The 142,111-nt window shown below is 49.1% G+C and overlaps 3 protein-coding genes across 6 annotated transcripts; 2 read left to right on the forward strand and 1 right to left on the reverse strand.

Annotated features, from left to right (window-relative positions):
- The first annotated feature begins 21,083 nt into the window (after positions 1-21,083).
- On the forward strand, positions 21,084-44,409 carry Rab3il1 (RAB3A interacting protein like 1). 4 transcript variants are annotated; one of them, XM_075973458.1, is made up of 12 exons: positions 21,123-21,322; positions 31,731-31,986; positions 32,390-32,485; positions 32,567-32,644; positions 33,238-33,456; positions 34,251-34,397; positions 34,911-35,039; positions 35,142-35,254; positions 37,238-37,337; positions 39,670-39,736; positions 40,298-43,374; positions 43,517-44,409. In XM_075973458.1, the coding sequence occupies exons 1-11, from the start codon at positions 21,171-21,173 to the stop codon at positions 40,378-40,380; spliced, it is 1,440 nt and encodes a 479-aa protein (XP_075829573.1). In that variant the 5' UTR covers positions 21,123-21,170; the 3' UTR covers positions 40,381-43,374; positions 43,517-44,409. The 4 variants fall into 4 exon arrangements, with proteins under 4 accessions (XP_075829575.1, XP_075829573.1, XP_075829574.1 ...); XM_075973459.1 differs by lacking the exon at positions 21,123-21,322 and adding an exon at positions 23,922-24,138; XM_075973460.1 differs by lacking the exon at positions 34,251-34,397 and having other exon boundaries at positions 21,084-21,322.
- A 2,990-nt stretch (positions 44,410-47,399) lies between these two features.
- Fads3 (fatty acid desaturase 3) lies at positions 47,400-64,352 on the forward strand. Its single transcript, XM_075973462.1, has 12 exons — positions 47,400-47,967; positions 57,862-57,972; positions 58,500-58,697; positions 59,982-60,083; positions 60,207-60,329; positions 60,583-60,643; positions 61,049-61,125; positions 61,569-61,666; positions 62,061-62,157; positions 62,301-62,380; positions 62,539-62,664; positions 64,026-64,352. The coding sequence occupies exons 1-12, from the start codon at positions 47,743-47,745 to the stop codon at positions 64,075-64,077; spliced, it is 1,350 nt and encodes a 449-aa protein (XP_075829577.1). The 5' UTR covers positions 47,400-47,742; the 3' UTR covers positions 64,078-64,352.
- A 3,459-nt stretch (positions 64,353-67,811) lies between these two features.
- On the reverse strand, positions 67,812-107,644 carry Fads2 (fatty acid desaturase 2). The gene is made up of 12 exons (XM_075973465.1): positions 107,027-107,644; positions 97,322-97,432; positions 93,954-94,151; positions 93,746-93,847; positions 87,971-88,096; positions 76,782-76,842; positions 76,450-76,526; positions 71,341-71,438; positions 71,075-71,171; positions 70,480-70,559; positions 69,649-69,774; positions 67,812-69,324 (listed from the first exon to the last, which is right to left on the reverse strand). The coding sequence occupies exons 1-12, from the start codon at positions 107,231-107,233 to the stop codon at positions 69,273-69,275; spliced, it is 1,335 nt and encodes a 444-aa protein (XP_075829580.1). The 5' UTR covers positions 107,234-107,644; the 3' UTR covers positions 67,812-69,272.
- Positions 107,645-142,111: the final 34,467 nt, after the last annotated feature.

Here is a 142,111-nt window from a genome sequence, read left to right on the forward strand (position 1 = left end):
TGTGGCCACCACTGTGTCCTGATTTCTGAGGTCTTTGGGGGGCAGGATTAAGCCTCATCTAAAGTACCAGGAGTTCAGGGGAATAAATTTTGTCCAGGCCTCTGGAGGCGCCTCCAGAAATGACTATAGCCCACTGCCACAAGTCCCTGGCTTCTAGTGACCTGTGTGCTAGCCCTGACTGGGCCTCAGCATCAGCATCTCAAAAGGATGCGTTGCTTTGGAATTTCATCAGCAATCTGCATGCACTGGTAAGAAGCTCTGATTGGCTGCTGGTGACATCATAGGTTGTGGTGGCTGTGATTGGTTGGCAGGGCCTACTACTAGGTACCTCGGAGGTAGGGAAAGAAAAGTGGGATTGGAAGGCCTGGTGTGGCAGCTGGCCTTGGTGGGAGAAAACCAAATGCCAGACATCAAGCTACCTAGTTCCAGACAGCCTGAGAGAAACAAAGGCTCTACCCATGCCCCCAGGGGCAGTGGAGCAGCATCTCAAGAACTGGACAGACCTTAGCACACCTGTCCTTTCTAAAGGCTCTTCTGAGTATCAGGCTAAGACGGAGGTTATCAACAAGCTTGTCCTCCATGAAGAGTACAGACTGGTTCTCAGTCTCCACTGGCTGAAACAGTTGCCAAGACACGTACCAAGTGCGCAGCTCCTCTGGGTCTTTCTTGGGAGTCTGGTGCTACATCCTTGAGACGTTGCATTTTTATCAAGTGCTGCAGGAGTCTGATTTGGGTGGTCTTGGGAACCACACTTCTGGAAGCCCCAGCTTACAGTTTGACCCTGAGTCTTCAAATGAAGCCGCCCTCCTACTCCCTGCTGCCGCCCTCCTCCCTCCGCTTCACTCCCTAAGGAGGCTGAGCTTGCAGGTGATTCTCTGTCCCGAAACGGGGAAATAGCTATTTCACCATGACCTTGACTACTTTTCTAGTCACAGCGAACAATAAAGCTGGTGTTATCCTGAGAGTCTGCGGAGACCCAGGACAACCTTGGAGGGAAAGCAGCCACCCCTCCCTGCCACCCTGTTCCTGTCCTTAGTTGAACAAAGAAGAGACAGAACGGATGCGAGCCTCAGTCTTTTTGTTTAAACATGGGGTGAGATCAAGCGCTGCCCTGCTGCAGGGTGAGCAGGCGGGATGACAGTCAAGCCAGGCCTGGGGAGGATCTGCAAAGCATGGTGCCTGTGGCCCACCTGGCAGGTGCACAGGAGCAGGCTCGCCTGGCCTAGGCGCTGGTTTGCAGTTGTAATATACAGCCTGGGCTGAGAATCGCTATGGATTCTTACCTCGCTTTTCCTTAGCCCCAACACATGCTGACACTCAGAAGAGAGCTTACCGCCTACTAGGCTTACACACACACACACACACACGCACACACACACACACACGCACACACTCACACGCACACACACACACACGATAAGATGCTTGCCATGTGCCCATGAGGGCATGAGTTTGGATCCCCAGCACCCACCCATTTAAAAAGCGGAGTATGGCATGTCTCTATAACCCTGGTGCAGAATGATACAGACAGTAGGGTACCTGGAATTCACTGGCCAGCCATTTCAGTCAACATGGGCTCCAGGTTCAGTGAAGAGACCCTGTCTCAAAAAAGAAGATGTACAGATGGTTGTGAGACACCATGTGATTGCTGGGAATTGAACTCAGGACCTTTGGAAGAGCAGGCAATGCTCTGAACCTCTAAGCCGGGCGGTGGTGGCGCACGCCTTTAATCCCAGCACTCGGGAAGCAGAGGCAGGCGGATCTCTGTGAGTTCGAGACCAGCCTGGTCTACAGAGCTAGTTCCAGGACAGGCTCCAAAGCCGCAGAGAAACCCTGTCTCGAAAAACCAAAAAAAAAATAAAAATAAAAATAAAAAAATAAAAAAAAATAAAAATCAAAAAAAAGATGGTGGTCAGATGTGGTGGCATATGTCTCTAATTGCAGCACTTGGGACACAGAGGCAGGCTGAACTGTATGAGTTCAAGTACAGCCTGGTCTACATAGTGAGTACCAGGCCAGCTAGAGATACACAGTGAGACCTTGTATCAAGCAAACAATAAGGTGGAGATCCAACAATGTCCATGGCCTCTGCATGCGTGTGTGTGCATGCACACACATGCACACCCCCACTGTCTACATGTTTTATTTGAGGTATCTTCTCATGTAGCCCAGGAGGACCTTGAATGTCTAATGCTCCTGTTTCTACTTCCTGAGAGCTAAGATTACAGGAGTGAATCACCATTCCTAGTTTATGTAGTACTGGGGATCCCATGAAAGACTTCATGCACATTAGGCAAGCTCTCCTTCCACTGAAATACATCCACAGCCTAACAAATATATATTTAAACTAAAGTTGAACCGGTTCCTGTCACAATTGTATTTCAGATTTAAAAAACAAAACCCAGCAAACCCTGACTTTAATGGATGCAGGAGCATCCCTCATATTGGCCACTAGAGGGAACCATTGACCTGCTTTTTGCTGGGGAAGCCTGGTTCAGCTGTCCGGGTGTCCCAGAGCTAGCTTTGGAAGGCTCTGTTCTCTCACTGATCATTCATTACCAGTAGCTGTAGAATCCTTTCAAGGAGCTGGGAGGTGCTGGGTCCCTTCTTCCCCTTTTCATTAGCCCAGCAATCCCTACGGGCCACACTTCCTAGGGCTGTTTCCCATCCCAGATGGGCCAACATGTCTGCAGAGACACTGTGTGAACAAGCTGCTCCTGGACTCACTCCGCTCTAGGCACACTCCAACACAAGGCATGGTCTCCCACAGATTTCAGACACGAAAATGTCTCCAGCCAAGCAAGCAGACCTCAGGGAAACAGTAAAGCCGAAGACATACCTGGGGGTGCAGGACCCCGAGTATCCAACTCAACCCAGATCATTCTCTTTTTCTTTCCATTCCACAAAGACGGTATTCAACAAAACATCTCTGAGGCCAGCATGGAATCCATTCTAACTCCTGCCTCTAAGAAGTCACAGTGGAGTGACCACTAGAGAAATATTTTTAAACCTCCAGCCGAGAATGAGAGCGATGACATCTGAGAGACCAGGAAGACTTACAGAGAGGTAGCGTTGGAGTTGGGGCTTGGAACAGGAATAGGACCTTACAGAGCAGAGATGTACGTGCATCAGAGCAGCCCATGGCCAGCCATAGAGGCGATACTGAGGGACATTGAGTACATACATACACTTAGGCAACACCGGAGCTCAAGGCTTGTGACTGAGGTCACATCATTATCCATGATCTAAGACTAGGACCTGGGACCGTAAGTGTAGTGATGGTTCATTTGTATTTTAATAAATAAAGCTTGCCTGAAGATCAGAGAGTAAAACAGCTGTGGGCTCAGTCACACAGACCAGGCAGTGGTGGCGCACACCTTTATCCCAGTAGCCACACTAGTTTGCCATGGCAGCTGGGTGGTAGTGGTACACACCTTTAATCCCAGCACTAGAGACAAATATAAAACAGGAGGAGAAAGGTTTCAGACAGTCTCATTCTGAGGATTCCTGGAGGCAGGATTGCCATTTTGGACTGAGGTAAAAGTAACAGCCAATGGCTGGCTGCTTTGCTTTTCTGGTCTTCAGGTTGAACCCCAATATCTGTCTTTGGGTTTTTTTTTTATTAATTGTGCTACATATAAGTCTTCTGACTTTGGATCCTGGGCCTTTTTTACCCCCAACCATGACCTCTGCCCTGGACAGGGGCTATCCAGGACCTGAGACTTACCTCTTAGGGTCTCTGTTGGCGTTGAAGGGAGGTCTGAGGAATGAGGGGTGTGCAGAGCAGACTTTGAGGGTAGCAGAGCCCATGCTCTCGAGCCCCCTGGTAGAGAGCCATGTCAGGGAGCAGGCAGAGCACAGCTGGGCTGACAGGTGAAGGTTCCAGACCCAGAACATTATAGTCTTCCCATCTAGGATCACCATGGCAACAGGAGCATCACAGAGGACCTGACCTCTGCCAGTAGAAGAGGGCCAGTAGGCAGGAGGCCTTCGGGTGGGTCTCCTAGGCCTGGTTGCTGTCTCCAGGCTCTGTATAGGGTGCCTGCCAGCCCGCTCTACTCCCCTGGGCCAATCACAGGATAAATAGGGCAGAAGCCAAGAGGAAGAAAGAAGTAGATGAACACAGCAGGCAGGGAAGCAGAGGACAAATGGTGCCACTCCAGGGACAGGAAGAAAGACAGTCGACACTTCTTCCCTGATATCAGGCAGACCTGGTTCCTAAAGCTCCGGTGGACTTTGACACATAACCTCTGACCCCTTCAACCTGAGGCAGGGAAAGGCTAGGACATGTCAGTCCAGCACCACCAAGCCATATCCAGCCAATAGCAATGAGATAGTACGGAACAGATCAGAACTGACCCAAAGAGACACGTGGTAAGTTTTCAGCACAGCCCGGATGAGAGCTGGGATCCCTGTGCTGTGCTCTGCTTCACGGACCCCACCCTGCGGAGACCAAGCCAGGTGAGGCCCTGACCCTACCCCATCCTTTCACCCCATCTCCACCTGTTTGGTGAACACATTCTGAGAACATACTGTAATGCTGAGCCGAGTCATTTCTGGTTTTTATTTGTTAGTCTTTGTGTGTATGGGTGTTTTGCCTGCACATTTATCTGTGTAACACACGCACGCCTGATATTCCTGGCAGCCAGAAGAGGGTATAGCATCTCTTGAGATGTGAGCTATAGACAGTTCTAGCCGCCATGTGGGTACTAGGGATGAAAGCCTGGTCCTCCGAACTGGTGAGCCACCTCTGCCGTCCCTCGAGTGAGTTCTTGATGTAGCTATATACTACATAGTCTAAGCTCCCGAGAGAGAGGGGGACGGTTCTAGAGAGCATAGCTTTTTCTCCAAGGGCTCCTCAGTTTCAGTGAACTGCTTACCTGTCCATCTCCTCCTAGAGCACGGACTCTCACACCGAGGCCTCTCAGCGTACACACCATACAGAAGTTTACTAGAGAGCAAGACTCTCAGGCTCTATCCCAGGCCCCCTGAGTCATAATCTGCATTTACTTTTTTTTGAATCATGTTTATTAGTTTGCGTATGTGTGTGTGCGCACGCGCACTGTTGAATACCACAGCACACATGCAGAGGTCAGAGGACAACTTTCGGGAGTTAGCTCTCTCCTTCCACCTTGTAGGTTCCAGGCATCCACCTCAGTCTTGACTGCAAGCAGTCTTTCCAGCTGAGCCATCTTGCCAACCAGGAATCTTCATTTTAAACAAGTTCTCTGGCTGAGTTCAGTGCAGTATCTAGTCTAGGTTGTTGAGAGGTTGGCTTCAGGTTTATTACTGTATACATTTCAGAACACTGGATTCTTTTTTGTCTGTCTGTCTGTTTGTTTGTTTGTTTGTTTTTGAGACAGGATTTTTTTTTTTTGTGTGTGTAGCTTTGGAACCTGTCCCAGAGCTCATTCTGTAGACCAGTCTGGCTTTGAACTCACAGAGAGATCCACCAGCCTCTGGGATTAAAGGTGTGTACTGGGATTAAAGGTGTGCACCACCACCACCACCACCACCACCACCACCACCACCACCATCACCACCACCATCACCACCACCACCACCACCACCACCACCACCACCACCACCATCACCACCACCACCACCACCATCACCACCACCATCACCACCACCACCACCACCACCACCACCATCACCACCATCACCACCACCATCAACATCACCACCATCACCACCATCATCATCACCATCACCACCACCACCACCACCATCACCACCACCATCAACATCACCACCATCACCACCACCATCACCACCACCATCATCATCACCACCACCATCACCATCAACATCACCACCATCACCACCATCACCACCACCATCACCACCACCATCACCACCACCATCATCATCACCACCACCATCACCACCACCACCACCATCACCACCACCATCACCATCAACATCACCACCATCACCACCATCACCACCATCACCACCACCACCACCACCACCACCACCACCACCACCATCACCACCACCACCACCACCACCATCACCACCACCATCAACATCACCACCATCACCACCACCATCACCACCACCACCACCACCACCACCACCACCACCACCGCCACCGACACCGCCACCACCATCACCACCTGACAAAGCACTGGATTCTTTGTTTTTTTTAGACAACCCTTGAACTTGATTAGTATTTGAAGATGACCTTGAACTCCTAATCTTCCTACCTCCATTTCCCAAGTGTTGAGGTTTCAGGACCAATTTTATGTAGTGCTGAGGATTGAACCCAGGGTCTCTTGCATTGATAAACATTCCACCAACTGAGCTACACCCCAGAACTCTTTATGCTTAGTTGAGAATGTTCTTTGACACCTAAAACTTTTTAATTTTCATGAATTTTGATCTTGCCAAATCTCAGGTCATGAATATTTGCTTCCTTCCTGTTTTCTTCTGAGAATTTCATGGTTTTAGCTCCTGCATTTAGGATTTGACAGATTTTCAGTTCATTTGTACAGATGGTGTGAGGCAAGGGCTCAAGGGCTTATGCTGCATATGGATACCCAGGTGGCCAAGCACTCTTTGTTGGAAAGCTTTGTTTCCCTCATTCAGTGGTTTTGGCACTGTTGTTAGAGATCAGTCCGTGACAGACGTATCTATTTCTGGAGTCTCTACTCAATGCCATTGATCTCTGTGTCTGTCCTGAGGCCAATGCTACACTTGTTGTTTGTCTGGTTTTGGTCTGGTTTTTCTTTATCCTTTGCATGTGCATGGATGTGTGATGTACATGTGTGCATGCATATGGAGGCCCTAGCTTGATGTCAATGCCTTCCTCAATGGCTCACTACTTCATTTACTCAGGCAGGGTCTCTTGCTGAAGCCAGAACTCACCAATTCTGGCTAGTCTAGCTTGTCGACCCGTCACAAGGATACTCTGTCTCTGTCTCCCGAGTGCTAGAATGACAGGTGTGTGTTAAGTCTCAGACCCTGGGACAAATGGCTAAGATGCCTATTTAACATATCGAAATGAACCTGGCCACCAAGATCACCCTAGCTATCAGAGCTTGCATACCCCTTCTCTACCTGAACTCTCCAGTCCAGAGGGCTGGGCTGCTCTTCCCTATGTAATACAAGCGTATGGTATGGTATGGTATGGTATGGTATGGTATGGTATGGTATGGTAATGTATTGCTTACCCACTCACTCCTTTAGTACCTTTGAGTCTCCTGGCTGCCGCACCTGGTTCCCCCCTCCCCGTCCCTTCATTAAACACCTTAAATGTTATAGTCAACTGATCTCTGAAATGTTATATGATTACATATATCAATTTTAGGCTCAACCTTGAAAACACAGGAGGCTAAAGAATTGCATAACAGTTTACAAGTTAGTAACTTTTATAAGATTAGTATTTTATAGCTTTACCCCTGTTAAGTTTGAACTTTAAAAGTTTGAGTTGAAGATTTCATTGAAGATAAACTTTTACCATTGCAGAATATCACGGTTTCTTTGATCCAAACAGATAAAACTTAACAAAGGAAGCAAAGACAATGAAGCTAGATAAATATTACAAATGAGCAGACCTTAGGAATTTATGAATATTATTTACTAAATATTTATCAAATATTTATCAAACATGTTGTTACTTACCTAAATTTTCTAGAAGCTTGATGCTGATCAGTTAGCAAAGCTGTCTTATAGAACCCACGACCACCGTCCCAGGAATAACACCACAACGCACTGGGTCCTCCCCTATCGATCCCTAGTTAAGTAAATGCCGTACAGCTGGATCTTATGGAGGCATTTTCTCAAATGTGGTTCCTTCCTTTCAAATAAGTCTATAGTTTGTATGTCAAATTGACATACGACTAGCCATTAGAACTTCTATAATCTTAAATTTCTATCATCATATATAGGCACCTCAACTATTTGTCCCAGGGTTTGAGACTTAACAGCGTGCACCACCAAGCCTGGTTTGACAGTGGCAGGTGGTGGGTAGGCATGCTGTTTTGAAGTCAAAAGTGTGAGTTAGGCTCAGTGGGTAAGATGCCCAAAGTTCAGTCCTCAGAACCCACAAATGGAAGGAGAGAACTTACTCCCACAGGTTATCCTCTGATTTCCACACTTGCTCCACGGAACATGTGCATCAGCTTTCCCTGATCCCCTAACCACACACACACACACACACACACACACACACACACACACATGCTCGCGTGCTTCAAGTAAGCAAATGTTAAAAAAAAAAAAAGAAGTCTGGGTTCTCCTACTTTGGTCACTTAGGATGTGGTTCGGGTTCATTTCTGTTTGTGATGACACCCCTGACAGAAGCCCTTTCAGGGAGGAGGGGCTTGTTTGGTTTATGATTCCAAGTCACAGCCAATCATTCTGGGAAAGTCAGCAGTTGGAACTTGAAGCAGCCAGTCATGTAGATAGTCAGGAGCAGAGAAAGAGATGTGGGCCTTTGCTAACGACTCAGCTCTCTTCCTCTGCCCTATGGGGAAGACCCAAACCCCGGGAATGGTGTCTCCTACCTTCATCCAGGGTCTTCCACATCAACCAATTATTGTAATCAAGAGAACCCCCGAGCTGAGCAGTGGTGGCGCATGCCTTAGTCCCAGCATTCGGGGAGGCAAAGGCAAGTGGTTCTCTGTGAGTTCGAGGACAGCCTGGTCCACATAGTGAGTTCCAGGACAGCCAGAGATAGACAGAGAAACCCTGTCTCAAAAAACGAGAGAGAGAGAGAGAGAGAGAGAGAGAGAGAGAGAGAGAGAGAGAGAGAGAGAGAGAGAGAGAGAGAGAGATCATCCATCCCAGGCATGCCCATGGGCAGCCTGACCACGGCAATCCCTCTTGGAAACTCCTAAAGTTAGTCTAGATTGTGTCAAGTTGACAATTTCAATGAACTGCTGCAAGGTGCCTTGAAATTCCTGTGAGTTTTAGGATCTCCTGCCATTTCTGAAGAACGACAGTTGGACTTGTGGCAGGATGACTTTGATTCTGTAATTCACTCTGTTGTGTATAGCATATTAGTCTTCTGTCTGTGAACGTGGCTATCTGTTCATTTACTTAGGTTCCTTGCATTCAGCAATAGCTTGCAGTTTTCAGTGTATATGTTTTTGGTTTTGTTTTGTTTTTTTTTCTTTTCTTTTTTGAGACAGAGTGTTTCCATATAGCCCTGACTGTCCGGGAACTAGTTCAACCAAACCAGCCTCAAACCCACAGAAATCTGCCTGCCTTTGTTTCCCAAGTGCTGGCCTTAACGGCCTGTACCATTGTGCCCAGTACAGTGTATAAGTCTTTTTTTTAATGCAGCATTTTTTAATTAATTAATTTATTTATTATGTATACAATGTTCTGTCTGCATGTATGCTTGCCCGCCAGAAGAGGGCACCAGATCTCATAGATGGTTGTGAGCCACCATGTGGTTGCTGGGAATTGAAATCAGGACCTCTGGAAGAGCAGCCAGTGCTTCTTAACATCTGAGTCATCTCTCCAGCCCCCACAGTGTGTAAGTCTTATATATTCTCTTGGTTAAAAATATTCTCTTTCGGGGGCTGGAGACATGGCTCAGAGGTTAAGAGCACTGACTGCTCTTCCAGAGGTCCTGAGTTCAATTCCCAGCAACCACATGGTGGCTCACAACCATCTGTAATGAGGTCTGGTGCCCTCTTCTGGCTTGCAGGCATACACACAGACAGAATATTGTATACATAATAAATAAACAAATATTTTTTTTAAAAAAACATATTCTCTTTCTATTTTTTTTATAGTACTGCATCCAGAATTGTTTTGTTGACTTCACTTGTGGAGTCTTGCTAGCAGACTGAAATGTAACTGCTCTGAAGCTGTCCTTGTTTGTCAGTGGCATGCTTGTGTTTTTGGGGTGTGTGTGTGTGTGTGTGTGTGTGTGTGTTCTGGGTCTTGTGGATGCTAGACAAGCTGTCTACCACTATGTTATATTCAAAACTCTTAGTATCATGAGACAAAGTATGTAGGTCAGGTACAGCAAGTCTTTCTCTGTACCACCAGCTCCTAAATAATGTCATGGAGACTTCTTATTAATTATGAAAGCTCTGCCTTAGCTTAGGTTTGTCTCACTAGTTCTTTTAACTTCAATTAATCCATTTATTTTAATTTACTTTCTGTCACATGGCTCATTGCCTCTTCTCTGTATTGCTCATTCTGATTTCTCCACATCTCTCTGGTCGCCTACTTTTCTTCTTCCCAAAGTCCTCTTGTCCCCAGAAGTTCCACCTAACCTCTTCCTGCCTAGCTATTGGCCATTCAGTTTTTTATTTCTTTTTTTTTCTTTTTTTTTTTTTTTTGGTTTTTCGAGACAGGGTTTCTCTGTGGTTTTGGAGCCTGTCCTGGAACTAGCTCTTGTAGACCAGGCTGGTCTCGAACTCACAGAGATCCGCCTGCCTCTGCCTCCCGAGTGCTGGGATTAAAGGCGTGCGCCACCACCGCCCGGCTCAGTTTTTTATTAAACCAATCACAGTGACACATCTTCACACAGTGTAAACGAATATCTGCAACAGTCAGGCTGGCTTTGAACTTGTGATCCTCTTACCTTATGCAACCCACCACTCCAAACAACTGATTTTTTTTCTTTTGGTTTCTCTGTGTAGACTTAGCTGTTCTGGAATTAATTCTGTAGACCAGGCTGGCCTTAAACTCAGCTCCATCTGCCTCTGCCTCCTGAGTGTTGGATTTTTATGTTTCCTCTATATCTTGTAACTTCACTGAATTTATCTACTAGTTATAACAGATTCGGCGTGACTTTTATTTATGTGTGTGTGTGTGTGATGTATGAGTGAGCATGTGTGTGTGTGTGTGTATATGTGCATACACTTGCATTGTTAATCCAGAGCTTTGCACATGCCAGGTAGGCGTTCTGTCACTGAGCTCTGAGCTCCATCTCCAGCCCTTGTTGGAAGTAGAGATTGGTATTTAGAATAGAATAGAATAGAATAGAATAGAATAGAATAGAATAGAATAGAATAGAATAGAATAGAATATACCAGGCTGGCCTGGGACTTGATGGATAGCCCAGGTTTTGAACTTGCAAGCACTGGCCTGCCTTCCAAATGTTATGATTCTAGATGTGCAGCACCATGCCTGGCCCCTTCCCTGATAGATCACAGTTTGCCATGTTCTCTCTCTCTCTCTCTCTCTCTCTCTCTCTCTCTCTCTCTCTCTCTCTCATCTTTGAGTTCTTTTAGTAGTTGTCCTGGAAATCACCTTTGCTGTCTTTATCTGGCTTTACTTTTTTGAAACGAGGTCTCTCCATGAGATCCACCTGCCTCAGCCTCCTGAGTGCTAGGATTAAAGACATGCACTACCACCTCTGGATCAAATCTAATCTTTAGCTGTTTTTGAGTTCAAAGTCACCTTGAGTTACATGAGAACCTGTCTCAAAATAAAAAGATAAAATTAAAACATTTCTGTCACTAATATGGGGTCCATGCCTTGAGCACATGAGCATTTTGGGGGGATGTGTCAGACCCCAACTACAGCACATGTGTAGATAACTCAAAAGTTCACACAGCCCCCCAAAACATTTTTTTGAGACAGGGTTTCACTGTAGTTTTACAGTTTGTCCTGGCACTAGGTCTTGTAGACCAGGCTGGTCTCGAACTCACAGAGAAGAGATCCGCCTCTCTCTGCCTTCTGAGTGCTGGGATTAAAGGCAGGTGGTCCACCTGGCTAAAACAAAAACCTTAAAACAGCGGTGAATGGGTAGAGGCAGAGGTAGGCAGATCTCTGTGAGTTCAAGGCCAACCTGGTCTACATAGTGAGTTCTAGGACAGCCAAGAATCCACAGAGAATCCCTGTGTTGAAAAATAAACAAGCAAGCAAACACCCCCCCCCACTAAAAAAACCCAACCAAACAACCCCCCTACCAAAAAACCCCAACCAAACACACACTCAGTGTTTGGCTTCAGTCCTTCGTCCCTCCTTCTTCCGTCTCTAGTGATTTATACGTCACCATATTTCTAAACATATCTGTACCGGTGGCTTTTTAGTAATCGATTTGAGACATTAGCTATTGGATTCCTACTTGGTAGATACAGATGCCATTCTCTGATTAGCACCATGGGTTAAAACAGGAAACGGGGCCAGAAGACGGCCCAGTTAGTTAAAGTGCTGGCCTGCAAGTCGGAGGACCTTACTTGGGTGCCCAGAAGCGATCCTAGGAAGCCTGTGGTGGTGTGCACTGTGGATGCAGGGTCGCCAGGTCTTCTGCCACTCCATTTGGAATCTTTGCCTGCCTGCCTGCCTGCCTGCCTGCCTGCCTGCCTGCTGCCTGCCTTCCTGCCTGCCTGCCTGCCTGCCTGCCTGCTTTCAGACGATCTCCTGTAGGTCAGGGTCTGCCACCCTTTTTTTTTTTAAAAAAAAAAAAAACTTGCTGGGTTTGATTTCCTTCATGTCAGAAGGCTTCTCACAGTTGGTTGATAATCTTCGGTTGCCTGTTTATAGCCAAGAACTCTGGAAGTGGGGCTGGCAAGATGGCTCATTGGGCAAAGGCACTTTGTGCTCAGTCTGATAACCAAAGAGAAATCCCTGGGACCTACATGGAAGGAGAGAAGCAACTCCCACAAACTGTTCTCTGATGGACACATGTGCACTGTGGCTCACGTGAACCCCCACCCCCTCCTGATGGACTCATATGCACATGTGCACTGTGGCTCACGTGAACCCCCACCCCCTCCTGATGGACTCATATGCACATGTGCACTGTGGCTCACGTGAACCCCCACCCCCTCCTGATGGACTCATATGCACATGTGCACTGTGGCTCACGTGAACCCCCACCCCCAATAAATAAATGTAATACAATTTTGTTTTGTTTTGAGACAGGGTTTCTCTGTGTAGCCCTGGCTGTCTTGGAACTCCCTCTGTAGATCAGGCTAGCCTCAAATTTGGAGATCCATCTGCCTCTGCTTCCAAAGTGCTGGGGTCAAAGGTGTGTGCCACCACTCCCAGAATTAAGGATGTTTTTTAAGGTTAAAGATCTTTAAGGGGCATAAAGAATAGGCTGGAAACTCCAGGCCCAGCTTGGGCTACATAGCAAGCCCCCAGACCCTGCTTCACGCCTCAAAAACAAGTAAGATGGAAGTTGGGTGTGGTGACACGCGTGGGAAAGGTAAGCACAAGGCTAGGAATCCAAGGTTATGTGCCCTTGGCTCTGTAGTGAATTTGAGTTGGGCCACCTGAGACCTCATCTCAATACTAAAAAAAACATTGATGAGATGCCCCTAAGTGTGATAGTCAAGCTGACCGTGCACTGCTTTTCTGGTTGTTTTGGTTTTATTTTTAATGTTTTTGTTTTTGTTTCTCTTTTTTTGAGATAGGGCTTCTTTGTGTAGACCTGGCTGTCATGGAGCTAGCTCTGCAGACTAGGCTGGCCTTTAACACAGAGATCTGCCTGCCTCTGTCCCCCAAGTGCTGGGATTAAAGGCGTGTGCCACCATGGCCAGCTTCCCTACGCTGTTCTTAGTCAGATGTTCTTTTTTTTTTTTAATATTTATTTATTTATTATGTATACAACGTTCTGTGTGTATGCCTGCAGGCCAGAAGAGGGCACCAGACCTCATTACAGATGGTTGTGAGCCACCATGTGGTTGCTGGGAATTGAACTCAGGACCTTTGGAAGAGCAGGCAATGCTCTTAACCTCTGAGCCATCTCTCCAGCCCCTAGTCAGATGTTCTTGGCCAGAGTCCCAAAGAGGGGAGTTTGGAGGGTAAAAGTCTAACAGTCAAGTAAGAAAAGGTGTGTGTGTGTTTGTGTGTGTGTGTGTGTGTGTGTGTGTGTGCGTGCGTGTGTGTGTGTGTATAATGTGTGTGTTTGGATCTCAGTGTTTAACATACCTGCAATTGCTAAAGCCCCTCAGGTCCACCAAGATACTCTGTTTTACTATCTCTAGAGAGTAGTTTCCAGTCTTATGCAGGATTCAGAAAGGGCAGCTTCCCAGCGACTTGCAGGGAACAGACTCAGTGATCCAATTGCTTCTCAGTTTTCTTGGAACCCAGTGCTCCGTGCTTAGGCCATTACTGTAGATGCAGAAGTCTCTGATGCTGCCAAGCCCTGGCATTCTGCTTCCCAGCTCTGTCCATTAGTCTGTTGAGACTCAACCCCTAATGGCAGATTTATCTAATTTCTCCTTGTAGCTCTTAAGAGTGTTTGCTTTAAATATTGTATTAGGTATCTATTAATTTAGAACTTTCTGATGAATTTAACTTCTATTTTGAACTTTTTTATTCCTTGACAGTTTCCTACATGTATATAATGCATTTCAGCCATTTCAACCTCCTTCTCTCTCATGCCCCTCCTTCTCTGTTATAGATGGAGTGGCGGGTCCGTGTCCCGCGCCACCTGACTGGCTTACACCTGGGCTGGCGGGCTGCTTGTCATCCTGGCCACCCAGCTAGCTTACGCCTAAAATAATCACACAGAGATCTGTATTAATTAAATTGCTGCCTGACCCATTATTTCTAGCCTTATATTGGCTAACTCTCACATCTTAATTAACCCATTTCTATTAGTTTGTATCGCCACTTGACTGTGGCTTACTGACATGAGTCTAACCAGCGTCCATCTCAGAGAGGAGAGCCATGGCATTTGCTACACTGCCTTCTTCCTCCCAGAATTCTGTTCTGTCTACTCCACCCACCTAAGGGCTGGCCTATCAAAAGGCCAAGGCAGCTTCTTTATTTAACCAATGAAAGTAACACATAGACAGAAGACCTTCCTACACCACTTTTCCTTCCTAGAAAGTTGGCCTGCAACTTCCATGTCTTTTTGTGTGTAACCCCCTATGTTAGTTAGGGCTGTATGTATGAGCACCGGTGGACGTTATTCACAGGAGTATGGGCAACGTGTCCTTGGCTACACTACTGAAGAAACTTATCCCCTTCTCCCCCAAAACCTCAACTACCAGTAGCGCATTAGGGATGGGTGGGACATCATAAGGACTCTGTCTTCTGAGGTGAAATGTTGACGGGCCCACTCTTGTGCAGGTAATCACAAGTTCATGAGTGCATGGCTGTGTTACATCCAGAAGGCAAAGGTTCTCAGCACGCCTCCCAGCCCTCACCTTTGTATATAGCCTCCAGAGACTCAAGTCTCCCTCTTGCTGTGTCTAATTTGTTATGTAACCCCTTATTTTGAAAACATAAAGTATTCATTTGGCCATTTAAATTCTTTTTCTATTCTCCTTAATGATCTCATGTTGCTTATTAATCTGAAATTCATTTATCACTTTCTGCTTTGCATAAAGGAATCTAATATTGGAGCCCTAAGGCACCCACATCTCTCTGTGAGTTGCTTCTACTGATCCTCACTTATCGTGGCTGGCATCTTTATGTGCTGGTGATCTCAGGTTGACAGATCTTTGTTCATTGTTGATGAATAGGAATTCTACACGAATAAACTCAGATGTTTTCTTCCAAAGTTTCACATACAGTTCTGTCGAAGGATGTTATCAACATGGAATACTGTAGCCCTCCTCAAGGACTCTGAGTATAGTAGTTGCTCCACATCCAGCTCCCATCCTCCCTACTGTTCCCTGCTCCCATCCTTACTTCCCTTTGTAAGGCAGGAGGTGGCTTCTGGAGATCTTGGCAGACAAGGCCTCAGAGAATCCTGGCGTCTCTCTAGGATTTATTTGTTTGCTCAGAGACACAGGAATTGCACAAACTGGTCTCCAACTTTCCAACTTTGGGCTTAAATCATCCTCCTGTCTCAAGTAGCTGGAATCCCAGATGAGCTCTACCACGCCTGGCTTAGGGTATTTTTTTGTTTTGTTTTGTTTTCTTTTTCGAGACAGGGTTTCGCTGTAGCTTTAGAGCCTGGAAGGGTATTTGTTTTCAGTAGCAGAAGGGCCCCTCATTGCTTCAAGGCCAACACGTCATGAGGGGCGGAAATGCCCAGTGATTTCACATGCATCTCTAGGAGCCTTCTTGCTTTGAGACAGGATCTCTGGAAGCCGAGATTGACCTTAGACTTATGTAGTCAAAGCTGACTTTGAAGACTATCTGCCTCTACCTCCCAAGTGCACGGATTACAGGCTTTCACCATCATTCTTGACCCTTTGAGCCACCCTTTAGAAATCAGTCACATCTTCCTAAACCTCCCAATGACTTCCCTTATGTATAAAGTCTAAACTCAGAATACAACCCCCACCACTCCCATGATCTGGTCTCTAATTCTCATATTAGCCCATATCTTCCAATAATTCCCTTCCTCCTCCCAAACTTCTTCCTTGACAATTTTTTCCCCTGAACTCTACCAGGTTAGGAGTTGCTGGGTGACCCTCCAGACTAGCATATACACCCCTTATCTGAGTATCTTCCACCCAGTGCTCCAGTCAACTGTTTAAATCTCATCCCCTACACACAATATCTCCCAAGTTGTACTTCATGAATGGAGAGATGCTCTCTTGATCGCTAACATACCATCCTCCGTCTTAAGGTCAAATTAAATGACTGAATGAGCGAGCGTCTGCTGGGCTCCCAGTGTTTCTCCTACTGATTTTTGTGAATTCTTGACATGTTACAGATGTGTCACCTTTGCCTGAGAGTGTTCTCCCCGCTCATCTGCCTATTACTGGTGGTTACTTTTGTCATGAGAGAGAGGTCTTGGAAAACTTTTCAGTATTGATATGAACAAATCAGCTGATTCTCTTCTGTCTATCCTGTCCAGTACTCCCAAATTGACCAAGTCTCTCTCACAGGAGATTTGATGAGTAAATGGTCACTTCTGTTTTCTGCTGCCAGCAGGGCCTGAATCATTCCACTCTCTTGCTAATGGAATGAATGAATGAGTGAGTGAATGAATGAAAGACTAAAACAAAATGTAAACAGTGCTCCTAAGAGCATTGAGAACAAATTCCAAATTCTTTGGCTTGGCCTCTGAGGCTCCAAGCCTGGCACTCCCTCCCCAGCCTTTTCGGGAGGCTTCCCACCCCTATTGAGCCCCAGCTCCTGGCAGGATGAGGGCCTGCCAGGCCTCTCTCTCTCTGGATGTGTGTCTTTTGCTACTCCCAAACTTGCTGGTCCCTAAGAACAGAATGCCCCATTTCTAAGTAGATCTTTAAATCCTGCATATTTCTCAAACTCTATTAGTTCTAAAAAGCCTCACTTCGGCCCTCAGGAGCTCGAGACAGGAGTGTAGCCATGAGCTTGAGATTTCATAGAAGACCCTATCCAGTGTATACCTTGCTCAGCCTAGACATAGTAGGGAGGGCTTTGGATCTTCCACAAGGCACTGAGCCTTACCCTCTCTGAGGATTAGATGGGGGTGGGGTGGGAGGGCCTGTGGAGGGAATGGGAGGAGGGGAGGGAGTGGGAACTTGGATTGGTATTTTTTTTTAAAAAAATCTAATAAATTAAAAAAAAATAGACCCTATCCAGAAAAACAAGAAACTTGGGCTGATGAGATGGCTCAGTGGATTACAGGGGTTTGCTGATCAGCCTGACAACCTGAGTTTGGTTCGTGGAACTCACAGGTGGAAGGAGAGCACAGACTGTCTAAAGCAGCTCTCTGACATGTGTGCTGTGGCATATGCATGTCCCGCCCAAACTAAATAGATGTGAGAACAAAGCATCAGAGACAGGCCCGGGGATGTAGGTCAGTTGGTAGAGGGCTTGCTCAGCATTCATGAAGCCCTAATTTAAATCCTCAGCACACGCAAACTGGGTTTAAAGTCAAATATTGTCATCCCTGCACTACAGGAGTTCGAGATCATCCTCGGTTACCTAGTTAGTTGGAGGCTAGCCTGGGCTACGTAAGATCTGTCTCAAAAACAAACAAACCCTTTTTTCTGGAAAGGTGAACAGTGGAGAGACAAGGAAGTGAGCTTTGAAGTCAGGCCCAAGTGTCTCCTCTTGTTTGAGATTGGCCATCGTCTTTAGCCTTCCCGGTGTTTTCATCCCAGCTCCCTCCCCCTGCTAAAGATGAAATTTGGGGGTCTTATGCATGCTAGGTAGGTGCTGTACCATGGAGCTATGCTACCAGACCCCAGTTCCTACCTCTTAAATTGGGACCAAAAGCAATGAGGACCATATTAGATGGGCATAATGTCCTACTTGGCAGGTTGGTACCACACCCCACATACCTTTATCTGGAGCCTTCCACTCCAATCACACCTTCTCATAGTTGTGACTTTCCCTGAAGGTCTGAATGGTTCTCAAACTCCTCCACCAAGAGATTGAGCTCCCCCCACCCCCAGCAGATTTCATCTCTGGGAACCAGCTCAGGCCCCGGGGGCACCTGGATGCACTTTACACACCTATTTGGCTTAAGTAATCCCCTCCTTCCTTTCCCTCTGTCTGAGCTCCAGTGGTTTCCCCATCTCATCTTAAATCTCCAAAGAGATCCGCCAGCACCCAATACTCTCAATGACCAGCAACCTCAATACAAAGGAATTAAATGAAGGATAACCTTAGCCCACTTTAAGGTGAGCAAAATGAATCTCAGACTAGAACTGGTATGGTTGGGTCTAGAGCTTGTGTGTTTTCAAAGTCAGAGAAAAGGATTTACTCATAAGGTCCTGGGGTGGGCAGTGCTAGGGAGGGGAACAAAGCCTGGACCACAGAGAGATGAGCAGAGGTGTTCGGGCTCTCAGAGTCCCTCCCTTGGTCCACAAAGCAGCTGATGGCACACTCTCAGAGGCCACCCTGGCATTCAGTTTCCCACATACTGGACACTGTCTCTCCTGTGTCATTGGAGAAAGAGTAGAGATGATTGATAGGTGTCTCTAGGGCTGAGGGTGAGGACTCCCTGGACAGTGAGAAGTACAAGTTCAGCATCAAGAAACGCAGTTCAGCCTTAGGTCTAACTAAGCATGCTGTGTCCACGGAGGCGAACACACCTGCCCCTGGGACCCCAGCTGTCCTATCTATAAAATGAAGAGGCTGTGGGATGGAAAGATCTAAGCTAGCCTGTTTTCACATTCTTAGAATTCTCCAAGAGCTGCTCCTCACCCAGCCCAGACTGTCCCCAGGGTCTGACTTCATCATTGGCCCGACCGAGTCTTTGACACCATACAGCTGCCTCCACTGGCCATGTGGTCTTTCCCTAGGATCCTGGCCAGACTTTAGAGCCCCAGTGGAACAGGAGCAGCAGGCAGTCACCTCTGTCAGGCCTGAGGGCACAGGGACTGGGGTGTCCAGGCCTGCGTTTGAACTCCCCAATCTCTCCCCTCTTCTTGGAGCCAGCATCCTCCATTCCCTCCCTGATGAAATCTGAGCTGGGGATCCAGGGAGAATTCTGGCGGCAGAACATTCCATCCAGTTGTCCAAACACCACACAGCTGGCGGAGGGAGGGGCAGCCAGAGGAGGCGTCAGGAGCCCAGAAGTTGTGTTGTTTTCATGGAAATGAGGGAAACCTTACTGAGGGAGTAGGGGGACCAGTGCGGTGTGTCTTCAAACCCTTGCTGCCTGGAGAGGCTCACAGGACAAGGAAGACAAACAAAGCTGTCCCCTCTGCTCCCACTTTCCTGCCCCCCCCCAAAGCCCAAGGTCACCCTGTGGAACTCCTGCAGGAGTAGATCCATCCACCTCAGAGCCTGCCCAGCCAGGTCTGGGCAGCTACCTCTCGCCTTAGGAGTCTCCGCCTCGTGACCAGACTCCAGGCTCAACCTCAAGCAATAGGGGGAGGGCAGGCAGGGGATGCATATGAAACAGCAAGCCCCAGAGAGACAGCTCTGCTGCCAACTGGCCCATTCCCAACTGTCTCCTGGTGCCCACTCGCCAGTGACCCTGGTTGACTCTCCAAGCCTCAGTTCCGTGATTTGAAGGGGAGAGGGTAAGCTCCTTACTGGCTCTGGAAAAGGACTTCACAGACCCTCCCTTCTAAGCAAATGTCCAGAAGGTATCATGTTTCTTTGTGAGGTCCTCAGCACCTCTGACTCAGTTTCCCCACTGAGGGTATCCCCCCATGCCTTTGCCATCATCCAGGCCAGGGTGAGTCAGGGTGGTAGGAGATGCACCCCTCTCTGCACATCCTGTTTTCTGCTAATGGCTTCCAGGTGAGGCCTTGGTTGCCCTGCAGAGGAAGGTGGGGGCACTGGAGAATTTAGTAGGGGGATGAGCGAGAAGCAAAAACAGGAAGGGGGTGGGAGCAGGCCATGGAAAATTCACAGCCAGGAAACCCTCCGCCAGCATCTGGCTTACATTAGGCTAAGCAGGCTTCGGAGTCCAAAGCTGAGCAGAGATACTGTTATCCGCCGGCCGGCTGGGCGGGGTGTAACCCTGGTGGGGAGGGACCCAGAAGGACCTGAAGGCTGACCAGAGACAACAGTCAAAGTAGAGGAGGAGGAAGTTAGGGGCTGTGCCTGTGACATTAGGGCAGACCCTCCATGAAGGTTACTGCCTCCCATAGGGAAAAATAGCTCCCATTTAATAGATGAGGGGCTGAGTCCCAGAGAGGCTGAATCATTTGTCCAGGGTCACACAGTCCAGGAAGAAATCTTTTCCATTTTGAAAGGGACAAAATGGAATGGAAGTTGAAGTTAGTTGTAAGGCTTGGGTGTGTGGCTCAGTATTTATCTGGTATGCACAAGGCTCGGGCTTCAGTCCCCAGCATTACCACGACCATCCTGCTCAGAAGAAAGAGAGAACATGGGAAACAACTTTGGGAAAGAAAAGGCAATGAGAGCTGGTTGGCTATGCCTTAAAGGCTGACAATTCACTTTATGGAAACTGAGGCACAGAGCAGCTGAAGCTATATTGAATTGCCCATCAGCGCTGGTAGTTAAGGGGCGTAAGGGGCTACTGAGGACCTGTGTTCAAAGGCAAATAGCAGCCAGTGCTAATAGAACCAGGTTGCCCAGTGTTTCCATCAGGGAGGACAGGGATAGGCAATCTCTAGGGATGTGAAGCCCGGGGCATCAACACTGGGGAGTAGCTTCCTTCCTGCTCCTAGGTAGATCTTGTCCAGCTCACAGCCCACAACCCTGGAAGGAGGCCCATGTCTTCCGCTGCCCGCTGAGTTTCAGGAGTTAATAATTAAGGGTTTAAGAAGATAGAAGCCTGTCTGGGAGGCCCCGCCCGGCCACTGGGCTGCTGCTCCTGAGAGATAGCAAAGGTTAGTGGGAGGCTCTGCCCCAGCTCCGCTCGGAGGCAAGCTCTGCTGCTTGCCCTCCTGGGGGTATCCAAAGGGACCTCAGCCTGGCCCGCAGGCATGGAAGGCTCTGACAAGCCCAGGCAGTGCCCTGCCCGAGGATCATGCCCAGTGTTCTTGGCCATGAGCTCAGGCACTGTCCGCTATGCCCCGTCGGGTTTGGGCCCTGAATCTGAGAGGAACTTTAGAGAGGAGCCCTGGGATGCAAACAGGTGAGCTCTGGTCTTGGGACACTGAGGGGAGGTGGGGGAGATGGGGGTCAGAAGTGGCTTTGAACAATGGGCTGTTTTGAATCTGGAAGAATTTCAGGAGCTTTCTATAGGGTGGGCACTCAGAGAAGAGCCCTGATTGTCTGGTTTAACTTGAGGGTTAGACTAAAGGCAGAAACGGAAGCTGAGAGAGTCCAAGATACTCATCATAGGTCACAGTGAGAGGCAGAGAACTGCAGAATCTGGGGCTGATTCATCCAGGCTGTCTCCCAAGGCTCATGTGCCTCCAGCCTTAGGCTAGGGTCTGCGGCTAAGGGTAAAGAGCTGGAGATGGGAGAGTGGACAGGAGGAGGTAGCGTGGAAGGAGGGAAGACGAGACTTTCAGTGGTTGGTGACTATGAACACATCTTTAAGTTTTCCCTCCTCACTGGCTGGGCCAGACACCTAAGAGGAGTTCAGTAACCCTCCTGGGGGTGGCCCGACCCGGCCGCAGCTTCCAGCAAGACCAGTGGCTCTGGGTTGTCTCTTGGAGAAACTGCTGTAAAGAGCTTCTGCCTCACCACCCCCCGGCTGTGGAACATCAGGCAGGTTCCTCAGCTTCTCTGAGTCCATTCCTTTCCAGTGGCACAGTGCTGCCCGGAGGAAACTGTATGGCTTGGGAGTTCACAGAGTCTAGATGTATAGATGAGAAGATATTTTTGGTTGGTAATTGCTTGCCAGTGCTCTTAGGGTGGTGACCACTTGCTTGTCCTTTAAAGCCTTCCTCAAGGGCTCTCAGGATGAGGCCTCTGCCCCTGGCACCATAGACCTTTGCTGACATCTTCTCCCCGTTATCTGCCACTAATCCAGGGGCTATAGTTTATCTCTGCCCTGGCTTTTAAAGACTTGGAAGGCAAGGCCCCTGCCCTGAACTCTTTGTGTCTTTTCCTGCTTCCCCTGGATAATAACCAGCACAAGGGGCAGGAAAACAGCATTTGCTCAAGGCTCAGCTGGTGAAGGGTTCGAGTCAACAAAAACATGTTGACATGGCTTTGGGCCAGCCCCTAAGCTGGGCTGGGCTGGGTGGAAGAACACAGGCAGCTCCAAGAAGGGGTTGGTCCTTACCCAGGAGAAGGCATAGCCTGATAAACACTCTGGAGAGTGAAGAACACAAGAGACCTGAGCTGAGAGAGTCTGTGAGGTGGAAAGGATGTGCTGGAGGACTGTCCTGGTTCCTCCCGCCATAAGATGCCAGCTGTGGGAAAAGACTTGAATTCCAGCCTGGCTTTCACTCGCCAAGTTCTTGTTCCTATAAGCTGGAAAAGGAGTACTCTATATTTTTTTTAAAAAAATATTTATGTGTATATAGGGGCATGCGTGGGTCCCCAGAGAACAGAAGAGGGCTCAGGATCCCCTAGAGCTGGAGTCAGAGGAGGCTGTCAGCTGTCTAATGTGGGTACTGGGAACCAAACTTGGTTCCTCTGCAAGAACAGTGCAAGCTCTTGCTGGCTGAGCCACCTCTCCAGCCTGACTTTTTTCTTTTGAAAGGAGACACTATTAGTTGGTGAAGATGTGCCCTTGGTAAGTTGAGGCTCTGGCAGTAGAAGCCCTTGAAAGCAGGTCTGGATTCCATAAGTCAAGCATGGTGGCACACACTGTGGTCACAGCCACCGAGGAAGTTGAGGGAGGATCATTTCAGCCCAGAAGCTGGAGATCAGTCTAGGTAATACATGACTCAGAACCCCTGAGAAGAGGGGATTAAGGGAGAGGATAGGAGGGAAGGAGGGAGGGAGGGAAGGAGGTGGGGTTCCAGCCTGGAGGGACTCCTGCTTTTGCAGGGTCCTTAGACAACTCAGAAGAGGCAGCAGAATGACGGAGGGATGACTGAGATGTGTTCTCAAAAGCCCAGAGGGATCTGCAGACCCTGCCTGTGGGAGCTGGTCCTAGCAGCACTACAGGAGGGATCAGCTATGGGCTCTACTCACTGGATCCTGATCTGAGGCTGAACTTCATTCGGGTCAGTGGTCTGGGCCAGGATAAAAGCAGGGCAGAGGAACTAAGGGACAGGTGACCAGTGGCCAGGGATTCAAGCTTTTCACATATATTTTTTTTAATACTAGGACTGACAGATGCTTGTGAGGTTGGTGGAGTAGTCTCCGGAGCTTAGGATGGCTGGAAAGGCTGGGATGAGCAGTGTTCAGAGGTCCATCGGGAGGGCCCTGAAAAGCAGAATTTGTAAATTGGGCCAAAAGTGCTCTCTTGGGTTAACTTCTCAAAGAATGGGACTAGCCTGGGGTCTAATCCACCCCTTTCCAGAAGTCAGTGTCACACAGGGACTGATGCAGAGCTCCGCACTCCAGAAAGTGGTAACAGGGCTAGAAGTCTGAGTGAGTGTGTAGTGGTGTCTGGCCGCTTTGAGTGACAATCTGCACGAGAATCAGAGCTGAGACCCCCGGGAGAGGGCCATTGTAGGTTCTCGAGCAAGAGTGGTCCAAAAGCACGAGGCAGAGTGTGACTGGGAAAGGCCGAGGCCAGCTCTGGCTGAGAAATGACGGGACCAATCCTGCCCTCGCTCCGCGGGATCACCGTCCCCACGCAGCTGGAGGGACAGGGCTGGGCCGGCAGAGGGGCGGGGCTGGGCACGTGGCCTGGGGCCGCCTCTCGGGCACGTGACCCGCCCAGGGCAGGGGAAGGGCTGGGGTGGGGCGGAGCTGCGAACCTTGGCGGCCAGCGGGACAGACCTGCGGTGGAGCGATTGACAGGCTGCAGGGCAGATTTGGCTGTGCGCGTGGACGCGGCTGCGGCAACGCGGAGAGCGGGGACGCCGGGATGTGGAGCGGGTAAGTGCCCGCATGCCCGTGGGCCAGCGCTCGGTCTGGGCCGCGCTGGCCGCCTGGGGTGGGAAAACAGGAGGGGTCACCGCTGTTGTTTGCACCCCACTTGAGAGATGATCTGTACTCCTTGCCCTGCCTGCAGCGGAGGGTAGCATTGTACCGTGAGGACACGCTGCTGCCTGAGAGCCTAAAGGACCTTGGCGGGACCGATCTGAGTTGCCCCAGGGTGGGAAGGTGACAGTGCCAACTCCTCCTAGCTCCAATGGAGCTCATGAGAGAAGTGGGGGATGGGGGGTGAGGGATGAGCGGTAGTATGTATACCCCAAAGTAAATCTGGGACACGCATTTAAAGGAGGGAACACCCATGAACTCTGGGGAAACAGTGCAATTGAGAAAGCTGGCTGTGTCTCTTCAAGGTCCCTGGCCAGTTGACTGGAACCTTCTGATTTGAGATGGAGATGGGTCTGTGCTGACCCGCAGTCTGGAGCAGAGCAGCACAGACCCTGAGACTTGAGTGAGCCCTTCCCACATCCCTCACACCCACCCCCATCTGTTAGGACCATTATTCCTGTTCTTGGCCAATCGATTAGGAGATCCTGCCCCGTGTTCACAAAGGTTGGTGCCCTTTCTTGAATTTGGGCAAATACCTTCTCCCTGGCCTGGCCTGGGGTGTTCCTGCTAAGGGCTGTCCCAGGATGGGAGGAAGGAGGAAAGTCCCTGGAGAGTGGAACAGGTGAGCTCTAGCTCATCTCATGGGCCCCCGGCTGAGCCTGACCCGAAATCCCAGGGGACAAATGGGGCTTCCACCCCAGCCGGGGTACCAAACCTGAGTTCATGTGGTGTGTGGACAGGCTTGGATCTTTTAGAGGAAGCAGAAAGCAGCCTGTGTTTGCTGGAATTTCACTCCCGGGAAAGAGGCTAGCTAGGCTTGCAAAGTGTTTGGGTGGGTTCCTGATGCCTGTAGAGGTTGAGGCAGTCCTGCTTGGGGATACATGCCTTTGATCCTGTCTGGAGCTGTGTGTTTGAGGAACAGCCTGGTCGGAAGGGAGTTGTGAGCCTTTATGCTGGGTGGACCCGGGCAGTTGCTGTGTGACCCTCAGGGTACAGGTTGCCTTTTCTGGGCTGGGACCAGCTCGAGCTCTGTGTGTGTGTGTGTGTGTGTGTGTGTGTGTGTGTGTCTGTCTGTCTGTCTGTCTGTACACATGGGGGTTAGATGAGATTCCAGGTGTCTGTCTCTCTCTCTTGTAAGTTCCCTTGAGACAGGGCCTCTCACTGAACCTGGAACTTGTTTTTCAGCTAAGTTGGTGGCTAATATACCCTAGTGATTCTCACTGTACCACGTCCCCTTACAGTGCTGAGTTAGCAGGTACCTATGGCCAAGTGGGATCTGAACCCGGGACCTCATGCTTATGCAGAAAGCACTCTTACCCACAGAGCCCTCTCTCCATCCCTTGGACATAGGGACCAGTGTCTGACCTTCTAGTATGCACTTAAAGCATTCCACTCTCTGCAGCGGTTTAGAGGGACCATGCTCAGGGTCATACATCGCGAGGTCACTCTAATGTGACCCCCTCTAGAAGTCCATGTCATCTCCAAGAGGTATATCCTAGGAGCTGTGGACCCTAGCTCAGGAAGAGTTGGGACCTGGACAGTCCAAGGTTCCTGGGGCTTAACTTCCTGCTGTAAGATGGACTGAGCTATCACTCTTGGGTGTTTGTTCATGGTAGGGTCCTAGACAGGGATGAACAGAAGTGACTGGATCCTGTAGGAGCCAGGAGTAGAGATCCTTCTTAGGATCCAGAGCATAAACCTTGAACTCTGGGGAAATGGCAACTCTAGTCAGATTTTTGGAGTAGAGGGGAAGTGGGTACAGGGTCTCATGTAGCATAGGTTGGCCTCAGACTCCCTGTATAGTCAAGGATGACCCCCTCCCTCCATTTCCCAAGGACTGGTTTATGTGGTATTGGCTTGGAATCTAGAGCCTTGTGTGTGCTGGGCAAGTACGCTACCAACTGAGCGGTAACTCCAGACTCTGTCCTCGTCTTGGTTTTCTTTGTTTCTGGACACAGGTTCTTGCCATATAGACTAGGCTGACCCAGAACTCTTTTTAAAGAAATTTTTATTAGTGTGCAGGGTGTGTGTGTCAGATGGGGGAGCGAGCACCTGTGTGACAGCACACATGTTGAGGTCACAGGACACTTTATGAAGCTGGTACTCTCCTTCTACTTTTACATGGGTTCTAGGAATTGAACTGAGGCCCCCAGGCTTACACAGCAAGCCCCCTTCCTCACTTAGCCATCTCACTGAGCCTGGCCTACAATTCTTGGTCCTGTTGCCTTAGCCTCCTTGGGGCTGCACTGCTGTGCCTAGCTATCTAGCCTCACCTTAAGGGGCTGAGCCCGGGCTGGGCTTCTCCTCTGTTTCCTATAGTTTCATAGGCGTGTGGTCTTGGCCACGCATCTAGATGATGGAGTGAGGATAATATATACATTAAAATTTCTGTACCTAACACAGTCCTGGGCACTCTGAATTTGCTCATCAGAGTCCAGAGTGTGGGCTCTGGACTTTTCTGTCACACTGAGTGGCCATATAACATTGATGTGGCCCTCTGGTCTCAGATTCCCCATTCACTGGGTGGGACCAAACTCTAATGAACTGCTAAGAAAAATAGTTGAGATCACCCAGCTTCCTAGGTGTCAAGGGCCTTGCCTTTGCCCCAGGCAGTGACTAGGGAGTTCCAGAGTTGCAATCTTGAGCGAGTCAGTTCACCGTTCTGAGCCTTTCCTGCTGGGAGGACTCCTGCCCTGAGACCTAGGTCACCGGGGACTGAGAGCCCCAGAGTCAGGCAGAGAGGCCTTCCCTTTGGGAAGGACTTGTGCAGCCCCTGTGATCTCTCCACCCACCCTGGCCTTTCAACAGACGGAAGCGTCATGCCTGCTGTTCCTTGCCCAGCACATTTGTGTCCAGGATCAGACCAGACCCTCAGTAGAGCCCTGCCAGTCCTCACACTGGAAATATACTCAGTAAACCTTGGGGAATGAGGCGGGGAAGGTACAAAATGAAGAGGATAGGAGAAAGGGTGCCATGGCAGCTCCTGGAAGCTTCCTTGCAGCTATGGGTCACGATATGGAAGCTGGCAGAGTAGGCGCTAGACACATGCTAAATGTCAGCGGTCTTAGGGGTATCTGTGTTTGCGCACGCAAGTGTGTGCACATGCATGTGCATTTGTGTGTGTGTGTGTGAAATCTTGAATTAAGCGTACAGAAAGTTCCCCCCCCCCCAAAAGCTTATACAAGCAGAACATGTGGCCCTCACTTATCTAGGCCTAGCCTGGCTCTTGGTGGAGAGACAGAGGCTTGAGTCCCCTTCTTGGGCTGGGCTTACCCTGGGGGCAGTAGCAAGAAGAATCCGGCCTGACCACCTATGTAGTCTCTTGATCTCTTCCTCCTACCTACTAGGGTCTGCTGCTGTTCTTAAAACCCTCCCCTATCTGCCCCCTCCTCTCCATTGGTGGCCTAACATCCCTCCCACCCTTTGCCCTATTCCCCTTCAGCCCACCCTGTCCCTTGTGCCTCTTTGCCTTGGCTCACTGGATTCTGACCCAACTCCAGATCCCTACCATCAGAGAAACAAGATGTGTCCCCCCCTTTCTACCCCTAAGCCCAGTCTCAGAGGCTTGCTGTTCCTGCTGGTATCTCCCAACAGCTGCCACTGTCCTGCCTTTTCCCTTTAGCCACCCACAGCACCCTGTAGTTCCCAAAAGCCCGAGCCACCCCCTTTCGCTTCCCTGAAGACCCCCTCCCACTTCCTCATTCCCATTCCACCATTCTCATTTAGCAGTCCCTTGCTTTTAAAATAGCTTAGTTAATCAATTACTGTGCCGCACGCTCTGCCTGCCCTCCTACCCAAATCCTGCTCCGCCCCTGCCCATGCCCACAGACCCCCTATAATGCTTTGTCTGTGGCGTGTCCCCTCCCAGCTCATTCCTGCCTGGCAGGCAAGGCAGCCCTAGGCAGCATGCTTCACCACTCCACCCTTACTTGGGCTCTGTCTCCAACTTCCTCAAACCCCATCTGCATCCTGCCTCACTTCTGCGAAACCTCCATTCATCCCCGCTTGTGAGGGGCAGGTCACATGCTGTTTGTGCTGTGCCTGCAGTCTGGGTCCAGTTCCCATCCTACCACCACCTCCTTGCTGTGTATTCCAAGCCGGTCCCCAACCTTGTCTCATGCTTGGTTACCTTGTTGTTAAAATCGGACTGGGGAGCCCTTCTCACTGCAACACTGTCATGGCACCATAGTGGCTGACCTGGTGGGCTGACCTGAACCTGAACCAGGAACCTGGAAACCCTACCATGTACTTGTTGGTTTGGGCCTAAAGACTTAGACTTGTGGGCTGGACTTGTAGGCTGGACTTGTAGGCTGGACTTGTAGGCTGCTAATAGAGAGCCATAAAACCTTTCCTAGCACCGTGATGCTGCCTGAATGTCATATGTCTGTCATTCCGAGTCTCCTGAATGAGTCTGAATCCTGCCCCAGTGCCATGGCACTGCCTCCCTGAGAGTCAGTTCCTGTAGCTTCCGGGGGCATAGGATGTGTGCTGCCTGGCCTGGCCTCCTCCCGGTCCAGAGCTGCGCTCAGGGCCCCCTCTGCTGTTTATTTAGTGAACCATTGTGGCCTGGAAGAGAAAAGGGATTCTTAACTGTAGAAAGAGCTGCAGAGGGCCATGCCCACTTGCTGAAGAGAGCCCAGAGAAGGCTGCTTTGTTCAGGCTGGGTGTAGAAGTGTTTCAAGGGGTCCTATTTAGCTCTGGACAGGATCTTCTGACCCAAAGAGGGTTTTTGAGTGTCTGCGTGACTAACAAGCTACAGAGTTCAGGAGTTCTCCTTCAGTTATGCTTAGAGGATAGGGACAAAAATCCCTGCTGCCTGCTGGAGTGAGAGTTGTTGCCACTGCATTCTGTTTCCTGGGGAAGTGACCCAGGAGAGCATTTCCTGTATGTGGGGGCCCTAGGCTCCTAAGTCAGCTTCAGGATGGGGGATGCGGGACACCCATCTGCCTCTGACCTTGGCTGGTTTTTGTTTTTTGTCCTCCCACCCCCATCCCAGGAAGGGTTTTTCTGTGTAACAGTCCTGACTGTCCTGGAACTCATCTTGTAGATCAAGCTGACCTCAAACTCACAAAGATCTGCCTGCCTCTGTCTCCCAAATGTGTGTCACCATGCCCAGCTCTAACTGTGACTCTTAATATCTGTCGTCCCGAGAAGAGCCATTCCCATCCCATAGTATGCCTCACAGAAGACCATATTCCCAAACTGGGCGGTGGTGGCAAATGCCTTTAATCCCATCACTCGGGAGGTAGAGGCAGGCAGATCTCTTGTGAGTTTGAGGCCAGCCTGGTCTACAAGAGCTAGTACCAGGACAGGCTCCAAAGCTACAGAGAAACCCTGTTTCGAAAAACCACAAAAAAAAGAATGTTTTCCCAAGGACCCTGAACTGAGGTGGTACAGAGATGGTGGATTCCCAACCTACTGGAGATCTGAGGGTTGACATACTGGTTGATGTGTGTGGGCAATCAGAGAGTCTGGCTACAGGGACCTGTGGAACCCTTTCTTTCCTTTTCTGAACTTTATGGATCACCAGAACTGGTTTTGCAGCTGCAAAGTAAAAAGGGAGGAGGGTCTGCAGACTGGAGTGTCTGACACACACACACACACACACACACACACACTGGGATTGGAGAGTTGGCTTAGTCGGTAACGTGCTATAGCAAGCAAGAGGACCTGAGTTTGAGCCAGGCATGGTGGCACACTCTTGTAATCATAGGGAAACAGAGTCAGGAGGATCCCTGAGCCCCCTGTCAAGCCTAAGCAATTAGCAAACCCCAGATCCCAGTAAGAGATCTTGCAATAACCCTGGAGGGGTAACATCCAAAGTTGACCTCTGGCCTCCTATCCATGTACACACATGCATATACCGTTACAGACACACAGACACTGGCACACAGACAAAACTCTCAATCTTGGCCGGGCGGTGGTGGTGCACACCTTTAATCCCAGCACTCGGGAGGCAGAGGCAGGCGGATCTCTGGGAGTTCGAGGCCAGCCTGGTCTACAAGAGCTAGTTCCGGGACAGGCACCAAAGCTACAGAGAAACCCTGTCTCGAAAAACCAAAAAAACCTCTCAATCTCTGGCCAGAGTTCTCATCCTGTACGGCTACCACAGCACTGTTTGGGGGCTCAGGCCTCAAGGACCCTGTGTAATCAGGACCTGCCCTCCAACAATGGTATTGAGAAAGTCTGTCTGTCACACACACTGGTGGCATGGTATATCTCTGTCCTTATCTTACATCCACTGAGGCCCAGTCCCTGTCAATTAGGGCCCAATTCCAGGAGCCTCAGGCCACATGTTGGGCCCATTCCAGAGCAGAGAGAAGGCTGGCCTGGGCAGTGGACTCACTGCTGTGGTGGCTAAGATCTCACTTTCTTTGTGTTACTCAGAGGGAAACTGAGGCTCAGAGGTTCTTAGAACTTCTCAGGGTCTCGAGGACAGGAGAGGGGGACAGTCCCCAGTTTCATTGGCCTTGTGCTCTTCCAGTGCAAGCTTGGCTGAGCCCCTCCCCCTCACTTCCCACTGTTATCAGTCAGTCAGTCCAGCTCCCCTTCCCCCAAACCCGCCAAGCCGCGTTTCTGAGGCTGCTGGCTCAGGAGCCCTGATTTTGCTGAGCAAGCGAATCTAGAGGTGCTATCTTGGCACAACGGCCACTGGCCAGACCTTCCTCTCTTCCCTCTCCAGGGTCTGCTTTTGGAGGTGGGGGCTGGTTAATGGCAGCACCCCAGTGCCTCTCGGGCTTCAGCTTCAGCAAGTGTGTGTGTGTGGGGGGGGTCCTGAAGCTTCCTGAAGATGGGATGTTTGTCTGAAATCACACAGAAGGCCAAGGAAAGCTTCATTTTGCTCCTCACAAAATCCAGGGGTGGCAGGAAGTGGGTCTGGTGTGCCTGGGCTATTTGTAGAATCTTGCTGCCTGCTGAGGTCTGGTGCTTCCTCTCTGGTCCACCTTTGTGAACATCTATCATATTGATAATGCCATTAACGATGCCATGTTATTGATACAGTTCGATTTGCTTTAACTATGTTGAGGAAGGATCCCACTTAACTGCCTCTTCTGTATCCAGGTTTTTTGTCTAGCTCCTTCAATTCTTGGAAATGACAATCACTGGGATAGTCCCCACCTACAGTGTAAGAGTAGAGACTCATTCTAAGCATTGATACATTTATATTCATGTGTCTGCTCAACAAATGTGAATTGTGTTTGGACTTAGTGCTGGCCACCTCTATATACCAAACACTGCCCTGTGCCCTAGGTTAGGGATGGTGGATGACAAAGGTGAGTGAATTCTGCCTTAGCCCCTAAGAGAGTTCATGCTTGGTCACTCGGTCCTTGTGACATTCGGGTTACAGCTTGTAGTGACTCTATTTTACAGATGGACAGACTGAGGCTCAAGTGCCAGGTATATGGCCTAGGCTTGGTCCCTGGGCTCAGCTCTGCAGGTCTTGAGTCTCCAGCCTGTGTGTGCTGATGCCCTTGTTTGCCTTGCAGCCCACCCCAACCAGACGAGGGCCTCCCTACGGGCCTCTCAGCTGTCTCGGTCCCCTGGAAAAACCTTGGCCTCAGCAAAGGTCACAGAGAGTCCCCAGGAAGCCTGGTGGAAGACTCTGCATCCCGGAAGGAGGCCCAGGGTGAAGAACACTCAGCAGCTGTTCCGCTGGATGTGTCACGCCTGCGCAGCTCCTCCATGGAGATCCGAGAGAAGGGCTCAGAGTTCCTGAAGGAGGAGCTGTACAAAGCCCAGAAGGTGGGTGCTCCAGGGTAGGGTTGGGGCCTGAGGAAGAGCAGCCAGACTGAGTGAACCCAGATAGCTGTGGAAGGGAAGAGGGGTCATCACATGCCAGGCCTGTGCTGGAGTCCTGGGGACTCAAAGGAAGATGCTAGTTTAAACCAGGGCTCCAAGCGTCCTAAGCATGCGCTCCACCACTGACGTCTCAGAAGTCTTCAACGTTTTCATATATCTTAACTCATCTGGAAATCTGCTTCTAGCTCTGCTAGGCTGCTGAGCTGGGGTTTTAACCTCATGCATGGGCTAAAGTAGCACCGATTGTCAGACACCGGTGAAGTGAGCTGGTGGTCCCAAGCTTCATACCAGGCTGGGGAGATGGCGCCTGCTTAGGGCAGGCTGACAGTCTCCTGCCTGCACTCAGGAGCTGAAGCTGAAGGACGAGGAGTGTGAACGGCTTTGCAAGGTGCGCGCACAGCTGGAGCAGGAGCTGGAGGAACTGACAGCCAGCCTGTTCGAGGTACGTTGAGCAGCCTGAGAATGGGTGGCCCAGGGGTCCGGTGTCTTGTGACCACTCATGCAGAGGTGCCCCCTCTTCTAGGAAGCTCACAAGATGGTTCGGGAAGCCAACATGAAGCAGGCTGCATCAGAAAAGCAGTTGAAGGAGGCTTGGGGCAAGGTGAGACCCATCCCTGTGTGCCTAGGCCAGCCCTTGATGGGGTATACTGGCCTCAACCAGCAAGGGCATGCAACAGGTTCCTCACAGATCTACTCGGCGTCAGGAACAAGAGAACTAGATCTGGGACAGGCAGAGTGGGTCTGAATTTAAGTAGCCCAGGACCTCCAGACTCCATTGGTGTTCCTGTTCCACCATGGAGATTTGTTTTGGTCTGCTGTAGTCCAGGAGGACCCAATGGTTATTTCAGGTTTACCTTCAGAAATGTGGGCCATGGCTGTAGAACACAGGCAAACAACTTCCTTTCTCAGAGCGCTTGCCAATCAGTAAATGTGAAGCTTGAGCTGTTCTTGGCTTCTGGAGATCTCTGAATACACAATAGAAAAGTTCCCAGAGAAAGGCCTCCAGCAGAGCTTCCTGATGTGACCAGAGGCAGGCCATGTCTCCTCTCAGCCTTGGTTTCCCTCTCTGTAGAATGGATGACTTAGAGGTTGTTCTAAGGCTAGTTACTGCTGGGGCTGCTTGGCTGCCAGGCTGTGGTAGCCATGGTGATATGAATCCTGCATTGGGGTTGATGGTCATCTTGTCTGGGCCAGATTGATATGTTGCAGGCCGAGGTGACAGCCTTGAAGACACTGGTCATCACATCCACGCCAGCCTCTCCCAACCGTGAGCTCCACCCACAGCTGCTGAGCCCCACCAAGGCTGGACCCCGAAAGGGCCATTCACGCCATAAGAGTACCAGCAGTTCCCTCTGCCCAGTTGTGTGCCCCACTGCAGGGCATATTCCTACCCAAGACAAAGAAGGCAAGGAGGTGAGGCACAGGCTATAGTGGGCTCACAACAGGGAGGGGTGATCCTGCTTAACCAGCCACGTGAGCATTCTGAAGAGCCAGCTTGACCCCTCCTGTGGGACCTACCACCTGTCTCTTCCCTCTCTGGGCTTCAGGGTCCCTTGAACTGTGAAGGGTGGGCAGACTCCTCCGATTCCAAGCAAGAGGTGGTAATCTCTGACCTTGAGCAGTCTTAGAACCTGAAGGTCCTCTCCCAGGAGACCCCTTCAGAGATACACTTCCTATGTTAAGAGTGACAGACGTGCCACTGGACATCTAGAAGGGATTACCTGGTGTTTTGTGGCTACAGTCTTGATGTCTAAGTCCACCCTGTACTTACGTGCTCGAGGGTCCTCAGCACTGTGCTGAGGCAAGTATGACTTTAGAAAAGCATTTCTCTCCTGCCTCATCAGGGAAAAGGGGGAGAGAAGCTTGGTCCAGGCATGACCACAGGTCCTTGGGTAGTTGTTAGCACTTCCAATACTTCACAGGCCACATTCCCGCCGTCCCCCTCAGGGGGAGGAACTGTGGGAACATGAGAAGACCAGTTCAGGCTGTATCTGGTGAGCACTGGATAGATGAGAGGTGAGATCCAGCTTCCTGGGGCTCTTGCTGAAGCCTCTCCTAGCTCAGAACTCTCCTGAGCTTATAGGGAAGTGCAAGCAAAGCCCTCTCAGTCCCCTTCAGAGCCTGACTTCTCATTGGACACTGACATCTCCTCCTTCCTCCTGTCTCTATGTCTGTCTGTCCATCTGTCCACCCATCCCCGGGCCCAGCCTGGGCTGCCCCCTCTACTCTCCCTGCTGCTGTGCGTGATCCCCAGCAAGGCCATCCACCTCACCTACGAGCCAACCTGGCAGCTCCCATCTGGGGAGCCACCCACGGCCCCCAACTCTGCTTCCTCTCTCTCCTTTTCCCGACAGGTAATGGCTCCTTTAGGGACCACCTCTCCTCTCCCCTGTGGGATTCACTGATTGTGCATGCAGCCCAGGGCAGGCCATCTTTGCCTCCTCTAGTGGGCAGCAGGAAAACCTGTGAAATGTCCTCTCCTGTGTGCATGTCCCTATATGTGCATTCCAGATGTCCAGAGACCCATGGGTTCCTGTGGGGACCCACAGCTTCTTACGGGCTTGCTCTTGGTATTTTCTTCCAGTAGCAGCACTCAGGTCAAGGCCCTGGATCCAAGTCTGTCATTTTACAGTGCCAAGAAACTTAATGTACACCCAGACACAAACTGTGTTGTTCTAAATTCTTTGGTGCAAAGGGCAGACAGGACCTCTTCTTCCCCTGGACTCTGCTCCCCTGCATGGCTGCTGAGGACAGGCCTGATGGTCCCCTGAGCCCTCCTACATCTCCCTCCTCGCCTCTCCACTTGCCTTCTCGGAGGTGCTCACTCTCATCCCTGACTGCCCCCACTTGACTCCCCTCCCCTGCAGGTCGATACGACCCTATTTTCAGAGTTCCAGGCTTGGAGGGCATCACCTACCCTGGATAAGGACTGCCCCTTCCTGGAAAGGGTATACCGGGAGGATGTGGGCCCATGCCTCGACTTCACAGTGCAGGAGGTGAGGTGGGCTGAAAGATCTAAAGGTGTGGCCAGGTGGGGACCCCGTCCATTAATTCCCAGTCACCCAGCATCTCACAAGCTCTGCCCTGCTCTGCTGCAGCTCTCAGCTATGGTGCGGGCTGCTGTGGAGGACAACACACTCACCATCGAGCCTGTGGCTTCACAGACTCTGCCCGCTGCGAAGGTGCCCACCGTTGAATGGAACACCACCAAGTAAGCTTAGTGCCCTGGGCCCCTCCTGCTTTGGCGGGAAAGTCCAAAATGGAGCCTCGGGCAGCACCCTAGGGCACTAGGACCGGATCCTGAGTCTAGGATAGGATATAGAGCCTCAGGGTGGGTGGGGACAATAACATTCAGGGTGACTGTCTCCTGTGGTTTATGACCTAGCCTAGGGACTCTTAAGAGATGAATAAGTCCTTGACTAGCATGTACAAAGTCATGGAATCCACCCCCAGCACTTTGTAAAACCAAGCGTAGTGGCATACATCTGTGATTCCAGCACTTGGGAGGTAGAGGCAGGAAGATCAAAAGTTGAAGGTCATTCTTGGCTATATATAGCAAGTTCAGGACAAGCCCAGGCTACAAAAAACCTTGCTTTAAAAAAAGTGAAAGCGGTAAACAAGAGAGGAACAGTCATCACTGTCCCCATTTAGGACCAGGAAGAATCTCTGACAAAGATTCCTGCTGCCAACTGGGGTGTCTCTTCTGGCTGGCGTCGTCCACGCTCCCTCTCCCTCCTCTTCTGTCCCACAGAGATACTGGACTCTGATTTGGTGTATAAGTGACTGCTAGCGGCTGGCTCTATCTCTTGCCAATAAATTACTCACGGCCCTGGCAGTTTACCTGCTCAGCCAGCACTGAGCAGGGGAGCAAAGGAAGTGAGCAGTCAAGGAAGACTGAGGGTCAGGCATGTTCCCCGCCCTTGGCATTCCAGAGCTGGCCTGGGGGGACTGGCCCCACAAAGGAAGCCTGGCCACACAGAGGGCACATCTGAGCCAGTTTGACAGGCAGAGGGAACAGAATGAATGCAGGCCAGGGAAGACGGAGTGTAAACACCTCAGCGTCAGGACCTAGCTGTGGATCGGGGAGCTGGGGTTGAGTCTCTAGGGGCTGTTTGAGGCCCGAGTTTAAAGGGCCCCTGCCCTTTAGGGTACCAGTTCACTAGGTGGGCGTTTTAGGGGGTCATCAGCATGTGTTACCTTAAAAGAAAGTTCTCTGGTGACCTTTCACTGAAGGTTCAGCCTTGCAGTGAGGAAAAGGCAACAGACACAATCAACTGTCCTTTACTTGGGATTCTGTATTTCCTGGACAATAGGTAAGCTACGGGGAAAGATGAGTTAGACGTGGCCTTTGGAGACGCTCCTGGCTGTAACATAGAGAAGAAAGGTAAAGAAAGTAAGAGCGTGGTTGGAAGAAGCTGAGGGAATTCAAGCAGAAGGAATGGTGTAGGCTGGGGACATGACAACCAGGTGGGGGAAGGAGCCCAGATGTGGGGGAAGGAGCCCAGATGTGGGGGAAGGAGCCCAGATGTGGGGGAAGGAGCCCAGATGTGGGGGAAGGAGCCCAGTAGATGATGCTCTAGACTTCATCATGAAGGCAGGGACCAGTGGAGGAGTGAGATTTGCGAGTGGGAGGCTGGACAATGGGCGCTCAGGACCACAGAAACTTAGTATGTGGGTAGCTGAAGGTGCTAAGTCAGTTTCTCAGATCTGGCTGAGGAGAGAGGTGGCTTGGGAGGGGTTTCTTAGTGAGGCCTGGTGGGCAGGGGATGACACAGGGTTAGTTGTGGATATAGGATGCAGTCAGAGCAGAATTCAGTTAGGGAAAGAATTGATTATGCATAAGGTCCCCAGGAATGGGGGGGGAATTCTAGAGGCTGCAGAGAGAGAGGCTCTGTTATACTTGATATGATATGAGATTGACCAAGCTCCTCTGCTTGTGTGGGGAAAGGAACATGGGTGGGTGGTAGGGGTGTGGGGGAGTAGGCATGGATCCAGCTGTGTTCAAGGTCTTTCCTGAGGACTCTTGCCCCATTGGCCCCAGGCTCCTTTGGAAGCTGGGAGGAGAGGGAAGGGGAGGACAGGCCCTACTTCCCATCTGCTTCCTGTGCTAACTCTATGTACAGCTCTAGCTAGCACATGTCTCCTGCCTCTATGGGCCTCATTCGGCTCCTTACACTTCCTCTGCTCTCCTCAGCACGTGTGCCCTGAGCGGACTGGCCCGTACCTGCCACCACCGAATCCGCCTCGGAGACTCCGAGAGTCATTATTACATCTCACCGTCATCCCGAGCCAGGGTGAGTCATCCTTCACAAGTGCCACTCGGCTTGTTTGGGACCACAAGGGCCAGAACTCTGGACCGCTGGCCTGGAAGCAGAGCCTGAACTACTATCCTCAGAGGTGCAGAGACTCTCCCCGACCATCGCCAGGGCAAATGTCTTGATTTCCTATTGCTGTGTGACAAATGACCCTAAATATAGGGGTTTGAGATAACAACCTCTCACAACCCAGTTGCTCTGCAACTAAACATAACCTTGAACTTTGATCCTCCTGCCTCCACTTCCCAAGTGCTGCAATTATAGACATACTCTATACCATGCCTGGTTTTTACCATGTTAGAGATTGAACCCAGGGCTTTGGGCATGGTGGGTAAGCCCTCTACCAGTTGGCTATATCCCCATCCAAAAGGTAATATACTCTTTTTTGTTTTGTTTTGAGACAGGGTCTTTCTATGCAGCCCTGGCTGTTGTAGGACTTGCTATATAGACCAGGCTGACCTTGAACTTAGAGAAATATGCCTGCCTCTCCTGAGTGCTAGGATTAAAGGTGTGAGCCACCACGTCTGGCTGTTAAACACTCTTATTCTCTCACCTTTCTCCTGGGCCAGGAGACTGGACACTGATGCACCAGGCAACCCCAGCCCAGGTTGCAGCCTGCAGTCAGAGCTCAGCTCACATAGGTTCCTTTCCAAGTGTCTGCCATTGTCGGTAGGATTCAGTTCTATGTGTCCCTGAAAGTCCTTGTAATCCAGGGACACCCTCAACTTCTACCACATGGCCTTTAAAAACAGGGTGAGGAGTACTCCCGGGGCCACAGAGTCTAGACATGGAGTCTTTGGACTGAACTGTAGGCAGCTCCTACTTTGTATCTGCGGGGTGCCCAGAGCCTGTTCTGTGACCTCAAGTCCCCTTTATCTCTTCCTAGCCCAACCCACAGGTCAACAGAACTTTGTGTCTTGCAATACTATATGCAGCACTTTCTTTTATTGTGATCTTGGTGTCAGGTGCTGCCTGGCAAAGCTGTGTAGTAGAAGAGACCTAAGCTGAGGAGGGTCTAATGGTTTGCTATGTGATTCTTGTTCAGACAGACTGAGGGATGAGGTGTTGACCAAGAGCACAGCCCTGGGGAGAAATTCTACCACTCTGCCAGTCTGTGCTCAGGAGCCTCTTGTGGTTATCTCCTGCCAGCTACTCACCTGGCATCAGAGTTGTGCCATCTCCCCTCCCCCAGCCTTGTTTCCCCTTCCCAGCACCAGGCTCAGCCACACCTGGCTGCTCCTATGCTTTCTCACACCATCCTGCCTTTGGCAGCCTCCCCCAACTCCAGTTCCCTGCACCCTCTCTGGCCTCTTGGCAGTTTCTATAGGTTTGGAGGCCTAGCAACAGTGCCAACCTTACCCACAGTCTCTCTCACTTGCCAGCCTCTGGGTACCTTACATGTAGAGCTTCCCAGTTCCAGAATCCTGGGAAGGACTCTTGTGGGCCCAGCTGCCTGTTCCTTGGCTGGTTTTCTAGATGCAGAGACTGCACGGGCATTTCTGGAACTTTACAGTGGGGTGAGGGAAGCAGGACGAGGCAGGGAAAGGAGGCCAACCAAGATAGGGCTTGGCTTTGGCTTGATTCAGAGGGAGTCCTGAGCTCGGAGCTCCCTCCATCCTAGCCAAAGAGCTGGCCTTGTGTTCCTGCCACAAAACGGGGCACCATGGGTTCAACGTCACCTAAACCCTCAGAAGCAGTGAGATGGGGCCAGGCCTGGGGATGGCCTCTGGGCTAAAAACAGAGCCCCTCTTCTCTATGAGAGTCTTTGGAGCTGCGCCTGTGCCAATGAAGGGTCACCAGAGCTTGGCAGTGAACAAGCCTCTAGCCATACTGGGCTCTCAGCTTAGGGACAAGGCAGCCTGGAAAAGCAACTCCAATTGGCTTTCATGGAATTACACGCAGTACCTAGTTTATGTCTGGTGGGCCCAGACTTCCTTGCTCAAAAGGAGCAGGTCTACAGGGGACTAAGCTTGGATGCTGACACAGGCTGCCTGATTTCCTCTGTCAGTTTGACCACTTCCTAACTCTGCACTCTACCAGTCTTTATCACTGGCAAAATGTGCATGGTGAGTGTGTCTCTCGTGCTGCATTGCTTACAGACAGTTACAGCAGTTATTCTTAGGAGCTGTGGGAGTCTTGCGACTGTTAATTAAACCTTGGAAGCCGAGCTCTAACAGATTCAGAGAGCACCCCCTAGCTCTTCCAGGTAACTGGGACTTACTGTTCCAAGATAGGGTCTCCACTGGCTTTTGGAGGGGACCCTAGGATATGGGGAATCTGTTGGGTCACACCCTCTCCATTCTGCCCACAGATCACTGCAGTATGCAACTTCTTCACCTACATTCGCTACATCCAGCAAGGCTTGGTTCGGCAGGATGGTGAGTGCCCCCTAGTGTTCTTTTCTGGAATAGTTCCCACGGGAGGGCGATAGGGCCGAATGGGGACTAGCTGTCTGACAGCAGCAGAGGCAGGACCCTACAGTTCCTTCCGTAGAAGGCCAGCTAAAGGAAGTGTCCCCGATCCTCCTTGGTGATGGGTTCTGCTTCACTGGGGCAGCAAATCTGACACCTTCCACATATCTGGGTCATGTTGCATAGAGATCCTCAGGGCCAGCAGAAACAGCATTCCTATTACTGGCTTTGACATTCAAGGTTCTTTATGAAGAGTCTCTTCTGTGACTCTCTCTTCTTTATGGCCACCAAAACATGGGTTCCCTTCTCCAGACACAGGGATGCCCTGGGCCCTGCTCATATCTCTGGGTCAAGGTGGGGACATATTTGCAAATATAGAAGTGTAGTTCTAAGCCCACGATGAGGACTGTATGGCAGAGGGTGTATGTCTGACCAAGCAGAAAGGGTGCTCCACCACTGCCCTGCCCTAAGTCAGAGGAAGCCAGGGCAGTTGCCTGAAGTGACCATGAACTCTCTCTCTGTCTGCAGCTGAGCCGATGTTCTGGGAGATCATGAGGCTTCGGAAGGGGATGTCACTAGCCAAGCTTGGCTTCTTCCCCCAGGAGGCCTAGGGCACGGCCCCAGGCCTGAATTAGGCTCTGAGCTAGCGCAAATGGTTGCCTTGGTGCAGACAGACGAGAAATCCCGGAGCCCGCTTGAGCCAGAAGCTGAAAGGACAGATAAACAGCCAGGCTGTTGAGACAGAACTAAGCCAGTCCCACCCATTCCTCCTGGGACAGACGGAAGGACAGCCTGCCCTGGACTTCATGAGATGAACCTCTTGCCCACTGGGCTCTGTTGCCACCAAGAGAATTTCAAGAAAGCACCAAAGACCAAGGAGCTGGGAGCCATGTCGGGGAGAGGCTCAGCCCTAGGGAGGGTACCCTTGAGCAGCCAGTACCCCCTCTACAATTTCCTGCTGCTTACCAATGCTCTGTTGCTGTCTTCAGAAAGGGATTGTTCTAGGGTGACTGGATTTCCAGAGTATGCTCTGTTACAGCCTCTAAGCCCTGGGTCACCAGCACCCCCTTGTGGCCATCTCTCACCCTGTTCCCAGGTGACCTCATTAGACTGCCCCAGTGGTGGGGCAAGTGTCTCCAATCTAAACACGGTGGAGGGATAACTGCCCCCAGAGTGCTCTGAAAATGAGTCCAACCCCCCCCCAGCCCCTCCATTCCTCTGCATAGAGGCCTCTCTTTCTCCTCCCTCCCTACTTCAACCCCATCTCCAGGAGGTCCCGGTCCTAAAATTGCCAAAGGCCTGTGCCCTTTCTTCCCAAAGTGTGCCACCAGGGGAGCCTCAGGATGTAGTTGTGGGCAGGGGCCCCGAATGTGGGACTGGATGGATTGGGCAAGCTACATAGGATCCAGACCCTGTTTTACCCATCATAGCCCCCCGGGAACTGGGCTTGGGGTATCCAACCTGGACGTGTCCCTCACCACGCCCCATTTCCTTCAAGTGGAATGTAACACGATCTCTATTTAATAAAGGAAGGCTTTGTTGGTAGGGGCTAGGCAGCAGTGGCCTTCACTCCTGTGCCCTGGGGCTCTGGCCAGGGCTTGGGCATCTGAAGGAATGAAATCAAATCCTTTCCTGACTGCCCTCGTGCTTGGGATTAAACCCAAATCCTGAAGCCACCCCCACTGCTACCACCACTTACTTGCTGTTGGAGTTGTCCTTAGTATTCCAGTTCTGATCTGTGAATCTCCTAGCCCTTAGAGATGACCCTCAGTCTATTAGCAGCCAGCAGTCGAAGCATCTAGGCTTCCCAGGGCTTGGCAGGACAGTGCAAGAATGATTGGTGCTACCTGCCATAGGGCAGATGGGGACTTCAGAAGTGCTGGATTGGCACTCTTAGATGGGTCATTAGCAAGGCATGACAGACACAAGTGGAAAGAGGTCAGGGTAACCAGAATCCCCAGGGACCTCCAAGTAGGCCTGAGGAGATGTCCTGTGGTTCCTGCCTCTGCCCCACCTGTAGGGCCCTTTGTGCTTTCTTGTAAGGAGGATGCAACAGATTCTGGGTGGGGTCAGAGGTTGTAGTAGCCTACGGGAACTTCTCTATTGGCCTGCAGCCTAGGTGCAGCTGAGATGGTAGATCAGCTCGGGGCTGGCCAGAGCTGTCAAGGTCCTCTGCCTTAACGGGTTCTCTGGCCAGTAGCCTGTTTCCAGGACTCTCCTGCCTCTACTGCACCCCTTGTTCTCCTGTCCCCTCCCTGCTCCATTGTAACTCATCCTTTCCTATCTTCACAGTCCCTGTAGACACCTGGTCACTAACCAGACCCCTGTCACATCTACTCATTCATTTAACAACACAGGGGTGATCTCTGTGTTGGACACTGGCAATAATAAAAATAGCAGTAATGCATCCAGGTCACTGGATGGAAGAAAGGAGAACGGCAGGGAAGGACTTGGTGTACCAGATGGCATCCTCCGTGTCAACACTTGTGCACCTGAGGACAAGGAAGGAGGAAAACCTGAGCTCTAGGACTTAATCAGTCCCTCACTTCTGTGTTCCGGGCTCAGCCATGTGCAGAATCCCATATCACAGGACCAAAGGGACACCAGGAGGCACTCCAGAGGCCCGTGGAGGCCCCTACTTCACTGACTACTTGCATTTCTCTTACAAAGCTTTGGCCACAATCAGGCCACAGGTGGGGCCATCAACACAGCCACACCTTGGTAACAGCAATGAATAGCTTAGCAATAGTCATAGCTCCCAGCCCTCTCTGAGCCCATTGTTTCAGCCTCTTAGCAACCTTAAAACACGCTGTTCTCCCTCACAGAATGGACAGAGGCATTGGGGAACACAAAGAGGTCTTAAGGTTGGGGTTTGTTTAGCTCAGTGGTAGAGGCTTGCCTAGCAAGCATGAGGCCCTGGGTTTAGGCCCCTGTTCTGGAAAAAAAAATCAAAGAGGTCCTAACTCTCTGTGGCCCATAGTATTAGTGTTTTGTGTTTTATACTAAACACTCAAAATGTGCTTACATTCTTTGCCTCTGTAATTGACGCAGAAGGCTAGGGGTGTAGATCAGCGGTAGAGTGCTCAAGGCCCGGGGTTTGATCCTCAGCACCACACACACAACAAAAGAAGTGAGGTTGCACCTGGGCTTCCCACCAAAACAGATTGAGACAGGTCTGGCATTTGAACCTAGGTTTGCTTTCTATGCTATACCCTGTTACGGTTGACTGTGCTATCGAACCTGTGAGGTGGTAGTTTGGGGCTCTTACTCTTGAAGCTGATGAGGGAGGTTAACTGCCATCAGCTACATAGTTGTTCTTATATTTTCTAGATAACCCCCTTGGGCATCGTAGGAATCATTTGAGGCCTCCTTGGCTAGCCCTGAATCTGGCCTCTAGGCATGAAGGCATTGAACCTGACTAAGCACACTTACCTGGTGCCACACCCTGAGATATCTCACTTTACCATCTGCCAAATCTTCCCTGATTTGAACCCTGCCAGGGCTGTGACCTTGGAGCCAGCTGCTTTTCTCATTTATGAGTTAGGATTATGATTTTCCCCCTCACACTCTTCCCTCATTCGGTCATGCATGCATGCATTCACTTGGTGTTTATGAGTTGTATGTTTGTGTGTGTGAGTACACACGTACCATGATGTTTATGAGCTGGATGTTTGTGTGTGTGAGTACACACGTACCATGGTGTTTATGAGTTGGATGTTTGTGTGTGTGAGTACACACGTACCATAGTGTTTATGAGCTGTATGTTTGTGTGTGTGAGTACACACGTACCATGGTGTTTATGAGCTGTATGTTTGTGTGTGTGAGTACACACGTACCATGGTGTTTATGAGTTGGATGTTTGTGTGTGTGAGTACACACGTACCATGGTGTTTATGAGCTGTATGTTTGTGTGTGTGAGTACACACGTACCATGGTGCACACGTCATAAGACAACCTCTGGAGTCGTGTTGGTCCTTGTCCTCCCGAGTCTTTTATTGTTCATTACTGCGTAGTCCAGGCTAGCTTCTGGGACTTTTCCCATCTCTGCCTCCTACTTTCCCATTAGGACCACAGCTGGATCGAGCTTTGCACAAGTTCTGTGGGTCTGGACTCAGGTCATGAGGCTTACACAGCTAGTGCTTTGCCCACTGAACCATCTCTGCCATACTGTGTTTTTAAAAACATGCAATCTTGTCCATTTTTAAGTGTAGAATGATAGTTGTTTGGTATATTCATACTGCCATGAAACCAATCTATAAACCTTTTGCATCTTGCAAGACAAATGCTATGCCCATTAGACAGCTCCCTATTTCCCCTGCCCCTAGACTATGGGGACCAGCATTTCACCTTCTGCCTCTGTGAATATGCCTCCTCTAGAAACTTGCTGTAAATGGAATTATAGCATACTCATCTTCTTTTGACTGGCTTGTTTCATTTCATGTAATGTCCTCAATATCCATCCATGCTGTAAGACAGGATTTCCCTTTGAAGGCTCTCCCATGCTCTGCTGTATGTGTAACACCCTGCTGTGTCTGTCCATTCACTGGAGAAGACACAGGCTGCTGGTACATGTTGATGTGTATGCAAATATCTCTTGGAGACCGTGCTTAGAGTCCTTTTGAATAAATAACGAGAAGTAAGTTTGTTGGCTCACATGGTAGTCCTATTTTTTAGAAGGCCCTCCATGCTTTTCCATGGTGGCTGCACCATTTTAAAGTTCTAGCAACAATACCCCAGGGTTCCAACTTTTCTGCCTCCTGACCAAATTTATTTTATTGGTTTTGGTAGTAACCATTGTATGAGATGTGAGTTGTTGCTCCCTGGGCTTTGATCTGCACCCCTAGTAGTGATGGGGGGGGGGGGCTTTTCACCTCTGCTGCACATTTCTGTGTCTCCTGTTCTTACCAAGGGGTGTGTTCCACCATAGTGGCCGACAGGCTTGTGGTTGCTGGCCTAAATGGTTCCAAACAGCTTTTACATAATTCCATAGTGCCCATGGTCTCCACTCCTCCTTTCTCAAAAGAGTCGCACCCTGAACTACTAACTCAGCTCATGCTGTGATCTGTAACTCAAGCTAAACCCTAGAGTTCTGACTTGTGTCCCTTTTGCCTGAGCTCTGGGACTGCTCTTTGTTGGTGACTCCGGAGCTTTTTCTTAAAGCCACTGCTTGCCTGTCCAGCTTGCTGAGCCTCCCTGGCACTGCACAAACATCCCTTGGCTCCAGGACAGTAGCCAGTGGCTCTGTAGGGGGTGACAATTTCAAGGCATCCAATAAGAGGCCTGGGTGGAAGCTCTCAATAGTAAAGGATTCAGCTTGGACAGAGGCAAGGGTCTGCATTCAAGGCATTCAAGGGGACTCTCCTCAAACCTTAAGTTTGCCCCCCCCCTCAAAAAGTAAAATACTCCAGTTGGCTGGCTTCCCTCCCCCTCCTATACCCACACACCCTGGCAGTGGCCCAATGGCAGCTCAGGAATGTCGAGTGATGCCTCTCCCTTTCTGAGTGGTCTGAGAGGCCTCAGCTGCCCGGATTTGGGGATTTGGGGACAATGGATCCTCAAGTTCCTCCAAACCCTGACTCCCTGCAAGGTGCAAGTTCTCCAGCACCAGAGATCAGAGTGACAGAATGACCTAGAGGTGACCCCAAGGCCTGCAGAGAACTAAAGTGGGAAGCTGTTTGTGTGGGAGGTAGGGAGAAGACACTAAGAGTTTAGGCTTTATAGAAATACACAGCTAGATACAGGTGGAAAGAGGGCCCCATACCACCTATAGATTCCATATGGCCAGAGAGGGTGGTTCAGGCCTTGTCCTTGGTTTATCTAACCAGTCTATCCAGCCTTCACTTTGCTGACTGTCCTGGTAAGGCTAGGACTCAAGATTTTACTTACCCAACCTCCTAACTGCCTTCCATACCCGAGTCCAGGCCAGGCCCCCAGGGAAGGAGCCCTTTGATGGCTCTTGAGCCAGCCATATCATAATACTGAAAGGAGCAGGGACTACACCCTATGGGCCACCAGGCTTGGATGCAAGAGGTATATATATTCCCTGGGAAGAGTAGGCTCTCTTCATCCCAGTGCTCAGTGTGACCAGGTGGGGGCAGCAGTACCTGCTGTCCTCTTTGGCGTGAGCTGCTGTATCCTCTTGGTGTGCAGAAATGGGGTTCCAGGATTCTGAAGAGCCTGGTAGAGAGGAATTAAACTCCTGTCTGCGGCAGCATCATGGGTCTCTGGTTTTCCTGGCTAACCAAATCAAGAGTTCCTTGAACTACAGAGAACCAAGAGGTCCCCTTCTTCAAGCTCTGGTCTCCTGCAGTACAAAAGTCATGGGTCTTCCATCTCTATGAGTTCTGCAGCCTAAAACACATCGGCAGTAGATTGGACATGTTCATAAAATCATTCCAGACATTTTCAAAATGCCAGGCTGGAATGTGCCACCCTCTCCACACGAAGAAAGCAGTGTGTTTGTAGGCTGGGCCTGCTGTTACCTCTCCTCACGTCACAGGTCCTGACTATCTCCCCAACATTCTTTAGAGAATTGTTCACCTCTGCCTCTCTTCCTGTCCTGTGCGTTTAGGCTTGGAATGGCTGCAGCTGGGCTGAATGCCTTCAGCCTTTTTATTCTTGTCATTGTTCCCTAAACAATGCAGTGAACAATTATTTATAGAGCATTTACATCACATGAGGTATTATAAGGAATTCCGAGGTGGTTTAAAATGCGTGGTAGGGATGTGTGACGGTTACATGCAAATACTACCTTAGATAGGCAAGGAGCACAGGTTGATTTTGGTGTCCACAAGGTGCCTTACAGGCCAAGTCTACAAACTCTTAAGCAGGCCAAGAGGAAATGTTAGCATACTGGAGAAATACACTTTAAGGTTTGCAAAAGATTTTCTCCAACCAGCAGGTCTGCCTCACCTTTCTGTCCTGAGTCACGCCAGGGTGGAGTGAGGGAGTCTGTTTTAACTAGCCCTCCGGGAAGTTCTGATAGAACTTCAAGTTTGCCAATTGTGGCTCCTGTTGGCCTGAATGCTTAAGTTTTAGGGACTTGGTGTAGACCTCAAAGTAATTGTACATTTGGGAATGTAACTACACTCTCAAGAGGATTTCAGTAAGTCAAAAATGCTACTGAAGTGGGGGCGGGGAAGCGAGAGGTAGTAACAAGCAAGCCACCCATTGCAGACTGGTCCATTCTAGCGCTGCAGGCACCAGTGCTGCCTGCCCCCTCCTCAGTGACTATCCTGGGCATCCCAACCCTGTATGCAGCCAAATGGGAGAAGAGGTTATCCGCCCCTGCAGAAGGCTGTAGAAGGCCTCCTTGTTTGGATGTTGAGGGTTCGTAGCGGGGCGAGGTTCGCGTTGTTTGAAGGGTGTTGACAGTCACCCTGTGGTAGTGTCCTCACCTCTAGCCACCGGGATGCGTGGCTAAAGCCACGTGACGTACCTAACCGCACTTCCCAGCCTCTTGGGGCTCAGACCTGGGTTTCTCTTGGGCCCCTGAGGGTGCACCCGGGAGCAGCGGCCTGAAGGACTCTCGTGCGTACCGGGTCTCCAGTCCCCTCACCCCGCTTCGGCGAGTCCGAGGAACTGGGGGCGGGACACTGTCCCGGGGGCTGGGCCGGGCGTGGTGGCCCCCGAGGCCCTCGCGGGTGGGGCGAGCCCCTTCGCGACACCGCCCTCCCCGGATAGCCAATGGAGGTGGAGGTGCCGCGCCAGGATTGGAGCGGGCGCGGGACTGACCAGCGTGGGGGCCGGGACGAGGGGCGGGCGAGGAGAGTGCTGTCAGCGCGGATGTAAGGGAGGGAAAAGTTCCCTGCGTGGAGAGCCGGGCAGGCGCACGCTCGTACGGCGGCCGCAGCGGCAGGGCGGGGCCGGCAAGGCGGGCTGCAGAGGAAGACCCTCGATCGCGACCTCGTCTTCCACGGTGTCTCTAGAGCTCGGCAACGTTCCGGATTCCGGAGGACTTGTGCACAGCGGCCATGGGTGGCGTCGGAAAGCTCGGCGGGAGACCGGAGCCGCGGGAGGGGCCCACACCGCTGGGGGCGCCCCTGCCCATCTTCCGCTGGGAACAGATCCGCCAGCACGACCTACCAGACGACAAGTGGCTGGTCATCGAGCGCCGTGTCTACGACGTCAGCCGCTGGGCACAGCGGCACCCAGGGGGCAGCCGCCTCATCAGCCACCACGGCGCGGAGGACGCCACGGTAAGCTAGCCCACAGCCAGCGGGGTGGAGCCTGGCGCTAATGATGGGGTGAGAGACGTGGGTCATAGGTTCCTAGTCTCATTCCACCTGCGGACCTTAGCATCCTTTCTGCTCTTTCTGACCTTTGACTCCTACAGCCTGGCTCCAGAGTTGAGATGGAACCAGGGCTAAGGAGGTCCCTTTCTTGCATGGAGGACCCGCGGTTGGGTCAGTCTGTGCAATAGGTCTCTCAGGGAGGAATGGGCCCATTGAGGTGGGTGTGCCGTGAGAGGTAGAGCCCACCCTAGGTAGTGACCCTCACTTTCGTACTGAGGGTCTTATTTCTGCTGTGAGTCTCTCAGACTAGTACCTGGTGCTTCCAAGTGAGAGGGGCAGGGCTGGGTCCCTACCGACAGGAATATGCCTTCAGAGACTGGGGGCTGGGCAGCAGAGCTTGGGCAGGGCCTGGAGGTCTGTGGCTTATCCAACACTTGTGTAGACTGTTCTGAGGGCCAGTGACTCACCTCTGCTGGGCTGGCAGCTGCACGTGGGAAGATTTTGCCAGGCTGGGTGGGCCTCCACGGGAAGCACAGTCACCCCAGGCACAAACTGGCCCCTGGGGACGCTGGCTTCCCATTCTCAGTCCATGGTTAGACAAGGAGAGATGCGGCTGGCCAGAAGGACTATCTGGCTGGAGCCCAACGGTGAAGCAATTTCCCAGACCCTTCCTCCCTCAGTCACCCTATGTGGATTATTCACAATGGGTATCAGGAAGATCTTCAAGACTGGAGAGAATGAATTCCTAATGGAAGAACTTGGTGGCAGCAGAGGAGATTCTGCCCTGTCCCAGGACTGTCCCTCTCCACCCCCATTCATTCCAAGCAAGTTAGAGGCATAGGAGTGAGAAGGTTCTTGAAAATTATCCATCTTGGACCATAGCATGTATGTGCATGCATGTGTCTGTGTGTGCATGTGTGTGTCTGTGTGTGCCTATGCGCGTGTGCACATATGTGTGTTCCTGCCTTTCTACCAGGGCATGGTGGGCATGAGGTGCCACAGCCCCTCCCACAGAGCCCAGGCAACCCTGTGAGGACCGTGTTATAGCATCGGATAGGATGCTGGGTAAGAGAGAAGAAGGACAGTAGGGAGCACAGACATAGGTTTTTCCTGCTCAGGGCTAGGCCTGGACAGAGGGCCCTCCTACATGGGATTCCGAACTTTATATTTAGCTCAGTGCCCTGAGACCTCCATCTAATGGTTTTGCAATAGCCACCATTTTGATTCATAGCCAGAAAGATCTGTTAGGAAAACATCTCTCTGCATCTTGTAGCAGGGTTCTGGCTTTGCCACTGAAGGCTATGACAGGTAATTCCTCTGAACCTCAGTTTCCTTATTGATCAAATAGGGAGAGCTGAACCATATGGCAAGCCAGTTAAGGGCAAGACCATACCTTCTCAACCGTGCTGCTATGTCGCGGCTGTATGTTTGGTAACTGCCCTTTAGTGTATGTATACAAGCTGGAGAGTGAAGTGGAACCATCACAGCATCCCCAAGCCTCTGCTAGGGAACCTTGCCTGTCTCTGGCCCTGTCAGTAGTAAGAAGAGATTGCTATAGGTCCCAGACGTTGGGGTGGAGTTGCTGAAACGTCCTGGTATGCTTAAATCAAAGGGTTGGGAGGAACCTGGGTTCAGCGGACCCCAGTCTGTGTCTGTGATGGACCCACAGGGCAAACCATGGATTGGACTGGTCCAGTGCTCTGTGCGATCAAGTCTAGATGCCAGTTGTCCCATCCCAGACCCTGCAGCTCAGGTTGGAGGTGCGAGGCCGCTGTCCACTTACATCAGCCCAGCCGCCCATCAGCTGTTCTCATGTTCAGGCAGCAGAAGCCTTCCTGCCAGGAAATTCCCAGAGTTCTTATGCCATGAAGTCAGCTTGTGACCATCCTGGGATACAGAGTCTGGTGCCCTGGGGAGAGCACTCTGGGCCCTGGGCCAGGTTTGCCTAAGAGTCATAGTCACCCTGAGACGAGAAGAGCCAGTCAGAGAGAACAGCCCCTGCTGTTCATAAATATGTGAGGATCACACGCCAAGCACCTAAATTCAATGTTTGTTATTGGTACTATTTCTTAATCCTAAGGCAAGTATTGCTGCCGTTATCCCACTTTGCAGATGAGAACACAGATGCAGAGAAACAACGTGACTTGAAACAGTGGCAGGTGTGGGATTTGAATGCACAGCCATGCTCTTCCTCATCTTGGTTTCTCCGTGATGGGGTCCCCTAACTCTGTTCTTGAGTATCTCCTATGCATCCCCATCTCTGCAGCTGCATCTGTGATTAAGACATTTGCAGGGACGGAGTGTCCAGCAGATGGATCAGCTAAAGCAAAGACTCAGACCACATCATCTATACCCGAGGAATGTAGCATGGCTTTAATAGAGACGGGGACGGGGAGTCAAAAGGTAGACGTGCCAGACTCACTGAATGCTTTTGTCCTTAGAAGGACTTTGGTTTATTCTAAAGCCCTCTTTAGAAGATCCAGGGAGGGCAGAGAATGGAAACCCAAGGGGTCTGCTGTGTCTTTAAAGGATCCTGAAAGGTTGGGACGAAGCTTAGTTGGCAGACTACTTGCCTAGTATTTGGGATGCCTTAGGTTCCTTAGCACCACATAAACTTGGTTGTGGTGGCATCCACCTGTAACCCCATCACAAGGCAGAGACAGAAGACTTGGAGTTCAAGGTCACTCTCGGGTATGAGGCAAGTTTGAGCCCAATCTCTGATTCATGAGATCTTGTCTCCAAGCGAAAGGACCTTTGGGGTTAGAGAGATGCCGAGTGGTGAACAGTGCATGCCACTCTCTCAGAGGACTGCGATCCATTCCCAGCACCCACACTGGGTGACTCACAACCCCTGGTAACTCCAGCTGCAGGAGAGCCAGCATCTCTGGCCTTTGTGTGCACCGTCACCCATGTTTGCATGTTATCCCACGAACACACACACATGCACATAATTAACAATAAAACAAAATAGAATCATCTTCTAGAAAGGCAAAGGCTTTAAGATATCAAGGTAAACAAGATGGGGACCTGCCCTCTCTTTGGGGAGGGAATTCAGAACAAGTAACCGTGTAATTGGGCTCCAAAGTGTGAATGTGGATACTGGTAGGGACTGTTAGAATTAGCTCTGTAGGATGAGAATATGGCTCAGTGGTAGAGAGCCGGCTGAGCATGCTCAAGGACATGGGTTCAATCCCCAGCAGTGAAAGTTTTTTTTTTTTAAATGAGGCTAAACAGAGTCCAGCATTGTGGTGCAGGCATTTAATCCCAGCACTTGGGAGGTGGAGGTGAGACCATGAGGGTTTGATATCCTTCTCAGTTATGCGTTGAGTTTGAAGCCATCCTGGACTACGTTAGATCTGATATCAAAACAGAACCAAAAAAGAAATATGCTCGAGTTATCTCTGTGTTATCTTTAGAGAAGGAGCTGACCTGTCCGCACACTGTGACTCTCTTTCCCATTCAATGTGGCAGGGATAAGATGGCTTTCGTTTTGGATTGACTGTGGGGATGGCGCTGGGCACCTAGGTGACTGGTTAGCGTGGGAAGTGGAACCCTGAACTCAGCTGGCGTCGTTATGGGAAGGTGAGAGTTTCCCATCAGTCCCTGGTGCCCATTAAGCTGAAGCACTGTCAGCCTGAGAAGACTTCAAAGTCCAGCAGACCTGGCATCCATCTCCTTGTGGCCCCTTGGGAACGATGAGCTAAAAGTAGGGCTGGCTGATGCCACTGTCAGAGGCTATGTCATAGAACTTTCCGCCAACAGTTATCGACTAGGCTCAGTTCTGAGAACTTTAGATGTGATCATTGACTTACTTCTAACAGCCTTCTGAGGTTGGGTCCTATCTGTTGTGTAGATAAAGAGACTGGAGCAGAAGATGAGCAATGCTATGGTACCCTAAAATGACACAACCAGCATCGCTGGATTTGGGAGGGAGGGCCTGTGTCTGAATGGGAGCTGAGAGGGACCAGGATGATGACCAGAAAGCTCTGAGGTCTAGAGAGGGCAGGATGGCCTCAACCACCCAGAACCAATGCCCACACCCTGTTCCCACCAACCACACTGGCTGCTTGAAAGTCCTACTTCAGTGAGTCGTCATTCTGTGGGGTTGAGTGGGTACTGGTTTGTTTTGTTTGAGACAGGCTTTCATTATGCATTCCGGTCTGGCCTAGAACTCACGAAGCTGGCCTCAAGCCCACAGAGATCAATCGCCATTTCCCTCCCGAGTACTGAGATTATAGGTACAAGCTACCATACCTGACTCTGGGGGGCTTGACAGGTGTCTTCTCCTGCAGGCTGAAGTGCCCACCCTTCTCTGTGGGGAGACTGGCAGAAATGCAGTGTGCAGAGGTGGGAATAATGGTGCCCTCAGGGTGTCAGGCAGCCTTCCCCCTTTCTTCCTGAGAGGGAAGGCTTCCCTTGGCTGTCTTGGAGTCTCTGATAAAAGAGTCAGGCTTGCAGGGTGGTGGTGGCAGAGGCAGGTTTGAGGCCAGCCTAGTCTACAGAACGAGTTCCAGGATAGACTCCAAAGCTACACAGGGAAACCCTGTCAAAAAAAAAAAAAAGTCAAGCTCCAGTGGTAAAGCCAGAGTTCATTCGTAAAGAGAATCACGTGCCAAAAGGCTGGGTCATTTTCAGGTATTTGCTGAGAAAGCAACATCTCTGAGGCCAAGGGTCCTGGCTAGCCGAGAATCAAACGTGTGTTCCCACCCTTCACCAGGACCCCAGGGATGCTGAGGGGCCTTCCCTTGAGCTGGGCTTTGCTGCACAGGCTAGAGCGGCACACACGTGCTGATTGCGGAGCTCTGTGTCCTTGCTTCCTTGTCCTTGCCTCAGTTTCTCCATCTGTTGGGGAGGGTTACTGATAATGTTTTCTCGCACGCAGGGGAGAGGGTGACAGGAACAGTTAAGTGCAGAACCTTAGTCCCTCTGGTCTGTTCTCCATTTGGAGGGCAAGAGTGGTGGGGTGTCCGTGGAGAGCCCAGGCCCCCCTCTAGCAAAGGTGGAAATAGGCAGCAAGTGCGGACCCAGATCACCAGAGCTGCAGCAGCTCTCCCTGCTTCCCCACCTCCCCGGCTTCTGTGGAACATTCTCCATTCTTTGGCCAGAGACCAGAACTTCTTCCCTCCCTTTCATGCCCCGGGGTAGAAGGAGGTTGTCTCCCCCATCCCCCCAGCCTTCCTGTCCCTTAGGCGGAGACTCAACTTGGTCTTGACCCAACACAGCACATTTTCACTCCTCTACTCAAACGTGCAGCCGTGGCTGTCAGCAGCAGGTGCGCAACAGGGCCCTGGGGTGCAGCAGAAAGCTGGATAAGGGGGCTCCTGTTATCCCCAAGGCCTCTTCTAAGTGCCTGTGAGGTGTGTGTTAGTGTTTCCCATCTTTCTGAGAAGGACATGCAGAGGGAAGAGGGGGCAAGTCTGTCTGGGACTCCTACATGGAATCACAGGTTCCATCTGCAGGTCAGCTGGCTCCAAACTGTACCCCAGCCCCCCAACCCCCAGTCAGCTGCTGTGCAGAGCTCATAGTGAACTGGGGTCAGAGCAGGAGCTCTGCTTGTCTGGACTCTGTGGTTTACGCATTCTGAGGTTGTGTGGACACTATAGAGAACAGACTCAAGTTCAAATCCCAGCTCTGCCACTCCAAATTCTTATACTGGGACAGGTGTCTTGAGGGGGAAAAAGTTCACAACCCTATCCTGGGAGGTGAGGAAGGCTGACTCTTGTCTAGTTATCATCTGCACTTGAAAACTTGCCCTAAACCAGGTCTGTCTGTAAACAGAGCCTACAGGGCTCACAGGGAACTTAAGTTTGCTATGCTCTTTTATTTTATTTTATTTTCAGATTAAAAAAAAAAGTTATGTGGGGCTGGAAAGATGGCTCAGCGGTTAAGAGCACTGGCTGCTCTTCCAGAGGTCCTGAGTTCAATTCCCAGCAACCACATGGTGGTTCACAACCATTTGTAATGAGATCTGGTACCCTCTTCTGGCCTGCAGGCATAACACATGGAAGACATGTTGTATACATATTAATAAATAAATCTTAAAGAAAGTTATGTGCATAAGTGTTTTGCCTGCATGTATATATGTGTATCACATGTGTACCCAGTGCTTACAGAGGTCAGAAGGTGTCAAATTTCCTGGAACTGGGATATCTGATGCTTGTGACCACCATGTAGGTGCTGGAAACTGAACCTGGATCCTCTGCAAAACCAGCCAGTGTTCCTAACCACTGAGCCATCTCTCTGGTTCCCCGTGGTGTGCCTTTTGATTCTGGCAGTTTCTACAGATTCAATGAAAGATTTCCAATTTCATTCACTTTTGACTCTTTTAGTGTGTGTGTGTGTGTGTGTGTGTGTGTGTGTGTGTGTGTATGTGTTGTGTGAAATCACAAGGTTTGATACATATATCCCTTATCCTTTAACCTTTCTGAGTCTTCCTTTCTCCCTGGCCCTTGGTCCTTGATCCCACAAAGGACTACTCCAAATGACCCAAGCTAGAGTCCTGGGAAGTCCCTTGCTGGTTCTCAGAGTCCAGGGACCCACCCTGTGAGTGTTCTCCTTGGTGCTCACTCACTCCCAAGGCCCCAGCCTTCTGTCCAAGGGCCTAGGGCAACTTGCCTGTCCCCTTCCCACCAGCTGGAGCCTTGACCTACCCACCATAGAAATTTCTGACCTGGCCCCAAGGGGGCTCACACCTCTATCACTTGTGGACTGAACTGACTGCAAGACCCTTGAGTGAACCTGGTTCTGCTCACCTCCCTACAGTACACACCTGTCTGGTGTTCATGTCGGCTGTGACCCTAGGCACATTCCTAAGAGTTTGAATCTCACTTGTTGCGGTAGTGGGTGGCTGCATGTGTGAGAGAGGGGGCGGCAGAGAGAGGAGAGAGAGAGAGAGACAGAGAGAGAGACAGAGAGACAGAGAGACAGAGAGTCTGTCTGTCTTTCCATGCCCCCGGCTCTGTGCTCAGGTAGAGAGATTTCAAATCACCATCAGCTTTAGGGAACTCTAGCACTCGATACAGCATGGATGAACCTTGAGGGTATTAAGCTATGTGGAATAGGCTAATCACAGAGGGACCCATGCTATCCGACTCCATTAAAGTGAGCTTCCTGGAATAAGGCTACAGCCATAGGAACCAATGGTGGGGTTGGGGCTGTGGAAGGAGAATAAGGAGTTGAGTGGGTATAGCCTTTCATGTGGGGAAGAGGGGCTAGTCTAGAGATGGGTGGTCACACATCAGCACAAAGGCCCTCAATACATTACACCTAAGAATGATGAACTTAGATGTATTTTGTAGATATTAATAATAATAAATATAACAATAGAAGGCTGGGGATGTAGCTCAGTTGGTAGCACATTGCCTAGCACCCACAGAATCCTTGGGTTCAATCCTTGGGAGTGCACAAACTGGAAGTGGTGGAGTCAGAAGAATCAGAAGCTTAAGGTTATCCTCAGCTACAAATGGAGTTCAAGGCCATCCTGGACTATATATGATTGACACTGTCTTAGAAACAAAGATGACAGTAAAATTCATGTAGTGCAGTCCAATATCAGAAGGGTCCTGAAGGTAGGAAGTAGAGGCCTTTGCCTGAGAATGTACAGGCTCAAAGTCACATGGAAGTGGGGTCAAAAGAACCCCAGTGAGCCTGGGTCCAGGCAGCTTCCTGTAGAACCCCATTCTCCTGTGTCCTTGCCCCTCCTTCATCTCCAGAGGAAGTGAGAGCTATGCTTTTATAACCTCTGCTGCTGGGTGGGGCCCAAGGACCCATCCAGCCTGGGTTATTTCAGAAACCACACCTTCCTAGCTCCCCAGTTTCTAGCTGCCTTGGGTCAGTGACCCCCTAGATATGATCTCTAAGTAAAGTCTCCTTCCTCCAAGGACTCTTCAGAAATGTCCTGCCAGTAAGTGTAAGGACTATGGTCATTTAAGCTTCATTTTATTTTAAAATTATTTTATTACTTATTTTCTCTGCATGTGCATGTGTGCTGTACACATGTGGGCGTGTGTAGGAGTGCCCACGTGCATGTGGAGGCCAGAGGAGGACCTTGGGTGCCCTGCACGATCACTCTCTACTCCATTCCTCTAGACAGACTCACTGAATGGAGATACACTGGCAGCCTGCAGGCTCCTCCGTCTCTGCCCTCCCCCACTTCCCACCCAGTGCTGGGGTTACAGACTCACATAGCTATGATTTCTATGTGGGCACTAGGGATTTGAACTCAGGTCATCATGTTTTTACAGCAAGTGCTCTTCCCACTGAGCCAACTTCCCAGCCTTTTATTGTGATAGACACTTAATAAGGCTCCTGTTCCTGTGACCAGTGGGCTATTTCAACACCTGTATACAATGTACAATGATCAGGGAAGTTAGCTTGGTGGTAAGCGGGGTGACTGTAGTTAACAACGTCATTTCTCTTTCAACCTACACAAGCTGGTAGACTCTTGGACAACAGGAGGCCCCTGTTCTTTGTCAAACTTCTGCATAGGTGTCTCTTTTCAGCATCTTGGAAGGGCCCTTAGTCCCATTTCCCAGGGCCGTGGGGACAATGGCATCCAGTCATCCTCTCTGCTTTTGAAATTGCAACTGTAAAAGTCAGTTGGCTGCCTGTGGCTAATAAATGGGCGCGATGTGATATCATAGGCAAACAATGAATGGTCTAAGCAAACAACAAGAGCAAGGTTGAGGAAGGAAGGATGAGGGAGCCCAGTCACCTTTGCCCTTATCTGTCTTATCTCTCTCCCCCCTTTTTTTCCCTGTACAGCGCTCCGCACCCCTACCTCAGTTATATTAAAGAAAGACACGGGAGTGCCAGGCTTTTCTGTTCTTAACATTATACTACCTACTGAGAATGCAGCTCAGTTGGTAGAGCGCTTGCCTGTCGTGCATGGAGACTCTGAGTTCAGTTCTCGGCACTCGCGTGAACTGGGGAGGCATGATGGTGCATGCCTGTGGTTCCAGCACTAGGGAGGTTGAGGCAAGAGTATCATGAGGTCATTCTCTCTTGGGCTCTTTAGCAACTCTTTAGCCAGGGCTACATGAAACTATGTCTCCAAAAAGAAGAGAATAACCAGATAAGTTTAACTGCTCAATATCTTCCTCGCATGAACCCAAGAGCTCAATGTGTATGGCCTACCACTGACTCGTCTCAAGTGACCCAGGGGTCTTCAATGACAAGTCTCCCCACACACATTTTACCCACTGTTGTGTTGATAAGACTTGGATAAATTTAACATCTGTGATCCAGATCTTATACTCTGTAGAAAATACTGTGGCATACCGAAAGCTTTTTGGAAGGACTAAACCTTTTCATGGATGGACTCGGTCTTTCTGCGGTTCTTTCAGGCATATTGAGAGGAGAGAACCCTGTACTGGATGAAGCAGATGGGGCATGGCAAGTGAGGGGTGTTGAACAGGGTACCTGAGACCTGGGGCAGAATAGGGAGGGCTGATAGGTAAGGCTGATCCTCCTGGGTTTTTTTTCTGACTGCCCAACATCTAGCTGACTTTCTATCTGGCTGTCCATCAACAGTTTCTTTCTGTTAATTTTAAGAATTAGGTTTATTCAATTTTTGTATGTGTGAGTGTTTACCCTGCATGTATTTACATGTAACACATGCATGCTTGGCGTCATGGAGGTAAGAAGAGGACATTGGATGCCCTGAAACTGGAGTTACAGATGTCGGCCGGCACAGAGATGCTGGGAATCTAACCTGGGTCTTCTGCAGAGCAGCAAGTGCCCTTAACCACTATGCCATCTCCCCAGCAGTGCAACCGCCTTTCCACCCTGTTTCTGTGGTTCTTTCTGGGTGTTATATGAGTTGTGCATCTATTCACTTGACTGTCTGTTCTCCTTCAGGATGCCTTCCACGCCTTCCACCAGGATCTCCGTTATGTGCGCAAGTTCCTGAAGCCCTTGCTGATTGGAGAGCTAGCCCCAGAGGAGCCCAGCCAGGATGGAGCTCAGAATGTGAGGGAACAGCTGGAGGCTTGGGGGCATTGCCTGTTGCCTGTAGTAGCAGCTTGTTCTATATTACTTTTGGGGTACTCAGAATGGGGGCTGGGTCAGCAGTCCCTTTGGGGCCACAGTCAAAGGTGAAAGTCATAGTGATGTCCTGTAGAAGTAAGGATTCCAGACCTGACTTAGCTAGGTACTTGCTGTGGGTCTCCAGGTGAGGCCTCTTTCTGCCCCAAACCCAGTGCTCCCCTGCCCCAAGTTCTACAGTGAGGATGTTTTGAGTCCCAAAGGATTCCTCTATTGGCTATGGCTTTCTCTGCTTCTTACCCACCCCATACCTTTGGGGTCAGGGAGAGACTTAGCTGCTAGCTAGTTACCCAGCTTACATCCTGACTGGCATTTTTGTTCCTCTATCCATCACCTTTGCTGACACCTGGGCCCAGCAATGGGCAATGGGATGGCTTAAGAAGCAATGAGAAGTTTCTCTGGACTCTGGTGGTCCATGCTTCCTCATCTTCTGGACCACTCTTCTGCCACAGGCCCAGATGATCGAGGACTTCCGAGCCTTGCGCCAGGCAGCTGAGGACATGAAGCTGTTTGAAGTTGACCACACTTTCTTTGCATTCCTGCTGGGCCACATCCTGGTTATGGAGTTGCTGGCCTGGCTTATCATCTACCTCTCGGGCCCCGGCTGGGTGTCCAGCATCCTTGCTGCCCTCATCCTGGCCTTATCTCAGGTAATTCCAAGACTATGCAGCAGATAAGGGGTCCAGCACATGTGGAAAACTCAGGACAGTTTTTTTTTAATGAATGAAAGAAAGGATGGATGGATGGATGGATGGATGATGATGATGATGGATGGATGATGGATGATGGATGGATGGATGATGGATGATGGATGGATGATGATGGATGGATGGATGGGTGATGGATGGGTGGATGATGGATGGATGGTTGTATGGGTGGATGATGGGTGGGTGGGTGGATGATGGATGGATGATGGATGGATGGGTGGATGATGGGTGGGTGGATGGGTGGGTGGATGAAGGGTGGGTGGGTGGGTGATGGATGGATGATGGATGAAGGGTGGGTGGGTGATGGATGGATGATGGATGATGGGTGGGTGGGTGGGTGGATGGATGGGTGGGTGGGTGGGTACATGGATGAGTAAGTGAAATGTTAGAGGCCTTTAAGATGTACCAGGTCCAGAATGTCACAGCCCTGTGTGTGATAGGACTTGCGTAGGTGAAAAAAGGTCTCACATGAAGGTCATGGCTAAAACTCCAGCAACAAAAGACAGATTAGCAAGAGAAAAACCTAGAAAATTTATCTGATCATAATCTTATGTGGCCAAAGAGCCTTCAGATTAAAGAGCAAAAGACTAGGGTGAGCTGATGTAAGAAGCAGGAATAGCCTGTAGGAATGGGCTCAGACATGAAAAGTCTGTGTGATGGAAAGAGAATGAGAGGGCCTGAGCCGGTGGAAACAGACTGGCTCAGAAACCTGGCAAGGCCTGGCTGCTCAGACTTTTCTTGGCCTCTTTCTGAGGCATTCTTCCCTCCCAGGTATGGGATGGAATGCTTTTCGAAACAGAGAGCTTATGCACTCATCTCAGATGAGGTGGCCCTCTGTAAGGTCAGGACCAAGGCAAAAGGGAAATTAAGAGTAGTGATGTCAGGCTTCGGGGGAAGAGCAGCCCTGTGACTATGGCCTGCCTCGGGTAGGGGAGAGAATTCTAGGTTCTGTTATTTGCCTTGGGGGATGCAGGGAAGCAGGAGACAGGAATCTATGAGAAGAGCAGAAAGTTGGCTTCTGCAGCTTGTATTCAGAGGAATGGTTTTTCTGAATCTTGACCTTTGCATACACACACACCATTAAACTCAGGTGCACTGGTCCAGCAAAAGAGGCAGCTGGTTTCAGTGGAACATCAGTAGTAGGTGAAACATAAGCAGTGGGTAGACCCCTAGCAGCAGAAGGGGCCTAGGTAGCCTCCTCCACCCTTGACCTCCTCCTCCCCCCAGGCCCAGTGCTGGTGTCTGCAACATGATATAGGCCATACCTCCATCTTCACCAAGTCCAGGTGGAACTATGTGGCCCAGCAGTTCGTGATGGGGCAGTTGAAAGTGAGTGTGAATCTGGGTGAGCGTCCAGGCATGGAATTGGGGCTCTGCTGGGTCTGCTCAAATGTGCGGGTACCAAGTAGGGGCACAGCCCGACTCCACCCCTGAGATCCCTTCTCCGCACAGGGCTTCTCTGCCCATTGGTGGAACTTCCGCCACTTCCAGCACCATGCCAAGCCCAACATCTTCCACAAGGATCCAGATGTGGGTGTGGCACCTGTCTTCCTCCTGGGAGAGTCAAGTGTGGAGGTAGGTGGCAGGGATCATGGACACTCAGGACAGGCCTGCAGCGAAGGGGCCTTAGCAGGGAAGGAAACCCCATGCTTGCCCCCTAGCTTAGCCTTATTCCAGCTCTAGGTTTGGTCCTTCTCCCATCTCCTAGCCACCTGGGGATGAGTGGCCCAGTGGCTAGACTCTAGAGTTGCCTTTGACCTTGGCCTCAGCCAGCCCCCTGACCTTGGCCTGGAGAGCTGCTCTCCCCAGCTGACACCTGTCTCCACAGTACGGCAAGAAGAAAATCAGATACCTGCCTTACAACTGTCAGCATCTGTACTTCTTCCTGAGTGAGTACCTGCTGGCCCTCTGGGGTAGGGCAGGCCCTTGGCCTATGCTACCCACCTGACGGCTCTGGGCCTTCTGCTCTGGCTGTCCTCACTCTTTCCCGCCCTCCCCAAAGTCTCTCTACCATTAAGTCAGGGTGTCTGGAGTCCTAGAGTGTTCTGTAACTGCTTCTGCAAACAGACTCAAGGACAGAAATCTGTAAGGCTGGCTCCTGACCTATACAAGGGACAAGGGAGGTGGGAGACAGGGACAAGAGCCAGACACCAAGAGACCGAGTATGAGTCAGGCCCTGTGGGAACTGTGAGGTCATCTCAGTGGATAGGTCCGCATTTATATTCTCTCCTCCACCCACCTCATCTGGGTACCCCATCCCTGTTACTGCATGCCCCTACGCTCCCTTCTTGCAGTTGGCCCACCGCTGCTCACCTTGGTGAACTTTGAACTTGAAAACCTGGCACACATGCTGTTGCGCATGCAGTGGATGGTGAGTGGTACTGCTCGGAACCACAAGTATCCAACTTTCTGGGAGAGGGCTTCAGGGGACAGTCCTATCCATCCCTGAGTGTGAATGTGTGTGTGTGCGCAAGGAGAGAGTATGCACTTTGGGGTACACGGTGGACCTCTTCTGTGAAGGAGTTTTCCCTTGTGGGGAGAGTCACTGGACTGACTGTCAGGCACCTGTGTCCCAGGCATGGGCTGCCCTACTGCACCCTCAAAGTCACTACCATGGTCAGCTCTAACTGGTGACATGGCGGGGACCCCATTCTTGTATTAGTCATGGAAGCACAAGCCTGATGAGGGGCAGTGGCCTATCTGGAACCCTGAAGCAAATGCAAAAGAGAATTGAATGACCCCAGCCCTTCCTCCTGTCTCCCCTTTCCCCCCATCCATGGAAGCTACTCAGCACTGCCTCTGTCTTCCTTGTAGGACTTGCTGTGGGCTGCTAGTTTCTACTCCCGCTTCTTCTTGTCCTATGCTCCCTTCTATGGTGCAACTGGGACACTATTTTTCTTTGTTGCCGTCAGGTATGGGCAGGTTCAGGGTGGCAGGGTGTGGGGAGGTTTCACACAGGTGGCAGGGGACCCTGACCACAGCCCTCCCTGCTTAGCCTGTTGTCCCAATGTAGGACGGGTGCCAGTACCACCTCTTCAGGTGGCTGTTATGATAATCAAATTTTAGCAGGGTGGCCAGACCCTAGGGCTTGAGGAAAGCAGCTTGACTTGGTCCTGGGCCTGTGGGTGGCCCTCAGCCTCACTAGGGACACTGCTCTATGAAGTTTCTTTAAATGTCAATGCAGAAGCAACTAGATAACCCCATTGTACAGAAAGAGAAGTTGGGGCCCAGGTCTGGGTTCAGCTGTATGTATGCCAGCCTCCACTCTGAGCTGGATTTAGGGCAGTACCAAAGCCTCCCTCACAGGGTCCTGGAGAGCCACTGGTTTGTGTGGATCACGCAGATGAACCACATCCCTAAGGAGATTGGTTACGAAAAGCACCGGGACTGGGCCAGCTCTCAGGTAGGCCCTGGGGAGCCTAGTTGGAGGACATGCCAGCTGGGGAGTCATGCTCTGGGAGGGATCAGGCCCTGCTGAGGCTGCCAGATGGTGGGGTCAAGGTTCTGAGCCAGCTTCCCTCACTTGTACCTCTCCTGCCCCGGCAGCTGATAACCACCTGCAATGTGAAGCATTCGCCTTTGGTTGACTGGTTCAGTGGGCACCTCAGTTACCAGATTGAACACCAGTAAGTGTGGCCTGTAGGGCTTTCTGGGTACAGGGTGAAGCCAAAACCAGGGTCTAGGGCTCACTTCTCTGTGATCCCTGGACGATGTGGCCTAGAGGGTGAGGAGTAGGTGGGCTGCCTCTGGCAGCTCCCCACTCAGATCTGGCCTGCCCTCCCAGCCTCTTTCCCACGATGCCAAGGCACAGTTACCACAGGGTGGCCCCCCTGGTCAAGGCGTTCTGCACCAAGCATGGCCTGCAGTACGAGGTGAAACCCTTCTTCACTGCCCTGGCGGACATCATCAGGTAAGGCTGCACTGGGCTCCTCAGGTCGCATAGACTAGTCTCTTCCAAGTCCATGCTCACTCTTGACCCAGTCAGCACCTTCCGAGCTCCTGGCCCTCAGAGAGGGGCCCTCCCTCAGTACTGGCTTTCTAGACCTTTCCTGATCAGCCAGTGCTCAACTTGTTCCCCAGCGTAGAGATCTCATGGAGCCCTAGAAATATGGCAGTGAGTCAGACAGGCTTAGAGGTTTCTGCCTCCTGGGAACTGAAACCAGTGTTCTAGCTGGGGAAACAAAGCAAGCATTTGTAGGGCTGGGGAGTTGGCTCTGTAGGTAAAGTGCTTTCTGTGTAAGGATAAAGACTGGAGGTCAGATCCCTGGCACCCATGTAAAAAACCAGGAATGATGGCATGTGCCCGTCATCCCACTGGGGAGGCAGAAGCAGGGGATCCCTCTAGGGTTTATTGGCCAGTGAGCTCCAGGTTCAGTAAGAAACCTTGTCTCAGAAAATAAGATGGAAAAGCAATAAGAAGATGCTGGACATCAGCCTCACATATAACATGCATTCACACCACAAACGCACGTGTGTGGTCAAACAATGAGTGCATGATAAAATTTGAGAACCATTTTAAATAACATATAACAAGAATGAAACCTAGGGTGGAGGCAGGAGAGGGGATGTGGAGGGTCAGGCGGAGGGTGTGATATTGTTTATGGCACAGCAGGTGCAGAGTGTGGAGAATCTGCCATGTGAGCAGAGGCAAGAAGCTGGGAGACAGCTGGTCCCTGGGGAAAGGGCACCTGGCTGAAGACAGAGGCCCTGCAGAGGTCCTCAGGCAGGAATGTGCTGATTTGTGGGAGGAGAAGAGAGAGACCACCTGACTTTTAAATCTTACAAAGATGCTCTAAAGCGCGCGTGCACTGTGAGCAAGAATAGAAGCAGAGAGGGGAAGGCCACGAGGCAGGGCTGTCAGGGGAGGACTCAGCCTCCAGGAAGAGTCTTGGAGGTGGGAAAACCAGAGGTTGGATTCTGTGACATCTGTACATTGTTCTTCTCCTGTTCTTGTCTTTGATATTATTATGATGGGGGCAGGTTCTGTGCCCCATGTCTTGGGTTGCAGAGCCCAAAAGGGAGAGGCAGCAGGGAGAAGCAGATGAATGATGGCCAGGCCCACAACTGGACTTGGCCGCCTGCCACTCACCTCCCTGCTGCAGTCCAGATTCCACTCTGGTTAATAAGTACCTGGCCCCACACAGCTGCCTGTCTCAGGGAGGGCGGGGGATGGGAACCCACAGAGATGTCTTTACTCAACATTCCTTACGGGACACAGGGGGATGCTAATACCTTCCAGTCGAGTCCCTGACTCCCATCCCCAACTCTCAGATCCTTGAAGAAGTCTGGCGACATCTGGCTGGATGCATATCTCCATCAGTGAAGACAGCGGCCTCCTGGGTGGCGAAGAGGGAAAGGATACAGACTCCAGCAATCACCGAGTCACTGATGGACAGCCCTCTTCACCCCCTGCCGGGGCAGCCTGCCTACCTGCCTGGTCCTGCTGCTTTCCTCAGTCCTCAACATTTTCTGTTCAAGAGCCCTATGGCCATGGCACTTGTTCAACAGGACCAGGGGTGGAGCATAGCATGTTTTCCTAGAGCAAGAATTGGAGGAAAACTTGTTATTTTTATATAAAAAGCAACTCAGACACATGGAGCCAAGTGTTGAATTTTCATGGATTTTTCTGCTTCAGACTTCCTGGAGGGGGCATCAGAGTGTCGAGATGGGACGGGATGTAAGGAGTTCCCTTCCACGCTGGGTACTCTGGGTCATGGCGGCAATCCAGCTCAGCTCCACCTCAGGGCTTGGCCCCTTCCTGTTCCTACACTCAGCAGCACCCTGGGATGAGTTATATCTCAAGGACCTGGGGTTGAGGGTCACATCTGCAGGAGCCTCTGAGTTGTAGGATGGAAAGCCCATGTGTTGGTACTGGCCTACAGTCCTCCACACAGGAGGGTCCAGTAGTGGGGAGCTCTGCCAGACTTGGCATGGCACAACAGTTACAGTGCTGAATGGGCAGGGACTCGGGTGGCCATTCCATCCCTAAGTCCTTGGAATATGAGGACTGTTTCTTGAACAGGGGCTAGCCTAGAAATCATCACTGAGCCTGCAGCACCACCCAGGGGTATCCACACAACAGCAGTGTGGACCATGTTTCATGCTGCCCCTAGTGGTGGCTCAGGGGAGTGCGCTCTCCCTCCAAATCCAGAGTTATCTAATACCTCGTGGAGACGCCTGCCTCCAGGTGTCTTCCTGGAGCCGATTACTGTCCCTTCTTCCTCTCTATCATCTATGTTAGCTCTTGGCAGTGGGTCACCTCCACTCACCTGAGTCCCACTTCCCTGCCTGTATGCTTCTCAGAGCAAAGATAAGGAGATCATAGACCATACTTATCAATGGGACAGGAAAAGGCCTTGGTGGCACCTTTGAGAGACCCCACTTTATCCCCCTTTTTATTGTCTATACAGCAGGCCTGGGTCTGGGTCAAGAAATAAAGTTTCCTGGGGGAAGCCAGGGCTTATTCTTGCAGTCCACCGACAGCCGCTGCCTTTGTGGGTGTGGCTGGCAGTGGGGAGATAAAGGCCTTGAGAAAGGACTGTGCAAACAGACTGTGTCCTTAAAGACCTCAACACTTTCCAAGCCCTGCTTCCTGTTATTGGTTCTCTTCATTAACTCTTGAAGCAAATGGTTTGAAGACCCAAATGCCTTCAAAGTCCCAAGAAAAGCATCAACAACAGCAGAAGGCAGTAGGGCCATGACTGTGATGTCCTGGTGGCTATGTGTTCCATTTATTGTGAAGCCAGTCTGGCTAGAAATGTAAAATCCTATCAATCAATAGAACATTGGTGTCCAGAAATGGACAGAAGTTTCCTCCAGCCCCTTCCCAGGTCATCAGGTGATCTGTGGGGACCCACTGCTGTCTGGTCCATCTTGCAACAGCTATCCTCACTATAGGCCTTCCCAAGTCAGCTCAGCAAAGCCAGCTGAGCCTCAGTGGGCTCACAGCATAGTAGCCCAGGCTAGTCCAAGTGGCTGCAACCTTTGCTCCAAATCTTCTTGCTAGGGGCCTCCCTCTCCTCCACCCCCAGTGGCCCTAAAGGCTCCCACGTGTTTAGCTGGATGTATGAGGAACTAGTCAAGCTGCTGATCACCTCTGGGCCTCCAGCTCTACACACAAATGTGCATGCACAGATATCCAGACTGCTCCAACAGCCCCACCTCTGGGGTCTGGTGCCTGGCGCATGCTCATTCTACCTCAAAGCTGGTAGGGACTGTTTTCAGTAGCACCCTATTCCTTTATTCCTTATCATCTCCTCCACCTGGGCTAATCACCCCACTGTCTGCCTCGACCCATGGAGCTTCCTGTACAGTATGGCATTTGGCATGGTAGGGAAGGAAAGAAATAGCCTCGCTAACTGGGGTAGAAGCACGAATTCCCCACGTATGCTCTGAGTCATCTGTTGTCACTGTGCTGACTCAGGCTAAGCGCCTTCCCCACTCTGGTCTTAGCCGTTGGCCTGGGAGATGTTAGGGTTTGATAACTCCAGGCTTTGAATATTAGGGTCGTAACTTTAGTAGGGGACAGAAACCCACAAATTGGGGGATTTTGGTCAAGAGTCTCAGCCAAGCACTGTAACGAAAGGAACAGGTACAGGCCATCCTCAGCTCTGGACCTCAGGACCTCAAGGGCAAGGCGAGAGGCAGGAGTGTGTGTAAGGTAAGGTGAGGTAGTTACCACAGGAGACACAAGCTCAAGATGGGGGCCTAGATTTCCCTGGTATCTTCACAGCCGAGACCACTCAGCCCTGCAGTGTTCTCTTCAGACACCCTCCTGCTCCCCAGATCGCTGGGTGTCAGATGCCATAGACCCTGGATTCACAGTGGGCAGGCTGATACAAAGGAGAGGGGTCCGCTTGTTTGTCCCGGCTAGCTTACACCCGAAATAACCACACAGAAACTGTATTAATTAAAACACTGCTTGGAGATTAGCTCTAACTTCTTATTGACTAACTCTTACACATTAGTTTAACCCATCTCCATTAATCTGTGTGTCGCCACATGGCTGTGGCTTACCAGAGATTCTAAACAGCGTCCATGTCAGGTGGAGGATCCATGGCTTCTCTGACTCTGCCCTTCTTCCTCCCGGCATTCAGTTCTGTCTTCTCTGTCTAAGTTCTGCCCTATCAACTAGGCCAATGAGGTTTCTTTATTCATTAACCAATGAAAGCAACACACAAACAGAAGCCCAAACAGCAAGTGGAAGAAAGGCATAGGTGAGTAGCGAGGATGTGTTCACCAGAGTCTGCCACCTCCAAGATCTCCAGTGGACTTATCACTCAGGTGAGGCCAGGGCTTGTGCTGACGGACAGAAATCAGCAGCCTTGGAATCTACCTAAAGTGTCGAAACTGTGGCACCAAGGGTCCTGGAGGTGAGGTGGCAGAGGACTCATCCAGGGCCACTCAGTGTCTACCACCCCAGCCCTGTTCCATCCAGCCTCAGTGAAGTCACTGGGAACCATTTCCACAGAGTGGCTATCCCTGTTCCTCTCTGGCTAGGTCCTGGTCATCCATGGGGATGAGATCTCTGCTGGAGCTCTCCCTGGCCTTTCTGGAGTGCTGGCCACCATGTGCCTGATGTCTTGCTCTTCCTTGACATATCTGGAGTGACATGGCCTGCTGGGCCTGTCAGAGATGGGTGCTCAGAGAGCAGCCGCATGGGTCCAATCACAGGGTGAACTGGGCAAGTACCTCTGGTGTAGATTATTCTGGCTTCCCAGGTTGGAGGTCAGACAGACCTAAGACCAGAGTCCCCTGTGTGTGAACAGTAACCAAGGCTGGGATGCTACAGGCCTTCCCCAGGCTACAGAGACTCACCAAGCTTCCACGTGGGCACAGCAACAGAAAACAGACACCCGTTTCCAGAACCTTCACTGCCTCTCCTAGAGAGGATCGGGGGTTCTGTTTGCTACCTGCCTTAACAGTTAGGCCTTTCTCCTGTGGGGCAAGTGCCTCCCTTCGAGACATACATCCACGCATTACCATACCCATGCATACCCGTGACATTAGCATACAAGAGCATCAGCCATCCACTGTTCTTACTCAGCTACAGGCAAGTGAGAATAAAATTACATTTTTTTTTTATTTCCCAAGAAAAGTAGAGGTGGGGAAACAATGTGATACAAATTATGATCCGTTCCTTACAGGTTCTCTGCCTCTGTGGAGCAATAAGCAGTTGGTCTCTCTTGGCTGGGGGTCCTGGAGGGCTTCCCCTGTGCAGGCTGAGCCTCTCCAATTTAAATATTGGTTAGTTCAGTTAGATCTCAGGATGACACAGCATGGGTCCCTTCCTGATACAGCCAGCAGATATCCCCCCTCCCACCCGCCCTCACACATCCCTCATACCTTCAGCCTTCCTGACCTCCCCCTTCCCTCTACCCTCTTGCATGATCCTCGCTGGGTATTCCCAATGGCCCTCCTGAGAGACGCCACCCCACCCTGTTTCTCCTAGCCTGATAGCAGCAGCCTCAAGCCACAGCTTACAGTATGGCCTTGATGGCGAAGCCTAGCTCTACCCGAAGGGCCTTGGGGGAGCCTGGCAAGGGGCATCTAGATTACCCTCAAGCCCAGCCCTCTCTTACCCTCCTATCAAAATGCATTCTGTAGGAAATGTTACGACAACAACATCTAAAACAAACAAACAAGTTTGTAAAAATAGGAAAGACGCAGTGAGCGGTCAAGTGCTGGCCATGCTGGCCGTGCTGGTCACCCTGTCCTGGGGAGAGCAGCTCGGAGGCTCTCCTGCAAAGGTCCACATCTTCCAGTCTCTAGGGACTGGCCGGAGGATTTGAAAAAAGGTCTGACCCCCACCCCAGGGTCTTGGGGCTTTGAATTAAGAAGCATCTCGTGCTGAGCCCACACAAGGGACAGTCCCTTTGGTCTCTGGAGTTGGGTAGATGGTGAACTAGAACCTGCACAACCCCAGGGCCTGGAGCTGTGATGGTAGGCGTGGGAGAACTTTTCCTTGGGCCTCGAAGTCTAAGCTGGCCCTGGGCAGCCAGAGGGAGGCCCTTACGTACTAATCCCAGCCAAGGGAAGGACACCCAGAACACAAATTATGTCTTCACCCAAACAACCAGATCATAGGCTGGCAGGGAGTATAGAGCCAAGTCCTGGACCCTGCTCCACAGAGCGGGTCTGTGGGGACAAGGGAGGAAGGATTAATGTCTGACGGCTAGGCTGCCAAGAGCAGAGTCTTATACCAGGGGTCTTTTAGGTGCAGAAGTTAGAGGCAGTGATGCAACCACTAGCTTCAGCCACTTCTCTCCCGCTCTTTGGGAGAAGGACCTGGGAGGCAGAGGCAGAGGGCACAGGGCTAGGGCTGACAAAGGGGGAACCCCGTGAGGATAGAATGGGGTGGGTGGGGAGGACAAGAAAGGATGCAAGACCAAGTATGGGGAACGTGAGCCAGTGGACACTTTAGTCTCATGAAAACCCTTCAGAACAAAAGCCCTCCCCTCCCTCTGGCCCTCACTCCAGCTGTGCCCCTCCCCCAGGGGTGCCCTGAGGACTGCCTCTTCATTTATGGAGGTAGGCATCCAGCCACAGCTCCCCAGACTTCTTCAGGGACCTGTAAAGACACAGAGAGAGGACCAGGGCTCAGGAACCAGGATGGAAAGGGGCCAAGGCCTCTAGGCAGTGGGACATGAGGGAAGTCATGCTATGCATCTCAGCTACTGACCAGAGCTTGCCACTTACCACACAGGCTGTGGGCAAGGAGAGAGAGGAGGTCCTCTTCCAGCCCTGAGTGGACCAGAGGTCAGTAGTCCCTACTGTGAGCTGGAGTCTCTACTGTAAGGCTTGCCATATGCCTCTCACCTCCTCAGCCCCACCGCACCTCTGGCCCCTCCCGGTGCCTCAGAGCCCTAGCACCTGCCAAGCCCACACCCCTCACCTCACAATGTCCAGCAGGGCCCTCAGCAGTGACTTCTCCTGGTACTTGATGCCGTGCTTGGTGCAGAGAGACTTCACTAGCGGGGCGACCTTGTGCAAGTTGTGCCGTGGCATGGTGGGGAAGAGGCTGAGGGGGCAGGTAGGCAGAGTGAGCGCAGGGCAGGCCCCATACTCTCCACCTCTCCCTACAGCCCAGGGAGGGAGGCAGGTCTGAAGCCCTATCTGCGACCCGGGTAAGACTACGCAGCTCCCACCAGCTGTCTACAGGGGCTACTAGTGATGTACAGAGGAGCGATCTATGAGCAGGGGCACTCCAGAAAGCCATATTGGTACTGCACAGCCAAAGACAAGGGTCTGAGTGTTATGGCTCATGCCTGTAGTCTCATTATGGGGTGGACAAGGCAGTTCAACTTGTTCCTGTAAGTTCAACTCCCAGCTTCAAAGAAATAAGAAACAGATGGGAGACGATGAGAAGAATGATAAACGATGAGACAAAGGCAGATCCACTAGGGACAGTCCCTCAGCCATCCGGGGAACCAGACAGGCTACCGATCAGGTCCTCAGTTTCCCAGTCAATAAAGTGGGAGTGAGTTCCTCTGCCCTGGGAGCATTATAGAACTGAGAGATGGTCTTCACGCTTTCTGTATCTGCAGAGCAACCACACAGGAGAAAGCCCCTCTCCTGCCCAGCTGTGTTCTCAGATAGTGCAGTGGCCTTGCCAATGAGAGAAGATAGACCTGTTTGGTACCCTTGGCCCGTGGGCTGGTGACCGCTGCCCTCCCAAACTCCTTGTCTTCCCCGCCCCACCCCCACCTTCCTGGGCCACACTCACTGGTGCTCAATCTGAAAGTTGAGATGCCCGCAGAACCAGTCATTGAAGAAGGACTGCTCCACATTGCAGGTGGCTGTCAGCTGCAGAGGGGACAGGGGATAAGTGGCTGGGGATAAAAAGAAAACCAAAGGACCTAGACTTACCTCATAAAGGTCACCTTACCCGGGGTCTCAGGGCCACCTCTCTAGTCGTACCATTCTACCGGGAAGCCTCAGCCCACCCAAATTCCCCAAGGATCCTCTGGAAGATTCCTGCCATTCCTTCCATGTTTTCTTCTGTGTCATTCGTAACTCAGTCTGGCCTTGTACTCCTGATCCTCTGTCTCCCTGTCCCAAGAACTAACAGTACAACTATGAGCCACCATACTGGGTTTGCTGGGTACCGGAGCTCAAATCCAGGACTGTATGCATGCTAGGCAATCCTCAGCTGAGCTACATCCCTAATCTTTCCCACCACCCTTTCCTGCTTAGCTCGGAGGCTCACAACAGGCTACAAGTAGAACTAGGGAAGCCCAGCATAGCCCTGGATCCACCGAAGTAGCCAAATCTGGGTGAAGGTATGAACAGTGGGGTCCGGGCTTTGCCGGGTCCCTCACCTGGCTGGTGAACCAGTCCCGGTAGTGATCAAGATCAATCTCCATGACGATGTGGTTCATCTGAGTGACCCACACGAACCAGTGACTCTCCAGAAACCTAGAAGACAGTGCAGCTCAGTGCAGCTCAGCCTCAGGGCGGGGTGCGGGAAGCCACACAGAAACAGACCCGCTGTACCTACCCTACCCCCACGGCAGGTAGGAACAGGCTTCACATCACAGAGTCAGTGCTCTCAGAAGTACAGGGTGAGCCAGCAAAGCTGGGGTACCTGATGAAGTTGAGGAAAACCAGGGCTCCCAGGATGCCGTAGAAAGGGATGTAGGTGTAGAAGAAACGCACATAGTAGCTGATGGACCAGGCCAAGTCCTATAGGGAAACATGATTAGACTTGACCTGCCCTACCCTATTTGGCATGGTGTACCTAACCACAGAGGCATGTATACACACAGCTCACTCCTTGGCACAGGTGCTCAGAAGAAACCACAGCAGGCTGCTAGGAAGTTGGGACACTGGGCCATACACAGTCTGACACTTGCTTAAGCTACCTGTTTACATGGAGTTTGCATGGTGAGTTTCAGGAAAGAAATGGGATATTGGCCAGCAGGTAGCCACAGGTCCAGAGGACTGTGATGTGAGCCCCCAACATACGGTCAGTCACGGGCCACCCTTAACCTTGCGCCTGCTCAGGCACCTGGATTTCCTTCCTTTCTCAGGAGGGAAAGAGCCAGGAGACACACGCCACCCCTCCCTGCAATCCAGCCCAGGTCACTTCTCAGGTTGGACTCTCTTCTTAGGCCCTCCCCCTCCTCACTTTGTCTGCCCCTCCTTGGAGTTGGTAGCAAGGTCCTAAGCTTGGAAATCTCTTGGGAAGCCTCTGCCCCCTGTCACAGGCTCACAAGCAGTCATTCTGCAGAGATCCCTGTCTCTCCACTTCCTCTGCCACTCAAGTCATGTGTCTTGGCTGGACCACAGCAAGAGCCTCCCTTGGCTTGCTCTCCTGCCGATGGTCCTCATGCCTCCAGGGTAACCAATGACCTCTGCTCCAAACAGGTCCCACCTCCTGCTACAAGACCCTCCCATGTAATCCAGGTGGCCATAGAGCTTTGCAGGATCCAGAAGTCCTCTGGCTTCAGCTCCCCAACTCAGCTCTTTGTTTTGGTAGTCGGAAATGCTCGTGCCTAGCCTATGCTTACACAGAAAGTTCTTTCAACAAGGACTGGCCTCTCTGAGGCACTGGGAAAACCCTGCAGAAGGGCTGGAGAGTTGGCTTACTGGATAATAGCACTGGCTACTCTTCCAGGGGATGCGATTCGATTCCCAGAACCCATACTGAGGCTCATGGGCATCTGTAACCTTAGTTCCAGGTGACATAATGTCCCCTTCTGGCCTCTGCAGGCACCAGGCAGTGCACAGATACACATGCAGACAAACAGACAAAACACTTGTACACATGAAATTAAAGACGAAACCAAAACCAAACCAAAGATCTTGAAATGACAACAGAATCTGGCACACTGGTGACTTAGTTCATGCACAAAACAGAGAAGAAAACCAGGATCATATTGATGGTGACAACATGGCAGATTCCAGAATGATTTAGAGAACAAGGGTGGCCTTAGTCAGTGCTTTCTTGGTTGCAAGGAGTTGAGGCTGGTCCTTAGCGCCATTCCAGGTGATCAGAGTGCTGTCAGCTGAGTAGGAAAAGGAGCATCTCAGGAGGGTCGAGGTAGGAACAGATGCAACAGCTAGAAGTGGCTGAAGACAAGATGCTCATATCTGGCAAGGTTCTGGTTTTGGTCAAGAGGAGGCACAGCAAGCTCGTCATACTTCAATCATCCCCTACCTCATACCCTGGCCTGAGTTTGAACCTAGGGTCTCATGCATGCTAAGCAAGCACTCTACCACTGAGTCACATCCCCAACCCCACTTTAATCTACTGTATAAATGCAGTGCATAAGTATGTATGTATGTATATGTGTGTGCATATGTATAGGATGTGGTAAACACACACACACATGTGCACACACACAGAGACAGAGACAGACAGACAGAGAGAGAGAGAGAGAGAGAGAGAGAGAGAGAGAGAAATAAATGCATGGCCAGGGAAGTAGAGGCAGGAAGATTGTGAGTTCAAGGCTAGCTTGGGCGATATAGTGAGGTCCTATTTCAAAATTAAGTAAGTAAATAAATAAATGTATGGAAAGCCTGAATAAACAACAGGGAGACTACCAAGGTAATTTGCCTAGGATAATCAGTCCCAGGAAAGTGGGGTCTGAAAAGTATCCCAGGCAGTGCTGCGGGTGCCTGTGCTGGATCATGAGTACTCTTTCAGACTCTTAGGGCTTCCCATCTCCATTCTCAAGGCTAGGGTCTCCCAGCCCCCACAGTATGTACCGGTACAAGACAATTCTTCACCATGGGGCTTTGTGGGATGTTTACCACCCCTCTTGGCTAGATGCTGGGCTAGCATCATCTTTCCACTGCTAACTCTGATAATCATAAATGTCTCCAGATACTGCCAATGGCCCAGCAGAACTGCTCAGGACCTGGTTACAGCTGCTCTGGAGGCAAGGCCTGGGAGCCTGTCAAGAGTCCCCTGGCTCTGCCAATTTCCCTTCCTGCTCTTCCTAGTTGATGCTTTATTCTTTGTGAAACAAAGAACACGCACACATACACACAATAAATCTAGGGATCTAAAGGTGACTCATTTTCTCATAACTGAGGGTCTTAATTTGATCCCCCAGGATCCCCTGTATGAATGGTGATGTGTGCTTGTAACCAAAGCGTTGAGGAGACAGGATCAGGAAGACTGCTGGGGCTCTCTGGCAGCCAATCTAGCCTAATTAGTGAGCTCCAGGCCAGTGAGATCCTGACTCAGAGGAGGAAGATGGTGTTCCTATGGATGACACCCAAGTTTGTCGTCTAGCTGCCACAAACATGGGCACACAGAAACTGTAATGTTCATTACAGCACAAAACACAATAGCTGTATGTGTGTGGCATATGCCTAGGCTGTGGTACACACACACAGCACCAGTGAGTAACTGAAGCTCTAAGATACCCTACAAATATACGGTGCTGCTGTGTGAAAGTGAGGAGGCTCAGTGTGGGGGGTGTGGGTAGAAGGATGTGGCATCAGGAGTTCACTATGTCCCTTGGTGTCATACTGGGCAAGGCACAAACTTTCAGTCTCAGTAATTCTCATTGTGAAACTTTGCTGTTGTCTTCATTGATGTGGGGTTCTTTTGTTTGTTGGTTGTTGGTTTTGTTTTGAGACAGTCTTATCTTGTAGCCCTGACTGACCTGGTGCTCACTATTAGATCAGGCTAGCCTCAAACTCACAGTGATCCTCCTGCCTCTGCCTCCTAAGTGCTGGGATTAAAGGCGTGTGCCACCATATGCAGCCACTGATGTGATTTCAAAAGGCTAAGAACACACACTAAGGGGTCGTGCACTCGTCTGCTCTCTCCTGAGAGCAGGGACCATGTTTTCACCCCAGCTTCAAGTCTCTGCCTGTGGGAACGACTCCCCATAGCTTACTCTACCATGGGTAGATATTCATCTTGTACAAAAATCACAGTTGTACCTCTATGTAAAACCAAGCTTGCCTTCTCAAACCCACACACAGCCTGCCTCCATCCCTGGAGGGACCTCTAAGCCTATTGTTTTAGGTAGAACATGCCCTCTGTGATGGCTAATTTTGGTCGTCAACTTGACTACATCTAGAATCAACTAAAAGAATCACAGAAGAATGAAGCTTTGGCTTTTTGCCTGCTTGCCCTCACTCTTGCTGCCAAATTCATCCATCCTTTTGGCGTGGCATTCCTTCATTGATGTTAGAATCCACTCTCTAAGGATCCTCTGGGACTCCAGCACCAAACTGAGACTGCTGAGACATCCAGTCTCATGGGCTGAACGACTACCAGATTCTTCTTGGCTTTTCTGTCAGGAGACAGCGATTGTACTACTCTGTCCACTGCCTATAAGTCACTCCGGTAATCGTGTGTGTGTGTGTGTGTGTGTGTGTGTGTACATTAATTTTATCAGTTCTGTTCCTTTAGAGAACTCTTAACACACTTTCCGGACTCATACACTGACATTCTAACCCCCAGCACTTCAAAAGGCAATGTCTTTGGACATGGCTAAAGTCCTTGCTAACAGAACTCATTAACACAGGTCATTCCACATGGGTCCTAATGCAACGGGACGCGTGTCATCCTAAGAAAGGAACAAAGCTGGGGGTACAGCTCAGCTGGTAAAGTGCTTACAACTTTAATGCCCCAAACCTATGTACAAAATGGTGTGCTAGACACCATGGCACACACTTGCAATCCTGGTGCTGGGGAGGTAGAGTCAGGCAGATCCTGGGGTTTGCTGGACAGGCCAGCTTAATCTATAAGCTCCCGGTCAGTGAGAGACCCTGCCTCAAAGGAAGTGACACCTGAGGCTTCTGTGGTGGGTGAGTGGAATGCCCCTGCAGAGGCTCGTACATTTGAATATTTGGGTCCCAGCTGGTGGAACCGTTTGGGAAGGATTAGGAGGCCTTGTTGAAGGAGCTGTGTCACCAGAGGTGGGTTTTGAGGTTTCAAAAGTGCACATCATCCCCAATTAACACTCTGCCTCATAGCTGTGTCTCAAGATGCGAGCTCTTAGTTACGGCTCCAGCGCCATGCCTGCCTGCCTGCCTACCGCCATGCTCCCTGCCACAGTGGTCAAGAACCCTCACCCTCTGAAACTGTAATCCCCCAATAGTCTTTCTTTTTAAATTGTCTTGATCATGGTGTCTTGTCACTTGAACAGTAACTAAGACCATTGTCATCTGGTCTCCACATGCACACACATGCAAACACACCTATACATATACATGGATGCACAAACACAAATACACATTAGTAAAACAGGGGAACATGGGAACACAGATACAAAATGCCTGGAAGGAATATGATGCAAAGAGAGACAAAGAGAACCTGGTCATCTACCAGTTAAGGGGAGGGGCCTGGATCCCCACCCCTAATCCCCAGGCTGCTGTCGGTTGGTTTTAAGAAAATATGTTTCTATTGCTGAGGTTTTCCACTTCCAGTGGACAGTCACATTGCCCCCGGGAACTTTCTAAAGAACTCTGCAAGGGCAATGACTGTCAGGTAAATTCCCTCCAGGTATGTATTGGAGGCGTCGTCACAACTGACATGCTGTAGCCTTCATGACCTTCTTGGCTCATGGCTTTCTTGGCTGGTGGCCTCAGACACAGTCCTCTCCTAAGACTGATAAAGCAGCTACACTTACGAAGAGATGTCTGGGGATTTGCAGGCCCAGAGAGGTGCCAGGGGCTCAGTGCCCCATCACACTCACCCACTGCTAGCCAGCACCATTTGACTTACCACCCAGTCCCTGCGGACAATCATGGTCTTGATGATCTGGTACTGGAAGTACACAGGGATGAGCAGCGGTGGTCCGACTGCAGAGAGAGCAGATGGCCTGTCAGAGGTGAAGGAACTTGTCACCACCTACGGGGCAGCTTGACAGTCAGGTGTCTGGAAGTCTAGAGGAAGGTAACGGGTCCAGACAAGTTTGCGCAAGCTGGCTGCCGGCACCCTTCTCTTGAGTAGGCACACCGCCAATTTGCCTCTTTGAGAAGGGTGTGGGAGGAAATGCGGCAGATGGGCACACCGGGTTGAGAGCGCGGCTGGGGACTTCTGGTCCTCGTACTCACCCAGGAAGAAGTATTCATGCTGGTGGTTGTAGGGCAGGTAGTTCAGCTTCTTCTTGCCGTACTGAGGAGAGAGGAAGGGAGTGAAGACGAGACTCAGTCCCCCACCTCCAATCTACTTTCCACTCCACCGACCTCGGTGGAGACCTCATCTCTTTCCCACCTATCTGTATCTGGGTTCAACAAGGCTTCCGCTGCCAATTTCCTTGAGCCTGGCTACACTGTAGTGTTTTTACTGCAGTTAGGGTGAGTTATGCTCAGCTACCTTTCCGCAATGCATCAATTAAGGAAATGGAGAAAACAGAGAAGGGAGATTTAGTCAGTGTGATCACACTGTGAAGAAAAGAATTAAGAGGTCCAGTAAAACACACTACCCCACACCCCTATCCATCACTGGGATCCTAAAAAGAGGTTTGGGTTTAAACCAAAAGCAAGAGGTATATATGACTAAGCGGGTATGGTCAAGATGTGGCCCTGCCCGTCACTGACCTATCTTTGTCTCTGTTTCCTGCAAGGTGGTCTGACAAGTTCTCAGAATTGGGTGAGATCTCTCTGGGAGACAAGCTCTTCCCCGGCTGGCACCAGGCTTCAGCCTTTTCCTTCTCCCAGCATGTAATTCCTGGGTAATTTCCAATTTCTTGGGGTCTGTTATTCAATAGTCTGAGAGCCAAACTGTTTTAGAATACCTTCATTCCTGCCAGCATCGTGAGGCTAAAATCCCAGGCCAGCCCTCAGTTTGGCTGCCAAAGTTCAGGCTCACAGTTAATCACTACCCAAGGACATGAGAAGTAGGCCTCCTGTTTGTCTGTCTTTTCTTTCCTTTCCTTCTTTTTTTTTTGTTGTAATTTTGTTGAAAGTGTTGGAAATGGACTTCAGGGCCATGTTAAGCAAGTCCTCCGCCACCCAGCTACACTCCTAACCCTTGGGTGAAGTTGGAGATGAACAATAAAAAAGTTTACATAAGCCTAGGTACCCCACGAGGAACTTCTGGGACTGCCTCTACCTCTACCCCTTCGGGAATGACAAAGGCTCCATGGTCTCAATGGGGCACTCCGTGGACACTGTTAACAGCTAAGAGAAAGCAACAAGAACCAGGAATTCTCAACAGTCACAGTCCTGGGAACTCCTATTCTCGAGATTTTACAGTCATTTCTCAAGGTTAATCTCTTCCCCAGTGGTTCTCGACACAGGAGGAAGCCAGTTAGGCAGAAGAGGCCCTACACGACTGAAGAGATGGCTCATCTGTTAGGAGCACTTGTTCCAGAGGACCCAGGCCTGGCTCCCAGCAGGTGACTCGCAACCATCTATAACTCCAGCTCCAGGGGATCCGATGCCCTCTTCTGACCTCTCTTGGGCATCACACACTCACGTGGTGCACACACACACAAGAACAGACAGAGCAGTTATATACCTAACATAAAATAAGCACGGAATAAAATAATAGAAGCAGCAACAGCAGTCAACCTTTAATCCCAGGGCCTGACCCCTAGGGAGCAGCCCACCCAACACTGCCGCACAGCAAGGAGCACCTGTGCTTTTTGCTTGCAGTGCTGGATGGGGGGGGGGCGATGGAAGGGGAGTGTAAGCCTGTGCTAGGAGTTAACAGATCCAAACGTATTAGATGCTGCTTCTTGCCAACACAGAGCCCACACAGGTCCCCAGGTCTCTCTGAGCATGTCTGGATTTCAAGTTATTGGTTGTTAAGCATTGCCAATGGGAACTTCAACATAATGACAAGTTGACTCCAGGGCAATGCCACCCTTCCCTCTCCAGACCCAAAACTTATGTCGCCCTCCTAGAACACTTCTGGGGATTGGGAGAGCAGAATGAGTTACAGATGAAAGAAAACTTGGATGTCTCCTAAGCTGACACCTCTGCCCCCCAAGTGAAAACAGAGTGAGAAGTGTGTGTCAAAATCTCAGAAGTCCATGGGCTCCCACAGGGTAGGGGTGTGTGTGGGAACAAAGTCCAGTCTGTCCCCAGAATGTGTGTCTTGGTGCCAGTAGCCATGGTCACACGCCTGCCGAAGGACAACCAGAAATGATCACTTTGTTCCTTGTAGCCTCCTGTGTCTTGGCAAGGACCTCATGTATTCCCAGAAAGTATGTCATGTACACAGAGTCTGTCATTAGAGTCAGGCCTGAGGTTGGCCTAAGACAGGTCAGAGCCAGGGAAGCCTCAGAGGGGCCTTTGATGGTTTCCCAGGAAAAGTAGGGGACATGAAAGGTGGGCACAGAGGGACGAGAGATACCCCCCTAAGGTGCCCAGTGAGTTCGGGGAGCAGCCGCCAGGGGAACATGAGGACAGGCCCTGAGTCCTGCTCTGACCTCCTCCCAGGAGCCAGTGAACTGGCACCCAAGCCCAGACTCTGAATGCAGGCTTCCCAGCTCTGGTTGCCCCTTTATCTGTTCCGTCTGGAGACAGTGCTGGCTAGTTTTATGTCAATGATATGAAGTCACTGGAGAGGAGGGGGCCTCAACTGAGAAAACGCCTCAGTAAGATCAGACTACAGTCAGGCCAGCAGGGTCTTGTCTTAGTTAGTGATTGATAGGAGCAGATCCTGCCCATTGTGGGTGGGGACGCCCCTGGACTGGTGGTCCTGAGTTCTATAAGAAAGCACACTGAGAGCCGGGCGATGGTGGCGCACGCCTTTAATCCCAGCAAAGGCAGGTGGATCTCTGTGAGTTCGAGACCAGCCTAGTCTACAGAGCTAGTTCCAGGACAGGCTCCAAAGCCACAGAGAAACCCTGTCTCAAAAAACCAAAAAGAAAGTACACTGAAGTCATGGGGAGTAAGCTAGGAAGCAGCACTCCTCCATGGCCTCTGCATCAGCTCCTGCTTCCAGGTTCCTGCCCCATTTGAGATCCTGTCCTGACTTCCCTCAGTGATGGACTATGATGTGGCAGTATAAACCAAATAAACCCTTTCCTCCCAACTTGCTTTTAGTCATGGTGTTTCATCATGGCAATAGTAACCCTAACTAAGACAGAGACTGAGCATCAAGGACGATCTTCAGGTCAGCAGAGGCCAGAAGGCCCCTTAGAGGACTATGGGAGAGGGTCACCAGGAGACCATTTGAAGGTTGTATTTGCATAGCCAGTACTGTTTCCACTGGTTTATGGTCACCGTGGGGGATAACTGAGACGGTATGGCTGCCTCCAGTTGGTAAGCATTGTTGGCTATCAATATCCCTGATTGACCCAACATGGCCAGGCCACCCCAGGCAGTGGCAGGTCTCAGAACCAATCTCTATGGATGCCCAATCTTAGGGATGTAGGAACCCAGCATTTGGAAACAACTCTCCTTTAAACCAAACTGCTTAACCTCCGTGACCTTTGGGTTCCTTGAGGCAAAGTAGAGGGATGGTGCGTACTTCATAGGGATTCTGAGACCCCAATGAATGAAGGAGATACAGAGGCATTATGGGATGGTGAGCAGTGTCACTTATAGTGACATACGCATGCACAAAGTGACGTGCTGACACAGCACTGCATGTCTGTTTCCAACTCAGCAGCCTCTGAAGGGACAGCTCCAAAGGGATGTTAGGGAATGGCTGAGCCACCTCTCTTACTCAAAGCTCATTTAGATGGTTAATACTGACTATCAGCTTCCTGGTGAATCTCGATGGAGTTCCTTATGGTTGAAAAACCCAGATGCAGGTGCACCAAGCCGTGCATTAGGGTCTTAAACTGAATAAAAAGAAAAAAAGCAAGCCGAGCACCAGCATCCATCTCTCCCTGCTTCCTGACTGGCCCTCCACACTGATGGACTGAATCCCCGCGAACTGTAAGCCAAAGAACCCCCCACCACTAAGATGTTTCATGTCAAGCTTTTCAGTCAAAGCAATGAGAAAACAAACAGGCACACCCACAAAGCACAAACTGTGGTCTGAGGGACACCAGGCCTTGCCCTGTGATGCTTCTCCAGCTTGTTCTACTTGGCTCATGGCTTGTCAAGTCAGGGGATCAAAAAATCCATGCAGAGAGGAGCTTTAGAACGCTCCGAGTTAGGAGGGTGTACATGTGGTTCTTTTCAGAAAGCTGGACTTACCAACAGACAGGACCAAGGGCTGGCAAGCTGGTGTCCTGGGTGGTATGACTTTGAGTATGTCATTTTCTTTCTGCCTTAGAGGTTCTAGTTACATAATGGCCAATTATCACAGGTTAAATAAAGAGTATTCGGTGTTGTCCATAGCTGGGGTGCAGGTCCACAGACTCACTCATCAAATTACTCTTCCTTACAGCTGGGAGGTGCTGAGGCCAAAGTAAGGGGACCAGAGGATCCTACTTGGCTCCTCTCCTGTCCCACAAAGGAAGGAAGCTGGGGGAGTCAGTACAAGCCGAGGGGAGGAGCCAGGAAAACAAACAACACTTTTACTAACTAATCTGCTGTGACCAGAGCCCAAGATGGAGAAGGCGGCACACAGAGCTCTCATCGAACTGGGACAGCTGGAACCAGCAAAGGGCAGGAAACTGAACGTGCTGCCAGCCCTGGTGTGACAGGCTTCTTCACCACAGGCCAGATGTGATAGTTAATAATGCCTGTCAACTTGACAAGATCTAGAACCACTTAGGATAAGCCTTCGGGACGTGTCTGTGAGGGATTACTTAGGACAGGTTAATTGAAGTGGGAGACCCCCTTACCTGTGGGTGGCACTACTCCTTAGGCTACAGTCTAGGACATATAGAAAACAGAAAGCAAGCTGAACAGCAGCATTCTCCTCTACTTCATGACTATGAACACAGTGACCGGCCAGCCCGGTTCCTTCCACCATGCCTCCTCTATCATAAAGGAATGACTACCCCGGAAATCTAAGCAAAAATAAGTCCTTTCTTTCTTAAATGGCTTCTTGTTAGTTAGTTTTTTTTTTTTTGTCACAACAATGAGAAAAGTAACTAATATAAAGAACTGGTACCAAGAAGCGTGGCCATTGTGTGATAATCCTGACCATGGTTGGTAGTGCTGGGGACTGGCTTGTGGGAGGAATGGGGAAGTTATGACTTAAGCTGAAGAAGCTCCCAGAATGCTGTAAGCAGGGCTTCCTGGGTCATTCTGTGGGGAGTCTGAAAGATCAGAAGGCTGAAAGGCTGAGGGCTGGGGAGGGCTGGCTCATGAGGTTTGGGAAGGGGACAAGGGCTCACTCAGGAAATGGGCAGGAGGCTACTTGTGTGGTATTCTGGCAACGAATCTGACTATGTCCTGAGAACTTGGGTGAGGCTGGATTCAATGGCAGTGGATTAATTAATGTGTTTGGTGGAGGAAATCTCAAGGCAGAGGATGAGCTGTCTGTGGATCAGGTCAAGTTTACATGGAAAAGCGACACGGAAGGGCAAATGGTAAGATTCCAGTAGGCTAAGGGAATGGGCTCAGATAAACAGAGAACTGTAGCCAACGCTTAAACTACAACAGAGGCTGTGACTATTGACAGAGGCTGTGACTATGACTGTGGACAGAAGTTGTGACTGTCACTGTTACCACAGGCTGTGACAGTGACTGTTGGCAGAGGCTGTGATTGCTAACAGAATATCTCCCGTCTTCACTATGATAATAGGAAAGTTGTCCTCGGGTGAAGGCCCCACCTATCAAAGGCTCCAACTTGTAAAATGCAATCCCAGTTGAAAAGAGAGATCCTGGACCTGTAGAGATAGCTGGGCAGTTAAGAGCACTTGCTGCTTTTTCAGGGGACCTTAGTTTGATTCTCAGAATCCACATGGCCTCTCACAACCACCTGAGATGTGAAAATGAAGTGTAAGTTACAACGAGACATCTCTTCCTCCATCGTGTTCAAGATGCCAGAATCATGGGATACCCTCCAAAGAACACTGCATGTATCCAATGGAGCCAGCTTGAGAGAGAGGCTAGGGGTGTGCAGGCAGCATGGTTGCAGGGACAACACTCCCCAAGCTCTATCACAATCCCTAGATGCTGCAAATGGAGCTTTAGATTTTGGTGTTTGCCATGCTGGGTATCAATCCTACTTTGTTTGCTGTGGCCATCCTTTAGGGATGTGAATGCTTACTCAGTGCCAATGCATGCTGGAAGTATGGAATGTAGGCTTCAATGTTACAGGTGCTCACAGTGAGGAGGCTGCCTGAGTCTCAGAAGAGACTATGCATGTATACTTTTTTTTTTAAAAAAAAGATGTATCTTTTATTTTTAGTTGTGTGTGTGTATGTGTGTGCATGTATGTATGAAGGTGTCCATGGAGGCCAGAAGAGGGTGTCAGATTCCCTGGAGCTGGAATTACAAACAGCTGTGAGCTGCCCAACATGGTTTTCTAGGATCTGAACTCTGCTAGGAACTGAACTTGGGTCTTCTGGAAGAGTAGCATTGATCTCAACCAGCTCCTGCACTGCAACTGTTAAAGACAACACAGACTGTTGAAGTTGGCCCGAATGCATTTTGCACTGTGAGATGCCATGAACTTCAAGAACATCAGGGGAAGTTTGTGACCTAAAAGGGATGTGTCTGGGTTTAAGAGATGGCACTGCGATAGTTAATACTGATTATCACCTTGGCAGGCCCTAGACTCACCTGGCAACACCCGGGAGGGGTTATCTAGATTAGATTAACTGGGGTGAGAAGACCTACACTAACTGCAGGCAGCGTTACCCCCACATGTTGACCTCCTCAACTGAATAAAAGGAGAAAGCAAGCCGAGCATCAGCATCCATCTCTGTTCCCAACTGCAAATGCCACAGCTAGCCAGCTTCCTGCTCCTGCCATCACGCCTTCCCTACCTCGACGGAAAGTACTGCCTTTATCTCTAAATCCTAATAAACCCTCCCTTTAAATGGCTTCTTGTCAGGCATTTGGTGGCAGCAAGAAGAAACAAATAATGCAGCAGCCACAGGCAAGGTCATGGAGAGGGATCTTTCGGGTTTGAAGCGAAGCGTCTGAGGAATAACAAGGGCCTTCCTTGTCTGTCCAGAGCTGAGGGGCGGTTTGGCAGGAGTTTCCACAAGGTCAGTTGCTGCCTCTGAGAACTCCCAAACTCATCTACAGAGCAACGAACAACGCGGCCACAGCCAGCACTGGAAGGATGCTACATGCCCACCCAAGTTCCCAAGAAGAGGGCCACATGTGCCCTAGGCTCTGGGGTGGGGACTAAAGGTCCCAGGGAAGCAGGAAGATAAGTAGAAAGTGGGGCGCTTCACAGATGCGTAGAGGGGAAGCCTGCTGGCAGGCTCCCACTTCTGGGGACGTAGTAACTACACAATGGGGACAGTGACATGGCAAGGGGAGGGGTGGCAAACAAGATTGTTGCACTTACCACAGTCTAATCAGGCTGAACATTCCCACCCAGCGCTGAAACCTCAGGCAGAAATAACAGAGTGGTGCCAGTAGAGAGAAGGCATTGGCCTTCTTATTTATAAGAGTGTGATTGATTGATTGCCTTCCCAGGGCAGTTGAACCAAAGGAAAAGCTAGAACCATGAAGAGGCCTCAGGAGACACTACCTGGGCACAATGAGCCAGCCATCAACTGCTTCCTGCATACTGAAGAAGCCCTGGCATTAAAGGGCACAATGCACATTTTAAAAGGAGCAAGCACGAGGTATTACACAAAGCAGAAAGCTTTGTCCAGGTCACACAGCCAGCATCCCGAGGGAGGCCCAATAGTCTGGAGTGGACACTGGGGTACAGGAGAGCTCACTGCTGTTAGGGTGACTAAGCCCTTTAGGGGCTGAGGGCACTGACTGACTCTAGAGAATGTAGAAGCAGATCATGTCACACCCAAATCCTTCCGGGGGAAAAGAAACAAATCGAGGTTCAGTGACACGGCGCGGAGGCTACAGGAGCTTGCTGCCAAGCCTGAAAACCTCAGTTCCATCTCCAGAATGGTAGAAGAACTGAACTAACTCATACAAGTAGTCCTCACATAGACCATACACAAATTAAATGCATCGGTGTAACACACCCCATACACACCCCAGCTGAAAGTTGAGATGTGCAACTATAAAACACTGAAAACACTATGTGTAGAGAACTTTCCAGGAGAGACACTGAATGCACACCGCACCAAACAAACCAAGGATAAATAAATAAATAAATACGAGCAGGTGGTGCAAGAGTGCTCTTCATATTTCAGTGACTCAAATGCCCTTGTGGCTAATCTGCTCTGGTCATCTACATCTGACGTAAAGGCCTTGGCAGGTATCAGCTTTAGAGTCTGGGATGGGATGGAGGCTTAAGGCCCTGAAGCATAGCCCTGTGTGGCTCTGTTGAACCCATGTGCTGGACTTGCGGTCACCCCAAGTAGAGACCAGGATTCCCTTTAGGCAATTGTGAGCACTTGTACACAATTCAACCAGAAACCCAGGAAATGTGGTGTTTCCCTTGTAAACACCTGAACGCCTGAGAGAGGCTTTCCACGGACACTGTGGTGCTGGCCTCCATTTTCAAATGCCAATGCCCACAGGACAAGCCGACTCCCACGACCTCCCTCCCACAGTCAGCGGCATTTGAGAAGTGAGATGGGCCGGAACTCACCAGCTACAGTGCAGCTGATCTGCAGAGGTGGTGATCCTGGCTTTCCTTTGTTTGTCAGGAACTTGGGACTATGTGTGAGAAGAGCTAACGGCTTTACCGCAGATGTTAAGGAAGACTTTGTCCTCACTATCAGGAGACCTCAGAGCAATCAGCTCTACTATCCAAACACTTTTAACCAAAGGCTAACAGGCCATATCCTGAAGCAAAGACAGGTGTTGGGCAGAATGAAATCCCTGCCTTGCCACAGTTCGGAACTGTGGCTGATGTCCTGTGCATCTTGGGTCAAACAGGAATATAAATCAGAACTGAGGGGGAGAGGCTCTCTCGTCTATGTTATGAGCCTTGGATACCAACACAGCTAGGATACTCCTTCTTCTATGACTCTGCTTACTGAGGGTAAGTTTGTATTCTCCCATAACTGCCTACTGAGGGCTCTGTTCTGCCCAGCACTGCCATTTCCCATCACAATGTTGGGATTGAACCAAGGCCTTGAGCGTTTCAGGCAAGGTCTCTCTGCCACTGAGCTACACCCACTGCTTGACTTGTGCCCACCCTCTGTGTATCTCCAAGATACAAACATGGATAGATTTTTCCCACTTCCTTCCTTCCTTCTTGTAAATTAAACCCTACTCTACTTTTTAAAAATTATAGAACAATCACCCCCCTTTTAAAAGACACTTCTTGCTATGTAGACCTGTCTGGCCTCAAATTCACAGTATTTCCCCTATCTTATTATCCTGCTGTCTGAGATTAGAGGCATACACCACCACGCCTAGATTGAGCACATTCTTTAAAAGCATCAAGGGTGCCTTATTTTACTTCTCTATGTAATGTGTTTGGATATTTTGCCTGAGTGTCTGTGCATTACTTGCATGCCTGAAGAGGCCAGAAAGAGTGTCAGATCCTCTGAGACTAGAGTTACTGATAGGTGTGAGCTGCCATGTGCAGGTGTTGGGAGCCAAGCCTGGGTCCTCTAAAAACACAGCCAGTATTCTTAACTGTTGAGTCACCTCTCCAGCCCTATTTCATTTTTTAAAAATTAGCATTCTTTAAACTTTTCCCCCATTTATGTATATGTGTGCGTGCGCACGCATGCCACAGTGCATAGTGCATGTGCAGAGGTCAGAGGTCAATTTAAAGATTTAATTCTCTCCTTCCATCATCATGTGGGCCTCAGGGATCAAGCTCAGATTAGCAGGCGTGGCAGCCAGCATCTTTACCAACAGAACCACCGCACTAGCCCTTTGGTTTGTTCTCGACAAAAGTCTCATTATCTGGACCAAGTTAAGCTAGAATTTGAAATCCTCCTGCCTCTATTTCCAGAGTTCTGAGTTCTGGACTTATCACCATTCCTGGTTGGGTGTGTCTTTAGTGAAAGAAAGTTAAGCGGCTGGGGATGCAGAATCAGAGGAGAAAACTAAAGCGTTCAATGGTAGAACACGTGCTTAACAGTGTGAGGCCCCGAGTTTGAACCCCAGCACTTACCCCAAAGAGGGAAATTAGGATCAGTAGCACAAAAATTTCTCATACGAAACAATACGCATCCTGCTAGAATATGGAAATGGAACAGAGAGGTACACGGTCCCCAAGAGTGAGACCAATCCCCTTGCACTCCTAGAACACAGTAAAGCAGGGAGCTGCAGAAGAGAAGGCCTACGTTATTCCCGTTTTGTTTCTAAAGAAAGAGGTAGATGCATGGTATGGCAGTTTGGATAGGAACGGTCCCCACAGACAGGAAGTGGCACTATTAGGAAGCAGTGTGGCCTCATTGGAGGAAGTATGTCATTGGAGGCAGGTTCTGAGGTCTCAGAAGCACAGGTCAGTTTACTTCCTGTTGCCTGCGGATCAAGATAGAGAACTCTCAGCTCCTCCAGCACCATGTCTGCTTGCAGGCTGCCATGCTTCTCGCCACGCTGATCATGGACGAAACCTCCGAAGGTGTAAGCCAACCCCAATGAAACGTCTTCCTTTCTCCCTTCACAGCAATAGAAACCCTAACGAAGACAGATGTTCATATACAGACAGAAGACGTTGAGGGCTGGAGACAAGGTTAGTAGCAGGCACTTACAAAGCTATCTAGCTTCTCACTAACAGTGGTTATTATTAGGTCCATAAACTTGAGGCCAAGAGGTAATAAAGATAAAACACCGAATATACATTGCTATACTGTTTCAGTATTTATACCAAGTATGTCCTATATTTATAATAAAAAAATAAAATGATAGTAAAATAAGTGTGAGCAAATAGAAGGAAGTGTCCTAGCAAAGATCTGAAGGCTTATCCTGGACTAACTGGTGAAAGACCAGACCCTCTGACACTTCCTGTCTTCTGTCTGAGCCTTGCTTTCCCATCTACTGTTAAGGGTGGCTTGAACAGGCTGCTGTTCTCCAGATAACGCTTCCTGCACACGGACTGGCTCACTGGACCATCATGGAGGCCTAGGATTCTGCCTTCTTGAAAAACTTGACCCAGTTTCCTGTGGGCAGAAGGGACGAATGCACTGAGCCTACTCATGAGGTTCTGTGTCCAGTTCTCTCAAGAAAGGCCATTCTACGAAGCCTGTAGCTGGGCTAACTCGGGGCAAACAGGAAAGGGTTCTGAGCAGCAGAAGGTGCGGATGTCCCGGCTGAATGCTGACCCTACAGGACTCCTTTTTTCCTCCCATGACACCTCCTAACCAAAGCCATCCCCTCACTCATACCTCAAGGGGCTGCCACTCGCCAAGGACAAACAGGTGCCGGCTCTTTATGTCTGGATCCTTGTGAAAGATGTTGGGCTTGGCATGGTGCTGGAAGTGTCGATGGTTCCACCAGTTGGCGGAGGCACCCTGTAAGCAGAGAGGAGTGAGGTGAGCCACGAAGGTCAATGACTGGCTTCTCCATCACAGATGGGGATCATACCTGGAGTCCCTGGAAATCAGATGATAGCCCTGCCACTTCTGAGAGAGAGAGAGAGAGAGAGAGAGAGAGAGAGAGAGAGAGAGAGAGAGAGATTGATTCAATAACAACCATGACAGAAACGAGTCAAATGTCCACGAAGCGGAACTGCAACGTGATACCCATATAACAGGATGGTTTAGCTAAACCACGAGAAGGAATGGCAGCCAGTAGCATGGCTCAGTGACTGAAGGTGCCTTCCCCAAAGCCTGAGGACCCGAGTTTGATCTCTGGGACTCGTATGGTAGAAGGAGAGAACCACTCTTCGAAGTCATTTCTGACTTCTGCATATATGCTGCGCTGCCCCCTCCCCAGTTAATAAATTCAGAAATAAATGAAAAGAATGGACCACTAACACATGATATAAGCACGGGTGATCCCAGAACTACCGAGTGAAAAAAAAACCCCAAAACCAAAATTCCCACAGTTCATAATCTCACTGACGTGAAGCTCAGTGGAAGAAAGCTGATGGCTAACCAGGGATGGGAGCGAGCAGCGATGAGGAAACAGGGTTGGGATACTGGAGGGTGGCGGGAGATTGTGGGGGCTTATTCAGTGGGTGATGAAGATGCTCTACAATTGTACGCGAGATATATAATCTTTGAATGCTCCCTCAATCCCAGCAAATGGCTCTCTGTGTGTATTATATCTCAAAACCACTATTTATCTAAACTTTTCCCATGGGTCAAAGGCTTCCATGTAACACCTGAAACAAAAGGAAACACTTGAAGGTCTAGGCACAGGCAGCCGTTTTCTGACCGGACACAGACAGAATGGGCAAGTGTGGAGGCACCGAACTGAAACAATTGCTAGTGATGAGACGGGAAGGGAGTCAAGCTTTGCCAACTATTCATCCGACAGGGGAGGAATGCAGAACAAGGTTACAACAGGAGACGCCAAGAGAATAAATAATCCATTCAATGAGTAGACCGATGAATTGATGATGATTATGCCTGAAAAGTGAGTACAAATGGCTAGTCTATGACGAAAGACATGGTCCTTGGCAACAAAGGAGATGCGAATCACCACGCTGAGACTGCATCGTCCCAGTTCAAACAGGCACCACTGAGAAAACGAGCAAAAAATGCTGCTGAAGAAGCGTGTGTGTGCGTGGTGTGTGTGTGTGTGTGTGTGTGTGTGGTGTGTGTGTGTGGTGTGTGTGGTGTATATGGTGTGTGTGTGTGTGCGCGTGGTGTGTGTGTGTGGTGTGTGTGTGGTGTGTGTTTGTGTAGTGTGTGTGGTATGTGTGTGGTGTGTGTGGTATGTGTATGGTTTGTGTGTGTGGTGTGTGTGTGGTGTGTGTGTAGTGTGTGTGTGTGTGTTTGGGGGTACTGATTCAGCGCTGGTGGGAAAGTGGATGAGTCCAGCTACTACGGAAAACAGTATAAACATTCCTCAATAAACAAAGCCAAAAACTATTACATGACCCAACTCTACCACTCTTGGGATAGATAAGAGACAGACTGTCAGACAGCACATGATACTCCTGATCACTGAAGCTCTACGAAGGACGGCCAACTCTCCTGGACAAGGTGGCTCGCACCTGTAATCCCAGCACTTGCGAGGTAGAGGCAAGAGGATGAGGAGTTCAAGGTCAGCTTCAGCTAGGCTGGAGACCAGCCTGGGCCACCTGTGACATGACATAAATAAATAAATAAATGAATAATAAAATCTGAGTGTGGAATCTGCCCAGGCACCTTTCAGTGGATGAACAAGTGAAGGAAACAAGGTATATAGACAACAGAATATGATTCAGCCATGACATTATGACATTTGCAGAAAAGGAACAGAACTGGAGATCACGTTAAGAGAAATAAGCCTGACTCAGACAAAAGCCACACATTTTCTCTTAGATATGGACTCTAGATTTAAAGATGAAGACACGAAGGTAGAAGTGAGATCATCTGGAAAGGAGAGGGAACCAGCATTGAGGGGAGAAGGCAGCAAGGGGGGTGGTAAAGGAAGAATGTGAACAAGTATTCTTGTACAATTGGGTGAAAATGTCCTAGTGAAATCTTAAATTTCCAACAAACTGTATAAGCTGAAAAAAATTAATATAAGTCTACAAAAAATATAAAGGCAATTGAGTATGGGGGGGGGGAATCCCAAGTTTTCTCAGGATGGGAATGTATCTATCTCAGTTGCCTGTCATGAGTCCCTTTCAGTGAACACTGACTGACATCCAGGAGGAGCCAACATTTAGATGGCACCCTAGTCCCACAACAGTGGAAGCACAGAAAGGGGACTTATGTATTTATTTGAATGCCACAGGTTGCGATGGCACCAGTTCTTAAAGCCTTCTTCAGGTGTGTCATTCAACAAACTTGCCAGGTGGCCCAAGTAAAACACAGGTCTTTTCTGTCCCTTCAGGAGCAGGTAAAACGTTGACCCATAGATGGCTCTGTGCTTTGGTAGGGTCTGACCATCTGCAAAAAGTCTATTTGCTCCACACAAGTCTCTCACTTGGAGAAGTGAGAGTTTCAGATACAAATACGGCTTCTGAACACTGACAGCAAGGGTGGTAACAACGAGGAACAGCCGCGGCCTTTGCAGTGACCTCAGGCTCCGGCAGGCAGCAGGCTTCGAAACCCATCCCAGCAAAAAGCGGCACAGCGGAGTGGGAAAGCTCCCAGGTTTAAGGAGCCAAATGACGCGCATTCACATCGGAAGCCGAAAGGAACAAAATTCCCAAGAGAAGCAGCGCATGGAAAAGGCCCTGACACGAGACACCTAGGAGCAAGGACTGTAAGAATCTGGCTTCAGCTGACAGCGCACCGACCTAGAGATATCTGTGGAGCGAGGAGTGAGAGTCATCGAGGCTGCGCACACTCCCTCCCTGGACTTGGGACCAGGCACCATATTTCAACTTTTCATGCTAGCAGCCCTGCTTTGGTCTCTCCGATTCTTCACCAGGCAAAGCTCTACTTATCCTTCAGCAATTCCTCCTCTACGGGACAGAGAAGCAGCATCTGTCTGAGGATTCCATGTTTTCAGAATAAGGGGCGATTGGTGTCTGCTCCAAGGCAGCTGCTGGACTGGGCCAGGGGCGGGGAGGGGGGTAGGCAGTGGTGAACCAAGAGGCGACAGGCTTATCTGAGGCCGGGCTGTCCTCAGACCTCCTTGGCCTCCCGAGTACTAGGACTAGGTCATAGGATGCACACCACACTTCAGCACAAGAACAGCCTGCAGGGCTGGGTCATCGGATCAACAGCCTGGGGCAGAAGTTTTTCTTTTGCCAGTGTGCACTCTGGCAACTGCATCTATAATACGTTCAGAATCTACTTTGGTGCTCGTCTTGCTTTCAAGTGAGAAATTCTGAGCTTGAGACACTTAAAAAGTTGTAGCTTGGTGGCAGAGCAGTTTCCTACCTAGCATGTGCAAGGCCCTGGGTTCAATCCCCAGCACCACAAAGTTTTTTTCTTAACAAAGGAAAGGCATAGCTGATTTTGTTTTGATAAAAATAAAATACTTCTATTTAAAATAATTTTAACAGACTATTTTATGTTTTAGCGTTCTGTGGTTAAAGGCTTTATCATTTAAAAAGTGATATATTAGCCAGACTTGGTAGCATGTGCCTTTAATGCCAGAACTCAGGAGATAGAGGCAGGTGGACTTCCATGAATTTGAGGCCAGTCTGATCTATATGGGGAATAATAGCTCAATCAGGGCTACATAGTGAGACCATGTCTAAAATAAAGGGGAGAGAGAGAGAGAGAGAGAGAGAGAGAGAGAGAGAGAGAGAGAGAGAGAGAGAGGGAGGAGAGAGAGAGAACACCACCACACCCAATTTATATGGTGCTGGGGATGAAGCCATTGCTTCAAGATGCTCAGCTAACATTCTACCAGCTGAGTTATATTCCCAGCCCCCAGAGTTCCAATTTCAGAAGCAAATGCTCTATAGAGAAGCCAGCCCTCTGCCCTGCCTTTGTCTGATGCAAGAGCTGTGTTTCAAGCTGTCCTTCAAGGACTCCAAGGCCTTGAGGCAGGAAAGGCCCTCAGGACCAGAACCTGGAAATAGGACACAGTCCATCTTTGTTCGTGGCATGGGGAGAACAGGAGCAGTGGGTAAAATGTTTCTTTCCTACACAGAGGAGGATTTTGCAAAATAAAACAAAGGCCTTGTGTGGACACCCTCCTGAGGTTCTGGGAAGAGTCTGGTTCCCAGCCCTTCGAGGCTCAGGGCCAGGCAAACTGCTAGCTGGGGAACTGCTGAGCAGATTATTGCTGGCTCACTCACAATCCAGCCCAATAGCAAATCAAGAGCGTAGTGGGGTCATGGCCAGAGAGCAGAGATACTTAACCTGGGCACAGGGCTCCTCCGCAGCTGAAGACAGGAGGGTAGAAGTCTTGGGGACCTAGCTTTTCTGAGGAAGCAATGAGATGCTATTGGGATGGACCAACTATGGGAGGCAGTGGGGTTTGTTTGAGAGAGTATGTTATGGTTTGAGCCTGGCACAGCTCCATGAACTTGCCGGCTGAACCCTCAGTCCCATGCCAATGGCACAATTTTAGTAGTCAGGAGGAACCTGAGGAGATGGAAGAAGTAGATCAATGGAAGGGGACACAACTTTGGAAGGCTTGTCTGGTGCCTTTCTTCCTCACAGTCTTCTTCCTGCTTGCCTTGAGTTAAGTAGCTTCTACCAGCGGCTTCTGCCTCACCATGGGCCCAGAACTGACAGAGCTGAGGGCTGTGGAGTGTCACTTCTGAAAGCACAAACACTGAAAGAAGTGCCCCCTCTCCTACAGTGTGCATCTTGTTACAGCGATGAGTACAGATGACAAGAAATGAGTTCCCAAACAGGCGGCACCTGTCAGATCAGCTCAAGCTCACTGGCAAGCTTAGCTTTGTAGAATCAACTCCTCTCCCGTGGGGCACGGCCCCATCCGGAGCAGAACCAACTCACTGTCTCCATTTTAAACAACTTCAGTCCTTTAGATTGGTTAAGTATTAAACAGTTTGATATCACTCGCTCAGGACTTATCTAAAAATGACACTAGAGGTGATTTGCAATTCCTGATTTACAACGGCTTTTGATTGTGTGGCATCCAGCCACAGATCATTAAACAACTAACACCCTGCACGGCCCTCCATGGCTAAGCAGTGAGGTTTGGCGGACGAGGGGAATTACCTGTGTGTCTAACTTGGGATATTTTCCATTCACAGAGAATTGATCTCATAGGGTGATCACCAGGCTGCTGATAGTCCCCTCTACTCTCCAGTCTCCCCCAATTTCAATGTGCGTGCACATGAAGCTACATGTTTGAGGGGAGGCTCCGCGCACGTGGAGGCTGGGCAGTTTTAGGTGGCATCCTCAGAAACACTGTTCACCTCCTCTGAGACAGAGTCTTGCACTGGCTTGGAGCTCAGCATGTAGATCACACTGCCTGGCCAGTGGGTCCTAGGATCCCTCCTGTCTCTGCCTCCCTAGCGCTGGGATTACAAGAACGCGACACCATAATCAGCATTTTTACATGTGTTCTGGGTATCAAACTCGGGTCTTCCCAGGTGATTTCCTCACCGAGTCATCGCCTTTACTTACCTTTAAGTGGCCGATGACGAACTTGTGGACAATGTGGTTCCATATGGATTTCTTATAGACAGAAAGGTGGCCATAATCATGTTGCAGCCATCCAGCTTGGGCCTGGGGAAAGAGGACTGTGGATGTCATTGCAGCATCAGCAAACAGTCACGAGGGATCTGAAGGGTGGGAATGTTCAGATCGTGGTCAAGAGGGTGTCAGGCCTCACCTGAGAGGTAGTGAGGATGAAGGAGGTGATAAGGGTAGGAATCCAGCCGTTGCCAAAGTGTGAGAGGGTGAGCCAGGCGATGCTTTCCATGACGATGATGTGGCACAGGAGGAGAAAGAAGAACAGGTGGTTGGTTTTGAACAGGTTCATGTCCTCGGCAGTCTTCTTCAGGGCCCGGAAGTCCTCGGTGATCTGGGACTGTTAAGCGAGGACACAGAAAGGAGTAGCCACTAGACCCACCAGGAAAACAGGCATTCAAGCACGGGACACACTAGAGTTGTGGTAAGCACCTTGAACCTTGTGTGATCCCAGCCACCCAATCCAGCAACAGCCACTATTACTAAAGATTATGTCACAGCTGGGTAAGAGGCAGAAGACAAAGTTGGACTCAAAAGATTGTGCTTTTAATCATACTAAGTGAATTAAGCCAGTCTCAGAAAGACAAATATTTTTTTTTTTTTGAAAGACAAATATTTTGTGCTTGCTCAGTTCTCTCGTGGATTTTATAGGTAGATAACATCTTATATGTACAAATGACACTGAACTAGAAATAAAGCTTTACGGGAACAAGAGGGATTAATAGGGCTGGAACGATGGCTCAGCAGTTAAGAGCACTGGCTGCTCTTCCACAGGACCAGGGTTCGATTCCTGGCATCCAATTGGTGGCTCTCAACTGTCTGTAACTCCAGCCCTAGGGACATCCCACAGCCTCTTCTGGCCTCCAGGGGTACTGCATGCACATGATGACATAAACGCAGCAGAACATTCAAACACATAAAATCAAAATAAAGGTTTTAAAAAATTAAGGGACTAAAGAAGGTAGAAGGAGGGGTTTGGGAGGGGAGTTGGATATGGGACAGCATGCTCCAAGGACACTGTATGTGGGTAAAAATGGCCTCCTATAACCCCGCGTAATAATAATAACAACAATCACCAATAGTAAGCAGCTGTAACTCCAAACCAATGCTCTCAGAGGCGTTATTCACAACAGGCAAAAAACAGAAACAGGAGCTGGAGAAATGGCTCAGTGGTTAAGAGTGTAGCTCTCACAGACGACTGGAGTTCTGTTTCCAGCATCCATGTAGGGCCCCTCACAGCTGCCTGTTCTCACAGCTCCCGGGGATCTGATGCCCTCTTTGGGCCTCTATAGGCATTCACATGTACACACACACACGCACACACGCACACACTTTTTTAAAAGTAGAAAGAATCCAAATATCCAGTGATGAACGAGGAGCTAAGTTCCAGGTATAGCTATCCTTCTGACATTGCAACACAATGTTGTCATCTACAAAGTCTGTACTTGAGAACTTTTTCTAATTCAAGTTACACACACACACACACACTGTAATGCTTTACGTAAGTTTATAATTTTGTGTTAGCCTGCAGGTTGAGTACACATGATTATGTTCTGGACTGCTCAGCCTTAAAAGCAAAAGAAAATTTGGCACATTGCTACAATGTGTACTATAACAAATGAAGTTTATGCCAAATGAAACAGGACAGTTATAAAAGGACAGATGTTTGCATTAAAATGTTATAATGAAGCCTATTATTCTGTACATTCAATATATACTAGTTGCCAGATGTGACAGCCCACACCTGTAATCCCAGCACTTGAGAGGGGGGCAAAGCAGGAGGATAGGGAGCTCAAGGCTACATCAGACCCTATGTCAAAACAATAAAGAAAACAAAATCAATGAAAATATATACTAATACAACTCTGTTTTGTTGTTGACAGGGTTTCTGTGTGGCTTTGGAGCCTGTCCTGGAACTCACTCAGTAGACCAGGCTGGCCTTGAACTCACAGAGATCCACCTGCCTCTGCCTCCCAAGTGCTGGGATTAAAGGCGTGTGCAGCCACCACCCAGTTTACCCCAATCCAATTTTGTAAAGGACAAATTACAGCATGAGGTGCCTGGAGGGGTCAAATGCTTTAGAGACAGGGGACTGGTGTTTGTGAGGGACTGCAGGGAGTGGGGGGCTATTGTGAAGGTCATAGAATGCCTGGTGGAGACGACGTTGAACGTCCTAGAACTGGATGGCGAGGGTAGCTTTACAACAGTGCAATTGCTCTACACATCACTGACCGCTACGCCCCAGAAGAGAGCACCTGCATCTTTCACTACCTGACTCTGTGCAGGTACAGGATGGCTCCTGCTTATGAGCACTGAGGATGCCAGAGAAGCCACAGTGAGTGTGGAGCATAGGGGCCAGGGAGGCAGAGAGTCCTCTATGGAGGACCAACCAAGAATCCAGGTCAGGAAAGAGCCTGTGTCCTGCCAGGCTTTGCTGGGGCCCTGAGGTAGAGGCTAGGAAAGAATCACTCCAGCCCAGGAAGGGAGCAGAAGGGGCCAGCCTCGTCTGGTTTCCCTCAAGAAACGTCTCTGCCCTGGATGGCAGTTGGAGATGCCATCTCCTTAGGACAGGCACAGCTGTTGGTGGCCAGCCCTCTCCTGCTGGCACCAAGGCCACACGTAGTATGCCTGTTGAAGGGATACTCTGAGATCATGGTGTGCCTCTGAGGACCTGAACCAGCCGACCCTACAAGATGCCAGGCCAACAGGCTCAGGACACAGGGATGGGTCCCCTCAGCCCCACTTAGGGCTAGGGGAAGCCTAGGCTCCATAGGGGACTCTAGTAGAGGAAGGTGAGGATTGAGGGGAGAACAAGGAACCCTCAAGGGGTAGGGAAACTCTGAAACATGCTGCTCTACACAGTTCCATCACACACGCATGCCAGGTCTGGTCTATAAGCTGCTTCACCACCCAACACTCAGTTGGTGAGGCCAGGGGAGTTCTTTTTACATACTGTCATTTGAAGTCCGGCACTCAGCAGGGCATCAGACTCAGTGACTGAAGCCCAGCACTCAGTGGGGCATCAGACTCCATGACTTAAAGCCCAGCACTCAGTGGGGGCATCTGACTCAATGACTTAAAGCCCAGCGCTCGGTGGGGCATCAGACTCAATGACTTAAAGCCCAGCGCTCGGTGGGGCCTCTGACTCAGTGACAAAGGAGTAAATGACGGTTAGTCTTTCTCAAAGTGACTCGTTCCACTTCATTAGCTGATACTGTCTCACCATTTCTGCCCTTTCTGACATAGTCGCGTACCAAACCAACACCTGGCAGCTTGGTTGAAACAAGGGGCAAAGAGACCAGCGGGGAGAGAGGGGATGCCATTAACTGTCACCCAACCAGAGACTCCCAGGGGACACTCTAAGGTCCTCCCTGACCTACAGTGCTCAGGGTGTCCTGGACAGGCTGGAAGACTCTCCTGCCGCGGCCCTGACAGTGGGGTCCTGGGGAGAAAGGACTCTCACCCCTGCCGTTCATCGGCCTCGTCCACCTCCCACCAAGTCCCACTTACACTCTTGCCGCGGTCCAGGCTGGGCTCCTCTGGGGCCAGCTCACCAATCAGCAAGGGCTTCAAGAACTTGCCCACGAAGTCGAGGTCCAGGTGGAAGGCACGAAAGGCATCCTAGAAAGCAGAGAAGCAGCCGGTAAAGCTGAGCCCCAACCATCTGCAGGAAGGATGGTGCTGAGCAGCATCTCCGCCCAGACCCAGTGGTAAGGGCTCACTCCAGACTCAGCCCCCGGAAACATTCCCATTACAGGTCTCCAACAGCAAACAGGAACCATCCCGAGCTTCTGCACTGGCACCAGGCCTGCTGAGCTGGCCAAGGGTCTATGGACAGACAAGACTTCAGGGAGATGTAGCAGGTAGGCACCGGACTCCGAGAAGACAGTCCTGGCCCGCTCCTGTGCTGAGTGTCTTCCACAAAGTACACCACCCACCACTCCGGAGATCTCCTTATTCACATGGTCACAATTACCAGTGAAGGAAGAAGACCCAAGGTGGGGGTTTAACTCAGTGATAAAAATGCCTGCCCAACATGATCAAGGCCCTCAGCTGGATCCCTAACATTCTGAAAATGTGCTTAGATGATATTCAACAGTAACAGGAAGAAAGATAACATGAAGCCATGTAAAATAATTCTTGAAAACCCTGCCACAGGTTTGGGGAAACTAAACTATTGCTAAAGGCATAGGTTAGGGGCTGGAGAGATGGCTCAGTGGTTTAGAGCACTGGCTGCTCTTCCAAAGGTCCTGAGTTCAATTCCCAGCAACCACGTGGTGGTTCACAACCATCTGTAATGAGATCTGGCACCCTCCTCTGGCGTGTGGGCTTACATGGAGGCAGAATTTTGCATACATAATAAATAAATAAATAAATCTTGAAAAAAAATAAAGGCATAGGTTATGCCTTGTTTTATGTTCATTAGCTTGCAAATTCCTCTAACGTTACTATTATGTTCTGCATTTTAACCTTTCTTGTTCCGAAGATGAAGTAAAAATATGATTAATTCTGGCAACATTAGAAAATGCGCAGAAGAATGAAGGAGGCAACTCATCACCATGTGGGAAGTGTTTCTACCAGCTTTTTTTCCACAGACAATAAATGACAAAGATCATCTCCACAAAATCATGCATCTCTCCTGGAGGTGAGTCTGCTCCAGATGATGCCCCAGGGTGTGTAACTGGATGCTCCGGATGCTCCAAGGTGTGTAACTGGATGCTCCCTCCAGTTTCACGTTTATCCTGCTTCCCACCACTCATTCAAATTGAGGCACTGCAGGATTGAGTTGAACAAGCCATATGAAATCAACATAGTGAGGCAGGGAGACGTAAGTGTGGGACAATGGTCTAAATGGAGACATCATATGAACCACATGACACACACGGACCACAGGCTTTCACTAGAAAGGCTCCTGTTTGGAAGGAAAACAGATGTTACACAAGACTTTTAGGAGGCAGATGTGAAAACAAAAGTGGGCATTGAGTTTTTGATCCAGTGGGGATTATTAACTTTTCAAGGCAGGGTTTCGTGCCATCCAGGTTGGCCTTTAAGCTCCTATGTAGCCAAAGATAACCTTTATCTTCCTGCTTTAATCTCCCAAGTGTTGGGACACAGGCTTGTGCCGCCGTGCCTGGTTTATGCAATGCTTGGGCCTGAATCCAGCAACATGCTAGGCAAACAAAGACGAACCTCAGCTCCTGCCTCTAATTATTTCTGCGAATGTGACAGCAGAATTATGATTTCAGATAACATCCTCATGCTTGGGAGAGGATGCTCAAGGACTTGGGGGCACGTTATAGGATTCTGCAACATTCTTGCTGCTTTACTTCTAAAATTTCTTTACATTTATTTATTTTATGTGAATGAGTATTTTGCCTGCATATAGGGATGTATATTATGTGTGTTCCTGGAACCCAAGAAAGTCAGAAGAGAGCACTGGATCCCTTGAAACTGGAGTTACAGAGGGTTGTTAGCTGTGGACGCTGGGAAATGAACCCAGTCCTCTGAAACAGCAGTGTTCTTAACCAGTGGGCATCTCTCCAGCCTGTTTTACTTCGTATTTTTTTTAATATGTGTTTACTTGTGTGCATACCCAGCAGATGTGGAAGTCAGAGGACAATGTTTGCATTGCCCATTTTCTCCATCCACCATGTGGGTTTCAGGGACTGAACTCAGGTCACCAGGTTTGGAGGCAAGTGCACTAACTGAAGATTCGTCTTGCCCACCCCATTGGCTCTTTTGACAGTGTATCACGTGGCACAAACTGGCCTCAAACTTGTGTAGCCAAGATTGGCCTGGAATCCTTATCCTCTTGCCCCTACCTTCTGAGCACTGGGATTAAGGCATGCACCACCATACCTGGCTTTGATACAACTTAATTTGTCTACACATAAGGAGAAAGCAATGGAGTCAAACGTGACTATTGGTGACTCTCGGCTTAGAGGAGGCAGTTTTCTTCAGCTTTCAGCCTCTGCCTTTAGAAAGAGGGCCAAATCAGTAATCCCAGCAAGGCCATCATGTGACCACAAAATAAGATTTTGTTCAAGAGAACAACGAGCAGCATTTAAAAACAAACAAAATAAACCTCCCCTACCTGAAGGGGAAGTCAAGGGATCAGATCAAAACCAAGGGTCTTTCAAAGAGAGAAGCCTGCTCTCAGGAGCCTCAGGCAGGCAGTGAAAAGGGTGGACCAATTCCGCTAGCCTCAGGCTTCTCTACAAGAAATAAAAGCAAACAAACAAAAACAAAACTAGACAGACTCTCAAAAAGAAAGACTAGCACGCCAGGCGGTGGTGGCGCGTGCCTTTAATCCCAGAGGCAGGCGGATCTCTGGGAGTTCGAGGCCAGCCTGGTCTACAAGAGCTAGTTCTGGGACAGGCCCCAAAGCTACAGAGAAACCCTGTCTCGAAAAACCAAAAAAATAAAAAAAAATAAAAAGAAATAAAGAAAGACCAGCAAGAGTTGCCAAAGTCAAGGTGTGGACCTGGGTCTCCTCACAAAAGACAAGAAGTCCCCAATAAGATGCCTCTCCACTGGTTAAAAGGTAAAGTTTGGTGGCTAGCAAGTGCCTTCATTCACCTCAGCCCCTCCTGCCCCCACACACCACCCCCTCCATCGGTGCAAATGACAACCCTGTCTTAACCTTGGTTCCTCCTTAGCCATTTGCACAGGGCTCTGGGACAACCTAAGCACCCTGAAATTAGGTGAGGGACATTAGCCACATGCCAAGAAATAAGTCAGGGCCTTCAGCGCCTCAAAGCTCCCAGGCAGTGAGGTCCTGAATACTGGGGAGCGAAGCCAGACTGCAGTCTAGATCACCTGCCTCCAGGAACGCCCCTTACCAGCTCAAAAAATGAGTACCCCGTGGGACCAGCACACTGTTCTGGCCAGCACAGCAGTCTCTAGAGCACATCAAGTTCCTTCCCACACTCATGCAGGAGCTGGAGCACCTGCTTCAGCGTTACCTGTCAGAAACTCTCCCCAGTGACACATCAGAAAACAGGCTTCTCTGTTTCCTTTCCTTCATACCCACGTCAGCGTCACCAACTGAAGGGCTGGGGATTAAGTGCTTGCCACACAAGTATGAGCATAGGAACCCCCAGCACTCACATTACATGCAAACTACACCAGCGCTGAGAAGATGGAGACAAGAGATTCCCACAGCAACATTCTACCTCAGTAAATAAAGTGGACAATAATAGCGGAAAAGTACCTGATATCAGCTCTGGCCTTCACGAGCACACACACACACCTCACATGCCTATATATATGTATGTATATTCATACACATACATACGTACATAAACTGCAGATAAAGCTCAGCTGGGACAGTGGTTGCCTAGTGTGCACAAGGCCCTGGGTTCAATCCCCAGCATGGCACAAACGAGATGTGGAAACAGAAGTTTAAGCTGTGGAGACAAAAGTTCAAGCTGCTTTCGGTTACAAGGTGAGTTTGAAGCTAGCCTGAAGTACATAAAATCCTCAAAAAACAAACACACAAAATTGTGTGGCATGTTCACTGTAAAGCCTGTCACCTACAGGAGAAAGAGCCACATCTAGCCTGTTGTGACCGCCACCATACACCTGCTTCACAAGAGAGCTCTCAAGGCTTGAAGAACTCCAGTGTCCAGTGGCTGTGAACCCTCTATTCCAGGATGAGCTTCCACCCTGTAGTCCAGGGTAGACTCTGTCCTCTGTCCGGTTTTTTTTTTCCTTTGGTTTTTCGAGACGGTTTCTCTGTGGCTTTGGAGCCTGTCCTGGAACTAGCTCTTGTAGACCAGGCTGGTCTCAAACTCACAGAGATCCACCTGCCTCTGCCTCCCGAGTGCTGGGATTAAAGGCGTGCGCCACCATCGCCCGGCTGTCTTTTATATATATATATATATATATATATATATATATATATATATATATATATATATAACCCAATAGATACTTCTGAAACACGGGAGCTTTTCATCATTTTAGGCACTCACACCATCGGGCTGGTCTAGCTGTCATTTCATAAGCTAGGAGCAGAGTCACATGGGTGACCGGAGTCACTGTCCACTGTCCACTGAGAGGCAGATCTTTTTGTAGACATTTGTTTGTGCGGTACTAAGAATGAAACTCAGGCTAAATACATTACCGAGTGACATCCTAGCCTTTCGGGTCTTGCTTTATTGATGAGACGAGGCCTAGGCTGGTGACCTCACTTGTCCACAGTCATACTCAGGAGTTGGCTGGACAAAGCCTGGGCTAGGACTGACTGTTGATCCTTCTACTGTTAGGACAAAGTCTTCTTTGGGAACTGATCTCTTCAGACGTCTCTGCTTCAAGGGGCTATAGATGTGCCTTGAACACTATGGTTCCCAACAGTTGACTGGTTAGAGGAACGTCAAGTTGCAGAGCGGGCCACAGTGCAAGGCAAGACCAGCCAACCCAAATGATGAGTTTGGAACCAGGGTTAGAAGCGGGCTCTCTCCTTCTCTGACAGGGAGAGAAGCCAAGTCTTTCTAGGAAGCAGGCCAAGACTCTGGGAAGGTGAAAACGTGGCACTCAGGTGCAGAGGAGGCCTGCACGGGCACCTGGTGGGCTCAGAGGCCCAGATCCTTAGGCTCTGCGCTTGCCGATTGTCTGCTCTTCCTCCTTCTGCAGCCATCCAGCTGCCTTCTATAGGCACGGCCTCTGCCCCTGCCACCTCCGGGCAGAACTCACTGCTCTTGTCCTCACACCCTGCTGAAGCTCCCCAAGCCTGTTTCTGACTGTGCCCAGGCTCTTCTGCACAGGACAGCTAAATATGGCATCTTTCCACATCCATGAATTGAGTCCAGGATTTGATAAGTACAGGCTCAATAAGTAAGGCACACAGTGTTCTTCGACGACTGTGCAAGGCAGGAGGGACCCTGGAGTTCACAGGCAGAGATTTAAAAAGATGGCAGACACCAGGGATATTGGTTTCTGTCTTCTTTTCTGCAGCACATAGGTGCAGGCAGGGCACAAAGTCCACTGGTCTTGTCCCCTCCAAGGAGAAGAGGATGAATAGGTAGGCAGCATGAGCAGGGCCCATGAGTCCCTGGTGAGAGAATATCTGGTAACACAAGATGTGTGGACTTCCCTGGCTGCACAAGAAATAAGTCCCCACAGAGATAGAGCGGGTATGGAGGTGTGATGCCATTTCCCCCCTTTTCATTTATGTGTGCCTATGCTTTTGCATGTGTGCATGTACAGACGTGTGCACGCAGGTGGAGGCCCAAGGTCAATGTTGAGAATCATCCTCAATTGCTCTTCCACTTTATTCACCAAACCAGGGCTTTGCAATCAGACTCAGAGTACATTGGCATGGTTGGTCTCGCCAGCTAGCTTGCTCTGGGGAATCCCATCCCTTCTGCATTCAGAGGCTAGAGTTACAAATCAGCTGCCACCCACACCTGGTATTTATGTGGGTTCTGGGATCCAAGCTTCATTCTCACTATTGGGCAGCAAGCATTTTAACTACTAAGCCATCTCCCCAAATTGTATTTGTATTTTATTAGAACCACTACAAGGGAATGCTGGGGGTAGATATGGAGTCTTCCTCCAACCAAACGGCTCCTACTCAGCTAAGGAGAAAAGCTGCCCTCCAGGCCTAGAAACTCCCAATTTAGGTTCTCTTTTCTATAGCCTGGTGCTCCTGCCCTGTCTACAGAGGCACAATTCCATTTTGACAAGAGCAATATAGATAGGAAAGGCTGAAAGACGGAACCCACCTGTGGTCCCCTTTGCCTTCCTTTGACTCTAAGAGGTAAGTAAGCAAGGCAGACAGGCCAAAAAGCATAGATGGAGAGGTGAGTGTCTGGACATGGAGCACCTAGGTTCAAGCCCAGCCTGAGAAAGAGAAAAAAAGAGACACAAATCCAGTGGGTGCAGGCCATGTCTGTGAATTATTCATCTTTGCACTGAGGCCCTGCTCAGAGCCCAGTTCGGAACCATGGAGACGCTGCTCAATGAATGTTTGATGAGCTCCTGCTGAAAACACTCGCATGGGGCATGGGAGACAGCTCTTCATGTCTACACCAAATCTAAAACAGGAGAAGTTCTGGGGGACCAGCAGGAAATGACCAAAAACATAGAAAGGAGGGGGAAGGAGAGAGAGCAGAAGGTAAGGCTGGAGGGCTTGGTGCCAGAAGATGCTGGCTAGGGCTGACCACCACCTAAGCTGGGTTTCTGAGACTCAGGACGGCAGCAGGACTTACCACAGGCCAGTGGCAGGGCTGACCTGAGAATTAAATGAGATAATATTCCAATGGGTTTGTGAACTGCAAAAATTACATTGTTTTTAGTCACAGAATCTCACTATGGTACCCAGGCTGGCCTCAAAATTTGGGTTCAAGTGATCCTCTTGCTTCAGCCTTCTGAGTAGCTGGGGCTCTGGGCACATGCCACTAAGTGACTTTTTAAAAATGTATCTGTTTTATGTTCCTTGGTGTTTTACCTGCATGTATGTCTGTGTGAAGGTGTCAGACCCCCTGGAACTAGAGTTACAGACAGGTGTGAGCAGCCATGTGCTAGGAATTGAACCCGGGACCTATGGAAGAGAAGTCAGTACTCTTAACCACTGAGCCATCTCTCCAGACCCATACTAAGTGACTTTTACTAGAACAAGTGAGGCCAGGGTCTGACTACAGAAGGACCAAGTGGCGAGTGCTCCATCCTTCTAGGGAAGAAGTGAGCACTTCTGAGGTGTTTCCTCAGAAACAGAAAACTTTCCACTGGATACCTAGATTATACTCAGTCTGGCTTCCTTGACTTCTGTACTCACTCCCCTTCCATCCCAGGTCAAGACATCACAGATAGATATCCTCAGGCCTGGGCCAAACCTCAGTGTGTCAGGTCATTCCCCCTCAAGCTCTCGGAAAGAAGGCAAGGCCCCTAAGGGCAAAGGGGCAAAGCTACTTCCAAAACAGCCTGGAGTAGTTTTCCAACCTGATCTCAGACAGTTTAAAAAGAAAAAAAAAAAGAAAAGAAGAAGAAGGCTGGGGGATGCCAAAGAAAACACCACTGCTTCCCTAGCTCTCCTCCAACTCTGTCTCCAGGGAGTGTGTTTTGTGCCCCCAAAAATCTTATCTAGGAAGACAGTAAACCTTGATGCTGTGACATCAAATGAGCTTGCTTCAATTTACTTTGTTTCCTTCTCCATTTCCCTAGTTGTCGCATTCCTTTTGCTTGTCTCTTAGCTTCCCATTGTGTCCATCCGCTGCTCACTGCTGACGACAAGCGTTATCCTCCACCGGGGTGGGGGTGGAGGTAAAGATAGGGGTCTCTCCACCCGAAGACACTATGCATGCATGGGGCACGTCCCATTACTGTATCTGAAGCCTACACTGAGTACCACCTTACCTTTCCTATCATGGGACGATTAACATCCCAGAGACCAGACTCACAATCAATGAAAATGACACAGAAAACAGTGAAGTCGGCAGCGAACTGCAAGTAAGGTTTTTCGCACGCAGGAACAAGACACTCAGGTATCTGATGGCTTAGGTCTGAGAACAGACATTTAGAAGAAGCCAGGTCAGGTAAAACACACTAAGAACTTCCAAAACAAGGATGAAACATGTCTGATTTCTTAAGTAAACTAGAAAGTTCAAGGCTGTTGTTCGATTGAGCTTCCACACAAGAAGCTCATGAGATGTAATAAGCAGGTCAAATCTATCACATTCATCGACTTACTTTTTAGGGCACGTTTTGAGGAGAGCCTGGGAAGGGAAAGAGCCTTTTACATTCACCTACAGAATCACGCACAGACTAGCACCATGAAACAGTGGAAAGACCTCCACCTACGTACGAGCTGGGACATCTTCTCACTGGGAAACCAAGGTCTTTGGTGTGGAAAGGTCCAAGCTAGGACACTGGAGGAGTGTGAAAATCTTACACCAACCTAAACTGTGATTAGCATCACCAGTCCCATGCTTAAGCAGAGTTCACAATCAAGGGAAATAGGCTTTAAATACTGTGAATATGGCCAGTCAAGCCTCAGTCTTGAGGAAGATTGTATCCTGTTCACCAAAGTCTCCAGTCCATTGATTAAAGGATGGCTACCTCGGCTGATCTCAAAGAGAAGAAAAGAGGCAGAAGTTACGAATTGAAACTAACAAACTTGCACACAAACAGGTCAGCACCCTGGGCTTTCAGTGGACCGTGAGTTCTGAGTTTATCCCTCTTCTCACCTCTTCCCACTCATCTTTCCCAAGATCTGTCCAGCCTCGATCTTTTCCTCTGCCTTCAGTTCACCATCACTGCCAAAAACACCCCATCTTCCTCCTTGACATTGCTTGTCCTCTTACCCACCCGACTACACAATCCTTGACAGTTGGGGGTGGGGTTCTATGAAACTGCTGAGCTACACATTAGGTGTGCATAAGAAGGGCAGTCTTGGTTCCAGAGAGGCCCCTGAGATTCCAACGACCTCCAGGAGTGCAAGAAGAAAGGGCGATCCTGACAGGATTTAAAAACAGGAGACTATTGAGTTGAATGTCCGAGAGTAACCCCAGAGGCAGATGGACCTGTTGCTAAGCCAGTCTTGGTGCTACCAAATTCACCTTCTAGACATCCTCTGGACTTGGACTTTGCAAAAGCCAATCCATTCGCCTTCCATCAATTACCCACCCGGTTTCCCAGATGCCTGGCACTTGGAGTGAGTCGGGATAATCCTCGGGAGCGTGGGAACCTGAGCTACTAGGCAGTCTCTGTCGGGCAGCCATTGTGGACTTTCTCAGACAGGAGTCCAAGCAGGAGCAAGTCCTGGCTGGGAACCAGCTTTCCTTCTCCGCCCCCCAGGTCTGGCAGGAGAGACCCACATATGGCTGCCCGCTCTCAGGCGCCCAAGGGTGGCCATTTTCCACATGGGGAGCGCCAAAGCACGAAGGCCGGATCGCCCCCTTGGGAGAGTCCCTGGCTCCGGCTGGACCGGCGCGCGGTATGCACTTGTGAACATGCACCGGGCACAGTTTGCCACTGATGGGACATCCACAGAGGCGCTAAGGCCGCGGTCCAAAAGGCTTGGCCCAAGTATGCCCCGCTGGCCCAGAGAAGGACGAGTCCAGGCGCCAGATGAGAGCAGTAGGTACACTTTCTTGCCCTCCTGGATGTCCTGCGCTCCATTCACAACTGGAGATCTGTTTGGCGCCCAGGAAACCAGGGTTCCTGACACCGGCCTGCAGTGGACAAGGGTGGCTGGCACCCCCATACCCTTACCGTAGCATCTTCTCCTGAATAGTGTCCGATGACTCTGTGGCCCCCCGGGTGCCGCTGGGACCATTTGGAGACATTGTAGACCTTGCGGTCGATGACGAGCCACCGGTCGGTGCGCAGGTTGTGCTTCTGAATCTCCTCCCAGCGGAAGGTGGGCATCGGAGTCTTGCACTCCGTGCTCCCCTCACCCTGGTTACCTCCCTTCCCCATGCTAACTGTCCGCCCTGATGCCCCGTGCGCTAGGGTCTCAGAGCGCCCGCGGCTGGCTGAGCCAACTGTCCCTCTCCCGGCCACAGTGTGCGGTCGGCGCCCTCCTCGCTTTCGGCTTTTGTCTTCTACTCCTCCTCCCACCGCGCCTCCTCCCCTCGCCTTCGCTCCTCCTCGCCTTCACTGGCTAGTCAGTATCCCTGCCTTCCCTCTGGAGTACCCCTAGCTTCTCAGTGCCCCCCAGCGGTCCCCTTCCCCCGCCTCACCCTCGGCCCTCCTGTTATGGACTTTTGCCTCTGGTGAAAACTCCAGGGTAGCTCAGGGCCTCGACACCTCCTCCACCCTCCAGCCCTCAAGCACCCCTCCCCGCGCCCCGGGCTCTGCATCCTCCAGAGTTCCCCGCCACCCGGGTTTCCACAGTGATCAGCAGAGCGCCTGCACCAATCAGAGCTCGTCGCCCCTCCTGCCATTGGCCCAGGAGGATCTTTCGAAGGCCAGCGGGCTGGAGCCGCGGGTCCCAGGCTCCCCCTCTCTTGCGCCCGCCCGCAAGGAGGCAAGCCCTGCTGGGAGGCCGGCGACGTGTCCGACCTCCTCCCTTCGCTGGCTAGAGTGGGGAAAGCCGGAATAGAGCTCAGTGGAGCTAGGAGGGCGAACAGGGGCGGAGGCTGGGCTTTTCTTTGCGCGCTTCAAAGCGCGGGCGCCCACAGCCCGCGCTCCGGGGACTTGCACCTGATGCCTGCACAAAGGAGGCACAACGGCTGTGGTGAGCACCGCACGGCCTCCGGCTGGACTGTTAGGTGAAATCTTTCTGGCTAGCTGGAATTGAGATTCCGGTATTGTCTGCGCGATTCACATTGTCTGTTACTCCTTCGAGAAAGGAGCCTGAAGCGGGTCTCTGTTTAACCAGGGCTCTGAATTTTTTCATTAGACCATTTTAGAAAAGAACCATGGAGCCTCTACTTTCTTCCTCGTGCTAAATGTGGCGGGAGTGGCCAGTGGGGAGGATGCCAGGATGAACTGGACACCGTTCTTGTCTTGGACTAAGAGCACACAGCCTGGTTGGAAAACATGAAAACAGTAAAAGCCCACGATTGATTCGGCAGTAGTGTACCGACTGCAGGAGGGAAAGACACTGATACCAAAGGAGTAAGGAGAGGGGCCCTATTCACTAAAGTTTCACCACAATCCTATGAGATTGTTGTAGCTAACTTCAAAGTGAAGAGCCCGAGGTTAAGAAAGGTAAAAAAAAAAAGGGGGGGTCAAAACACACATGGTTAACTTTGCTTTGCCCCTTCCAGACTTAGGGCTTCCTTGCTCCTTATTACCCTGTTACAAAAGGAAATACTTGTGCAAAGGTTGATGCCATTTCCACAGTCCCTTCCATAGCATCCCCTTCTCATCCGGTGCTGGCGTCTATTAGGACCACCCTTTCTTTACTCCACAAACTTCAGACTCAGGGAGTGTGAGGCTTGCTCAGCTTAGAGGAGGGGGAAACAGACAAAGACCCGCCTAAAAGATAAGAGAGAACGAAGTAGGTGTGGTGGTCCTGTCCAGGAAGTCAACAGTCTGAAGCCTGAGGCAAGGCATTATCGTGAGTTCAAGGCTGGCCTGGGCTGCCATCAGGCTCTTGCAACTGGAGGGAGGCAGGAATATTAATAGGGAGCAAGACTGGCTTTTATGCTTGTTAAAAATTTAATGTAATAGAGTCGAGAAACCTTTTTTCTAAAGATGGATTGCCACAATATGCAGATAACTTTAATGAAAATTTCTTAAGAGTTGTGAAGCTCCGCAGGATGAATGAGAGTTGAACGGGAGCCCCAGTACATGTCTCACAGCAGAACCTTCGAAGACTGAAGAGAGCACAAGTGAGGAGGCCCCAAGAATGAGTCACAGTCCACTCCAAATGGAGGCAGAATAAAGGAATAGAGGGCTCAGGGAATACAGGGCTGACGGTGGGGAGAGTTCAAGTTGGGAGCGTTCCCTCACGTCCGCGGAGAGACCAGGACTGAAGCCTTCACGGCCGGGGGCTGTGAAGAGTGCTAGGAATTCATCAGTCAAGGGTGTGCTCAGATCGACCGCGTCTGTGGTATGCAAAAAGAATGTCAAGGCTTGGGGCTGTAGCTGAGCCAGAAGAATACTCATCCAACACGCTTTAGGCCCTGACTGAGGTTTCCGATGCGGAAGCACACACTTGTAATTGTGGCCTTCAAGAGGTAAAGGCAGGACGATTCAAAGTTTAAGTTTATCCTTGCTACAGATTGAGCTCAAGGCCAACTCTTTGAGGCCCTTTGGACAAAGGGAGGGAGGAAAGGAGGGCTGAAAAGATGACTGGGGCTTAAGCACATGTGCTGTGTTTTCAGAGGACCCAAGTTTGATTTCAAGCACCCATGTTGGCTGGGTGGTGGTGTGCCTATAATTCCTTCCACCTCCAGGAGATTCAACACCCTCTTCTGGCATCCTTGGGTACCTGTACGCACATGCACACACCCACACATAATTAAAGTAGTTTTTATGTTTTTGTTTTGAGAGAGAGAGAGAGAGAGAGAGAGAGAGAGAGAGAGAGAGAGAGGAAGGAAGGAAGGGAGGAAGGAAGGAAGGAAGGAAGGAAGGAAGGAAGGAAGGAAGGAAGGAAGGAAAATCCAGAGGTGGCTTGGGACTGGAAAGGGATGCAGGCAAGTCAAGAGTCAAGGAAAACAACAGGGTAAGCTAAACGATCTTGGGGGAGAGGTCAGGAGGTCTGGGTTAGGCAATGGCTATAGGAGGCTGGTCCCACACCAGATATGGCCTGACACTCTCTTCTCTGCCTGATTGCCTCTTCTGCTAGGATGGGCTGGTGAAGCTGTTTACTTAGAGATACCGGATACCTTACAGTATCCAGCCCACGGTAGAACCACCTAGGAGAAGGGGCTATCTCAGATACAGAGACGCAGTTCCTTTGGCTTTTGCCTGTGCCTCCGATTCTGGCACACTGCACTCCCACCAGCACCAAGAAATGCAGCTTGCTGAGACCCAACCAGGGCATCATTGTGATTATTGATCTTTATCAGAAACAAGAGATCAGTGTGGGTGGCAGGTATTCCAGACCCTTGCAGCATGCCAAATGGGTAAAAGGCCAGGCCAAATCCTCACATGTGTGGAGAGATATGTCCTGTAGGGATGGTGCTCTCACATAGGGTGCTCCTGAGTTGGGGAAAACAGTTTTCTATCTTGCCCTGCATGGAGACTTTGGTAGCTGCTGAAGATGGCTGCTCCATAGTCTAGTTACTCAGGGGGGTCAGTGAAAATGGATCACACTGTTCAAACACCCTACACTTAGTAGGGTGTCAAGAGGGAATGCAAGATACAGGTACCTTGTGAGTAAAACCAGAAAAGAGAAAACTCAGAAGAGAGAGTATTCTAGTGTCTTCCATCTCTTCTTTTCATTGTCCGTCAATACGGCCATCTTTAAAGTCATCTCTCAAGTTGCCTCCTTCTCATGTCCTCACCTCCAACTCTAAAAGCTCATTTACCACCAGACTTTCGGCATAGTCAGCCCCTTCTTGCTTTATTTCCTATGCCCTGTCATTGCACACTTTCCCGTTCTAAAACACGCTGGTCAGTTTCCTATGACAGTAACAAGCACTGTCAGATCAATCTAAACATGGAAATGGTTTACTTGCACTCACAGTTTTAAAGGTTTCAAGTATGGTCTGTTGGTCTCACTACTTAGGACCTGTGGTTTAACAACATGGTAGAACAAGTGCAAGAAAGGTTAGGAAGGGTCCCAGGGCTAAGAGATGGCTCAGCCCATAAAGTGCCTGTCACACAAGTATGAGGACATGAGTTCAGATCCCCAGCACTCACTCACAGAGAAGCTGGGTGTAATGGTGCATGTATACAACCCTACTTCCGGGGGTGGGAGCAGAGACAGGAAGACCTCCAAAGCTGGCTGGCCAGCAAGTCTAGCCAATTGGTGCGCTCTGGGTTCAGGGAAAACTCTGTCTCAAAAGATAAACTGGACACCCATAGTAAAGGATACTTGGTGTTTGTACATACACATGTGCATCTACACGCATGCACACATACTGCACACATACATAGAAAAGGTTAGGGTCCCAGTGTTTCCTTCAAGGGCACAACTCCAATAATCAAAAGATGCCACTATTAGCCTCCACCTATTAAAGGTCTTATTGCCTCCCAATAGTGCCACATTAGACTTTGAGTTTGAGGTCAGCCTGGACTGCAAGTATTTATTTCAGTGCTCGGTATGGTAGCACATACCTTAATCCCAGGACTTAGGAGACAGAAGCCTCCACCCCTCATCAAAGAAGCCTGTCTTTTTTAGTTTAGTTTTGTTTTTTTTTTTTAGCCAGTTGGTCAATTGCCATTGACTCAGTGGTAATACCTTTATTTGCATAAGTCAGAAATTAATTTTTTTTATTTTTTTAATTTATTTATTTATTAAAGATTTCTGTCTCTTCCCTGCCAACGCCTCCCATTTCCCTCCCCCTCCCCCAATCAAGTCCCCCTCCCTTGTCAGCCCAAAGAGCAATCAGGGTTCCCTGCCCTGTGGGAAGTCCAAGGACCACCCACCTCCATCCAGGTCTAGTAAGGTGAGCATCCAAACTGCCTAGGCCCCCACAAAGCCAGTACAAGCAGTAGGATCAAAAACCCATTGCCCTCGTTCTTGAGTTCTCGGTAGTCCTCATTGTTTGCTATGTTCAGCAAGTCCGGTTTTATCCCAGGCTTTTTCAGACCCAGGCCAACTGGCCTTGGTGAGTTCCCAGTAGAACATCCCCATTGTCTCAGTGTGTGGGTGCACCCCTTGCGGTCCTGAGTTCCTTGCTCGTGCTCTCTCTCCTTCTGCTCCTGATTTGGACCTTGAGATTTCTGTCCGGTGCTCCAATGTGGGTCTCTGTGTCTGTTTCCTTTCATCGCCTGATGAAGGTTAATATTCAGGAGGATGCCTATATGTTTTTCTTTGCGTTCTCCTTATTTAGCTTCTCTAGGATGACTAATTATAGGCTCAATGTCCTTTGTTTATGGCTAGAAACCAAATATGAGTGAGTACGTCCCATGTTCCTCTTTTTGGGTCTGGCTTACCTCACTCAGGATAGTGTTTTCTATTTCCATCTATTTGCATGCAAAATTCAAGAAGTCCTTGTTTTTTACTGCTGAGTAGTACTCTAATATGTATATATTCCATACTTTCTTCATCCATTCTTCCATTGAAGGGCATCTAGGTTGTTTCCAGGTTCTGGCTATTACAAACAATGCTGCTATGAACATAGTAGAGCATATACTTTTGTTGTATGATAAGGCCTCTCTTGGGTATATTCCAGGGGTAAGTTGATCCCAAATTTCCTGAGAAACTGCCACACTGCTTTGAAAAGTGGTTGCACAAGTTTGCATTCCCACCAGCAATGGATGAGTGTACCCCTTTCTCCACAACCTCTCCAGCAAAGGCTATCATTGGTGTTTTTGATTTTAGCCATTCTGACAGGTGTAAGATAGTATCTTAAAGTTGTCTTGATTTGCATTTCCCTGACCACTAAGGAAGTTGAACATGACCTTAAGTGTCTTTTGGCCATTTGAAGTTCTTCTGTTGAGAATTCTCTGTTCAGCTCAGTGCCCCATTTTATAATTGGGTTGATTAGCCATTTACAGTCTAGTTTCTTGAGTTCTTTATATATTTTGGAGATCAGACCTTTGTCAGTTGCGGGGTTGGTGAAGATCTTCTCCCAGTCAGTGGGTTGCCTTTGTGTCTTAGCGACAGTGTCCTTTGCTTTACAGTCTCAGGAGGTCCCATTTATTCAATGAGGCCCTTAATGTCTGTGCTGCTGGGGTTATACGTAGGAAGTGATCTCCTGTGCCCATGTGTTGTAGAGTACTTCCCACTTTCTCTTCTATCAGGTTCAGTGTGTTCGGACTGATATTGAGGTCTTTAATCCATTTGGACTTGAGTTTTGTGCATGGTGATAGATATGGATCTATTTTCATTCTTCTACAGGTTGACATCCAGTTTTGCCAGCACAATTTGTTGAAGATGCTCTCTTTTTTCCATTGTATACTTTTAGCTCCTTTATCGAAAATCAGGTGTTCATAGGTTTGTGGGTTAATGTCAGGGTCTTCTATTCAATTCCATTGGTCGACTTCTCTGTTTTTATGCCAATACCAAGCTGTTTTCAATACTGTAGCTCTGTAGTAGAGTTTGAAGTCAGGGATGGTAATGCCTCCAGACGATCCTTTATTGTATAAGATTGTTTTGGCTATCCTGGGTTTTTTGTTTTTCCATATAAAGTTGATTATTGTCTTCTCCAGATCTGTGAAGAATTTTGATGGGATTTTGATGGGGATTGCATTGAATCTAGAGATTGCTTTAGGTAGAATTGCCATTTTTACTATGTTGATCCTCCCAATCCAAGAGCAGGGGAGATCCTTCCATTTTCTGGTGTCCTCTTCAATTTCTTTCTTCAAAGACTTAAAGTTCTTGTCAAATAGATCTTTCACTTCCTTGGTCAGAGTTACCCCAAGATATTTTATGCTATTTGTGGCTATTGTGAAAGATGATGCTTCCCTGATTTCCCTCTCTGTTTCCTTATCCTTAGTGTATAGGAAGGCCACTGATTTTTTGGAGTTGATCTTGTATCCTGCCACATTACTAAAGGTGTTTATCAGCTGTAGGAGTTCTTTGGTAGAGTTTTTGGGGTCGCTTATGTATACATCTGCAAATAACGAGAGCTTAACTTCTTTTCCAATACGAATCCTCTTGATCCCCTTATGTTGTCTTATTGCTATTGCTAGAACTTCAAGCACTATATTGAAGAGGTATGGAGAGAGTGGACATCCTTGTCGTGTTCCTGATTTTAGTGGGATGGCTTTGAGTTTTTCTCCATTTAATTTAATGTTAGCTGTCTGTTTGCTGTAAATAGCTTTTATTATATTTAGGTATGACCCTTGTATCTCTAATCTCTCCAAGACCTTTATCATAAAGGGGTGTTGAATTTTGTTGAAAGCTTTTTCAGCATCTAATGAAATGATCATATGGTTTTTTTCTTTCAGTTTATTTATATGGTGGATTACATTGATAGATTTGCATATGTTGAAAAAGCCCTGCATCTCTGGGATGAAGCATATTTGATCATAATGGATAATTTTTCAAATGTGTTCTTGGATTCGGTTTGCCAGTATTTTATTCATAATTCAGTATTTTATTTGATATTCATGAGTGAGATAGGCCTGTAATTCTCTTTCTTGGTTGGGTCTTTGTGTGGTTTTGGTATCAGAGTAACTGTAGCTTCATAAAAGGAATTTGGCAATGACTCTTCTGTTTCTATATTGTGAAATACATTAAGGAGTATAATAGGTATTAGATCTTCTTGGAAGTTCTGGTAGAATTCTGCATTGAAACCATCTGGTCCTGGGCTCTTTTTGGAAGGGAGATTTTTGATAACAGTTTGTAGTTCTTCATGACTAACAGGTCTATTTAGATCGTTCACCTGATCTTGGTTTAGCTTTGGTATATGGTACTTATCTAAAAAAATGTCCATTTCTTTTGTATTTTCCAGTTTTGTGGCATACAGGCTTTTGTAGTAAGATCTAATGATTCTCTGGATTTCCTCTGTGTCTGTGCTTATGCCCCCCTTTTCATTCCTGATCTTATTTATTTGCGTGTTCTCTCTCTGTCGTTTAATTAGTTTGGATAGGGGTTTGTCGATCTTGTTGATTTTCTCCAAGAACCAACTTTTTGTTTCATTGATTCTTTGGACTGTTTTTTCTGTTTCTATTTTGTTGATTTCTGTCCTCAGTTTGATTATTTCCAGTCTTCTACTCCTCCTGGGCGCGTCTGCTTCTTTTTTTGCTAAAGCTTTCAGGTGTTCAGGTGTGCTGTTAAGTCCCCGATGTATGCTTTCTCCGTTTTCTTTAAGTGGGCACTTAGTGCTATGAACTTTCCTCTTAGCCCTGCTTTCATAGTGTCCCATAGGTTTGAGTATGTTTTCTCTTTATTTTCATTAAATTCAAGGAAGACTTTAATTTCTTTCTTGATTTCTTCCTTGACCCAGGTGTGGTTCAGTAGTTGACTGTTCAGTTTCCATGAGTTTGTCAGCTTTCTGGGGGTAGCATTGTTGTTGCCTTCTAACTTTAATCCGTGGTGATCTGATAAGACACAGGTGGACACTGATTTTTTTGTATCTGTGGAGGTTTCCTTTGTTTCCGAGTATGTGGTCAATTTTCGAGAAAGATTCCATGAGCTGCAGAGAAGAAGGTATGTTCTTTCCTATTTGGGTGGAATGATCTATAGATGTCTGTTAAGTCCATTTGCTTCATTACCTCCAATAGTTCTCTTAATTCTCTATTAGGTTTCTGTCTGATTGACCTGTCCATTGCTGAGAGAGGTGTGTTGAAGTCTCCTACTACTAGTGTGTGTGTGGTTTGATGTCTGCCTTGAGTTTTAGTAATATTTCTTTTACATAAGTGGGTGCTTTTATTTAGGGGCGTAGATATTTAGGATTTAGACGTCCTCCTGATGAATTGTTCCTGTTATGAGTATAAAGTGACCATCTCGGTCTCTTCTGATTGATTTTAGTTTGAAGTCAGTTTTGTTAGAAATTAATATGGCCACACCTGCTTTTTTTCTTAGGACCATTTGCTTGAAACACCTTTTCCCAACCCTTTACTCTGAGTAGATGCCTGTCTTTGTGGTTGAGATGTGTTTCTTGCAAACAGCAGAATATTGGATCCTGTTTTCTTATCCAATCTCTTAGCCTGTGCCTTTTTATAGGTGAATTGATACCATTAATATCAAGTGATATTAATGACCAGTGGTTGTTAACTCCAGTTATTCTTATTGTTTTTGGTAGTAGAGTTTGTGTGTCTCTCCCTTCTTTGAGTTGTGCTGGTGAAGGGTCGCTAGATGCCTCAGTTATTGTAGGCAGTGTTGGCAATGTTGGATTCCTTGGGTTGCGATTTTCCTTCTATTACTTTCTGTAGGGCTGGATTTGTGGCTACGTATTGTTTAAATTTGTTCTTATCCTGGAATGTCTTGTTTTCTCCATTGATAGTGAACAATAGCTTGGCTGGGTATAGTAGTTTTGGTTTGCATCCATGGTCTCTTAGCTTCTGCAGTACTTCTATCCAGGACCTTCTGGCTTTCATGGTTTCCATAGAGAAGTCAGGTGTAAGTCTGATCAGTTTACCTTTATAAGTTACTTGGCCTTTTTCCTTTGCAGTTCTTAATATGCTTTCTTTAACCTGTATATTTTGTGTTTTGATTATTATATGGCAAGGGGATGTTTTTCTTTGATCCAGTCTGTTTGGTGTTCTGTATGCTTCTTGAATATTCAAAGGAATATCTTTCTTTATGTTGGGAAAGTTTTCTTCCATAATTTTGTTCAAAATATTTTCTGGGCCTTTGAGTTGTGACTCTTCTCCTTCTTCTATTCCTATTATTCTTAGGTTTGGTCTTTTTATTGTGTCCCATATTTCCTGAATGTTTTGTGATGAGAATTTGTTGGCTTTGCTGTTTTCTTTGATCAGTGCGTTTATTTTCTCTATGGTGTCCTCAGAATCTAAGATTCTTTCTTCTATTTCTTGTATTCTATTGATTATGCTTGTTTCTGTAGGCTCTGCTCGTTGACCTAGATTTTCCATATCTAGCTGGTCCTCAGTTTGTGTTTTCTTCCTTGCTTCCATTTCAGTTTTCAATTCTTGAACTGTTTCCATTACCTGTTTGATCGTTTTTTTCTTGGTTTCCCAGAGTATCATGTACGTATTTACTCATTTCTTCAAACTTTTGGTTATACTTCTCATCCATTTCTATAAGGGCATTTTTTACATGTTGTTTAAGGGACTCCATTGCCTTCATAAAGTCAATTTTTTCCACTTCTTCTGTGTTAGGTTGTTCAAATACTTCTGTTGTAAGATCCTTGGGTTCTGGTGTTTTCATGTTGTTTTTCAGATTATTGGGTGAATTCTTGCCTTGGCGCCTGCCCATCTCCTCCTATCAATGCTATCTAATGGGTCTTTTAAAACCAGATCAGGTTTCCCTGCTATCAGGGGTTCCTCTTACAAAATGCCCTCGCTCTGTTTCCTGGCTTCTGCCAGGGCCAAGATCCCTCTCACCCCTCAGAAGGGTCTTCAGGAACAGGACCCGGCTCCTCCTTTGCCAGGGACCTCACCAACCAAAGGCTTACCTCTTTGATTTAATTGTAATGGGACGATATGCTCTTGGTGTTGCATGCCGGTCCTTGCCACCTGCGTCTGCTGCCGCGCTGGTCCCTGCCGCCTGCAGCCTGTGTTGTCTGCCACCGCGCTGGTCCCCGCCAGTCCTCCCACCGGCTGCAGAGGCCGTCCACCGTCCGCCTGCGCCGTCCGCCTCAAAGAAGCCTGTCTTTATCACAGATAGAGACCATCACAGAAAACTACAAGTCAACACAATCAACAGGTGGAGGAAATCGCAGCCCTAGTGAAGTGGATACATCTTCATCATGGCTCCTACATCTATGGCTCAGGGGACATTGAGGAAAAGGGGGCAGAAAGAGTGTGTGTCAGAACACCAGGAAGTCTGCCGTGAAAGAGTCCATCCTGGAAATGCCTACGCAACAAGACAGGGGCAATGGCAATATCAATAAACACATTAATGTGGAAGTGGAAATAATACGGACAAAAAAACTATAGGCAACTGATAACTGCAGGGAGAGGAGAATTAGCCTTTCCCAGAGATGAGTCCTCTTTTGGCTATCCAGTACAAACTAGTTAACCCTGGAACCACACACACACACAAACAACAAACACAGACTCATAAGGCTGGATTTGTGTGTTTATGCATATATATATATACATATATATAACAATAATAATTTAAAAGGCTATCAATTGAGCCCGGCCGTGGTGGCACATGCCTTTAATCCCAGTATTCGGGAGGTAGAGGCAGGCGGATCTCTGTGAGTTCGAGGCCAGCCTGGTCTAGAAGAGCTAGTTCCAGGACAGGAACCAAAAAGCTACGGAGAAACCCTGTCTCTAAAATCAAAAAAAAAAAAAAAAAAAAAACCAAGGCTGTCAATTTGAGTGGGGCATGGGAGGGAAGGTAGCTGGAGGGAGGAAATAGAAGGAGGAAGTGGTATAGTTATTTTTTGTTTAAAATTTTAAAAGAATTTCAAATTAAAAAAAATAAAAAGAAAGGGGAACAAGAAATAATAAAGAATGAGCGATAAGGTACTAAATCCTAGAGTACCAAACTTAAGGAGGCCTGAGAAGGAGAACCACAGTAATTGCACAGATTTAGAGGGATTTATTTTATCCAGGAGTATGTTAAATAATGGCCACTTTCCTCTACCCAGGAAGCCCAGCTGGGTGAGGTATACCTAGTCCTTGGTTCTCACATCAGACAAGACTGTTGCTTTTCCATGTCCCTACATCTCTGTCATGGAAGAACACAGATGTGATGGACAGATTGCTGCTACCAGAGACCCAGAACCCCATCTATACTTTGGCCCTTGTTGGACACATCATTCTGGACCAGGTCACTTGATTGCTCTGAGCCTTAGTCTTCTTACCTGAAAAGTGGGTATAACCCTATCTCACAGGTTTATAAAAATAAAATCAGACAGTTACAGTGAAGATCGAAAACACTCGGCAATCCTCAGAGTACTAAGTGTGAGGGGCTTGATCGTGATGCTGCTCTCGTTACTGTAAGCCTTGGTGACGGGATGGCGATGCTGGTGCCCATGTTTGTTTCTGTCTTTAAGAGTTCTTGACCATTCACTCTGCACCAGGGACTGCTTTTACCAACGATGAAGTAAGGCTCAGGGAGGTTTCCTGGTTTGCCCAAGGTCCCACAACTTCCAAGCATTGAGGGGATTTGTGTGATCCATAATCCACACCATTTTCACCAAATCACACTGCCTGGATGAGTCTCGTGTCTAAACTGTTTTGTTAAGCTTAAAGCTGTTCTCTCAAGCACTCAAGAGCATTTATTGCATCCCCAGCAATGCCAGGTACAGAGTAAACAAAACAGGCAATGTCTGTGGATCTAGCGGCCTTCCCTGGAAGAAAGCCTGGCCCCAGAGGCCTTGGGTTCTTTTTTCAAATGCACTAAGTTCCCACGAATTTGCTCATATCATAATATCCTAGCTTTTAGATCTGGAAGGACCTCATCTTAAGAAAAGTAAGGGCCAGCACAGGTAGTGGAATTAGCCAACGACATACAGAGATGAACAGCTGGGAAAAAGGTAGAGAGTCTGAATCAGAAGGTCAACATCTTTTTGTAGTGTGTGTGTGCACACATGTGTTTATATGAACATTCATGTGCATGTTGAGTGGAGGCTTGGTCAATCTCCACCTTCGTTTTTTGAGACAAAGTCTCTCACTGAACCTCAGACTTGCCATTTTAGCTAAAGTGGGTAGCCGGCCAGCGAGCCCCCAGGACCTACCTGACTCTTTACTATGGTGCTGGAGTTATGACCCATACCACCATGCCTCGCTTTTATATGGATTCTGAGAATCTGTACTCGAGTTCTCCTGCTTGTGAGGAACCACTGTACCAACTGAATCATCTCCCCAACCCTGAAGGTGAGTAATTTATTGATAACCACCAACACTAAAAACACGCATATACACTTGAGTGGTCCTTATGGAGCCAAAATCTCCAGAGGGGTTCAGAATCTAGATTCAGGGGAATCCTCTGCTCTTCTCTTATGAGGACTCTAGTTCCTGCCTTTTACCTTTGGACTAATTGAGAGAGCAAGGATTGGGGTTCTAATGTGTTTAGAGTAGGACTTGAGGGGATGTTAAGTCACGCGGGTGTGGGTTTGTGTGCGCGCACACGTGTGTAGGTGCCCATGCATTATATGTTAAGGCCAGAGGAAGATATCAGGTATCCTACTTGATTTACCATACAGTTGTTATCTCTGGTTCCTAAGCCTGTGCCATCTAAAAGTAGGGCCACACTTTGTCAACCTCATTTTACATTTGGAGAAACTGAAGCTCAGTGAGGAATGAAGGTATGATTCCAAGGAACAGACAGTCTGTGCCTTTGTTGGCCTGACTTCCAGCACCCACTTAACCCCAGTGAGAGTTTACCTACAGTTTAATCATTCTCAATCTTCCTAATGCTGTGACCCTTTAATCTGCTTTCTCAAGTTGTAGTGACCGGTGTAAAACGGCGAGAGCTGGACCTTGCCACGTTCCATGGCGGGTGAGGGACAGACAAATACGCCACGCAGGCAGTGCTAGAGCGTGAGTGTGGAGTTTATTTAAGATAAAGGGGACAGGAAGGGAAGAAGAACCGGAGAGACAGAGAGGGACCTCAGAGAGAATGGCAGAAGGAAAGAGAAGAGGGAGTAGGAGGAACTTGTCTCTTAATGGGACCTTTGCTCCTTTGAAAAAACTAGGACCCTGGACTGGCCAGGGTACAGCCTGGATACATCCGGTCAGATGACAAGGCAGGTCAGCATAATGCCTGAATCCCAACAGTGACCTCCAGGCATAAAATTATTTCGTTGCTGCTTCATGACTGTAGTTTTGCTACTGTTATGAATCCTAAAATGTAAATTTTGGGGGGTCGTGACCCTCCAGGTTGAGAATAGGCAATTGCTGGTGCCTCAGAGGGCTTTCCTGACCTCCATCTACTGAAATGCACACGGTGCATAAACAGCTAGATTGAGATATGACCTGTGCACACAGCATGTTGGAGCTAAAAGCATTTTAGCATCTAGTCTACTCATCTGAGGATCAGAAAGGAAACTGGTTTCGTGAAGCTGGTAGCTGCAGAATGAAAACCAGGATTTGTGTCTTTTAGCTTCTATTCCAGAGCTCTTTTCCCAGCGAAGCTTTTGGGAATGCAAAGGGCTAGGCACAAATGTCACCCCCATGCCCTGATGGCTCTCTCTTCCCATGTGAACTCTGAGGTGTGACAGATGAGTTCTGACACACAACCAACTTGGAGAGGCTCAAAAGGAGTACGGCTGAGGAAAGGGAGTCACGGGGCAGAGCTGAAACGGAGGACCATGACCACAGACCTGGAGCAAGAACCTGCAAGGGGCACATGGCCCAGGCAGGCCCAAAAAGGCAGGATCCAGGAAACTTGGCGATTGTCTGGTTTTACATATAAAACAGAGGAAGTAAAGTGTAGTGGTATGTCATTTCTATCTTAATAGATAAAGCTTGCCTGGAGATCAAAAAGTAAAACAGCCACATTGGCCAGCCTTACAGAGCAGGCAGCAATGACACACACCCTTAATTCCAGTAGGCACACTAGTTTGCCATAGAAACCACGCGGTAGTGGTGCACGCCTTTAATCCCAGCACTAGAGGGGAACATAAGATGGGAGGGGACAGCTCTTAGGCTCAGTGAAGAGCTAGGAAAATAACCTGATTGACAGAAGGCCTGGCATACATCACTGTAATCTCATGGCAGAGGATAGGTGGAAGGCAGGACGATCCTTGGGGCTTGCTGCCAGGCAGTCCACTTAATTGATAAGCTCCAGGTTCAGTGAGAGATACTGTCTTAAAAAATAAGGTGACTGGGAGGGAATGTGGGATGCTGGAGAGAAAGCTCAGTAGTTAAGAGCACTTGTTGCTCCTGCAGGGGACTGGAGTTCAGTTTCCAGATCCCACATCTCATAACCTCTTACAGCTCCAGACCCAAGGGATCCAACATCCTCTTCTGGCCTAGAAGGGCACACACACACACACACACACACACGCGCGCGCGCGCATACATATGAACACACATACATATTCATAAAAATAAGTATAAATAAATAAGGTAGAAATCAGGTCAAATGACTCATTTGGCAAAGGCACTAGTCACCAAGCCTGATGACCTGAGTCCAGATTCTCAGAACTTTCCCAGGACAGGGAAAAGACCTGACGCGTGAAAGTTGTCCTCTTGAAGCCAGCCTGGTCTACAAAGCAAGTTTCAGGACAGCCAGGACTGTCTCACAGAGAAACCTTGTCTCAAAAACCAAAACAAGACGATAGATAAATAGACAGACAGACAAACAGACAGACAGACAGACAGATAGATAGACAGATAGGTAGATAAAAGGAAGTTGTCCTCTGACCGCCTCACGTGCCATTATACATGGTACTAATAATAACAGCAATACGGTGGGAAAAGTGATTGAGGAAGACACATGCTGTTAACTTCTGCCTCCATACCCATGTACACCCCTGGACACACATGTGCCCACACACTTATGTGTCGCGTACACACACTGACACACAATGAGAGAGAGACAGAGAGAGAGAGACAGGCAGACTAGGGACCTGATGTCTACAGCAGTTAGAAAATCTGAGAGGTTTTCCATGTCTAAGAACAGGCTGGCCCACGGTCTATTTGAAGCTAAGAGGCTGGCGAAAGCAAAATAAGAACAGAAAGGTCTAGGTACCCACACACCCCCACCTTTCTTACTGAGAAGACATACATGTCCTAGGTGAGAGCACAGATTGCTCCAACATGCGTCCGGTACCAACTGCTTCCGTGGTGCAAAGGCTTTGCCAGATGTGATGACTTGTCCAGACCCCCATAGACCCAGTCTCAATTTCAGGCCTAGAGGTGACAACACCCTGTCCTGGCCCAATCATTTAATATCCCTGGTCATTCTCATCTGGAAGCCCAGTGGAGCAGCTGACTAATATGGTGGTTTAAGGACAACCAGACGGAGGAGCTTCCATCCAAGCTCCTCACCCTCACTGGGCCTCTCTTGGCTCTTCCCTCACTTGTAAAGATTATGATGTTGAATGGGTTACCTCTAATTTCCTTTCCCATCTGTGATTCTACTGGTGGTCCTATTTCCAGGTGGTTGGTTGTGGCCGCAGTTAGTGTGTGCTGGGGCCAGCCCATCCCGGGTCCAAGAGCACTGTGTCTTCTGAGGCACCTGCTATCCTACGGGCCTGCCCTCCTGGAGTAGAACCTGCTTTGGAGCAGCAGAGACAGAGAGTCTCACCTCTCCTTGCTCCTGCTTAGGCCATGACTCCGGGTGTTGACACTCGGGACCTTTCTTCAACCATTTCCCATTTCCATTCGGCCCTCCAGGCAGATCTGCAGCCTCCCAGAGTCCCAAAGATATACAACAGGGGGCCAGGTTAACTCCAGGCACATGGAGCTGTTCATTTTCTCCAGACACGACTGTGACCTCTTAGTCCTTAATCTTAGCCCTCCTGGTTTTGAAATCTAGTCCATGACCTGGCTACAGCACCTCTTCCCCTCATTATTGTCCTGAAGCTGCTACTTTACCTGAAGAGCCCATTAGGGACCTTTCCTCTGATAAGTCCCGAGTTCCCTCATTGGGATTTCCCAAAACTTCACGTGTGTGTGTGTGGTGTATGTAAAAATATATTGTATGGATGCATATACGTGTGTGTACATTTGTAAAGGCCAGAAGTTAATAAATGTCTTCCTCCATCTGTTTCTCCCTCTCTTTCTCCCCCCATCTTTTTTTTTTGAGACAAGATCTCATTTTTTTTCTGCTTGTCTAGCTAGTCATCTTCTTTCAGGGATCCCATATTGTTGTAGAATATTATTTTAAGATCTGCCGTTAACAGAGCTGAGATTATAGATGTTCTCTGTAGCATCTGGCTTTTATGTGGGTGTTGGAAATCAAACTCAGGTCCTCACATTCGAGTGGCAGGTACTTTGTCAACTGAACTAGGTCCCCAGCCCTGGAATCCCAAAACCTTTCTGAATATAGTATCAAGATAGCTCATACATCTTGACCACCCAGCAAGTAAGTTGCTCATGGGAAGAAACTAAGTCTGACTCAGAGTTAAATTCTTGATGAGGATGCCTGTCAAACATTTGTAGAATTCAATTCCAAAGGAAACTCTGGGGAAGAAGGTGAAGTCATTCACCCAGCACAGCAGCTGGGGTGTCCTGACTTGCCGGGCTGTGCTCTAGGCCTCCAGAAGTACATATAGTAAAAAAGTTACACCGTTGGTTAGAAAACTCCATTCACAGCCCACCTTCACCTCTCAACTGATCCTCTCTCTGTCTCTCTCTCTCCCCCATGTGTATGTGCATTGTGTTGTGCATATTTATGCATGTTGGCATGTGTACAGCCACATATATCCATGCGTGTATGCGCATCTCTGCCTGTGTGCATATATGGGGGGGGGAGCCAGGGTCTCTCACTTGAACCCAGAGCTCATTTTGTTTTCTGCTTGTCTAGCTAGTCATCTACTTTCAGGGATCCCATATTGTTGTAGAATATTACTTTAAGATCTGCTGCATTTGTTTATGTTGTGGAACATTTGTTTAATGATGCAAAGATGTGTTGCATTTGTGTAAGCCTGTGAAGTTGTGTTACTGTGCCTGTTTAAAACACCTGATTGGTCTAATAAAGAGCTGAATGGCCAATAGCAAGACAGGACAAAGGATAGACGGGCTGGCGGGCAGAGAGAATAAATAGAAGGAGTAAAAGGATCAAGAAATGAGGGAAGGAGGAGAAGAGGACTCCAGGGGCCAGCCATCCAACCACACAGCCAGACGTGGAATAAGAAGGAAAGAAAAGATATACAGAATAGAGAAAGATGAAATTCCAGAGGCAAAAGGTAGACAGGAAAATCTTTCAAGAAACAAGTCAAGCTAAGGCCAGACATTCATAAGTAATAAATAAGTGTTCATGTGTGATTTATTTGGGAGCTGGGTGGTGGACTCCCCAAAGAGCCAAAGAACAAAGAGTGAAAAAAACAACATCATCCCTCAGGCGCCTGAGTGTTGGGCTTATATGTGGACCACTGCACATGCCTGGCCCATGTATGTGGGCTTTGGGGATCTGAGTCATCTCCTCAACTTCAATCCTTCTTGCGTGCCCTCAGACAAGGTACTTCCTTCATTCTCACTCATTCGTGTAGCATTGGAGGGACATTGCGATGGCTCTGTGGTGTACCACTTTAGGTGAAGTGATCTACATCTCTCAGAATTCCCTTGCTCATCGGGCCGTGGGTCAGGGCTGGTCATGACAGACCTGTGTGCAGGATTTGGAAGGCAGAAGGGAAGTGCAGCCATTCTGCTATGCTCTGTAGTTAAGCTGAACAGATGCAGGGGTCACTGTGTGGTCCCTAGACTGTCGCCTACCTTAATGGCCCAAGGCAGCTGCTGCACCTACAGGTCATCTGGTTCCAGGGCCAGACACATGGAGCTCTGGGGTAAATGGTGAAGTTTATCTCACAGGTCACCTAAATTATTGAGATCGAAGGTTGTGGAGGCAGATGTGTGTTATTAAAGCTTTTATGGTCAAATCATAAGCTGTAGCAAAACCCCAAAGCCAGAATCAGCCACCCATCCACAATGCACCAATTAAAGAGACAAGCAATAGTGAAAGAAGAGAAAGGAGATTTATTCAATGTAACCACACCGGATAGAAGAACAACAATAGTGAGGTTCAGTGATCCCCAGGTCTGTCTTTGGGATACTGACTTGAGGTTTGGCTATAAATAGAAATCAAGAAATGTGTATACATAACTAAACAACCTTGGTAAAGATGTAGCCCCACCCATCACTGACCCATCATTGTCTAGGCTTCAGTCTCCCTTGTCTGATGAGTCGTCCAAACTGCTACAGAGAAAAGTTCCCACTTGACTGGCACCAGGCCTAAGCCATTTCCTTCCCTCTGCATGAGATTCCTAAGGAAATTTTAATTATTTAAGGTTCATTGTTTATATATTCAGTATACTGGTCACAGAAAGGAGGGGTGCAGTGTCCTTTTCAACCTCCTTCTGTCCTGCCATGGGTCTTTCCAACTGCAGCTTCAGTTTGGTCTCTGCCTCAGCAGCCCAGCTGACATCATCCCAACAGACACAGAGACAAACCTTTGTATAGGCCAAGTAGCCAGCCAGCTCTTACCTCCACGGTGACCTGGTATGTGAGAAAGGCTTTATTCTTCAAGACTTACAGAGGTCTTGCTTCACTGATGGGACCTGTGTGTACTCTGTGACAGGCATCATCTAAGCCCTGGAGATAGGAAAAGTAACAAGACATTATTTTCCTGGCAGATTCCCAGCTACTGAGCCAGGCACAGTATAAGCCTGGAATCCCAATACTCAGGGGTCAGAGGCGTGAGAATCACAACCTGGAGTTTAAACAAGTTTAGTTATTTAAGCAAGACTTTGTCTTTAAGAGAACACCACCATAGCCGGGCGGTGGTGGCGCACGCCTTTAATCCCAGCACTCGGGAGGCAGAGGCAGGCGGATCTCTGTGAGTTCGAGACCAGCCTGGTCTACAGAGCTAGTTTCAGGACAGGCTCCAAAACCACAGAGAAACCCTGTCTCGAAAAACCAAAAAAAAAAAAAAAAAAAAAAAAGAGAACACCACCACAAGAAAAGAAAGAAAAAAAAATCCCGATGTGAGGATAGAGCTCAGTTGGTAGAGTGCTTGCCTAGCATACATGAAGTCCTGGATTCCATCCCCAGAACTCCATAGCACACACAAATGGTGGTTCATGCCTATAATTCCAGCACGGGAGAGGTGGAGGCAGGAGAACCAGAAGTTGAAAGCCAACCTGGACTGACTGCACGGAAAGTTTGCGTCAGCCCAGGCTACATGAGACTCTATCTCAAAATCCATCCGTCCGTCCGTCCATCCATCCATCCATCCATCTGTCCATTCATCTGTCCATCCGTCCATCCATCCATCCATCCATCTGTCCATTCATCTGTCCATCCGTCCGTCCATCCATCCATTAATCCATCAGTCACTTCTGGGCAGGTGAGATGGCTTAGTAGGTAAAGGTACTACTTGGATCCCACCAAGCCTGACATCCCTGGAGCCAGGTAGAAGGAGAGAACTGACTCCTGAGAGTGGTCCTCTGACCTCTACATGTGTGTGTTCCCACACACGTGCCCTGCCCTCCCAATAAAGAAATGTAATTCTGTGGTTGTTTTAATTTCTGACTGCTCTGTCGGGTTTATGACTGGGTGAGACCTCAGGGGCAAAACACACTTTTTTGCACACTGACGGTTATGGGAGCTAGTCCTCCCAGGGCACAGTGAGTCATGAAGCTGCCTGGCTACTGAGAAGAGAAAGGGGACTAGCAACAGGAGGACAGGACAGGGACACTGGGATGGGGGTCCATGCTCTGAGCCCCAGAAACAATCTATGAAATCTATCAGTGAAACCCATTATTTTGTATGCTACATGGAGACAGTAACAAAGCCACTTGCTTGTTTTGGCCTTGGGATGTGTCTACTTGGGGCTAAAACAAAAACCTTTGGGGCTCTGCACATTAGTTGGCTCAGTCAAACAACTGAAAGTTATTTATTTTCTGTGTTAATTCTGAGGCCAAAGACCCATGCTTGGTGTGTGGTGAGAGGCCATGGCTACCACAATATACTGCTCAAACTGCCGGGGAAAAGAAGACAGCTGTTTGTATTTTCATTTCTAATCTGTAACAGAATGAGACTCTCCTGAAATGTGACAAAAAAAATCACTATTATAGAAAAAGGAACAGGGAAATGTCAGGTAGAGACTCCAAAAGATTGGGGTGACACAGAGATTAGTGCATAGTTAGGGGACTGAAGAGATGATTCAGTGGTTAAGAGCACTGACTGCTCTTCCAGAGGACCTGGGTTCAATTCCCAGCACCCACATGGCAGCTCATAGTCACCTATAACTCCAGTCCCGGAGTACCTGACACTCTCTTCTGGACTCCTTGTGTACCAGGCATGCTCGTGGTACACAGACATACACACACAGGCAAAACACCCATACATATAAATAAAAGTACATGTCTTTTTAAAAAAAATAGCTAAAAAGAAGGGATTATCTTCAGAGTGTAGTTGGTTGTTTGTTTTGTTTTTTCTCTCTCAGGTGGGGGGAACAACCACCCAGTTCCCAAATAAATACACAAGACTTATTCTCACTTATGAAAGCCTGGCCTTAACTTGGCTTGTTTCTAGTCATCTTTGCTAACTTAAATTATCCTGTCTACCTTTTGCCTCTGGGATTTTGTCTTTCTTTATTCTATGTCTTCCTTCCCTTCTTATTCTGTGGCTAGTTGTGTGGCTTAGTACCTTCCTCTCCTCCTTTTCTCACTCCTTCTTCTCTTCTGGAACCTAGATTTCTCTCCCCTTTATTCTCTCTGCCTGATAGCCCCGCCCATCCTTGCCCTGCCTTGCTATTGGCTGTCCAGCTCTTTATTAGACCTATCAGGTGTTTTAGGCAAGCAAAATAACACAGCTTTACAGAGTTAAACAAATGTAACATAGGGCTGGAGAGATGACTCAGCAGCTAAGAGTATTGGCTACTCTTCCTAGAGGTACTGAGTTCAGTTCCCAGCAACTACATGGTGGTTAACAACCATTTGTAATAAGATCTGGTACCCTCTTTTGGCACACAGGCAGAACACTGTATACATAATAAATAAATAAATCTTTAAAGAAAAAACAAAAAGCAAATGTAACATAAAAGACTACATCTCACATCATTAGACAAATATTCCACAGCATAAACAAATGTAACATATCTGAAACTAATATTCCACAACACCAGAGCTCTTTAGCATGGAAGTGTGGAGATAACCTATAGATTATGATATACATCCAAGTACAAACTAGGGTCCACAAGAGGACTCAGCAGGTAAAGGCACTTGCCACCAACTCTAATGTCTTGAGTTTGAACCCCAGAACTTAAGGTCAAGGAGAGAATAAATTTCCACAAGTAGCCCTCTGGCCTCCACAAGCAAGCTCACACTAACACATGTATCATGTGAACACACATATGAACTAATAATATACATTTTTTAAAGAAATTTTAAAAACAACTAGAAGAATCAAAGGTTCATAATCCATGATATTTAAGGAGACAAAATGCTAAATGCCCTGATTTGATCATTACATACTATATACACATATCATTCTCTCATATTGTACTTCATAAATCTGCACAAATATTATATCAACTTAAATTTTTTTTTTAGTTTTTTTTTGGGACAGAGCCTCTTATAGCCCAGGCTGACCTCAAACTTGACGTGTAGCCAAAGATGACCTTGAACTCCTGATCCTCCTGTCTCCATTTCCTGAGTCTCGGGTTTAAAGGGGCTCATCACCATGTTTGACAAGTTAAGGCATTTCTTTTTTAAAGAAAATGCAAAAACAACTCAGTCTCCAAGGCCAGATGTTTTTATTCTCATAGATGTAGAGTGATTTCACCACATTGCAGGAAACATTCCAAAATGCTGACTCCTAATTACTGCACTTTTTTAGTCTCAGAGCAGCAACTGGCAATTTGTGGGAGGTGTAGTGTGCAGACCGTACCTTGTGGATGCCTGCCCATGCTGCCACCCAAGGCCCAGGCCTCTGTCTGCAGCCTGCTGCGGAGGCACTGCCATGGAGGGTCCTGCTCTTTTGGTGCAGGACAAACAAAACAAACCTGTGAGCCCCTCAAACCAGGCCCCGCCAAGGCTCGGGTTTCCCATCTGTGGGATGGAGGGCAGGCAGGACAGTTAGATAATCTAAATGAAGACTAAAGTGGACTGTAACCGCTTTCCCATGTGTGGTCCCAAGCAGCTGCGATTTGCCTGCAGCTCTTGGTAAAAGGACTTGTCAAGCAGCACATTTTGGCCAAGTAGAGACAGAGGCAGGACTGGTGGTGTTTTGCTGGCCCCGACCTTAGCCAAGGGGCTCCTGAGGTCTATGTGATCCTAAGGAAGAACAGCCATGCTGTCTCTGGGCCTAGGGACACAGAAGGATGAAGGACGAGAAAGACAGAGTCTCTTTTCTGTGAGACATGCAGCAGGCCCAAGGCTGTGAAGTCTGTAGGAAACACAGGCCTTACTCCCTCAAGGCTCCTGGGACACAGTAGGGCTTAGGCCTGTGCCCTTAGAAGGGCTCAGCAGCAGGGACAATGGGGAACCATGTTTGGTAAAGAAGCAAAAGTGATTTTAAACATTTGTTTATTTATTTAACATGCCTGTGCCTCAGTATTCATGTGGGGGTCAGAGGACAGCTTTCAAGAGTCATTTCTCTCCTTCTGTAACGTGAGAGCTGGGAATTGAACTCAGGTCATCAGGCTTTGCAGCAAGCACCCTTATCGCCTGAGCCATCTTGCCCACCCAAGAGTGGACATGTTTGAGTACAGTGAAGAGACTTTCTGTGGGTCCTTGCTGTGGCGTCGGGATACTTTTATTTACTAAATATATTTCTCAGCCCCAGAGAGAGAAACAAAACACACATATGATACACTATGCAAACAGATTGGGAGCTTCCCTCTTCTCTGTTAGTCTACTCACCATGGTTTCAGCAAGAAAATACTAACCGGAAAATTCCAGAACTAAATAATCCACACATTTTAAATACACTTTATTGCAGGGTGTTGCCATACTCACTCTATTTTATTATTAATTATCATTGTTAATATCTTACTGAGCCTAATTTACAAATTAAACATTACCCAAATGTATACATACAAGAATAAAACATTAATAGGGTCCGGTACTATTGTCGGTTTCAAGTGTCTGCCGAATGACTTGTCAAATTCCCCAAAGATAAAGGGGGCTTCTGAAGCATATCTGCACAGGCTTGTGATAAAAGAAGGGAGGATCTTTACAACGGTTCTTTGGGGTTGTAGTTGAAAACAGCCTGGGACACACCAGCTAGGGGTTCTCTGGTCCTGCCTTTGTGCAGGTGGATGCCACAAGCCAGTGTAATTTGCTCCCACCAGCCTGTGGGACCACGGGCAGCTCTAGGCAGATGTGCCCTTGTCTGTCCACATGTTGTTCTTTGGCCCACTGTGACCTCGGAGCTATGATAAGAAGCTGCCAGCACATACTGGGCACTGTATGAGGAAGCCTGGGAGGTCTGAGGCAGGCTGTGGTCAGTCCACATGAGCCAGCCCTTCCCTAAAACAGCTCCAAGACACCCATTAGCTGGACGGAGGAACTCTCTCTCCTTCTTGCTCCTATATCCAACCTCATGTTACCCTGGCAGTCCTCCCTCCCCACTCCAAGCCCACCCTGGCCTGGTCTGGCCTTCTCTCTAGGAGCTTCCTGTTCTATTCAGCCGAAGAGATCTGAACGTGCAGGTTGGGTCCTGTCACTCCCTTCTGCTCAAGCTACTTTCATATTTAGAGTAATCTAAACTCCTCGTGACAGGCTTACGGCATGGGTTTAAAAAGTCAAGTTCATTCCTGCCTCGTGAACTTGACTCAGACCACCACCTATGCCCAAAGTATTCCTCTTAGGCCCTGCCCACGTTTGGCTCAAAAGTCCTACTCCAGAGCTCCCTGACTGGCTCCCGCCCATCCGCCGCCCTCCCCCCTCCCCAACCCTTTAACCGCACATACTGTCGTGCTTTGTAATGGCTGGTTTGCTGCTTTGTTATTGTCTTTCTTTCTTCCAGAATGTTAATTTCTTCAGGGTGGGGACCAGGTCCACCTTGCCCAGTATTATATTCTCAGCCCCTAGCAAGAGCCTGGCACATGCTTGGCATCTGGTATGATTCGTTAACTGAGTGAATGTGGGACACGATAGAGTAGGACTAGACAGAAGGGCATCAAGGTTAACATGCAAAGGAAGCCATCTGGCAGTAGACTGGAAAGTCTTTCTTTCCTGGGCTACAGGCAATGTACAGCATGTGTGGGGAAAGCCTGTGATACACAAAACAGGGAGCTGGGCAGTGGTGGCACAGGCCTTTAATCCCAGCACTTGGGAGGCAGAGGCAGGCAGATCTCTGTGAGTTCAAGGCCAGCCTGGTCTACAAGAGCTATCTCCAGGACAGGCTCCAAAGCTACAGAGAAACCCTATCTCAAAAACCCAAAAAACAAAACAAAACAAAAACACAGGGAGAGGCAGGTGGAAGGAATGTAAATGACGTAAAGGGTCATGAGACTCTCGGCATGTGCTCACGGTTACAGCCTCTGCCCAAGCACTAACTAGCCCTCCCCCATTCTCTCAGGAGTGCCTTTCTCTTTCTTTATAAACTGTCTCTCTTTCTACTGCCCGGCCTTGTGTCTTTGGGAGGGAGGGCATTCTTTGTCTTTCAAAGCAGGAACTTGGAAATTCAGTAAATGCCTCCTGGATTCCTATCCCCACCTGTAACACACACACACACACACACACACACACACACGCACGCACGCACGCACGCACGCACACACACGCACGCACGCATGCGCACAGTCATTCACCCCAAGCTGCAGTTATTAAATGGACACTCAACAGATAACAGCTCATGGTTTATCAGTCATACAGAATGTGCTAAAGAATCTATCGTTGAGTTACAGAGAGCTATCCACTATGCAATCCACCATCAAGACAAGTTTCAGTGGTGGGGCTGGGAAGTCACTGTTAGCATAGACCAGTAGGACTGCAGGAGGTCTGGGTTGACAGAAAGCAAACCAGAGGAATATTGGAGCCTGGAAACCAAACCCTCATGGGCCAGAAGGCCAGAGTTCTGGCGCAGTTCACACTCTGCCTCTGTGCCTGCAAGCAGCTCCTTCTCCCTGCTGAGCCCCAATCTTCACAATGGCAAAAGAGAAAAATTAGACAACTTACAGGCTGAGCAACCTTAGTCCGAAACGCTGTGATGTAGTTAATCTTGGTCATTCACTTGAGATTTAGAATCAGCTTGAAGACTCATCTGGGTAGTCTGTGAATGTGTTTCTGGAGAGCTTTAAATGAGGGGGAGACCCACACCGAATGTGGCAAGCACTACATGTTCTGGATCCCAGGTCTGAAGACTATCAAGGAGACATGGCTGGGCCCCAGCATTCATTCTCTCTCGAACTGGACACCATGTGGTCAGTCACACCATGCTCACCCCATCACAGGCAGAGCCACCCTCACTGGGATGGACTGCATCCTCAAACTGAAAACCCAAATACAACTTTCCTTCCTTCCTTAAGTTGCCTTTGTCATATCTTTGGTGACGGCAGCAAGAAAAGTAATGGGTACACCCTGCAATTCAAAACCGTTTTGAGCACTGATAAGATATGACCCTTACAAAAGGCCAGCTTTTAAAGTTGGCCACAGTGGCGCGTACTGGAACGCCAGACTAGGAACATGCAAAAAGGAGGAGTGTGAGTTTGAGGCCAACCTATCTCAAAGAAAGGAAAGAAAGAGGAACACGGGGAAAGGAGAGGAGAGGAGAGAAGCAATATGCTGGCTCAGGCTGCAGCTGCTTTTCCAACTCATCGCTCTGACTCAGTTCTGCCTCAGCCCATGGATGCTACCAGATCCAGTCTCTCTTCTAAGTCCTCAGTGACCCCACCACTTAAAGCATTCTGCTTCTGGTCCCAGCTCCACTTCTCTGCCTTCCCTTACTATCCACACATGTGCCTGGATCGCTGTGCAAGTCAACAGGCTGGAAGACCACCCTTGCTTGCCCTGCCATTTCTTCTGGGGTCTTCCAACCTGGTAACATTCGTGGGTTGGGGCAGAACCGAGTCGGAGGGATGAGTTGGAAAGCAACTGCAGCCTGAGCCAGCATATTGCTTCTCTCCTCTCCTCTCCTTTCCCAAGCAACCTGAGCCAGCATAAATCACCATCCAAGTGGCCGAGAACCACACCGTGTTCTTGTCTAGACTATTGCCTATGGTGATTTATGTTCTGCAAAACAATTCTATTGACTTTTCAGCCGATTTTCACAACTGCTCATGGCCACCAGCCACCCTGCTATCTCTTGTTTCATAAGGCCCAGAGACAGAATTGATTAATGGTTATCTGTCAAGAATTATAACCCAGATCCCTACACTCTCAGATGTCCCTTCCCTCTTATGTGCTCTTGGATGTCTCCTAAGATCTTCCCAAAGGAAACGCCCTTTGTCTCAAAGGCCCTTACCTTGAGATAGTCTCACCTAGCCTAGGCTGGCCCTCACCTTAAGATAGTCTCATGTAGCCTAGGCTGGCCCTCACCTTGAGATAGTCTCACGTAGCCTAGGCTGGCCTCACACTCACTTAATACATAGCCAAGGCTGACTGACTTTGAACTTCTGATCATCTTGCCTCCATCTCCAGAGTTCTAGGGTCACAGGTGTGCAGCACCATGCCTGATTTTTGTGGTATAGCTCGAGAAACCAGGGCTTGGCACATGCCAGGTAAGCATTCCACAACCGAACAACATTTTCAGACCATCCAAGGGCTTTATAGGTGAATGCCAAAGAGCTGGGGGCAAGGGTGCAGGAATGACTCGCCTCAGTTCTGGAAGTCTCCTGCAGAAATGATATGCCTTTGACTGTGGAAAGACAAGATGTCAAAGACCCCTGGACACAGGTCTTCCAAAATGCTCTTTGTGAGTAAGGAGCAAGGAGGAAGTTTCACCTCCCTCTGCCCCACCCTAACACACACACACACACACACACACACACACACACACACACCGTCACCAGGATCCTGCTGCTAAGGTGTCACCAAGGGATCTCACAAGGCCAGTGGTACTTCATTACGGCGTGAGGCCCCGGGGCTGCAGCACTGAGCATTGCTGCAGCTCCAGCGGACAGATTGCAGAAGGAGCAACCCACTGGACTTGATCATTCCAAGGTTGCTGAGGCCCAGAAAGACAACGCCAAGAGCATCAAAATGACGTCAGTGAATCAGAGACTGTCCTTTACCTGAAATGGCCCAAGATTCCCTAGGATCCTCTTTAAGAGGACCCTACAGCTGTGCCTTTACCCTTGGCCCTACCTGGCACAGAAAGTGCCAAGCTGGAAGAAGACTGCCCGCCCCCACTGTTTGCAAGTCTGGCTGTTTTCTGGATTTATCGCGCAAACTAGAAAGGTCAGAGATGAGAGGCTGTGGGTTTATTCAAGGAGAAGTTACAGATTTCTCTCATTACTGCACTCAGGTGTCTCCTGCCGTGGAGCATGAAGCCTCAGAGGAACACCACCTCCTCGCCTTCATGGCCCTAGCCCATGTGCTGAGAGCCAGATTAAGTTCAATATGAAGGGCATTCTGCCATTACAGTCTGTGATGCTCCTGGAACCCAAAGTAGGCTCTTCCCTCTGTGAGCCAAAATGTCTCTCATCTCAGCACTGAGTTGCCTGGGACTTTCCTTGTCCTTGGAATTTTCTAGTCCAGCTTCAGGGAGGTGAACATGGGTTCCCTGGGAAACTGTCAACATCCCACATTCACAGGAATGCTGTACCCATAGCTTGGCTATTCCTGTTCCCAGTTTCCTTTTGGAAAGTACCCCAGGGAAGGGAGTCCAACGTGCTAGTGGAGGCCTTGAGGACCCACTTCAAGCAGACTCCGCCAGTGTCGTCTGGGAGGCTGTAGGCAGTGAGTAGAGCCCATCACTTCATCCTGGATTTTTCTTGCCCCCTGAATCATAAAGATGCACCTACCTCCTTCTGAGCTTAATGATTAGCATCAAGGGAGGGTCAACAGCCCTGGACTCATAGTCCAGGAAAAGCTGGCCAGGACTTTATTTACAAAGTGCCTTCCCTTCTGTCATCTCTACATCAAAGCTTTGGAGGGAGCATTATCTTAACTTCGATAAAAATGAAGTATGAGGTAAATGGTCTGAGGTCACGTAGCCAAGGCTGAGTAGGCCTGGTTCTGTGTCAGAGGTTTGTCTACACCCGTAGCTGCCAACATCAGTCCTTGGACCTGTGCTGGGCTCACTACACATGAAATCAAGGTTCTTGTTCCCAGAGATGCTGATTCAAGAACACAGAAGCACACAATTTAAACAAAAGACTTCTTTCCCCTGCTCTTCTCCTATGAGGGCACAGAACCTGGCTCCCAACATTGGCCTCACCATACATCTCTGGCTGTCACCAATAAAGACTTAAATATCAAGTTGAGTTCCATCTTATAGGAGAATCTCAGGGTTGTTTTATTTTCATTAAGATGTATTGTTTTTATTATATTGTACTGTATTGTTTTGTATGTGTGTTTGCCTGCATGTGCCTATGTGTACCAAGGCCCAAGAAGGCAAGGAGAGAGCATCAGATCCTCAGGAACTGGAGTTTTTTGGATGGTTGTAAGCTGCCATGTGAGTGCTAGGAACAAAACCCAGTTCCTCTGCAAGACCTGCAAGTACTCTTAACTATGGAACCGTGAGAGTCTATGGTTTTGATTCTCAGGCCCTCACTATACGCCATGGTCTCTATGTGGCAGCTGTACCTTGATTGCTGAAGTCAGGGTCCTCCCCAAACATACTCTCCTGTCTTCTCCTGTCTTGTCTCTGCCTATACTTATCACATTGAACTCACAGGTACATTGATACATCAGATGTTTTTTCAAGGTTGGCCTCAAATTCATAATCCTCCTGCCTCTTGAGTGTTGGAACTGCAGGTATATACTACCTATCTGACTCAGAATATATATCCAGATCTGTTTTATTTGTGGTTCCACAGAACAATCCACTTGAATGAATTACAAGTAAGAAAATATACCATTATACAAAACAAAACTAACCACAAGTCTGTGCATGAGACTGGTGCCTAGGTGAATCTGGGAGCTGCTACCACATGCCTATTCTCCAATATCCCTCACCCAACACCAGGCCATTTCTATTTGCTGACTGCCTCCAGGGTGTGTCTTATTGGCTCAGCCCTTTCTGCTTCTGCCTCCTAATGCCCTTCAGGGCATGTTGTATAATTTGTCTAGTCGGATAAATCACCCAGGCTACTTCTATGGCTTCCCCATTCCGGCATAAAGACAGCTGTGTTAGGTCACTGAAAGTCTTCAATGGGAGAATCAACCTCTTTATCTCAGGCTCAGTCTTCAAGGATTCCCCCTGCAGACAGGCTCTCCCTCTCTAAGACCAGTCATTCTTGTGTACCCAGGATCCAGAGCTACAAGCCTGCAGGATCGTAATTATCATGATCCCCTAAGCTATGATTGAAAGGGATTCCCAGGGGAAAAAAACGACTTCAGCTGGAAGAACAAGGTGCTGCCTCTTGGCTCTATCAAGGAGACCAACAGAGAGGACCTGAGGGAGTAGGGCTTAGTATTACTCCTCTGCTAAGAACACTGAGTCTCAGCTCTGTGCTGCTGTGTTCTGAAACCCTGAGAAGCAAAGAGTTTCCAACATCTCTTGGGCTTAAAAATCTCTCTCAGGATCAACACTAACCCCTCCTAAACTCCTGTCCACTGGCTCACAAGAAGCTGGCATGTTGGTAACGACAAGAAAAGGATTACAGGGATCCTCAGGAATTCATAGACTGATCAAGAAGACAAACATAGAAAAACATAGGCAATCTACGTAGAGTATACCGAGGTGGAGCAATTGGGATCCCCGTGCACTGCTGATGGGAACGGAAATGGGGCTATGAAAAACAAGATGGGGTTCTCTCAAAGCTTTAAAGAAGCAGAACCACTGTATGATGCAGCAATTCCACTTCTGGACATGCTCAAAAGAAGTGAAATCAGGATCTCAGGGTGATATATATATATACATGTATGTGTATATATTTATTCATAACAGTGTACTGGAAATAGCCAGGGATGGAAGCAACCCAGTGTTCATTAACAATAATTGGATGGGTAAAATGAGGCATTTGCACACAATGGAAGCCATATTACTCAGTCTGAAGAAGAAAGGAATCAGGCTGGTGGCTCAAGTCCTCAGCCCTTAGAAGGTCAAAGTAGCAGAATTGTGGCTCTATACTGAAACCCTGTCTCAGACGATTTTTTTTAATGTTTATTATTTTATTTTATGTTCATGTGTGTGCACGCCCTAGCGTGTGTGTATGAACCACATTCCAGAAGGAGCTGCTGGGAGGCAGAAGAGGGTGTCAGATCTTCTGGAACTGGAGTCACAGGTGGTTGTAGGCCACTGTGTGTGTTGACTCAAACTTTAGTCCTCTGGAAGAGCAGTAAGCCTTCTCAACAGATGAGCTATTTCTCCAGCCTCAAGAATTTTTTTTAACTAAAGGGAAGACTGCTGGGGAGGTGATTCAAAGGGTAGGAGTGATTGCTATGCAAATGTGAGGACCTGAGTTCAAATCCTCAGAACCCAGGTAAAAGTTCAAACATGGTTTTACACATGCCTGTAACCCCAGTGGGAGGTAGACAGAAGATCTTAGGGCTTTTCTGGCCGCTAGCCTAGTTCCACATTCAGGCAGAGACCCTGTCTCAAAGGAATAAGGCAGAGAGCGATAGAACGGACACCCAACGTCCTTCTCTGGCCTCTACGTGTGTGCATACACATTCACACACAACACACACACACAAAACTGATATGTGGCCATATGCTACATACGAATGATCTTTGAGGATACCGTGCTAAAGTTAGTCAGGCACAAAAAGACAGATGCTGCATGTTGCCATTTAATATGTGAAGTGCTTAGTCAGACTCACCCGGACAGAGAGAGAACGGTGGTGGCTAGTGGTTATGGTAGGAAACAGGAGCTGTGTGTCTTAGGTATGGATTTTTAGTTTTTCAGGAGTAATGGTCTCACACGATACCAAAATGTCCCATGCTATTGAACAGTGCCCGCTAAGATGGACTAGATAGTAAAGTGTATCTCATATGTATTTTACTACAGTTTTTAAAAATGTGTGGTGCATTTGTTGGACAAGTGTGAGGACCCGATCTTGGGAGCCCCAGAACCCAAGTGAAAACCAGATGGGTATAGTGGCCACCTGCAATCCCAGTGCCTGAGAAACAGAGACAGGATTCCCAGGGCAAGCTGTCTAGTCAGACAAGTTAGTTGGTGTGTTCTAGGTTCAACTGAGAGACCCTGCCTCGATATATAATGTGGAGAGCAGTTGAGGAAGACACAGCTGTCAATCTTGGGTCTCCAGATGCATACACACACACACACACACACACACACCTCCACAAATATACACCCCATACATACAAGCACTCACACTCATATGTGCAAGCACTTACATTCAAATGTGTGCTCTCCACATGCATACACACAAATAATGTTTTTGAAAAAAAAAAACCAAACCTCTGTGTTTTCAGGGTAGGCAAATGCTTTCCTCAAGGTGAACAACTTTCAGTTCCTTGGGCTGCACAGCCCCTACTGCAGCTCCATGACTCAGCTCTGCCAGTGTGGCTCAAAATCAGCCATAAATTATGACTACACATATTCATCTGGCTAGTTCCAGTAACACTTCATTAGCAGAAGCAAATGGAGACTGGGCTTGTGATCGTTTCTGGAGGCTACTGACATGAGCTTCTTGGGTCTGTGAAGTGAGTTCCATGTTAACACAAAATTTTTCTGAGATGTGATAATCTCAAAAGGTCAATTTTCCCAGAGAACAATGCCGATTCTGAAACTTATTCTAATATTGCCTTGTTTTCCTTTTTTCTCCTCTTGTCATTGTTGTGAGGCAGAGACTATGTATTCCAGGCTTGTCTGGAACAAAGTATGTAGCTAAGGATGGCTTTGAGTGCCTTCCCCTCCTGCACCCGTGTCCAGTACTGGGATTGTAGGTGTTCACCACCACACTCAGTGTCATTGAAACAAAAACAAGTCAGCAAATACTCTGCCTAGGATCTCCTCCTGGAGCTGGCCTTACTGTCTTGTTCCTCATTCACAGTCGAATAAACCCCCAATGCTTATTTTTCTTTTGCGAAGGGTCTGAAAAGTGGAGAAGACTGGGGTGTGTGGAGGCCGGGTGCAGTCACGGCATGGCTGGAGAGGTGACTTGGGGCTGTAATGAGAAACCAACATACCTGGCTAGAATCCCCTACAGTGCTTCTCATTTCAGAGCCCTCCAACCCCATTCCTAAGGGCTCTTCTGCAGTCATCAGTCTCCAGTGGGAATGACAGAGAGGCAATGGAAATACATAAAAGTTGGAGAGCTCAGAGTAGGAAAGAAGGCCTCTCTAATGCTCCTGCTGACTGCTGAGAATCCTGGGTGCTCTGGGCGTGGAATCCTCATACTCCCACCACATCTAGGTACATTCCCCAGACCCCACAACCAACATGGGCTTATATCATTAAGACCATCTGCTTTCTGCCTGGGAAGTGGCAAGAGATCCCAAGAGAGGACCCATACCGACTGGGCAGCTCTATTGTCTAAGGCAACTTCATCAATTATTCCTTCATTCTGGCCATAATCAATCGCTGAGGCCCAACACAATATTTTATATTTTCAGAGTCATATTTACTTTTTCCAGTGAATGATTGCAAGGCTTTCTGTGTGGTCTATAAATACAGACAGGGTTGGTCCTGTTCTTTGTACTGATTAGTGCCACAGTGCCAGAGGAAATGGCTTGCACTGGGTCGCTATGACTGTCACTCTCCACGTCCTCATGTTTCCCTGTATGAGGACAAGGAGCTGTTTTGGTGTTACTAGACTGATTGGGTAAGTCAAACAGCCTCTTGAACTGCTGACAGTCTGGTCCCAGCAACGTGTGTGGTTGTAAAAAGGTCTGCTCCATTTCCAAGAGACAGAAGAATGTGTTGTGAATCTCCAGCCCCTTAACCCCTGCCTCAGCACTCCTGTAAACACAAACCTAATCTGATTACTTGGGGATTTCTGTACCCTCTGAACTCGGATTCTGATTTGCTGGCTGTAGTGGTGCCACTAGCTAAGGGCTTGTTTTGCTGTGACAAGGTCTTGTTGATTTGATCCCGGCTTCCTGTTAATCACAGTGCCTTCTCAAAAAACCCAAAGTCCTCCTCTAGGCAGGCACAGCCTCTGGCCTGAGTGAGCCTGTCTGCAAGCATGAGGGTGCGGATTCACTCCTCCAGCTCCTGCACAGAGCTGTGGGGGCAAGGCGTAGTCACGAATAATCAAGGAAGGCACTGGCATGCCAGCTTTGAAATGCTCTCTGCTGCCTGCTCAGGCTTAGAGTTCTCCAGGCCAGCCACTGGCTACTGCCCACTGCAGGAAGAGGCTAGTCCGCCTGACAACTGGTGTGATCTCCCACAAATATTCCCCATTTCCTTGGATAGCCTACATATCCACGGTCAGGCAAATCCCTGCAGGCCCTTCCCAATCCACCCATAGGAAACAAACCATCAGACCTGGACATGGTGGCACACATCTGTATTCCCTGCACTTGGGAGACTGAGGCAGGAGGGCCAGGTTGGACCATACAACATGCTGTCTCAAAGAATAACAACAAAAACCAACAGCAACAGCAAATTAAGAACAAACAGTAAGTCAGCAATTCCATGGCTACATTTATTCACAAGAGAAATGAGTGCGTGTGCCCCCCCCCCCCCCACAAAACACACACATGCCCAGAAATGATGTGGCAGCTTTAGCCATAGTGGCCCCAGATTGGAAGTGTGCTAAAGGTCCGTAAAAGCAGAAAGCACATGGGCCAGTGAGACGGCTCAAGGGGTAATACCATGGCCACCAAACCTCAGGGACTATCCTTAGGACCTACATGGTAGAAGGAGAGAATTGACTTCCGCAAGGTGTCTTCTGATTCTCTTTGTTCACTGTGGCATGGGTGTCCCTACCACCACCACATAGACACAAACTAAATAAACAAATGTGATCAAATCTTCATCTGAAGTGGTAAAGCTGTGGGTAGAGGCACGAGGCGCCATCAGCCTGAGATAACCCAAGCATCCCGCAGTCAGTCTCTGCTTACCTCCATACCTGGATCTTCGTCTTTTCATGTGTATGGGTGTTTGCTTACAAGTATGTCTGTGAACCATGTACATGCCTGGCACCTACAGAGGCCACAACAAGGAGTTACATCCCTGGTTGCTAGTGGTTGTGAGCCCCATGTGAATGCTGAAAATCAAACCCGGGTCCTCTGGAAGAGAAGTCGTTGTTCTTAACCCCTGAGCCATTTCTCTGGGGCCCTGGAACAGGATTTGAATCAGATCTTGGTGGAACGTACTTGGCAGCTGCAGCTTGTTTTAATCTACTCCCCATGGTCTCACACATCTTCCTGACTTTAGATGACAGACCCTCGGCCTTCTATATGCAGTCCAGATATGGTCTGTATATGGCTGGACATTCCCCCTCCGAAACCTCCACTGTTAAAACTTAATGACCAATGAGAAAGCACTAAGGGGAGATGAAACTGTGCGTT

This window comes from Microtus pennsylvanicus, chromosome 5 (genome assembly GCF_037038515.1).
Source record: "Microtus pennsylvanicus isolate mMicPen1 chromosome 5, mMicPen1.hap1, whole genome shotgun sequence".
In the NCBI taxonomy this organism is placed as follows: domain Eukaryota; kingdom Metazoa; phylum Chordata; class Mammalia; order Rodentia; family Cricetidae; genus Microtus; species Microtus pennsylvanicus.

Excerpts from the sequence above, each read along its gene's own strand:
- Fads3 (XM_075973462.1), top strand. The coding sequence starts at position 47,743 with ATGGGTGGCGTCGGAAAGCTCGGCGGGAGACCGGAGCCGCGGGAGGGG. Across the intron at positions 61,126-61,568 it reads TGTTGCGCATGCAGTGGATG|GACTTGCTGTGGGCTGCTAG; the intron begins GTGAGTGGTACT and ends TCTTCCTTGTAG. Across the intron at positions 62,158-62,300 it reads GGGACTGGGCCAGCTCTCAG|CTGATAACCACCTGCAATGT; the intron begins GTAGGCCCTGGG and ends CTGCCCCGGCAG.
- Fads2 (XM_075973465.1), bottom strand. The coding sequence starts at position 107,233 with ATGGGGAAGGGAGGTAACCAGGGTGAGGGGAGCACGGAGTGCAAGACT. Across the intron at positions 76,527-76,781 it reads GCATGAATACTTCTTCCTGG|TCGGACCACCGCTGCTCATC; the intron begins GTGAGTACGAGG and ends CTCTCTCTGCAG. Across the intron at positions 71,172-71,340 it reads GTTTTCCTCAACTTCATCAG|GTTTCTGGAGAGTCACTGGT; the intron begins GTACCCCAGCTT and ends ACTGTCTTCTAG.
- Rab3il1 (XM_075973458.1), top strand. The coding sequence starts at position 21,171 with ATGGAAGGCTCTGACAAGCCCAGGCAGTGCCCTGCCCGAGGATCATGC. Across the intron at positions 21,323-31,730 it reads GAGCCCTGGGATGCAAACAG|CCCACCCCAACCAGACGAGG; the intron begins GTGAGCTCTGGT and ends TTTGCCTTGCAG. Across the intron at positions 33,457-34,250 it reads AAGACAAAGAAGGCAAGGAG|CCTGGGCTGCCCCCTCTACT; the intron begins GTGAGGCACAGG and ends CCCCGGGCCCAG.